Source organism: Lissotriton helveticus, chromosome 8, assembly GCF_964261635.1.
Source record: "Lissotriton helveticus chromosome 8, aLisHel1.1, whole genome shotgun sequence".
Taxonomy (NCBI): Eukaryota; Metazoa; Chordata; class Amphibia; order Caudata; family Salamandridae; genus Lissotriton; species Lissotriton helveticus.
The window spans coordinates 1318239476-1318383654 of NC_136069.1; positions in this window are offsets into that span (position 1 = coordinate 1318239476).

A 144179-nucleotide genomic window follows, 5' to 3' on the forward strand; every position below is an offset into this window, starting at 1 on the left:
GCTTCAAGTCATCATTGTTTTGAGGGACAGAAAAATGGGAAAATTGTCCATTTTTATTTTATTTAAGAACGCTTTTATTCTATTTTCAGTCTACTGTTATAGGCAATGAAACAGCGTGCAGCGTTACAAGAGATCTAAATTTCCTACACAGTTTTAGCACGAATTTGCACTATTGTTTGTCACTGAACATAAAAGGTGGAGTGTACAGCATAATCACAACATAGTTTGTTCCTGCTGGCAATTCAACAAATCTGGTAATTCACCGACGGACCCCATTGAACAAGGTTCCAAACTTATTTGGCAACCGTGATTTAATCCACATGCCAACATGTTTCAGGCTACATAATGCAGGGTAAATGAGAAGTTTCTCTAGCTGCCAGCCTAGTACATCTCCCAAAGTCTACAGCACACATTTACAAAATGGTTGAATGCTGTTGCATTTCCCCTAACTAAGGGCCTGATTCACAAAGCTAAACGTACACTCTTGTACAAGTTTGCATTTATTTGGAATTCACCAACCTGCATTTTAATCATACGTTTACGCGTGCAAAGACACTGCAGTCATATCAGATAATGCTGTACATAAAAAGATACGACATGACTATCTTTTTATAATTGGAGATCTCTTCCCCAACTTCGGAGTCTCCGTACTTGTAAAGCTACGATTATATTGCAGTTTTTTGAATTCCAAACAAATGTAAACTTGCACAAAAGTGTAAGTTTACCTTTGTGAATTAGGCCCCATGTTTATAAAACCTCCTAGGTGGCTATGGCATCTTAAGCTAATCAGGCGCTCTGCCCTGCCACTTTACACAGGCTTAGGTGCATCATATATTTACACAGGCTTAGGCTTATATATATATATATATATATATATATATATATATATATATATATATATATATATATATATATATATATATATATATATATATATATATATATATATATGTATATATTTGATATAGATATTTAGGTTGGGTAAGCCTGAAGTGCACAATCTCTCATAGTAACTCAGATGTATCTAGGGAGTTAATGACCAGAGATTGGTGAATATTTACCAAATAGTTGAAGCACACTTGGACCAGATTCCCTTGAATCCTGAAGATATATCAGAAGATCATTGGCATACAGGGTCACTCTGTTGGCCACACCTGGTGGCCATTCAGATCCATCCCTTCACCATAGTGTCTAATATAAGCCTTGCTGAAAATGGCTCGAGTGCTACAGTAAAGATAAAAGGTGAAAGTTAACACCCCTATCTAGTGCCCCTCTTCATTTGGAAAGTGTCGGACATTGGCCCACCTCTCTCCATCAGATTGGTTTATAGGAGACTGGTGGATCTAATGAAATTGTGTCCCAAGTTTACCCTCTCTAGAAGTATAAACAAATAGTCCCATCCAACCGAGTCCAATACCTTCTCAAAGTTCACCATCAGTAATGCTAATAGACCCTGAAGATGTTTGGCCAGGGCCAGCAGATTGTGTAGATGCCTAATATTGTGTTTAGTGGACTCGAGCATCATAAATCTGTATTGGTCCAGGTGAATTAAAGTACCAATCACTCATGTCAGTCATGTCGCAAGCTCCTTGGCTATGATGTTGTTTTATGAAGTACAATAATGTCAGCTTGTCACAAATTTTGGTGTAGCACAGCCTTCTCTAGTACCACTTCTAGCACCTCTCCCAGGGCTTCCATAGAAAATGGTTACTTCCCAATCCTATTCTGTTACTCCCCCTCCTATTCTGTAACAGATTCACAATGTCAACTCTCTTCACTAAATTTTTCATCTAATGCGTCCCTATTGCCATTAGTGAGTGCCCTCACTTTAATGATTTCTGCTAGGGCAATTGAGTCTCTAGATTCCATATTAGCATATACACTTTGATAGGATTCAGCAGATTCTTATGTAAGGGAACTGACCACTAACTTGCGGGCCATCCGGATACTGGATATAGTTTATAAGACCTGTTGGTTCTTTTTGGTGGCATAACCAATGTATTTTTTATTTTATTTATTTTGAAGGTTTTATATAGCGCTAGATCCACCAAGGGGTATCAGAGCGCTTTACATAAGCAATGGGAGTACACAATAAAAAACAATCATGGCAGTTGAACGAAACGGGTTATTCAGGTGCTCAAACCTACAAAAAATACAGGGAGTAATAGGGAACATAGTGACTTAGAGGAACATATAGATAGAGCTAGAGAAGCAGGTTGCCGGAACTAGAATGTTATTGTAAAAAGTAAATTTAACAGAGTGTCAAGGAATATTCAAAGGACATAGTAGGTAGTGGGTGGTAAAGAGATGGGGAGGGGGGAGAAAGGGGGGGAGAGAGTGGGGAGGGGGAGAAGTCTGAGGAGGGAGAAGGAGAGGTAGTCAGAAAGGGTATCTGGGATTTAGTTTTTAGCTTCCCCAAAATTTAGTGAGCAGATGAGTTTTTAGGTCTTTGAATCTGGAGTAGGAGGGATTGCAATGAAGGTCTTTGGGTAGGGCATTCCAAATGGTTGGGGCCTTACCGGAGAAGGAGAGGGATTTCGAAGCAACTTTCTTGTGTAGGGGGTATGAGAAGAAGAGTGTTTGTGCTTCCCAGGGTTTGGACACAGCCAGCTTTTTTAAGTCTAGTTGATAGGTAGGATGGGGTATTCTGGTAAAGGGCTTTGTGAGTAATACAGGCAATTTTAAAGGAGGATCTGCCTTCGATGGGGAGCCATTTGAGGGACTTGAGGGCAGGGGAGATGTGGTCAAAGCGACTACAGTTAGTAGTTAGCCTGGCGGTGAGGTTGAGAATGAATTTGATGGGGGCAAGGTGAAATTTGGGGGTGCCAGAGAGAAGGGCATTACCATAGTCTATTTTTGACAGAGCAAGAGACTGGAAAATTAGTTTAAAGTCTTCGGCTGGGATAAAAGGTTTGATTTTTTTTAGATGCTGAAGAGTGAAGAGTGCACTTTTTACTGAGTTCTTGACATGGAAATTAAGTGTGAGTTTATTGTTGATGGTGATGCCGGGTGATTTAACCAAATCGGCGAGAGAGAGAGCAGTTTAACGCATTAAGGTTGGCGATCCATGATTGGATGGGGAGTGGGTTATTTTTGGGAGAGAAGAGGATGATCTCAGTTTTGTTCGGGTTGCGTTTCAGATGATTGTTTTGGAACCAGGTTTGGACCTTGGTTAAGGCCATGTTTAGGTGGAGGATATCAGCATGGGATTTTATTTTATAGTACAATTGGGTGTCGTCAGCATATAGGTGGTAGTTGATTTTTTCTTGTTTGAGCATCAGGGAAAGATGTTGCATAAAGAGATTAAAGAGAGCGGGAGAGAGGATGGACCCTTGCGGAACACGAAGGGAGACAGAGGTTGGGCTATAGAGGCAGTTTTGAATTTTAATTTGTTGGGTTCTGTGTTGAAAGTCGGAAGTGAACCAATTAAGGACAGTGCCACTGAGGCTGAAGCGATTTTTGAGTAAGTTGAGTAGGGTTGGGTGGTAAACTGTATCGAATGCCCTGGAAAGGTCAAGAAGGATGAGTAGGTAGGTCTCGCCCTTGTCCAGGGCTAGGTGAATGTCATCGACTATATTGAGAAGCGCTGTTTCCGTGCTGCACCCTGTGCGAAAGCCAGATTGGAGGGGGTCCAGCAGGTTGAAAGTTTTGATATGTTTGTCCAGTTGGAGAAGGGCGCATTTTTCCAGGGCTTTGGAGAGGAGGGGGAGGTTGGAGATGGGACGGAGGTTATTAGGGTCTTTGGGGTCAGATTTGGGATTTTTGGGGATGGGAGTAATTTTCCTGAGTTGAAGGGAGATGGGCACACTCTCTGTAGAGAGGGAGGCATTGATGATGTTGGTCCAGTAGGGGACGATGACATGCTTGAGATCTTGGATCTTGGACTGGACGACCTCCTTCCTCTCCGGCAGAACTCAGAGAGTCCGCCTACCCCTGTTCCGGTCTGAGGCCTCCGAGATCATCTGCGGCATCCCACAAGGATCTTCCCTCAGCCCGACGCTGTTCAACGTCTACATGGCACCACTAGCATGCATCGCCCGACAGCACGACCTCAACATAATCTCCTACGCCGACGACACGCAGTTGATCCTCTCCCTCACCAAGGACCCTCTCACCGCCAAATCCAACCTCCACCAGGGAATGAAGGCAGTCATCGACAGGATGAAGTAAAGCCGACTTAAGCTGAACTCAGACAAGACGGGGATACTCATCCTCGGGTCCAACCCCTCAGCATGGAACGACTCATGGAGCCCCGCATCACTGGGGACCCCCCCGGCCCCCACTGACCACGCACACAACCTGGGAGTCATCCTTGACTCAAAACTCACCATGACCAAACAAGTCAACACAGTCTCCTCCACCTGCTTCAACACCCTCCGCATGCTCTGCAAGATCTACTGATGGATCCCGACAAACACGAGGAAAACAGTCCCCCAGGCCCTAGTAAGCAGCAAACTCGACACGGTAACACCCTCTACGCTGGAGCCTCGTCCAAGCTCATCAACAGACTGCAGAGAATCCGGAACGCCTCTGCACGCCTGATCCTCGACGTCCAGCGCCGCGACCACATCACCCCCCACCTGAGGAACCTGCACTGGCTCCCCGTCGTCAGCAGAATCTCCTTCAAACTCCTGATCCACGCACACAAGGCACTCCACAAGACCGGACCAGCCTATCTCAACAGTCGACTCTCCTTCTACGTACCCAACAGGAAACTCCGCTCTGCTGACCATGCCCTGGCCACGGTCCCGCGCATCCGCAGAAACACTTCCGGAGGCAGGTCCTTCTCCCACGCGCCACCAAGACCTGGAACACCCTACCCCTCTACCTACGACAAATCGAATACCTGCTGACTTTCAGGAGACAGCTCAAGACCTGGCTCTTCGACCAGTAGCAGCAGCACCCCCCCCTCAGCGCCTTGAAACCCCTACGGGTAAGTAGTGCGCTTTAGAAAATTGATTGATTGATTGATTGATTGATTGGATGAGCGCGGAAGGGAGTGGGTCGCTGGTGTGGGAGGAAGGTTTGGCTAAAATGTTGAAGACCTCCTGTTCAGATACAGGGTGGAAATTAAGCCATGAGGCGTTATTTTTAGGCGGAAGGGGACTGGGTCCTGGAGGGTGTAACACTAGCTTTGTTGCCCCATTGATATACCCAACTCTGCATTGCCGCCACGCCATTCTAGCTTCCCCATAAGGATTTGCATGCGTTTAGTATGATAATGCTCTATGTTCATTAGGGGGTCTAGCATCTGTGACATCATTTATTGAGACTTTAGTTGGAAGAGGATACTTTCTAGCTGGGTTATCTCTTCTTTCTGTCATCTATGTTGTCCAGTTATGTAGCTTATGATCCTACCTCTCATGTGTACCTTAAATGCTTCCAACAGGATCCCCAGGAATTCAACGGAATCTTGTTGTGCTCAAAATATCTGTCTGCTTCTCCTGTAATATATGATTTAAATTCTGCTTCAGTCAACCACTATGGACTCATGTGTCAACTACCTCTATTCACCCCATTCATTCATCCAAGCGTAAGATTATCAGGTGAGCGATCAGGGATCAGTATCAGGAAATTACTAGTCCTGAAGGAGGACTTAGGAGCCACAGAGTAGAAGGTATATCCCCTCTGGGTTGGGTAGAAGTAACGCCACTTGTGTTTTAGGGGGAATTCAGTTAGGCATTTCATGAGATGGGTGGTTCACCTGTTCAAAGAAGGTGAGTTTCAGTGGGGGAGGAGCATATACACTTGTGGAGGAAATGAATCTACCATGTAGGGTTTATTGCAACATTTCTATCATTTCCCAACAGTTCTGATAAGGTGTAAAGCGTATTCTACTTTTCCATAGTATTGGGATTCCTCATGATCCACTAGTGAACCCAGCGTGTAGTACCATACGGATCCCCTGCCTAGTGAGGAACTGTGAGAAATTGGGATGTTGGGTGAAGAGGAAATGAGCCCTTCTCAAGCAACAGCCACAATCCCCATAAGGCTGAATCAATAAAGTCACTAAATTAACCAGTCCTTCACCCTCTGGTAGCTTGGCACAAAACCAATCAGGTATAAATTAGAGGCAAAGTGTAAATATTTAATTAGCACATAAACAGTATTTAAAGTGAAAACACAGCAAAAGAAAAATCACACACCAATTTAGAAATGTAGAGTAAACTGCAATAAATTATATGATACCAAGACAACAAAAATCCAATCATTAGAACTGGAATTATGCAATTTTAAAGAGTTGGGTACAAAATGGTCCTTTAAACCACAAGGCGCCAACTATGGTTATCTGGTCACTCCAGACTGGGACAAAGTCACAAGTTCAGGCCAACCATGACCCAGCGTGAGCCAGATACTAGGATCAGGTTAGGCTCACTGTGAACTGTACCTTGTGTCATTGATGCGAGGTTTTACGTCGCACAGCGGCAGCTCTGAGGATCAATGCAGAGTTTTGCGTTGAATTGTGTCGCGCTGCGTTGACTCCGATAAGGAGTTGCACACATGGTGATGTGAGGTCTGCATTGAGGTGCATCGTGTTGCGACGGTTCCGATGAGCTGCAAGGGCTGCGATGTGAGTTGTGTTGTGCTGTGTTGGTTCTCATGAGGAACTGCGAGAGCTGTGTCAGATTGCATCGTACTGCATAAGTTCTGATGGGGACCACAGCTCGGCTGGTAGAGCGCAATTATCCCGACTTGCAAAGGTCCAGGACTGGAGAGGCACCACTTGAGGGATTAGGACAGTAGGCAGAGTACAGGTGCAGGGTTCAAGATTGTTGGAACCATTTCTACCCCTATGCCTCTGGTCAGGAGGCCAGTCAACTAGCCCCTGGTCCTGGGATCAAGGTGCAGGTCCAGTACTCAGCAAGTAGGGCAACAGAGCAGTTCTTCTTGCAGCAGAGTCGCAGTGTAGTCCTTCTTCGGAATCTTCCTCAGGTCCAGAAGTGATCAAAAGAGTGGGTCTGATGGTGCAATAGTCATGCCTGGTGCCCACTCTGAAGTGGGAAAAGCTTCTGCAGTTTCCCTTACAGAGGTGTATGGAATTTCCTGCCTCCCTGCCCTGGTCGTCTGTCTAGGGGCACAATAGGCTAGTGGGAGGTCATTTGTGTGTGAGCTGAGTCAGTGCCTTTGAAGTGCAAGGGTGGTAAGTGATAGCTGTGCCCCCTTTCAAATCAGGGATGACCCATCCTATGAACACCCAGACCCTCTATTGTGATGCCGTCCAGGAGAAATATGCAAAGGTCAACTGCTAATTATACCTAGTTGTGTGACCCAGGAACAGGCTGCAGGCACCAAATGGTTAAGACAAGAAGAAACCAACTTTAAAAAAAAAGTGGCATTCTCAGGAATTTTGACTTAATATCCGACTTTACCATTAAAGAGGATTTTAAATTGAAATTCCTTAGACACCAAACTTGACTTTCCTACCTGCTCCCAATCTAAAGTTAGTATTTATTAAATGTAATAAGGTAACCCAATGTAATCCTATGGGAAAGGTAGGCCTCACAGTAGTGAAAAAATTATTTGTGAGTTTTTCACTACTAAGACATTTAAAACTTAAAAGTACAATGCCAACGTTTTAATTATATTGCACCCTGTCCTTTCAGCTGTTTGCGGCCTTCCTTAGGGATGATGTATATATAATAAAAAGGCAGTTTCAGTCTTTCCAAAGGGGTTATTTTGCCAGTTTGAATTGACAGTGTAAAACTGCAATTAGGCTGCAATGGCAGACCTTTGACAGGTCTTAGAGGCTATGTAAGTGGGTGGCACAATACGTGCTTCAGGCCCACTAATAGCCTTTAAATTAGAAGCTGTGAGCATAGGGTATGCAACTTTACTAGGGATTTATAAGTAAATTAAATATGACAATCAGGTGCAAGCCAATTTTACCAAGTTTCAGGACATGAGGACAAGCACTTTATCACATATTAGCAGTGAGTTAGTGCACAGAGTCCTAAAGCCAACAAAAACAAATTCAGAAAAATAGGATGGTGAAAAAGTTTGGGGTTGACCCTGTAGAGAGGGCTAAGTTAAATAGGAACAGACATTTGTCTCCCGTCAATTGTGTTTCATGTATGAGAAGTACCTCTCCACCATAGCTCTTTTGTTTAATTTGATAATCCATTTACAATCCAAATGACAATTCATATGCTGTTATGTATGTCTTCTGTCATGTTTTAATTCATGTCTGCCAAGTGCACTGTTGTCTAGCTTATATTGGTGTTAAATCTGTGGCTAGAATTGGAATCTAAGCTGATAGTCCCACGCCTCTCTGAAGTCAATCCGCCTGATTCATGAAGCTAAATTGCACTCGCAAAGGGCAAGATTCTCAGAATCTTGCCTTTTGCGAGTGCAATTTTGGCATTTGGGATTCACAATCCCAAATGCAAAAATCGCTAATGAAGAATTAGCTAATATGCGAGGATTAGCATTTAAGGAATCTCTATTAGAGATTCCTTAAATGCTATTCATGACACTTTCAAAAATTGCGATTTTGCAAATTTGGGCCGCTATTTACCGAGAGGTCAGACCTCTCGGTAAATAGCAAAAACTTAGAAAAATGCTTTTAAAAGCATTTTTCTAAGTTGCATGTTGCACACACACATGTCCTTTGGACATGTGTGTGCGCAACACCTGTTCAAATGTGCATTTTAGGGGTGCTACAGGGTGTCCTTTGGACACCCCTGGCACCCTTAAAATCGCTATCTTATTTGCGAGTAGTAAATTGCTACTCGCAAATAAGGGATACTCCCCATTCATTCCCATGGGCCTTTTGGCCCATAGGAATGCATGGGGAGTTATTCCTTTTTTTGCGAGTAGCAATTTTCTACTCGCAAATAGAGAACATGTAGGAATCACTATTTATTTAGCAATTCCTACATGAATACCGTTTTGCGTGTCCTCAATAGCGAGTCGCTATGATTCGCTATTAGGGCCACGCAAAACGGCCCGTACATGAATCAGGCTGTAAGTTCCTTTGTTCTTATCATATAACCAAAAGCACTTCAAATCAGTCCCTGTCGAAATAGGTGAGAGGGGAATGGAAAGGGAGAATCACTGGAGTGCTAACTGCATCGAGACCCTTTCACCCCCCACCACCTGGAGACTATGGGAGAGCTGTAGCAACAGGCTGAATCCAGGGACTCCAGGTAGAAAAGAGCTGAATGAGGAAGAGTGAGAGGTAAGCAGGTATAGCACAATGATTTCTGTCTACCAAAGCTACCCATTGAAAGACAAGAAAATATTAAAGTGCAAGCATAGAGGAGACATTTGTGAACTGGAACGAGGAGCGATAAAGCCCCTTAACATGCGCATTTGCCAAACAAAGACTGATTGAGATTGCAGCTCTAAAATTCTGCTCTGCCTATTCTGAAGGGAATGCAGACATCAAGAATGTCGCTGGCGTTTAAAGTACGACCCCACCCAAAAATCTCTCTATAAACAATCCCTAGGTAATTACAAACGCCTCCTGATCACAGCTAAAAGCTATTTTTACTGTAATCATATTGAATCTGCACAAGATTCTGTTAAGCAACTGTTCCAAGTCGTCTCTAAGCTATCAGGACAAGGGTCGACCTTTCCCATTCCCGCTTCCCAGACACTCTGCAACTCGCTAGCCACACACTTCCAGGAGAAAGTCAGCACCATCTACAACAACTTCACACTAAATAACTCTTCCAACATAACCACAATTGATACCAGCGAATCCAGCGAACCTATAGGCCTCCCCGCTCCCCTAGAATCCACTCCCACTAGCACACATCACCCCCTCCTTTGAGGAATTTAATCTAATCTCCCCTGATCTCATCACTCATCTCCTCTCCTCAATGAAATCAGGATCTCCAGACGGTCCATGCACTCCGGCCACCCTTAATCTCAAACCTCATAGGATCCAATTTAGCTAACATACTTAACTCTATGTTCAAAACTGGTATATACCCAACCATCTGGAAAAAGACGGGCATTAAGCCCCTTATCAAAAAGATCAACCTTGACCCAGCTGACACAACCAGTTACGCGCCTTCTCAGGGAATTCCTTGCCCATCATTTTAGCTGCCTCCTTCACTTCTTTTGCCTGAAGCCGGCGAGTTCTAGCTTTAATTCGGGCATTCAACAATTTGCCCATTTTTCTCCCATGCCCCTGTACTCTCCTCAAGTTATTTCCTGCTTTAATAGGCCAGGTATCCTGACTTCGCTGTACAGGTGCCACCACAAGGGAACTTCCTTATAAACCTCAGCAGGGGGTGCCGTTGCAGTTTGGATAGACTGTAAGTTTTTTCCAGAGCCACCCCAGCTCAACCTCAGAATCCAGCTGAAGGCCAAACCATTCAGAAATGAAAAACACTGTCCAGTCCAGAGAGGCTCCACGACTTCTAGAAACTGCCTCAAAGATTATGGCCAATTCACTAGCCACCGGGACACATGAGCAGTCCACAGCCTGCAGTCCAAAAAACAGCACGCTGTACACAAGATCACGTTTAACTAACAGGTCTCCTCATTTTCCTTGAAGCAACATACTGTACAGTACATTATATGCAGGAATACATCGCCTCCTTTAATCCTTAAACTCGCCAATTTATGGCTAAAAACTGGCTATAAACTGCACAATCTGCAGCCTTCGAACCACCTCTCCCTCCGTTCCTCCCTTCTCACCTACCGCGGGCTCCCACCCCACCGGGAGAGCTCAGACGGGCACAAGCGTTGAAATCTAAAAACGTTCGCATCTCGGAACGTAAGAAGAACCGCTGCTGCGATCGCGTAGGAGTGCCTCAGAAAAACATCGGGGAGTTTCAAAATCACCGATAGCCCAGCAGATACGCAAGGTCACTGCATTGCTTCAAGGCAGGTACGCGAGCATACCTGCATGCCAACAACAATCCGCCATCAGGGGGGGCGGGGGCTGGGGATCACAGGTGACTACGCGGAGGCGTGGTACTCCGCCCGCATCACCACCATAACAGATCACCGAACACATTTGTGAGCAAATTCTGAGTGTCACAGATCTTTATGTGTGGAATTAATCAAAATAAACCAATATTAACTAAAAACAAATTTGTAAAAGCAATTTTTGCACAGCCAGTATTTGTGTACACAACGGCGGTTCAGCCGAACCGAGTTGTATTAGACCAGCATTATTTTGACACACAATATTATGAGTGTCTTTCAGGATACTCAGGAAAGAAAATAGAATACGAAGACCCCTGGTGGGTAATCAAACCAAAACCAAAGTCAAATAGGAAAGGTGTGGTTTAACATCATCATTGAAGGTATATTGGCTGATACATAGAAGGGGCAGCAATTTCTATCGAAAACAGTCTTGGATACAAATAATAAATCATTGTATCACAAATTTGGAAACGTCTGTCTGTAAGTGTTTCGACGGCATTTCGACCCTGAAATGATAAGAGGGTCCCATCAGGACTGAGATTGCCTGGGGTTGGCTGGGATTGTAAAGGTGCTGCAAATATTCATCAATAGAAACATCAGAGGGTTAAGGAATCAATCCTGCCGGGTGGACCAGCATCTCATACACATACACTTCAAGGCGGTTATACCTTGGGGCCAGTGGTAGAAGTGGGCGGGGACGGAAGAGCACGGCGTGCCCCTACTTCTAAAAATGATTTCAGTCCGTTCCCCTACTTCTTACTTTCAGAAAAGCATCCCGGGACGGCAAGAATAGTTCTACTTAAAAAACGCTAACTTTTTTCATTCAGCTTCCAGGGGCTGCTCGCACTTCTCTGTTTAACTCCAGAGGCTGCAGCAGCCCCTCCCTGAGCTCGCACAGGCTGAGGGCAGGCCCATTGTCATTCCGATTGAGGCAGATTATCCCCTTTCGAATGACAATGCGCCCGCCCTCTGCCTTTAGCATATCAAGAGCCAGTGAGATTGGAGTCAGTGACATCACTAGGGGGGTGCGGACCACACCGGGTGACACTGGGGGAGGTGGGGGGGTCAGGAGGGCAGGGGCTGGTTAGGCAACAGACGAGCGAGAATACTTTTTTTTAAAGGTACCTTGGGCAAGTTGCACTTTTGGACGCCCCCACAGCTACGCCACTAGTTCCTCTGGCTTTCAATGAAACCGAACAGGACTCTTCTCACACTATTGAAGTACTGAGCCCCCCCCACTCCAGAGAGCATTCTCATCCTCATCCATCATATCTACTGTCATCACCCCTTAAACAATCCTGATAGTTTACAGGAAATCCTATCCCAACAGCACCCACCTTGCACTTCAGCACACTGATACGCATTTATCAGAGAGGGGTGGCATGGTGGGTGTGCCATTCACAAAACGTTTTCAGATGAAAAAACAACATGTCAAAGTGACTGACTTGCAGAGCACACTTTGCGACCCACATAACATATCAAAGGAAACGGAACATGTAATGGACGTCTCCCTTTATTTCACTAGCATATATACAATTTATCAATGCTTTGCGACAGAATGTGTCACCTGCTATACAAATGTAAAAATAAAGACTATCCCGAGCTCCATGCCTTATTTTGTGCAACAGTAGATTTTGCATTTGTCGATTGTGCAGTAGTAAGTGGATTTTTTTAAAACAAATGCATTCATACTGATAATCTGGCAGCATTTATTGATTGGCATATAATTACCAGAAGTTTGCACAAGACAAACCCACATTTGTACACCTCATGTTTTTTAGTGTAGTAAAGAGCAGGGTGTGACACCATGAGTTACCGCACTGGGTGACACCAACCCTAGTGGCGCCACTGATCAGAGTTGGTGATTACAGATGAGCTTTCCCCAGACTGGGTTCTGAGGGGAACTGGACACCTTGTGTAATTTGTCAATGTTGTACACAGAGTGAACTGGACAAGAGCAGTGACTAGACAGAAGAGGCGACAATGCAGGAGAAGTGACGGGGCAGGAGAAGTGACGGGGCAGGAGAAGTGACAGGGCAGGAGAAGTGACGCGGCAGGAGGAGTGACGGGGCAGGAGGAGTGACGGGGCAGGAGAAGTGACGGGGCATGAGCAGGAGTGGTAACCGGACAAGAGCAGTGAATGGGCCAGATGAAGTGACGGGGCATGAGCAGGTGTGGTAACGGGACTGGAGCGGTGAACGGGGCAGGAGCGGTGAATGGGGCAGGAGCGGTGAACGGGGCAGGAGCGGCGGGGCAGGAGCAGTGAACATGGCAGAAGTGACGGGGCAGGAGCAGTGAACGTGGCAGAAGTGACGGGGCAGGAGCAGTGAACGTGGCAGAAGTGACGGGGCAGGAGCAGTGACAGGACAGGAAAAGGGACAGGGCAGGAGAGGCGACGGGGCAGGAGAGGCGACAGGGCAGGAGAGGCGACGGGGCAGGACAGGCGACGGGGCAGGAGAGGCACCGGGGCAGGAGAGGCGCCGGGGCAGGATAGGCGCCGGGGCAGGAGAGGCGATGGGGCAGGAGTGGTGATGGGGCAGGAGAGGCGATGGGGCAGAAGCAGGAGCAGTGACCGGGCAGGAGCGGTGAACAAGGGCAGGAGCGGTGAACAAGGGCAGGAGCGGTGAACAAGGGCATGAGCAGGCGAACAAGGGAAGGAGCAGGCATTTCCCAGGGCGTCTGGAAGGGTAGGGGGCCAGTTTAGTTTAGTTTGGGGGGACAGGTTTTGTACAAGTGCAGGAGTTTTAAAAACGCTGGAAAGTTATTTGTATATTCAGCAGGTTTCGGTCAACAAGTGCCAAGATAACTTTGGTGATCAATGTACCTGCTGGAGAGAGATGGGAGCTTGTTTTGTCTAGTGGCTGTTTTACTCATCTAAGGTAGCGCAGAGGGGTAATATGCCTGCTGCAAAGAACATGTACCATGCATATCAAAGAGCAATATGTTATGTGCATTGTTCAGTGGGTACTGCTTTGTGTTCACTTCCCGAATGAAAGAACACTTGAATACATATGTCCTGGCAGTTCGGACTGGACTGTTCACATTGGGCGCAGGATGAAGACTGATTTGCATATGGCTGGGTCCAAACTGGAATCGCAAGGTGAGCAAAAAACGACGGATTTAAGCCCAGATCACTGACATTGTTCTGCATTCTGTCCATCAACTTTTTGCATTTGTCACCCCGAGTGGGACAGGAATGCTCAGACATGAGTCCTGTGCTCTCCATGCCACTGGAATCAAGCTACCCGGGCTGATGAAGGCTGATAGCCCGAAACCGGTCTTGGGATGCTTGTTTTCAGTCCAGGGAGGACCTGGCCTGGCAGTTCGGGCTGGACTGTTCCCATTGGGTGCAGGATCAAGACTGATGTGCATATGGCTGGGTCCAAACTGGAATGGCATGGTGAGCAAAGAAACAATGGATTTAAGCCCAGATCTCTGTACTGGGGTGAATGTATGATATTGTTCTGCATTCTGTCCACCAGTTGTTCTTTTTGCTATATTATGAGTGAGCAGCTAGCTGGCTGACATGAATATGAAGGAGCCTTTGTGGGTTTCAGTGAGTCTAGATTCTCCTGAAGAGTCCCTTTCCCTTCTGAGCCCTGCTTAACACGTGTGCAGGAGGAGCCCTGTATTCATGACCTCAATGTTTGAGACATAAAATAATCATGGATTTCTGAACAATGAGAGTAAAAGCATTAAGGTAACATGTTGTTCCTGCTTATATTTCACACATTTTACATAAACCTGTATTCCCTATGAGTGTTTGCTTTTTCCTGAATTAAACCTCAAATAAACATGTTTATCCATTGTTTTAATTAAATAACGTTATAAGCTGTAACTGGTCAGTGAAATGCTTAACGTACTAAAAATTGGTATGTTTTGCTATTCCTAGCCACACCCCTGACTCCGCCCACTGATTCAATCTTCGGTTATTCCCGCCCCCTGATTCTCTACCCACAGTTCCCCTACTTTTTTTTCCCACTTCGACCACTGCTTGGGGTCTTGGGAGCCCCTAAGTCAAGCTCTCTAGAGAACACATCGAGTTTAGTGAGAGGAAGGCATATCCTCTAAACTGGGCTATCTTCAATACGATAGTCCCTCAAGGGGCATAGATTGCGCCTAGATGCAAGACAGCTCCTGTAAGGGTTGGGATGCTAATCTCCCCTCTCACCCTTAAGCTAGCCATGCAAGTTGACGATATGTTTTATAATATTAGTGCAGCCCCCTAAAACATATGAATGGTATCTTGTTTTTTTATATTGTCACTATTGTTAGAAACGTTGTGTGGACACCTTTCAGCGCATAAAGCGCCTCAGACTTTAAATCCTCGCATCAAAAGACAACAAAGAGATACGCTCTAATCAAAAGCACCAGGAGTAATCAAAGTATGGCGCAGCAAAAATCTTCAAAGCACAAACAATGATGGCAGGCGTCGCTCACGCGCACCAAATTCACATGCACAAATGCGCCCTCATACATTCTCATTTTCTGAAACGGGTTAGAAGCGCACGAGTCACTTACAACATGGCAGCAAACCTTTCAATACGACTGTTATGAGTATTCCTTTCCGCTGCTTTTGCCAGAAACATTTCACAATACCAAGAAATTCCGAGTGGTTTCATTCATGCGAGATACATTGTCAGATGCATTCAGACACAGCCAGGAGTGATTTAATCTTGGGCGAATTAGGCTGATGACGCACTACGTTGGACCGCCACGTTATAAAAGTAAACAGATTTCCAAGCTGCTGAGTGTGCCAAGTTTGACTGAGAAGAGAAGAAATACAATTTCACTGCAATTGTTCGGAAACTGAGCATACCGTTCAGTTCTATCAAACGAAACATAAATGAATGTGTCTTGCAAGCTCGGAAAGACTGTTAATTATTTTGATAAATGATGCTATCAGAGCTTGGGCGTCATAGTCAGTTATGTTTCATTACGTGTACTTGCAAAAGGCGCATACAACTCGGGAGGGTATCCGGGCACTTAAAGAAAGGGGTGCTACCCTGGCTGGGGTCTATTGAAAGAGCCAGGTGTATTTTTGGAATTATAGGACTGAGCTGGCAGCTCTAATGTGCAGGCGGAGTTTATTCCAGGCTTTAGCAGCTAGATACGAGAATGCACAGCTGCAGGCTCTGACTCTTTGTATGCAGGTGACATGGGCATGCAGAAGGGTGCCTGGCAAGGGTGTGGCAGCTGATGCAGCTGCTCAGATATGCAGGTCCTTGGTTGTGCAGTGCTTTGTAATTATGTGTGAGTAATTTGAAAACGGTCCATTTGTGAATGGGGATCGGAGGACTCTGAGGTGTGCAGATATTGGGTGAGGGGCGGGAATATGAATGTGAAAATGGGTGTTGCGTTTCCTTAGGACGGCTTGCTGGTAATTAGGGCTTGGATGATGGTTCAACTGGTATTGAGGGGAAACCATCTTAACATTTTCCTGAGGAGGATGAGTGTGTGGAAACAAGAGGATGCAATCGAGTTAACCTGGTTGTTTATCAAGATTTTCTTGTCAGTCACAATCTCTAGATCCTTAGCTTGGAGGAGTTTGTGGGTCCAAATTCTGCCGGCCTTCAGACTGATGAACAGAGTGAAGTGTCTTTCTCGAAGAGTACCACTTCCGTTTTTTTTGAGCTGGGCTTCAAGCAATTGGTTTTCATCCAGTAAACAACTCCTGACATGCAGTCATTGAATTATGTTTAGGTGCCCAAGATATTTTTGGAGAGGGAGCAGATGAGCTGGGTTTTGCTGGTGTACAAGATGATGTTGAGTTCACAGGCTCGAACAATACTGGTGAGAGTGGCCATTTAGACATTAACCCCTTCGCTGCTAGGCCTTTTCCCCTCCTGTGCTAAGCTTTTTTTTGGCGATTTGGGGTAGTGTGCGCTTAGGCCCCTGTAACTTTTTGACCACATAAGGTATCCACGCCAAATTTGCGTCCTTTTCTTCCAGCATCATGTGGAGTCTAAAGGTGCCCAGGGTTTGTGAATTCCCTTGGAGGGGTCCCAGAAATTAAGCAAAATACAGTGAAATTTTAGTTTTTTTCAGAAAAATGGGAAAAACGGGCTGCAAATGAAATCCTCTGGGTTTTTCCCTGCAAATGTTATCAAAAAAGGGTTTGTGGGGCTGAAATTTCAATTTTCTCAGCTTTTAGGGAATGACAGTCTTTTGTCAGAGAACCAACATTTTTCACACAGTTTTGGCATTTTTCTGGGACATAGCCTATTTTTGCTATTTTTAGAGCTTTCAACCTCCTTCCAGTTAATGGTAGAAATGAGTTTGAAAGCAATAATGGATCCTGGAAAGCTATACATTTTAGAAAAGTAGACACAATTCTGAATTCATAAAGAGGTCATTTGTCTAAATCCATGAAGGTTTCTTTATAGGAACTAACAGGTAAATATTGGAATAATTGAAAATTTGTTGAAAAAAACAGCCTTTTGTCTCAACGTTTTCACCTATAACTTCTTGTAATTTTGACAGCTCTTGGAAAACAATATACCGTTACATCCGGTAGACCTTCCTGATTGTGGGGATATATAGGACTTGTATTTTCACCAAGAACCTGACGAACCCAGATCCAAAAACTGAGCAGCAACTTGCAATGGTATTTTATTATAAACAGGGTATAGAGCACTTATTCTTGGAAAATGTATACATGGAAAAATCTGTATGAAAGACACCTATGTATTTCTGAATTGGGTACAAATTATAGAGTTTAGAAACAGTATATATTTGCACATTTTCAAAATTGGGAATACTCATACTAGCATGAGAATTATTGGTAATTTTTCAAAAAGATTTTTTTTTACACAATGTCTTTCATGTGGAAGGGAGAAATGCATGAAAACTCAGTAGGTAACGACAGTTGATTTACAAATCTGAATTACCCTAAGTCTCCCGATAAAAACGGTACCTCACTTGTGTGGGTCGGCCTTGTGCCTGCGACAGGAAACGGCGCAAAATGCAACGTGGTCACACCTCAATTTGGCAGTTAAAAATTGACCCTTTTATGGCAAAGGGCCTAGCTGTAGTTTTTGCACCCTAGCTCTGCCGGCACCTAGAGAAACCTAGCAAACCTATACATTTTTGAAAAGTAGACACCCTGGGGAATTCAGGATGGGGTGACTCGACTGCCTACCACCAGGTTCTGTTACCCAGAATCCCTTGCAAAGCTAAGAAATTGACAAAAAACCGCATTGTCCTCACATTTCTGTGGTGGAAAGTTCAGGAATCTGCGTGGATCAACAAATTTCCACCCACCCAGCGTTCCCCCGGGTTTCCCGAAAAAAATGATACCTCACTTGCCTGGGTCTGCCTAGTGCCTGCGACAGGAAACAGCGCAAAACGCAACGTGGTCGCACCGCAATTTTGCATTGAAAATGTGCTCTTTTTTGGCAAAGAGCCTACCTTTTGTTTTTGAACCCTAGCTCTGCCGGCACCTAAGGAAACCTAGCAAACCTATACATTTTTTAAAACTAGACACCCAGGGGAATTCAGGATGGGGTGACTCGACTGCCTCCCACCAGGTTCTGTTACCCAGAATTCCTTGCAAAGTTAAAAAATTGACAAAAAAATGCGTTTTCCTGATATTTCTGTGGTGGAAAGTTCTGGAATCTGAGTGGATCAACAAATTTCCACGCACCCAGCGTTCCCCCAGGTCTCCCGAAAAAAATGGTACCTCACTTGCCTGGGTCTGCCTAGTGCCTGCGACAGGAAACAGCGCAAAACACAACATGGTCGCACCGCAATTTTGCTGCGAAAATGTGCCCTTTTTTGGCAAAGAGCCTACCTTTTGTTTTTAAACCCTAGCTCTGCCGGGACCTAGGGAAACCTAGCAAACCTACACATTTTTGAAAACTAGACACCAAGGGGAATTCAGGATGGGGTGACTCGACTGCCTCCCTCCAGGTTCTGTTACCCAGAATCCCTTGCAAAGCTAAGAAATTGACAAAAAAAACGCACTTTCCTCACATTTCTGTGGTGGAAAGTTCTGGAATCTGGGTGGATCAACAAATTTCCACCCAACCAGCGTTCCCCCGGGTCTCCCAAAAAAAATGGTACCTCACTTGCCTGGGTCTGCCTAGTGCCTGCGACAGAAAACAGCGCAAAACGCAACGTGGTTGCACCTCAATTTCGCAGTGAAATCGTGCCCTTTTTTGGCAAAGAGCCTACCTTTTGTTTTTGAACCCGAGCTCTGCCGGCACCTAGGGAAACCTAGCAAACCTATACATTTTTGAAAACTAGACACCCAGGGGTGTTCAGGATGGGGTGACTCGACTGCCTACCACCAGGTTCTGTTACCCAGAATCCCTTGCAAAGCTTAGAAATTGACAAAAAAATGCTTTTTCCTGACATTTCTGTGGTGGAAAGTTCTGGAATCTGCGTGGATCAAAAATTTCCACCCACCCAGCGTTCCCCCAGGTCTCCCAAAAAAATGGTACCTCACTTGCCTGGGTCTGCCTAGTGCCTGCGACAGGAAACAGCGCAAAACGTAACATGTTTGCACCTCAATTTCGCAGTGAAATCGTGCCCTTTTTTGGCAAAGAGCCTACCTTTTGTTTTTGAACCCTAGCTCTGCCGCCACCTAGGAAAACCTAGCAAAACTATACATTTTTGAAAACTAGACACCCAGGGGAATTCAGGATGGGGTGAGTCGACTGCCTACCACCAGGTTCTGTTACCCAGAATCCCTTGCAAAGCTAAGAAATTGACAAAAAAATGCATTTTCCTCACATTTCTGTGGTGGAAAGTTCTGGAATCTGCGTGGATCAACATATTTCCACCCACCCAGCATTCCCCCGGGTCTCCTGAAAAAAATAGTACCTCACTTGCCTGGGTCTGCCTAGTGCCTGCGACAGGAAACAGCGCAAAACGCAACGTGGTTGCAACTCAATTTCGCAGTGAAATCGTGCCCTTTTTTGGCAAAGAGCCTACCTTTTGTTTTTGAACCCTAGCTCTGCCGCCACCTAGGGAAACCTAGCAAACCTATATATTTTTGAAAACTAGACACCCAGGGGAATTCAGGATGGGGTGACTCGACTGCCTCCCACCTGGTTCTGTTACCCAGAATCCCTTGCAAAGCTAAAATATTGTGAAAAAATGCATTTTCCTCAAGTTTCTGTGGTGGAAAGTTCCGGAATCTGCGTTGATCAACAAATTTCCACCAACCCAGCGTTCCCCCGGGTCTCCTGAAAAAAATGGTACCTCAGGTGCCTGGGTCTGCCGAGTGCCTGTGACAGGAAATAGCGCAAAACGCAACGTGGTCGCAACTCAATTTCGCAGTGAAATCGTACCCTTTTTTGGCAAAGAGCCTACCTTTTGTTTTTGAACCCTAGCTCGGCCGGCATCTAGGGAAAGCTAGCAAACCTATACATTTTTTAAAACTAGACACCCGGGGGAATTCAGTAGGGGGTGACTCGACTGCCTCCCACCAGGTTCTGTTACCCAGAATCCCTTGCAAATCTAAAAAATTGTGAAAAAAGCATTTTCCTCAAGTTTCTGTGGTGGAAAGTTCCGGAATCTGTGTGGATCAACAAATTTCCACGCACCCAGCGTTCCCCCAGGTCTCCTGAAAAAAATGGTACCTCACTTACGTGGGTGGATCAAGGACCCCCGACAGGCAAGAGCCCCAAACCTAAGGAGGCGACATCAAAATAACCTATCACTGAACAACCGGGTTTTGCAAGGGGGTTCCCATGAGTTTTTGGCCCGGGGCTCGGCGGCCATCTAGGGAAACCTGCCTAACCTACATATTTCTGGAAACTAGACACCTGGGGAAGTCCAGCGAGGTATGGCATGCGTGGGTCCCCCGAGGTTTACCTACCCAGAATTCCCTGCAAACCTTAAAATTAGGTTAAAAAAACACTTTTTCATACATTTTTGCATGGGATCTCCGTGCCGGCACAAATGTCCTACAGCCCAGTGTTCCCCTTGTTCTCCTGAGTAAAATGATACCTCACTTGTGTGGGTGCCCCAAAGCAGAACAGGCTAAAAATGAATTAAAAAAAATTGTAGTGTTTGGGATTGACTAATTAAGCACCTCACCTTAGTCACAGGCCTTTGGCCCACCCACACAAGTGAGGTATCATTTTACTCGGGAGATCAAGGGGAACGGTGGGTGGTAGGACATTTGTGCCGGCACGGAGATCTCAAGTAAAAATGTATGGACAAGTGTTTTTTTAACCTAAATTTAAGGTTTGCAGGGATTTCTGGGTAGGAAAACATTGGGGGACCCACGCATGCCATACCTCCCTGGACTCCCCCGGGTGTCTAGTTTTCCGAACTGTTTGAGTTTGGTAGTTTCCAAAGATGCTTGCCGAGCCCCGGGCCAAAAACTCATGGGAACCCCCTTGCAAAACCAAATTGTTTTGAATGAATGAAGTTTTCAATTTGAGAGCATGCGATTCTTGGGACAATATTGCATGGAAATTGTGACAGACATTTTCAAGTTTGCAGGAGATTGTGGATAAAAAAAAACTATAGAATTCACCAGAAAGACATGACCATATACTCCCATGGTTTAACAATAATATCTAAATTTAGTAAGTTATTTATAGCAATAATGTACACCTTAACAGAGTTACTCAAAAGTCAAACATTCAAGCACGGCTATCTATTACTCAAAGACACACACATACAGGTTGGATTTGGCACGAGGGCGAGTGATGGTTCAGTACATAAAATTTTATTAACAAGATATTTCAACAAAATGAAATGCTCTGTCAATAAATAAATGCATAAAAACCGAACAAGTGACTCGCAACTCGTGAGCTGTAAAGCCACGACAAGGCACCAACCGTTTTACAGGCCATTCACGCACCTTTCATACCTGATACACACCAGACCATTGACACCACCCGGAAGGAAAAGCAACACATTACAACATTCACAAAAAGGGACAAGGTACACCCTACTTCAGAAAGAGAAAAAAGACAAACATTACTGCACAGCCATCTAATCCGCAAGCACACACACATACTGGTTGGATTTGACACGAGGGTGAGTGATGATTCAGTACATACAATTGTATTTGCAAGTAATTTCACAAAAATGAAATACACTGCGTATAATTGAAAGTATGATAAACTGCACCACTGACTCACAACTCGTGAGCTGTAAAGCCATGTCAAGGCACCAACCTCTTTACAGGCCATTCATACACCTTTCGTACGTGTGACACATACAAAACATTCACACCCAGCCGCGGACCCATCACATTACGACACTCACACCAGCAGACAGCGCCATTCAAGGGCCCATCACTTTCACACGCCCACATTTCTGACACTGCAACCCAAAATGATGGACTGTGTGGAGTGTCACTCAACTAGCAGTGTGTGTAGTGACCAACAGAAAGCAACTTCTCACACACCGCCAGCCGAGCGCCAGTCCACCCACGCCACCATCCAAGCACCAGACCATGCACACCATCCAGCCAAGCGCCACTCCACACACACCGACTGCCAAGCACCACTCCACGCACACCATCCAGCCAAGCGCCACTCCACACACACCGCCAGCCAAGCACCACTCCGTGCACAGACTCCACGCACACCATCCAGCAAAGTGCCACTCCACACACACCGCCAGCCAAGCACCACTCCGTCCACAGACAGCCAAATATCCCTCCATGCACACCACCAACCAAGCACCACTCCACACACACCACCAGCCAAGCGCCACTCCACGCACACCACCAGCCAAGCACCACTCCACGCACACCACCAGCCAAAAGTCACTCCACGCACATGACAGCCAAGCACCACTCCACACACACCGCCAGCCAAGCACCACTCCACGCACACCATCCAGCCAAGCGCCACTCCACACACACCGCCAGCCAAGCACCACTCTGTGCACAAACAGCCAAGTACCACTCCACGCACACCGACAGCCAAGCGCCACTCCACACACACCGCAAGCCAAGCACCACTCCGTGCACAGACAGTCAAGTATCACTCCACGCACACCACCAGCCAAGCGCCACTCTACACACACCACCAGCAAAGCGCCACTCCACACACAACACCAGCCAAGCACCACTCCACGCACACCACCAGCCAAAAGCCACTCCACGCACACCGACAGCCAAGCGCCACTCCACTCACACCGCCAGCCAAGCACCACTCCGTGCACAGACAGTCAAGTATCACTCCACGCACACCACCAGCAAAGCGCCACTCCACACACTCCAGCCAAGCGCCACTCCACGCACACCACCAGCCAAAAGCCACTCCACGCACACCGACAGCCAAGCGCCACACCACGCACACCGCCAGCCAAGCACTACTCCGCCCACACCGCCAGCCTACACACACCTTCACATTTTGAACTTTAAAAATAATTGCAAATAGTTAAAAATCTAGTAAGACACATTCTGTGACTAAAAACATAGCACAAATGCCAACCTTAAAAAAGAATACACATTATTTAAAAAACACAGACCAGGCAGTACATTTTACCACTCATGGATACTCCCAAAAATTATTTTGTGTGTGGTAAGCTCTATAACAAGCAGGCACACACAGCCCAGGGTTAGAAGGACACCCAGGGCAGTAAAGACGAGTCTCCTTCCACAAACCTCTTCGCCAACAGACTCTACATCTCCTAGTGGGAAAGTCTTTTGTAGATGTGGGAGGAATGTAATCAGGAAAGTGGCGATCTTTCAATCGAGCCACATCCTCCACCATTCCAAATCTAGGAACACTTACTTGCTCCACAACAACAAGGCTAGATATCACAGAGTGCTGAAACTGAAGAAAGGACAACTTTGACCCAGGAGAACACGCCTTGAACACAATAAAACCATTGAAAGTTGCTAAGTTGAAAAAATGAATGGCCAAATACTTATACCAAACATAAGCCTTCCGAATAGCAGTGTAGGGATCCAACCTCTGATCTACTCTGTCAACACCACCCATGTACTTATTGTACTTCTGAATGCACACAGGTTTGTGCACTTCAGCAACCTGACCCCAAACTGGCAGAGGTGAAGTACTCTCATCATGGATGGTACTCAGCATGTACACATCCCTCCTGTCCACAAATTTCATAGCTAGTAGTTCGCCACAACGTAAGGAACTGCACTGACCCCTCTGAAGTTTCTTGCAAACAAGCTCCTTTGGAGAACCTTTGCGGTTAGAGCGGATTGTGCCACATGCAAAAGTGTCCACTTTAAACAATTCTTTAAACAATTGCACAGCAGTGTAGAAGTTATCAAGGTACAAATGGTGGCCTCGGAAGAACAGTCTTCTAGCAAGATCCCACACAATTTTCTCTGACACTCCAAAAGTGGACAGACAACCAGGGGGGTCAATAGTGGAATCTCTACCAGTGTACACACGAAAATTAAAAACATACCCTGTCTTACTCTCAGACAAAATATACAGTTTAATTCCATAGCGTGCCCTCTTGCTAGGGATGTACTGCCTAAAAACCAAACGACTCTTGAACAAAACCATAGACTCATCAATAGAAATTTCTTTCCCAGGAATGTAATTCTCTGAAAAACGATCAACAAAGTGATCAAGAACAGGCCGAATCTTAAAAAGACGGTCACAGTCAGGGTGACTACGTGGCAACGCCTCAGAATTATCCACAAAATGCAACATGCGTAGCAAAAGTAAATACCGATCACGATTCATAACAGCTGGAAATATGGCTGTTGCCATCAAAGGACTGGTAGACCAATATGAAGCCACGTTCGGCTTCTTTAACAAACCCATCAATATAGTCAATCCCAAAAACCTCTTCAGCTCCTCCAGATTTGTGGGAGTCCACCGGGTAGCTCTAGAGTGAGGCCTAAGTTTGTCACTGTTGACCCTCAAAAACTGTTCCGCATACAAATTAGTCTGCTCAACAATCTCACCCAAAAACACATCATCCATAAATAACTGAAAATACTGTATAGGCAAAAAGTTTTCACAATCCACTCTACCCCCTGCATCACCGCTAAAGGCAGACAACACTGGCTGCACCATGTTCGGATCAACCCAGAGCCCAACACTTCCAGTAGGAAGACTAGAAGCATCAGGCTGAAATCCAGCTGCCTCTTGCACCATTGGCACAGCAGTGTCCTCCTCTAACACAGGCCCTTCATCTGCACTGAGAGTACCTTCATCATCCGATGATTCCATGTGGAGAGAAAACTCACTGCCTGAATCTTCCCCTCCCTCCTCTCCCTTAGACGCACTGTCAGTGTCATAATCCGGCTCAGAGGAAGATTCAAGAAGCATACCTACCACCTGCTGAGCAGTCATTCTACGGCTAGCAATAATGATTCCTAACAAAGGTAACTTGACACACAAGTCAACAACTATAATCACTATGTGAAAAAAGCAATGAACAAAATTCACCTTTATCAAAAATAACTACACAGTGCAAAACAATACCACTCACTTGCCAGAAGCAACTAAACTCACCACCACGTAGTCTGCACTGACACAGTATGGATCAACAATATCCCACTAAAAAAGAAAGAAATACAAATAGACATAAGACAATGCAAAACACATCACAAAAATGTTCATGCACAAAACACTAACTAAATGCCACTAAGACACCACTTACAAAAAATAATCCAAACATTACAATATTACTCATTTGGAGTACATACAACAAAAAAAAGTCTTACCTACAAAAATGCAAATTCACAAAACGGCAGAACAACCACTGTCGAAAGCGCAAACAGGAATCAAAAGCTTGAGACTAGATTTAAATAGAAGAAAAAAAAACATTAGATTCACATACACAAAAAGTACACTAGTCCAACATACCAAGTTAAGGGGTAGGTGGGTCTAACAGTATAACATCAATAGGGGAGCAACCCTTGACCTTGAGGCCACCCCTAAAAAGAGAATTTTTTTAAAAATTCTGGTGTCTACTGCCTTCTGCCCCCCTTGGGAACAGATGGGAATGCTACTCTGCCACTCAAAGAGGGCAGAAAAGGCCACAATCATCCTCCCATAAAGGAAGGGAACAATAAACCCTGGTGCCCTAGTGGCCCAAAAAAAAAAAAAGCAGAACTGCCCTTCCAGGTGATACCAAAGGGGATGACGGACGGAGCGCATATCTAACACTCACCCCCAGGCAACTGATCTTGAATTAATCCATCATCATTGTTCAGACATGGCCATATGCAAATCAGACTGACCATTATGGTTATTTTTCTAAAAGTTTGCTCTCCCCCCCCACCGGGTGCAGCCATAAGCTTACAACATGCCCCTGAGGCTACTCAAAATGGCCCCCAAAATGAAAGTGACCCTTGCCCAAGGGGCCAGTTTGCCCCAATGCATGGATTCTATGAAAAATAAAATTAAAATAATGCCCCCCCCGGGGTGCAGATAAAGCAAAAGTAATTGCCCCCTAAAGGGATCGCTCCCAAAAACTAAAAAAACAATAGGGCCACACAAGATAGCCCCCAAAAAAAGAGTGGCCCTCTATGCCCCAGGGAACAAAAACATTTGTAAATTTATATTGCCCCTCAAATACAGAAGCGTCCCTTGTCCAAGGGGACGCTCCCCAAAACAAAAATAAACTAAAGGGCTGCACAAAACGGCCCCCATAATGAGAGTGACCCTTGCCCAAGGGGCCACTCCCCGAACGCACAGACAATGCCCCAAAATGCCGTTTTTAAAAAAAAAGGCAACTTCTGCCCCTCCCTGGGGGCCAGAGAAAGCGAAAATATGGGCCCCCAAATAAGGGAGCGACCCTTGCCCAAGGGGCCTCTCCCCAAGCCAACAAACTTTGCCAATGTAAAAAAAAAAAGAAAATCCCTGGTGTCTCGTGGGCATTCCTGCTGCACGATCGCATGATCGTGCAGCAGGAATGCAGAAAGAGACATCGAGGGAAAGGAAAACCCTTTCCTTTCCCCCGATGCCTCTTTCGTTTCAATCCCCCCCTCCCCAACCCCAAAACTCACCTCTTTCTCCAACGACGCGCAGGAAGCAAATGGCTTCCCTGCGCGTCGGTGGAGAAAGGGAACCTCCAATAACGTCAGCACGCCTCGCACGCTGACGTCATTGATGACGCAGGCGGGGGAGGTGGGGGGAGGCAGGGGAAGGTCTTCCCCGTCTTCCCCTTCCTCCCCGTGAAAACGAAATAGATCGGGCACCCGCGGGGGGAGCGCTGGCGCTCCCCCCACGGGTGGGGCTCAGGACGAGCTGAGCTCGTCATGAGCACCCGAGCGCTGTATGCCATGACGAGCTCAGCTCGTCATGAGCATACAAGGGGTTAAAGAGCATGGGGCTGATGAATCTTGGGAGACACCACAGATCAAGTTGAAGGCATACAAGGTGTAAGGGGACAACCTGGGAACGTGCATGCAGCCTGTGAGGAAGGAGGAGATGCAGGACTTAGTATGCCAGTTTTACAGGGGTGTTGCATGAGGATTGGGTGAGAGACAGTGTCGAAGATGGTAGACAGGTTGAAAAGGATGAGGGCCATGTGTTGCCCGTGTCCATGATGAGACATCAGTGGCAGCGCTGATGGCAGTCTTGTAATCCTGTGTGAATTTGAAATTTGTAAATATAGTTATCTCAAACCCCTAGTATATGTAGTAGACCTTTGTACTTACTACCATTCCTATGTGATTTTAGAGTTTATCTGTTTGTATCTCTTCCTTGAGTGACTTTACAACTTGCACATTTGCAATGTTCCCTCCTTTCGCTCCACTTGCACATTTGCAATTTTTTTCCTGTTTATATCTCTTTAGTAACTCATGTATTCCAAAGTCCTTATGTAACGCAACTGGTTCTTTTGTAAAGTGCTCTGATACCTTTGGGTAATGTTTGTGCTATATAAAATCACATTAAATAAAATAAACAAATACAAATATTGAATCTGTATGCGGCAAAGCGGATTATGAGACTCTGAAATGTGACTGTCCACTAGAGTGGACAGACATCTGAGACATCTGCTGAGATTATCCCGACATTCCTATCATTGAGGATGCTGGCAAAATCAAGGCCCTCATTTATGGGATTTTGGCATAGGGCAGCACAACAAGGCACCATGCTCCTCTGCCCTATGCCAAAGTCTATAGATAGGAATGCACCCTATTTATGCAATACAGTGCATTCCTGTCCTTTCTCCTAGTGCTGGCTTCGTTTCGGCAGCCTAGCGCCAACGTAGTGCACCATGGTGCAAAGGTGCCTCCATTGCATGCAGGATTGTATTTGTGTAGGAAAGAACGCCTTTTTGCACTAAAACGATCCTAAGAGGGGTTTTCCTCTTTCAATGTGAGCTGCAGTATGAAGCACACATAGAAACAGGAAACATGGAGGAGAAATAAACATATTTCTCCTCATTATACCTCACCTCAGGAGGCATATGGATTTGGAGTTTCCCCAGGCTTACCTGATTTTGTAAATCTTGGGCAGCAGCAAAATCCATGAATGTTGCGTTGGAACACCCACCACAATGCCTGTGGAATGACTATTGGACAAAAAGTAAGGCGACACATCGATTTGCGCTGGGTTGCCTTACCCGAGCCATATGAGGCCACTCTGAGCCAATCAGGGTGGCTTTGGGTGACTTCATGAATTGGATGAAGAGCCTGGAATTCATAGTATAGACTCGTCACGGGTCGTAGTCAGCCCATATTATGTTGAGGTTCATAATCAAACTGGTATTACTGATTAGCCTTCAGTTTGTTTCTCCATGGAAGAATGGAGAGAGAGAGAGGTGTGGTACAGTGGCCAGAGCACTTCACTCCGGAGCACAGGGCTCACAGTTCGATTGCCGGCGGCAGTTTATCTCAGCTTAGCATCACGTGACTCTGGGCAATAGCTCACCTAATCTCCCTGATGACCCCCAGAACATTGAAACCGTAAGGGGTGATATGTTTGTGCTTTACAAATAGGATGTATTATTATTATTATTATTATTATTATTATTATTATAGTGCCTGTGTACTCAGCACCATCTGCAGGTTTTCATGCATATTGAGTGCAAGTTTCTGTCCCACAGTGCAGGGTTTTTAAGACATGAACGTTTAAACTTATTATTGAACGTTTCTATTAAGTGCCTGCACAGACATACCACATTCATTTTGTTTTGAAGCACTGGCAGAAACACAGTTGGATGATAAGAATTGGATTTTTGGTACACTACAGAAAGGTTGACTTAGGTCTATACAGAACAACCCGTTGAGAATGGATTGTACTTCCTTAAGCGTATTCATCTAAAGGCCCGCTCAATGTTTTGCTACTTGCTTGATGAGCTCCTCCTTGATTCTTCACACAAAACTGCATGTAAGGCAGCCTTGAGAGTGAGTAGAACATATGTTATGGGTAAGATTAGCCCTCACTTCTCTAACACTAGTGTGTACATTCGTGGTGGTTACCAGATTTACTCCTCTCACCCAGGTGTATACTCTGTATTATGATAGCAGACTCTCACTCTGTTGTCATATCTTTGAATGCTTTGAATTTATAACCTTGTGTTGTGTTTTTTTTAATTTAGTACGAACTTGGACCCCATGATTAAGACACTGTGGGCCATTTTCTGTATAATCTGGTTTACGTCTGTGAGGCTGGTACGAAAGTTTTTATAACTGGTATTGCAGAGTGACAGTGGTATTTTGGTCCTGATGAATGCCCCTAAACCCCTTTTGTGGTTCGCATAGGGCAGAAACATTTTGACCGCATAGAGAGTATTCATTCCAAACTCCCTGTCATTTTTATCTTTTTAATCCTGTCCACTGGAGGCACCACAATCAAATAGATTTTTAGCCCACCAGGAGACAGTTTAACTTACCCATCTTCTTTGCTGAAACAAGATAGCACTCTGCACCTCACTCAAACATTTTTTGCTCATTTGTTGCTAATCTAATCCAAAACACCTCAGCTCCGCTCCATTGGAGAGTTATAGTCCACACCAGGCATATTGTGGTTCAGTTGTGAGGAGGAAACCCTATGATGAAGCGTGTCACCTTATGGTGAGTGAGGGTTGTCATCCTAAGAAAAGCATTCTCCAATGGACAGTGATCCCTAGAGTTTTTCTTTCCCTGGTATGTACCAGACGTACTTCTGCGTGTATTCTACTTAGTCAAGGAGCAGTGCATTTGTGGTTGGGTTTCTTTCTCCCATTAGACACCCTGTATGAATTGAGCAGAAGATAACCCACACTACTCCATACACAAGAACGCACAGTACACTGCCTTGTGTAGTGAAAAGGCAATATAACTAGAGGCCTATGAAGAGTTTCATCCATAGGATGATCCTTTGGCCCATGTGTTGTCCTCTTTGGTGTTGCCAGATGTTGGACCACCAAACTAACTCCTATTGTTTCCTTAAGACTGATACCTCATGCCACATAGTAGCAATAAGTAATCTAGATCAGAGTGTCATTTCCAATTCCAGTTGTGTGCTGCATATATCCTGCTCAAATACCGTGATACGCAAGTCATCCTAATGGTACCTGCAACCTAAAATAAATAAATAAATAATTATCCCAAATCTACGTCTGCTGCGGAAGGACCTGTGAAGATGGAGAAAGATGGAGAAAGTCAGGTAGAGGGTGAAGATTCCACACAAAACACTGATACGGAGACCATACTACAGAAAGCTTAACACAGGTTGTGGAAACCGGAAAGATGGGGGTCCCATACTGCTGAAATAAATAAATAAATAATATGCCAAATCTACGTCTGCTGAGGAAGGACCTGTCATAATAAATAAATGAATATGATTAGAAGATCTTGTTCTTTCGCCTCGGGATCTTGAGCCAGTTGGAGTCCTGGCGATAACCTCTGTTGTAGTCAGCGGGTCCTTTCCGATCATGTTGATAGAAGTTGGGCCTAAATGCTCCGTGGCTGACAGCCTGTCCCTCCCTGTCAGCTCATCCAAAAAGAGAGTTTAAGCTGAAGACTCTACGCAAATTGGTTTGAGCTTTGCTAAAAGCTGTGAAGGTGGAGACATACTTTCCAGCGACTTAACAAAGTCATCTTCAATAAGACTGCTTTACATCTTTCTGTGATCAGGTTAGCGTTAGCATTCCCTAATAAGCATATAGCACGCTGGGACCAGCCTCTCAGAAGGTCGATATTCACTAGTGTATTATTCCCTCTGGCTTCCTCAGCCATATCTAATATGCAGCTAAGCAGGCCAAGTATGTCAAGGGGTTTGTCCTGGCACTGTTTTAGACACTCTTCAATGCCTGAGGTCTATCCTAAACTGAAATAAGAATGTAATTAATTCTGGGTCTAGGTTGGGTGTATTACAATCTTTGTCCCCAGTCGAGGGTCTGGGGCATTAATTTCTCATCAGATTACGAGTTTATTTGTCCAGGCCTTTTCTTACCCATTGTCTCAAATACATTGTTACATGATCCACAGGCCGCCATTCTGCACTATGTTGGTGTCTAATGGTGGTGGGGTCGAACATTTCTCCCACAAAGCGGTCTTTAATCGCTGTTGAAGTTAAAGGTTGCTTCAGATCTTGGTCTAGCATTTCAATGGTATCAAAAGTGCCTTCTGGATCAAATATACATTTGTCCATTTGCATCTCATCATAATCAATGTTTTCTCTGAAGAGGAGTTAAGAACATCTTTTCTTTTTCTTGTGCTAAAAGGGGTTACTTCTTTCTATCATGCCGCTACGGGCAACCTTTCTATTTGCCCAGGAAGGGTGGTCTTTCTCTCCTGCACTGCTAAGAGCACCATTTCCTGTTGCAGAGTGAGGGCTACCAGGGCCATAGTCATGGTTAGAAGTCTCCTCTAAGTGTTTCCGTCTTTTGGAAAACATTCCCTAATTTTTGAGGTTCTGTGGTAGAAGGGAAGTCCCCTTCTGAGAGGAAAAAAAAATTCACCTCCATAGGGCTTTCCCTCTTCCTCTTGGCTGGAGAGGGGCCCACCACCTCTTTAACCGAGGACCTAAGTTCCTCCTCAAGAAGCCTGTAATGTTTTAACCCATAAGGTGGAAGGGGATGTTGGTTTCTATATTCATCGAAAGGATTTCTCTAATGAATATGCAGTTTAAATTCAGAGCAATCTACTCAAAGTTTTTGAGAATTCTTAGGGTTTGTTTGTCTCCTTAGATTTGTTTAATAATAATTACTAAGGAATAATTCTGAGTTAGTATGGGCTCTAAAAGGAGCTAAAGTACTTCATAAATTAGAAAAAGGAGTGATGCAACCGTTTCAGCTCAAGAGAGGAGCTGTCATCCAGGCAACACACTCGTGAGTCGCAGGGTGGTGTCAACACAAAGGAAGGATGTTTGCCTACTTTGCTGATTACTTTTTCCTGTGATACAGTAGCTGTACCTCACGAAGTAGACATTTAGAAAGGATGTACTCTGGTTGCTATGCACGGGTGAAAAAAACGTCTGTAACATGATTTTCTCGTTGTGGTCAGCGCTGTTAAGGGCTATCGATAACATACCTTTAATACTAATATTCCTTGCCTGTAAGCACTCCAGGGGACGCAATACTGATTTTAGATGGTGATAGCGTCCTCATCATTGTAACCAAAGAGAAGTGTAGGAGTCTTCACCCGTGATACTTCCAACAGTTCTAAAAAGGCGCATTTTACTTGGGAAGGAAGGCTACCACTTACCTGGCCTTACCAATAATTGTAAGGGCATACGAATTACTGCTTTGACAAAACACTAAGGGAAAACATTTTCACCAATTGTCAAACTGAACTTAAAATGCATAAAAAACCTCAAGTACTATCACACTCTATAACAAGTAAAATAGAGACACTTATAAGTTATCTAAAAGGAAAAATGTAGTAGTGATGCTCGTATACTTATCTTGGTGGTGGGAAGCTAATAAAAGAGGAGAATGAGATGGTGCACATGGTATTTATAGTGTCTACATAAACATTCTATTGTTTGTGATGTATTAACTATTCTTTAAAGGGCTGCATGTTTGGGCAGCAAATAAAAGCCATTGCATAATGGTAGCCTCTGGTCTTGGAATGTAATCAGATTTTCGCCAGTAATAATTTTTTACTACAAATAGCTGGAAATATTTAATGTCATGTGACCCAAACATTTCAAACGTATCCTATACACATTAAATACTTTTGCGGATTTCTGATGAATAAGCGGTTGAGTAAAACATACTGAGATCCCATTTAATATAGACATACGGAGAAACTGCAATATTAAACCAGTTTTACTCATGATCTTAGGCCAAATAAGATATTTTGCAATATTCTGTAATAAAAGTGAAAAACTTTTTTTTCGATTGGGAAAGCTAAAAATAAATTGTGTGGTGTGTAATAATGTTAACTGTGTCTATTGGGCTCACTGACATAGGTGTGTTTTTTCCATGCTACTCTGTGAATCTTTACCTTATTAAGGAGTGATATATCATTAAACTAAACTACTTATTTTAAATTCTGTGGTGCATTATTTTTAACTAACAATAAAAAAATGTATATATAAATATGAATACTCTACATGACTTCACCTTGCTTAATTTCCTGTCAGCCATGATAATGCTTGCATTGGTTCAGTAAATAATGAGATTTAAACAGGAAAGGGAGTGCTCAGATGTCTAGCTTTTTCAACTATCCTTAATGTCGCATTGACAACCTTGCAATAACAAAGGTGGCATTTCTGGTGTTCCGCTCTAACCAGGAAACTGGTAACTGCAATATGAAGGAAGATTTGTGCCTAGTAGGCCCGCAGCGTGTGCTGAAGCCGCAGCCCCCATGACTAAGGTGGAAATCAACTGTTTGGGGTTTCTGCTCAAGAGATGAAACAACTAGAAGCATGGGGCAATAAAGAATCCTGAGTGCATTTGGAGAGCTCTACTGATCAACCAGAGAACTGGAAGAGGTGCTGTGCCAAGGAGGAGGACATCCCTCCTTGCCGAATGGGACCTTGATCAACACTTCATACTCACCACTGCAAACCAGGGTGAGCTCCTAGGTTGTTTTATTGGTGGGCTTGTGTCTGGGTCAGAGAAAGATCATAAAAAGCACTATCCACCCTTTCATGGGTAGTGTGATCCATGGAAGGCCTTCCTCTATCTAGAATTGGTGCTGCCTGCTTTTACCTGAAGAAATGTGGACACAAAGGTACTAGTCATGAACTACAATCTCATCAGCTGGGTCACAGTCACAGTGATCCCCCTTTAGTTGGCAGACCTCAGACACACCTCACTGGGTCCAGTTGCTGAGCACCTGCAGCCTTAGCCTACTCTTTGAATGATAGCACAGACAGAAAGGTACTGTGCAAGAGGAGCAACATCACACAGAGAGCAATTCACTCACTGAAGGGCTAAGCACTCAGGTCTACCTGGTACTTAATTTTGAGCTCAGAAGTAAGGTAAAGCTCCAGAACACCAGTAGTAAAAAGACCTTATTGTTACAATCGAGGACCTGTAAGTTGTAACCCCTTCCTGTTTTTCTACTCCTGAAAAAGGCCCCACAGATGGTAAATTTTGAGATGGTTATTGTGAATTGCACCTTGGGACATCTGATCGATAATTGTATGTCCTGTGTCTCACAGATTGAGGTAAAAAAGTCTAGTGATGACCACAATGTTAGGGTTGATAAGGTTTAATCACAGATATTGGTGCTTATTGTGATAATTCCTCAAATAGTGTATGTGTACCCATATAATGGCCTTAAAGATCTTAAACGTCACTTAGTGGTCCTCAAAGGTAGCATCAGCTACCCCAGACTTATTGTTTGCGACCACTGACTTCAGCAGCACAATCAACATTAGAAAAACAGCAAGTTCAACTTCAGAGAAAATGCACATAGTTGTACAGAGGTGGATTTATCATTCTAATTACTAATTAATCTAATTACTCATTTAGCCATTGGAAGGCCTGCAAGGGACTCACCAGAAAGCTCAGCTGCGCATTAATCAACTGCAGGTCCCTCAGGAAGCACAGATTGGAAGTGCGGGATCTACTAGAGGATAGTAAATTAGATATTTTGTTCACCACCGAAACTTGGCTGGACGAGGAGTCGTCCCCTGAGGTGCTGGAAGCACTCCCCCCAGGTTATGGCATTTGTAGGTTAGACAGACCATGCGGGAGGGGAGAAGGGATCATGGTTATTTACAAGCACGGTATTGAATGCACTTTGGAGACCATTTCGATATCTGATAGTGAGGCGGGGACCTTTTCTATATCTGTCTCTAAAAACTATATAATTAAAGGCCTCCTAGTATACAGACCCCCTGGAAGTAATAGTCAGTTTGCTGCCAGTTTGATACAGAACATTCTATCCCCAGCTTTGCGCTACGAGAAATTTCTGTTATTGGGTGATTTTAACCTTCATTTTAACGATGCATTGAACATCTCGGCCCAAGAGGTCCGTAATGATTTATTAACTCTGCAACTAGTTCTTTAATCGGAACTGCCCACACACCGACTTGGACATACACTAGTCCCTATTTTCTGTAACTGGGACTCTCTCACAGTTGATCCCCCAGAACCTATGGTCTGGACGGATCACTTCTTGGTGTCATTTCAGATCAACCACTCCCCAGGAATTATCCAAGGGAAAGGGGATGGTACTCTTAAAATACAGAGACGATGGGCTAGGTTCTCCCCCGCAGATTTTAAGGTTCGTTTGGAGCAGGGGGGACCACCGGAAGCTCTGGGCTCAACGATTGATGGGGCGTCTGAAACACTTGATCGATGCATTCATGCTGCTTTGGATGCAACAGCCCCATGGTCTAATAGGGGACCCATGCGGCGAACCAAATCCGCGGCGTGGTTTAATGAGGATCTAAAAAGGACTAAGACTGCCTGTAAACGGTATGAAAGAACTTGGAGACAGGAATATTCACCAGATCATGAGAGGGAATATAAGCTGAATCTCAGAAAGTATCATGCTCTGATAAGGAAAACTCGGGCAGATTACTACACTGAAAGGATTACTAAGGCTGATTGTTCCGCCAAAGAACTCTTCACAGTGTACAAGGAACTATCCTCTTTGGCTTGTCTGGAAGAAAGAGCATCGACTTCTGTGCAATCTTGCAATCAGATAGCTAACTACTTTCATAATAAGGTACAGGATATCTATGCTGCCTTTCCAAACACGGCCAGAGTCTGTTCCAGTGATCAAATTCTGCTGGATGAGGAACTTTCAGCCACAGATAAACTGCGCACTTTTCTAACCCCTGACATTGATGAGCTAAAAAAGGTGGCAGGAAGTGTAAAAACAGGCTCTCCCAGGTATCCGGCTCCAGTTAAAATTTTGGGAGGCAATATGGAGACTTTAGCACCGTATGTCAGGCATCTCCTGACACTGTCGTTTGACTCTGGTAGGGTTCCAACGGCGTGGAAACAGGCAGTGGTACTTCCACTTAAAAAGAAACCACAGGTTAGCATTGCTCAAATGAGCAACTTATGGCCCATTTCACTTCTTCCCTATATCGCCAAAATAGCGGAAAAATTGTCTAACCTTCAACTCTCGGCTCACATTGAAACCCAACGACTTTATTATCCTACTCAGGCTGGCTTCCGAGCTCTCCATTTCACAGAGTCTGCTCTACTCTACTCCACGGAGGTGCTACGGAAGCATGTGGATGAAGGTCAAACTGCGGCACTGATTCTTTTAGATCTCAGTGCCGCGTTTGACACTGTGGCTCATCACACTCTGCTTCAGCGCCTGAGAGAGGGGGGAGTCGTTGGTAAAGCAGGGCAATGGCTGAAGTCCTTTCTCCTTGGTCGCAGTTTCTGCGTGGAGCAGGGACCCCACAGGTCCAGAGCTATCACCCTGAACCAGGGAGTCCCCCAAGGCTCTAGCCTCAGCCCCACTTTATTCAACCTCTATGTTGCCCCAGTGGCATCAATTGCGGAGAAACATGAGGATGCTGTAGTGACCTACGCGGACGATACTCAGCTGGTTGTAGCTCTATCACAGCCAGCTGAGCAGGCAGCTAGTCAGTTTACATCTTGCCTCCAGGACCTGGCCAATTGGATGTCGAACAACTGTCTCAGATTGAACGGAGACAAGACGGAGGTGCTTGTTGTAGGCAAGTCTCCGTCTGTTTGGACATCCGCATGGTGGCCCCAGACTCTGGGCCCTTTACCCCAACCTAAAGAACAGGTTAAGAACTTGGGTATCCGGATGGACTCGAAACTTTCTTTCGAGTATCACACTAGACGTGTAGCTGGCACCTGCTTTGGCATTCTCCGTTGTCTGAGAAAGACGCTCGATCTGCTCCCTGTGTCAGCAAGAAGGGCCCTGGTCCAGGCCCTGGTTACTTCCAGGCTGGACTACGGGAATGCCTTATATTTGGGAGCTAACATGAGATGCCTCCAACGATTGCAATATATCCAAAATGCTGCTGCACGCCTAGTACTGACTCTGCCTAAAAGATCTTCCTCCAAAAAGGCCTTGGGGACGCTTCATTGGTTACCAATTAAAGAGCATGTCCAGTTTAAAATTCTGTGTATAAGCCATCGGATCGCTCACCGTAAGAGCCCCAGCTTCCTGTGGAATCTGCTCACACTGTATAAACCCACTAGGTCCCTCCGGTCGGAGGGCACTGGGTTAATGTGTATCCCGAAGATCAGCAGGGCCAGGATGGCGGCAGATCCTTCCGCCTCCTGGCGGCCCGGAGTTGGAACACTCTCCCTCTCAGACTTCGAATGGAGCCGTCCGAAAAAGTTTTCCGCAAGGAACTCAAAACACACCTGTTCCCTAAATATTAAATTGTATTTTGTTTGTGAACTGTATTAGAGATCATTTAGGCCATGGAATAGCGTGGGGACACACTGGCTAGTGTAACCAGGCGCTCTATAAACTCAGTATATATAAATAAATAAATAAAAATTGCAATCCAAGTAACATTCAGGGTAACTTCATATAGTTGTAGTGAGGGCCAGATTTACTATTCTAATTCTAATCTGACTAATATTGGAGAAAGTGCATATATTTAGAGAGCTCAGATTTAATATTATCACTGCAGTCCAATAAACATTGAAAAAATGCATGTAGTGGGAAGAGATAAGTCAGCTTTACTATTTTAGCTCCAATTCTTTAACATTGCAGAACATGTCTATATTTGGGGGATGGGGATTTCTCCAGTTCAACTAACACTGAAGAAAGTGCATATAGGTGGGGGTCTGATTTACTATTCTAACTCCAATCCAACCAACATTTGAGAAAGTGAATTGTCGTGTAGTTCCAGTAAATCTCTATAGGATCTGCACATTGAGCAGTATCTCTTTCTCCTTTCCAATCAGCCTTCTCCACGGTAACGCACGGAGTCCCACAGGGCTCTGCCATCAGCCCAATACTTTTTAATGTTTACCTCAGGCCGCTGATTCTTCTTATCAAAAGTTTCGGCATTAAAACCATTAATTACGCTGACGACACGCAGATGATCCTCTCTTTGGAAGGAGATGACTCTATCTCTGAAGAGGTCCTACATAACTGCCTGCGGGAAACATCAAGGTGGCTAAAGAATAATTCACTCCAGTTCAATGCAGGGAAAACTGAGGTGTTGTTCAACAGTGGCTCAAGGATCCCCCGTCCGTTCCCTAGTAACTTCTGGCCCCCGGAAACAGATTCCATGGTACAGCCTGCAGGCTCTGTCCTCAACCTAGGGGTGATGCTTGACCACAGGTTTAACAAGAGAAAATAATACCTCAAGGCGCAATTTTTCTATTAATGACCACAGGCTCAGCATGGAGACCCATGTTCAGAAAACCTCGGCCTGCTGTTACGCCATCCTACGCTCTTTAAGGAAAGTCTTGCCCCTCCTATCCACCCAGGCCCGCGCCCAGGTGGTTAGATGTACCATCTTGAGCAGGTTGGACTACTGCAATGCCCTCCTGCTCGGGTCCCCTGAGTTTCTACTGGACAGGCTCCAAAGGGTCCAATCTGCGGCTGCAAAAGTGGCCTTGGGGCTGCCGAGAAGATCCCACGGACCATCTGCCTCGGCACAATTGCATTGGCTTCCTCTTAGACAGAGAATTCAGTTTAAGGCTCTCTGTATTGTTTTCAGGTCCCTCCACGGTTCCGGCCCAGCCCCATTACAATCTAAGTTTGTGTGGTATCGGCCTACCAGACAATTTCGCTCCTCGGATGCCAAACTGGTAGTCATCCCCAAATTTAGGAAGGTCAGAGCTGGAGGTAGATCCTTCGAGGTGGCCGCCGCCAGACTTTGGAACACTCTCCCCACTGAGATTAGACACATCAATGAACTCCTACCATTCAGAAAGAAGGTTAAAACTTGGCTCTTCCCGGGCTAGCCTAGCCCCCTCTGGTCCATCTCCCGTTCCTCCTCAGACTTCTGTCAGCGCCAGGATGCCTGCAATGGTGACAGCTTGCGCTTTACAAGTTCTTAAAATAAATAAATAAATACATTTAGATAATGTAAGCTATGGGATTGGTATCCAGACTGATTCCAGATACCCCCGCAGGATAGGTGAGTCTGTAATCCTGCTAGCTCACAGTGCCCCAATGCAACCCTCTTACCGTGGAGTTAATAGTTTCTGGCAAGTATCAAACATGACAACCCTGATCCCTCAGAATTGTGGAAACAGTACAGTACTCTTCGCTCAGTCTCTCATGCTCACTTCGTCTCAGAGGAATACACAGAATAAACGGTTGGGACGTTTTTCAATAAGCATTTATTGAACCTGCGTCATTCCAATGTAAAATAGGTGTGCTGAAACAACCATAGGACAGAAAAAGTGGTACCTCAGGGGATCTACCTTGCTGTGTCATGTCAGACTAGGATGACAGAAGGGATGACCCTTATACATATTTATTATGCTGGCGATGGTAGTCCTCCTGAGATTCCAAGAATCCTCATGCGTAATGAATTAGGCTAGGTTTCGTAGAAAACCCCATGTCATTTAAGCTGTCCCATTACTAGATAAAAGATCAGTACCAACAACTGTTATGTAATGTAATGGCAGGGGAAATATAGGTGAAAGGTTTAGTTACTTCCTGAGACTATATCGGGGTTCCTGTATGAAACATAAGAGAATATGTTTGGCCAACATTGTGATAAGAGTATATATTGGGAGGGAGACTTTTTCAATATTATAACTGCATTTCTGAAAAATATTAAGCTAAAACATTTGAGTCTAACGATATTGAAAATAAAAATCAAAAGAGTACAGACACACCATAATGAAATATTTTTCTTACCTTTAATTTAAAATTCTAAACTTCAATCCAACACATGTGTTTAAAAAAACTGAAAATATAACTGTCTCAATTAAAAATAGATTACAAATTACCAATAATATTAAAATTTATATATTAAAAAGTAGTGTTTAATTTTCAATTATTATTATATTTCTTTTATTAGAAGAATACTATGCATGTGAAATTATGCTAAATAAAAATATTACTCTATTCATTATACCTATACATATTTAAAAAAAATAAAACATGCTTATAAAAAATAATAAACCCCTCAAAAGCTGCCAAACAGCACCCATCGCCCAACAAGGGTATCATGTTACTGCTAAGAAAGTCAACCAGCATGTAGATCAACAACCAAAGAGAAGTTACACATGCTCCCACTTTACTAATACATGGTGGAGCATGGTCATTGGTGTGATTTAATGAAAGTCTAAAGAGTTGGTTTTGTGCACACAGATCAAACTTGAATGGATTCACTCAGTGGCATCATAACTGAGTAAACCTTAGAGAAGTTCCTGGACTGGGATTTGCTTGGCAATTTCAAGGTCAATATATTTAAAAAAACATTTCTCCTCTTATGTGCAAGGGTGAGCATGTGTGTTTGTCAAAGTCAGTATGCACAGCTTTAAACGTTTCCTTGCACCCACCCTATCAACATAGAACGAGTGCTCTTCCCTAGGTAGATATAGTGACATTGAGTGGGGAGGGGCACAGGTACACATGGTACACTTTCCTGGGCCTGACCCTATTCTTTTATTTGAGGTAGAATATACTCCAAAACCTCGAGGATCTCCTTTCCTGGGCCACAACCAGTGGCCTTGTTTTCGGTAACACACATATAAAGGTAGTAGGAGAAGGACGGTGGAGTTAGTTCATATCGTCTCTGCAGGATCACTTTGTGGGCTGGAAGGTGGGCTGGAAGGTAAGGCTTGTGGAGATTTGACATGGAATCTGCAAGACCTCATTTCCCAGGGACATCAGAGACTATTCTAAATGTTCCTCTTCTCTGTTCAATCCCTGCAGTCTTTTTGTTTCCTGGTCTATAATTTATCTGGATTCACAACTTTTGATTCTATTGCCTCCTCTCCCTTATTTAGGAACTAGTACTAGAAGCAAGAAAGAATGTCTCTAGTACTGAAATGTTCCTCATGAAACTGACACATCCACTTACCCGCCCATACAGCCACTCTCACAGCCGCTCACTCACCCACCCATACAACCACTTACACACCCACTCACTCACCAATACAGCCACTCACACAGCCACTAAGTCACCCACACAGCTACACAGACACCCACTTATACACCCTTACAGCCAATCACGCACCCACTCAAACACCTGTACAGTCACTCAGACATCCACTCACACATAGATACACACAATCACAAAATGATTTTTACTCTGCAACCTACTGTAACAGAATACAAACTTTGAGAGCTTGAATTACTTACCTTCTCATTTCATGATGGACAATTTTGGACAAGGGATATGTATAGTTTTGATCATAGGACATGGTGGACTGTGATCATTTTTTTGACTATGATTGCCCCTTGCCTAGCACTGTATGACATTAGACAATCTTTCTGTTTAGTATTCTAGTTGTTAAATGCTCACCAAACTCATGCAATGCCTGTTCTCAATGATAAGGAAACATGTTTTAATGATTATTTTTAAATGCAGCTTTTATCCCTATTTGGCTAAAATAATGTTTATTGCCATCCCGCAGGATTAAATCAGGATGAGGAGATGCATTTGCAGGATCTTTGTTGTTTATTATTATGTATCATTATTAACTCAGCTAGTGCTTTGCTTATACATTGACTTATGATTGCCCTGTACACGCTTTATTTATTTATTTGTTGAGAATGCCAGCCTTTTCTTCCTGTTTCTGCCTGCCCTACAAAATTAATATGGCTTGGCCTTTTGGAACCCTTACGGGACAATTTTATTAACGGACTTTCCCGGAGTAAACGCCGACTTGGGCTTGTGACTTTTGGACGACCTGCTGCCTTGCTACGGGAGCGGGACTGCGAGGACCAGGTGTCTGTGCCGCCGGACATCGCCCGCACCTGGGTCCTCTTCCCGCCCCCTCCTTAGCAGTACTAAACGCCTCGCGCCCCCGCTTCACGGGAGCCGCTCGGAGCTGCAGAACAGTTATTCCTGTTGACCCTGTGCCTTTTGGAACCCTTACGGGACAATTTTATTAACGGACTTTCCCGGAGTAAACGCCGACTTGGGCTTGTGACTTTTTGAGGACCTGCTGCCTTGCTACGGGAGCGGGACTGCGAGGACCAGGTGTCTGTGCGGCCGGACATCCCCCGCACCTGGGTCCTCTTCCCGCCCCCTCCTTCAATCAAACTCCCTATATGACCACGCCCTAATATGCGGTATGCGGGACGCGCGTGGGACGAAGACCTGGGCGAAGCCCGGGCAAAGGGCGGGCCGTCTAAGGCCGTCAGAGGCAAGAGGGGGCTGGGCTGGGCCCTCCCTCTAACATTTCGTTTCAGACCCCATTACGCGTCCAGGACTTTGTGACAGTAAGCTTATTAGGACTGACCCTTATTTTCTCCTACTTGCTAGTTACCGTTTTGGGGCTGTTTTGCAATTTTGTGATTGATTGTCCATATTTGAATATTCCGAATTCTTTACCCTCTACCGTTGGGGTTTCTATACTTGGGCCTTTAGATAAGTATTTCGCATGGGCCACTAGAGAAGTAGATAGAGAGATTGCGCTGGCTGAGAAACGTGCTGAGCGCCGTTTTTCTATCGAACTACTTAAAAATAAGCCCCCAATTCTGGTTCAGAAGGATGTACAAACTCCACAAATATTTAACAACACGTCAGCAGATGCAGACGCAGAGCTTTTTAGTACCGAAAGTATCCCACTAATCTTTCAAGATAGGTCACCACTAACATCTGTCACCAATACTAATCTTGAAGTTTCTATCAATGGGCTGCCTACCACATCGAACCTTTTAATAGATTTAAACTCCCCAATAGTCTTAGATGTAATCTCCCAGTCTCAGTCCAACATTGATGCCTCGTTCCATTTACCCAACTTACTAGAGGAGGCTGTAGTAGATACGGGGCTACAATCACCGACAGTAGTTAATGTACCCAAAGAAAAGTCACAAATTAAGAGGAATCAGGGTGTACACCGTTCTCCACCAAAAAAAAGGAGAAGGAAGGGAGGGGCTAGAAAAGGCGGAAAATTTTCAAATATATCTTTACCACCTGTGGACCTAACGAAAAAGCTAGGGAAGGAAGCACTAACGGGCCCTATAACAAAAACAAGTATGTTTCCAGAACCCTTGTCGGGTAAAGGGATAATGGAGGCCATTGAAAACCTTCTAAAATCTTTACTGCTGCCACTTAGTGAGAGAGTTAAGAGGCTGGGGGAAAAATGGATTGTATTTTGGCTGCTTCCAATCTTAAGGAGGCCCAAAAACAACTCAATCCAGGGGAAATTTGTCCAGCAACTAAACATCCAATACATATAACACCGAAGCCCCAAGTGGATAACCCCATACCTAAAAAAACGACCCAAGTGGATAACCTTATACCCAAAAAAACGACTCCTTACACTAACTCTCCTAGACCGGTGGCCTTGCAAGATTCACATAATGAGAGGGCTAAATTAGGTCCCCCAAAAGTTCCTGTTACCAGAAATCTTCCTTTAACGCAGCCATCTAAAATGAACATAGCAAAATCAAATTCCAGCAATAACGTAGATTTACCACCTGAATCATCTAACTACGTTATTATCCTAACTGGAGTTCCGGTCTTGTCAGCAGGAATTTCAGAATCCTATATTAGCCTTAAAAATAAATTTATTGGCTGCGAAATAATAGACCCCTCCCATCACATTTAGATGGAGATATAATATCTGTAAGGCGGTGCAACTGGGTGGGTCTTCGACCTAAAGATATAGAGGGGGACGTGGTGATAGTAAATTTCAGGGATCACAGAGTAGTCACGTTTATCAGTGACTGGTTTCCAGGGAGAGGTGAGGGTAGCGTATCATCTCGTAACCTCAGATATTTGTATCCTGAGGCTCTGATGACGCCTCCTAATCATCTACCAATACCGGGCCACTATTATTCTCTGCAAAATCGTAATCCGCACCACACTGTTCCAAGACAGCATGTAAACAGGTTTCCCCCTTTTCTCCCACCTCAGTGCTCAAATAGGTTCTTCCTTCCTCCTGGCAATAGATATCATCCCATTAATCGAAACGAGTACTGGAATATTCCACTACAAAATTTATTTGAACCCCTCTCTGGCTTAGATACAAACGAATGACTCATTACTTCTGCTTCTGAAGTAGGAAGTGTGGTCGGATAACTGTTAATCAGCTAATGAACTATTTAGTGTTAGTTCTATTCCTACAAATAGTTTACCTAGGCCTTCACAAGAAACGAGGGGGATCATAGTGCATTAAAAATAGACCTGAATGAGAGTCTAGGGACTGGTATCGAGCCCTCGTATCCCACAATATTGCGAGATACTGCGCTGTACCCATCCCATCATGAGGAAAATAATGTTTGCTTCGAGGGGTGCAACTCCTTACACAATAGTGCTGGTATTTCGACTAGTTCTGGTAAGCTTAGCCCTGGAAACTCCCCATATGTCCTGTCAGGGGTACAAACTAAGAAAGGTTTGAGTGTTACATTCTGGAACATTGCGGGGCTTCGCTCCAAGATAAATAATCCAATCTGGGCAGATTTTATTAAAGATGTAGACATATTATGCCTGCAAGAGACTTGGACTCTTGGGGAAATTTTCATAGATGGTTTTAAAACATATCATGTACCAGCAGGTTCATCCAGTCATGGGAGAAGCAAAGGGGGGCTTAGTGTGTATGTAACAAACCTATTGGGGGTAGTATCGCTGAAAATGGTGAGGTCATGTAGCAATTATCAAATTATTGTAATACAGGTGTCCCCTAAGGTTGAGATAATCATTATTAATATGTACAATAACTTAGAAAAGGGCTTAGTAAGTGATATGGTAAACACCCTTAATAAGGAGGTAAGGATCTTGATGGATAAATTGGGGAGGGATTCCATCCTTATTTGGGGAGGCGACTTTAACCACAATCTTTGCAAAAAGATTCAAAGTGGATGTGGAGATCAAGAGGCAGACAATTTCGAGTACCAACCCCATTTTTCTCATAATAATGGTCGATTCCTTTAATGAGATGATGGCCTCATATAATCTGGGATTTGCTAATATGCTATGCACACCTATCGTGGAGTTTAGCCCAACATATATGGGGAGAGGGTATAGTACGCTGATCGATTTTATTACCATCTCAAATACCCACGCAACGTGGCTAACTGACTTTGTAACCCATATGATAGGAATAAGTGATCACTTCCCACTTAGCTTTTGTATTCAACTTCCTAAAGCTAAAGAATGTACACTGGTAGAAAGGTTGGCATGTTCCACTAAATGCACAGTGAATAGATTAATTGGTTACGCTGTTAGATGGTCAAATAGTAATCCGGAGGCGACTAGCATAAAAATTATAAAGCAAGCCCTAGCATCTATTACCAAATGTCTCCAGGACGAGGCTACACACCCAGAAGTATTAGATTCTTTTGATGATATCACAAGGATTATTCAAGCGAATTTAGAGCGCCCTAATAGAGGCAAGAAACCTTGTAAAAATGGGTTTGATTCAATCTGCACGAAGACTCATGCACAATTAATGGGGGCATTGCATAAAAATCTGAGAAACCAGGACAAAATAAAAAAATGTAGGCATGAGTATAATTTAGCAAGAAAGTCCTGTAAGAGTAAAATCAAAAATGCCGCATGGGGGAACCTTTACGAGGCCTCGCTGAAAAGGGATAGTTCCTCTTTTTGGGAAGCAGTCAAGGCACCGTTCTTTACCACAGGGGACATGGCGAGAATGGTAGTGGCAATAACTGAAGATTCCTGGATAGACTTCTTTGCGGAAGTCTATAATCCAGGTGGGGCAAACAAAATTGCAGTCATGGGGACAAAAACTTATGGGTATCGGGAAAAATTTGTCCCAATTGATTTAGAGATCACAGTAAAGGAAATTTCAGAGGCCATTATACAGAGTAAGGGAAATAAAGCCCCAGGAGCGGATGGCGTTCCCATAGATTTATTTAAATGTTCGAGCGGGCTATGGTCCCCGTTACTTACACGCGTCCTTAAGGCAAGTTGTGAATTGGGCTTTATTAATACTTGGTCTGATTCAATAATCATCCCGATATTTAAAAAAGGGGACCGGGAAATCCTTCTTGTTATCGTCCTATATCCCTCCTGGATTCTTTTATGAAAGTTACAGGGAGGGTAATCTTGAACCGCCTGCAACAATGGGCAGAAGATGCTAATATCTTATCCCCCGTACAATACGGATTCAGGGAGGGACGGGGTACTATTGAACAGGTATTAAATTTCACGATACTTTTAGGGAAATATACACAGGCCAAGGATGGCATTCTATATGCAGTGTAATCCACAGTCGTCTATGGCAGATTTTAAAGGACCTGAAGGTGGATGAGGTGCTAATCTCCTTCCTAAGGCAACTTTATGCAGGAGCTAGGGCGAAAGTGAGATACGGCAACAATGGGGAATGCACTAAATCGTTTAATGTAATGCGGGGAGTAAGGCAAGGATGTATACTCGCCCCTTTTCTTTTTAATTTATATACTAATGATTTGGAAAAGGAACTGGTGGCTGAAGTTCATGATTCCCCGCAGGTTAATCATAAACAAATTGTGTCTCTCTTGTATGCGGATGATGCCGTGATCATGGCTAGTACACAAAGAGGCTTACAAACGGCATTAGACACTTACTTAAATTTTATGGATAACAGGGGTCTGAAACTTAATGTAACTAAAACTTTTGTTATGACCTGTGGTAGACATAAGAAGAGAGAGTGCCGTTTATCTGCTGGGAAGGAAAAAATTGCCTCAACAAAAACTTTTTCCTATTTGGGCATTGTTTTAGAAGAAACTGGGTCCTGGGGGCCTGCCATTAGAAACAGGACAATGATGTTTAAAAGAGCTACGGCAGCACTGATGTGTTTCTCTAATAAAATGGGAAAAAGACCTCCCGAACTTCTGATAAAAATTTACCAGGCTAAATGCATTAGTACAGCCATTTACGGGGCAGGTGTGTGGGGAATATCTGATTCTACCCCTATTCAGAAGGTAGAGAATGCTTTTTTAAGATTTATCTTGGCAACCCCCTAAAGTTCATCAGTGTTTAACTGTCACTCAGAGTTGGGCATTCGATTTGTGAGTGATCTTATTAGTATGCAACCTCTATTGTTATGGCATAGAGTTTGGACATCACCGGATCTTATGCTCAACAGAGACATTATTACTGACTGCCTGGGTTTGGACAAGGCTATCAGGATACTCTGGCTGTCCTATATTTGCAAATTTACCATGGACCTAGGAAGACCGGAGTTTTTTAATCACCCTAATTCTATGTGTACTATATCAAGGAAGGATTTGAAGCTGCTGTGTTGGCATCACCTAGAAGCACTCAGACTAGGAGTAGAATTATGCAAAAAAACTGTAATGCAACATCAACTTACCCTAGTCTCTTATTCAATTCAGCCTTATTTAATCTGGTGTCTGGAGGGCTTTGATCGTTATTTATTGACAAGATTTAGGTTTGATGTCTTTTTTCGTTTAATTACATTTTCAAATCCGAATGACTGGAGCAGAATCCTTTGTAAGTGCCCGTGCGATAATTTGTCCAAGCAATCCACACTGCATGTGATTTGTTTTTGTAAATTTTATTATGCAGAAAGGTCTAGGTGGATCAAACCACTTTTAAAAAAACAAGGCATATGGCGCCAATGCCGTCCGGCACTATTGTTTTTATTATCTTTAAATGATGTACACTGTGTGGTCGTAATAACAGGGTTTTAAAAAAGCATTTTTAAAAAAAGGAAAAGCTTAATCAACTTTTAAAAATCATGTTTTTATTCTCTGACTGTATATGTGTGTGGGATATATGTTGTGTACATGAAATGAACTTGTTGCTTTTATGATTTTATGCATCGTGAAATCGAATAAAGCTTTTTCATTCATTCATTCATTCATTCATTCATTCAATATGGCTTGTGAACACAACCCATTCTGGATTTGATATGGTTATGAGATATCCTGAATGGAATTTGAATGTTATTGGATTTTTGTTTGCATTTTGTGGTGGCTTTTTTATTTTGTTTTTTTCCAAAACGTTTTCCTGCTCATAGGTGTTCTCTTGTCTCCTTTGTGATCATTATCAAGCCCTACTGCAACCAATGTTGGACTGCAGTAATTTACAAAAAAAAATTATTAATTATTTTTGGTGGGTGACTACCATGATTTAATATTTTGATCTTAGTTTGAGGGATCATTGACTGTTAAATATCCCCAGAATGGATTTCTATGTACATCATTTTTCTTTATGCATTTTTCTCAGATTTGTTTTCTTTCTTTTTATCGAATATTCTTATGTGCAATTACATTGATTGTATTCAAAGAAGTTTTCTGCCACTTGGTGGGAAATTCATTTTAGTTATGACTATATAACATTAATTATCTCATTTATGCTTTCTTATTGTTAATAGTTACATGGAGATATCTTTAGAAATGAATGCACTTTATAGATATGATTTTGGAGACAATGACAACATTGGATACTTTTCCCTATATTTTTTTACACACTTAATGCAGTGATTTGTTCATGTCTATGAACTGGAAGTGGATTGCACTGTCTTTTGAAGGAATTTGACACATGTGTTATTGTTACTTGGCTTTGACAAAGACCTTTTGGTTGAAACGCGTCAGACGTTGGAATACATTTGTGGTGGTATATCCCTAGAGCAGTAGCGGCTCCTGGAGAGAGTGCTGCGGGGCGGTGGGGCTGGGCCGGGTGAGGGGTAATAAAATCCGTCACAAGACCAATCTGAGGTAGGTAAAGAAATAAAGAAATAAAACAAATTAAATTGCGCACGCTGGAACGCCAAATGCATTGCAACGCGCACAATTGAATTCATTTTATTTATTTATTTATTTACCTACCTCCGATTGGCCATATGCCAGAGTTTATTAACCCACATCTTGCCCCTCCCCTGCCCCACCCCACCGTCCCGCAGCACTCCCTTCAGGAGCCTCTACAGCCTTGGAGTGCAGGTGTCTTCCTTTGCGAAGTGAGGAGGTTGCTTTCGCATATATATGACATACTTATCATCGATATTCACATCCTCAGTATTGTAGTAATCATGTTGCTATGACATTCATATTAAGCAACATCAATTTAATTCGATATTTAGAATGTGCACCTCTTCAAGATACGTAGAGTTTAGAATAGTACATGCGCACTCTTACCCATATGTAGTCACCATCACAATATTATGTCAGTCGATATTCTGACCTTTAATATGTTTAAAAGGCATTATGTTTGCACTATATGAACTGATAAAATACCAAGATGTAGTATTATCATATCGATTTTCATGGTGAACTCGAATTTAGAACCAAAATATTGCTTCTGGTGCTTGTAATTACTGTTTGATTCCTGAGACTGCTAATGGCATATAGATGCCCTCAATGTAAAAAACTGTGATTTTTTTAACATTATCTCATTTGATAGCTAGATCTGATACAATGGTATTATGCCTTTCCCAAAATGTTCCAGACAGGTTCCTGTGGTTTATGGAGACAATGAAAATATGAGACACTCATTATGATGGTCCAGCTCCTTATTATTTATGTCATTATAATGTGCTCCTACTGCATTCCGCATTCACATTTTCAGAATTACCATTTTTATTTCAACAATTATCTATGTAATAAACTGTATCTTAATTGTGTGGGGAACAACGTTAAACAAAAAAAACAAAAATACAATACGAAAGGAACATGTAGTGCTTAACCTGCACACCACTGCAGCTAATGTATGTGCCACTGTTCATTTTCCTAATTCATTTGCAAGAATTAGCAACTAAATGAATCGGTGCACAAGTTATAGTCAGCACAAGAAAAGCCTAAATAAGACACTTTTAAGGAATTCCAAACAAAATTCTAATTGCACTTTCTTGCTTTTTACGTTAATCTTCTGCAATTCTCTAATATTAATTCTGATGATTTTTATATTTTCAACCTCTCTTTCATATAATAGGTTTTGTCAACTCACAGACAAGAGGAATTAATAGTCTGAAGAACAATTAAAGCGCTGACAATTCTCCCAAAAATAATATTAATTAGAGTCAGATCTTTTAACTTGTGGTTTATGCTTGCAATGTCTAGGCGCTGCATAAAAGTGCTAAAATTGGCTATACGGATGTCGTAGAGATGAAAATCTAAGATGCACATAGCACATGCACAAAATACAATGCTTAGGATCTCACAATTTTTATGCAACTAAATCACAACACCTGAAAGCAAAACATAAATAAATAATAAGACATACAAAATAATAAATCATGATTCATAGCTGTCTCTTTCATATCATTAGGGACAATATATATAATCCCATCTGTAAAAGTATTTAAAACATATGTCATTGCATCAGTAACATTAAAGTCATGGGTGTTGCATTTGGTGTGTGAGGTTTGTGAATAATGGATGTTTTGTGAGTTCTGGATTGTGAAGCTAACCACAATGTGTCAATTTATGTGGTTCTTAAATTTGCTTTTGTAATCAGGCCCTGGACCCATCCCCCCCACAGCCAGTCAATCCCACCAACAGGTACCAATCCCATTATTTTTTTTAAATGAATTTTCCTGGTCCCTCAAGAGTTCTGCAGGATTGTGGCAACCCCCACATTCTTTTTAAAAAAAGAATTTGGGATCCCATACAACAACTAAGGGTCAGGATTCTGCTACCCTGCTTCATTATAAATGGCATTAAAAAAAAACGTTTTCAGGTGAAGCGATCAAGTACCAGAGTAGGGCAGCAACATTTCTGTTCATGTTGCAGATAGCCAATTAGAGTACTTGCTCCCAAAAAGACTCCTCAGCCAATCAGGAGGCTTGATTTTTTTAATTTCAGCTTAACTGTGAATAGCTCTATAAATATTGTACCTTAATGTTTCCAAAACAACTGAAGAGATTCACACCATATCACAAAGAGCATGCTTTCTTTGTATAGATCTAGCTTTCTACCAAATTTGATGTAATTCTGTTCAGCCATTTTGGCTATAGTGCTATGTATAATTCCCCATGGAAACTGCATGGGGAAATTGCGTGTTGGGACACCCCTTTTTCTTGGACCCCATTTGACGGATCAACCTGAAACTTTCCAAGATGGATTTTTCTTTGACGTCGTTTGACAGATCGACCTGAAACATTCCAAGATGGAGCTGGTGTGAAGATTCATCAAGCAGAACTGGAGTTATTAGCAAAGCAAAAAATATTCTTCCTATGAAAAGTCTAACCTAACTATAACAACACAGTGGCAGCCCTCACTGTGTAATCTATCTATCTATCTACAGGGCTTTATTTGTCCCGGAGCTTTCCGGTGCTAAGCACCGGCACTTAATTTTCAGGGCCGGGTCTTCCCTTTGATCTCGGATATTCTCTAAATTCACAGTACAGTTACACACTCTGATTGAAACTGCCAGGGCCCCTGCCTCCTCGTAAGATTACAGGTCACTCGGTGTGTTGGATTGCGGTCTTCAGGGGGGGCTCCTTGGTCTAAGGAAGCAGCGGCAGGCTCTGCGCTCTCATTCATGCCGTACCGTCCAGTGGTGCACAGAGGCAGGCGAGCGCGAGCGGCTCCCCCACCCACTAGGCTGAATGAACTCTCTAAGCCTCCCAGTCACAGCGGAGCACGTGCTGGGGTGTGTGTGGGGGTTGCGGGGGACAGGGTGAGGGAGGAGAAGGGAGATGGAGGGAGAGGGGCTGTGAGGGAATAAACACGGACAGGGAGACAGACGGTGGGTGAAAGAGCGAGGTAGAGATGGAGAGACTACAGAGAGGTAGCATGGATGGATGAGAGGAGGGAATGCGAGGGGGAGAGATGGGTACACGTGGGATAAGAGAGAGAAGGGAGAAGCTACAGGGAGCAGCAGGTGAGAGGAGTGAGGATGGAGGCAGGAGGGGGAGTCCGGGGGTTTGAGGGGAGAGAGGAGAGCGAATGAACCCCAGCGATGGAGATGGCAAGGAGGGTAAAGGCAGCGGGTAGAAGGGAAAGATGGGCAGGTATGGGGGAGCAAGTGAAGGTGGTGGTGGTAGACGAGGTAAAAGAGACATAGCGGTAGCTACAATCAAGGCTGTGGCCTGCACACACTGCTTCTGCAGGCTTGTGGTGATTGCTGCTGGCTTCTATCAGGCTGACTGTGCCTGCACTGCTGCTACAATGTATTCTGATGCCCACCCTGCGGCGCCGCTGAGGCAGGATGTAATTCAAAGTCTGCCCGCGGTGCCGTGGGGGGGGAGGGGGGAGTTCACCTCCGGTCCTGTTGCCAGAGGGGGAAGCTTGCAAAGAAGGCAGCTAGCAGGCACTGGACTAGATGTGTTTGGGGACGGGGAGAAAAGGAGCCAGAGGAAATATATGAAGAAATGGGGGCATATTCACGAGGCACACAGCAAAAAAAAATCACCTAATGTCTGGGCTGGTGGCGGCAACTGGCAGAGCAGAGGAACACATGCTGATGCCATAAATCTGGCCTGGGACAGGAGGCCTGAAGGCGCACCCCTCCATGAGTCTTGCGGTAGGGCAATTAACTTAACTCTGGGTACTGGTTAGAGGGACTTAGCGCGTCTGCTGATCCCACTGGTCTGTCCGCGCTGTGTCTGTAACTATGGCCTAGGCAAAATGAAATATGGCTGTGCCGAGCCGGTCAGGCTCCTCTTAGTGAGAGAACTGTCAACCATTTGCCTCAGAAATAGGGGATTGTACAGAATAAAAAAGCAGCAAAAAGGAAGTAACGCCAGAATTAAATGACTACAGGTTGCTGGTTCATCGTCAATTTCTACAGGGTGAAAACGGAAAGCTGGTGTAGGCGAGGGTGCTTGTGAATGGCAATCTGTCATGGGGAAGGGTGGAATGGGTGACCCCTTGAATGAATGAAAACTCCACCGCAACGATTCCCTACACTGAGTGGTAAATAAACCTAAAACAACCCCCCAGGCTGCTTATTGTGGGGGCATCTACCACCGCCGTGTGCTCAGAGTCATGAGACAAAAGGACGGGTAGAAAATGGGGGGAACCCCGTGCCCCCGCCCTCTATTCCACGGGGATTGTCCCAAAATGCGCTCATCCTGCACTACTACAGCAATTCCCCGGGCGCCGTGCTAAGCATAGCGCTGTCATTTTTACCCAATCCGCAGCGAGTGTCTTGCGCATCTTTGCAGAGTCCCTACACTGTCTGTATAGACTCAGATGTGCTATGGCCAGAGTGACGGGAAACATGGGAGGAGGGTAGCGGCTGGAATTAAATAAAGACTACTGCATATGAAATGAAATGAAATGAAAATGAAATGAAATGAAATGAAAACAGATTTATATAGCGCTACTAAGCCCAATGGGCGTCAAGGCGCCTAACCAAAAAGAAGCTAGCTGGAGCAAATGTGCTCTCTTTACTGGTAGGCCTTGATAAAGCACCAAGTTTTGAGCGCTTTTTTAAAAATGGACAGGGACGGTTGGGCTTTATGAATCATTTGGCCTTACAGCGAAAGCCTCTAAAAATGAATGGGATGCAAGTTTGATGGGGTAGAATGATATTGAAACGTAGATAGTAGATATAGATAGAGCTATTGCAATAGATACCAACATTATAGATCGAAAGGCTGACATCTAAGATTACAGTTGCGAGCCTGGAAAGTGGTAATCACGGGTGACTACTGTAATGCTAATAACGGATTCCTAGAGTTTTTTGTTGCGCAAATGGCTGCAATTTCTGATGTTTATATGTTTCCCTCGCCGTCATTGCTTTATTTTGCTAACGAGAAACTGTCACTCATAGTCTTTGAAATGTCACTCAGAATTGCTTTGAGTCTGAAATGATAGAAAAGTCACACATAGCAATCTAAAACCTTGGCAGCAATACACTGTGGTGCTCTGGCAGGCGGTGTGGAGGCAGAAGGTAAAGCAGCCCAGTTCTAGCCATAGTCGACCGAAACTACAGGCTTCAGCCAAACTTTGATCAATTCCAGAAACACACTGAAGCGTTGCCCACTAGGAATGCTTTCAGCCAGGGGCCCTCTTTGCCCGATTGACCTGCGAGGCCCAGATTTTTTTCCCACTTCAGAAGAACTGTAAATATTGTTTATATGTCAGGAGAAGTGTCTCATTAGTGACCTTAAAAATTGAGCACGATGCCCCTGACCTATTGAATCATCTTGTATTCTGGTCCCACGCTTGGCTGGTGATGGGAACCTGAAAGTGTGAGGATGAGATTTTGTTGCCAGTTAGGGCTTAATGTGTGAAAAAACAAAAATACAGGGGCACTAAGTTTGTCTTTCGAGCCATTGGGAGAACTTCTGAAGGCCAGTGTTGCAAACTACAGAGGCTGTCTGGTCTTGATTCCACCTCATTATGGCTCTTCACTCTGCACCATTTTACTCTCTTGTGTGTTCTTTTTAAAGCCGGCTTTCTCCGTGTGTCTCTGTTTCCCTACCCTTCTCTTCCGCCATTCAATCTTTTTCACCTTTCTCTCTCCTGCTCTGACTCAGTTAGTCTGATGTTGAACAATAAGTCCAGGTCTTCAAAGACGAGGGCGTGTTAACACCACCTGCAACAACTAGCACAAATTAAGCAGTGCAGTAAGGGCAGCACCCAGCGCTTAATTTCAGCTGGTGTGTTCCGGTGCTCGGTACCGGTACTTAATTCTCAACACCTCTATTCCGGTACCTATTAAAGTCTGGCACCTGGCGGCGCTGTCTCTCTAATTGTGAGTTAAGCACAGCAACAGATGTTTAATAATTTAATATACATTATATATGAATAATATCTACTGCTCACACCATTTTTATAGCTTTAAGTGACTTGAAATAGTCTGAATTGTCACACTTCTAGGTGAGTGATGATACTAGTTGTGTTGGTACTGCTATTAGCAGTACTGCCAGGGAGGGAAAATGCGTGGTGCAAGCTACAATGGCATCCTGAAAAGGGTCCTGGCACTTATGTTTTTACAAATTAAGCACTGGTTTACTGTGGCTGGAAGTTAACAACACACCCCAGCTGGATGCCTATATGTGACATTTCAATGGTTTATTGCATGGATCATGGATGTTTATGTGAGACATTTCCACGGTTTTTGGCTTAGCCCTGTCCTGGATGCTTATGTGTGACGGATTATGGCATGCTTTCTGGTCTGGGTGCTTATGTGTGACATTTCCATGCTTTCTGGCCTGAGGGCTTAAGTGTGACATTTCCACAGTTTATTGCTTGGGTGCTTGCTTATGTGTGACATTTTCATGGTTTATGGCATGGGTGCTTATGTGTAACATTTCCATGCGTTCTAGCCTGAGGACATGTGTGACATTTTCACGGTTTATGGCTTGCGTGCCAGTTGAGGGTGTGGGTGGTGCCCATAGAGGAAGTGGGTGGAACTAGTGAAGGAAGTGGGTGGATCTGGGCAAAAGGGGTGTGGCCTCCGACAAACATTTGAGCACCTGGACTTCATATTTTACAAATTAAGCACTGTCTATCTATCTATCTATCTATCTATCTATCTATCTATCTATCTATCTATCTATCTATCTATCTATCTATCTATCTGTCGATCTATTATTTATATTAAAAAGTACTTTAAAAAAAAGTTTTTGTTGCACTGCCAAACAGTGCAAAAGGTTTTAGCAACGCAAAAAATGTATTTCCTATTATAGTTAGGTCAGCGTTTTCATAGGAAATTCATTTTTTACCTTCCTAATAACTCTGGCAAATTAATTAAAAGACAAACTCACTTGATGATTAAAAATATGAAAAAAATGTGTAAGCACAACCACCAGAACATAGAGTAATGTACTCACAACATGTGTAACTATTGTAATTAAATATGAGGAATATAAAAATTATTGTGACAACAAGCACTACATCACCCACAATGCCACATTGGAGGCTGATGTGATATGTAGAAATTGTGTGAGAAGAAAGACTCACTTACCGTGATTAAGACCTATGAGGGCTGAACCGCGTTGGTGTGAATCGACTCAGTGAATAAAACTTGAGAAAAATCTGAAAAAATAGAGTGCAGCTTATTCTTGCATTAAAAAAACATATATATATACATATATATATATATATATATATATATATATATATATATATATATATATATATATATATAATTTACTTTTAACTTACCTGTGAAGTTTTAACTATTTCTAAGTAATCATACTCTCACTGTAATGACTCCCAAAATTGTGGCTGTATGGTATTGACTCCCAACTTCCTATGTGACTCACAATTCATAAACATATGTAAATATGCCACTAAAGACATGAAGTGCCTTAGTCCGAAATTGCAAAACAATTTTGATCATATAATTTGACAATATGAAAGTTAAAAGTTACTGTTGGACTTGGGAAATATGTATTGCGGGCTAATGCATGTTTTGCATTGTACTCTGATACTTCTAGGAAGAAATAGGCTAATGAAACCTAGTCTTGAACTTTAATTAGCAACAGCACAACATGAGAGAGGGAGCATGCTGTTTGCATAAGTGCATAATGTAGCCCACTTAAGGTGCCATTAATAGAACCCTCATTCCAGCACAAGCTGGAAATATGCCATCTAATTTGCTCTTCCCATGAACTGTGTGCATATTCGCTAGTGCATTTTGAATATTATGGTGGAAAAACTGCTCCTAGCCAGGACATTATTTGTTCATGAGAGAACAACTGCTTTGTGCAGTATGCACTGTTGACGTGAATACATTTGACAATCATTAATTGCATGCAAACATCTTTATGGACAATATAGACATGCTTTAGGTAGGAAGGTTTCTGCTTTAGCTAGAATTATTTAATTTTACATAGGCAGATGTTCCTGGAAGGAAGACATTTGTGTCATGTTTGTTGCCCTTTTCTGGAAACGATGAAAAATAAGCAGACTAGATCACAGACACTGCCAAATTGATCAGAAAATGAGCATCAGCAATGTTGCGTCCTCTCCAGCCTGGGAGCATGCAAATGAAACACGCCACATGCGGAGCTCTGTAGAAGATGTCTTTATTCTTCAGCATACGAGCACACACACTGGACACATTGCATCATGACTTTAATAACCGCACTTCAAGACCTCCAAGTAGCTTACGGAACTCCTGTTAAAGTCCTCCCAGAACCGTGAGGGTCCTAGCACTCATAATATTGAAGACTCTACAAGCGTGAAGGATGAACATGTTCATCACGTTTAAAAGAGGCAACTAGAAGTCACTTTATTTCATAACAGAAGAAACCGTATGCTGCAGACTGCACAGGGAACAATCTAACGATGTTGGGATGGCAACGACAGCTGAAGGTGACAAATCTAGAGCCAAGGGAGCGGGCCACATATTACATATTTGATTGTTGCAATTACATGTTGTTGATGCTAAGTAGAGCTGTGGTTGGTGTGATCACCTTTTGCCACCATATTATGAAAGCAGATATGTGTAGTGCCTTTTAGTGATTTTGTTATATTGTTATGTGTTACATTATTGTGTGATGTTTTGTGTTTTGTTTTCTACTTTAAAGGAAAGGTCTGCTTTTGGCTGGAATGTAGCAACATTTTTGGACATCTCTAAAATAATTATAATGCACAATAGAATAAAACAACAACATAAAAGCAGAAAAAGAAAACACAAAACCTTCCAGGGACCCAGATAACAGATAACAAAATAGTCAAAACAGAGTGCAATATAAGAATCACAGTACAATGCAACAATGCAGCACAAAAACACAAGAGCACAAAAATCTATAATCAACATAATAAAATTGAACACACCGAAAATATGCATATACATCTATGACACACATTACTTCCACAAGTCTACTTTTGTAAGATGGTGGTAAAAGTTACCTTATGCACCACCAAGGATGTGTATTAGCACCAGTCAAAGCATGTTTTGAGTTCTGGCCCTACTTGCTAACTTTATGTGATTCTGCCCCTATGGAAGATGAAGTCCTTTGGTGCTGTAAAGCACACATACCTTTGTGAGTAAAGGAGAAATATGTTCCTGACTATCAATGAAAATCTATAATTCTTGTTCATTGCATAGAGATCATTATTGAGCATGTTGACCACTTATTTGGACTTAGGTATTGGAGCCAGGCTTCAATATTAAGCACATTAATAGCAATAAACAAGTGTTATGATCAACTGTCATTTCAAAAATTAAATGCTGGTATAATTAGCAAAACAATCTTAGCAAATATGTGTTGAGAGCAGATTAAAACAGAACTCATTTTAAGAGGGTGTATTCAGTACATCATATAAGCATCCAATGATAAGAACAACAAAACAAGACATAAGGAATCATGTATATTTACAATTATGCTACTTCTTGGCCAAGTAACTTTACTATATCCACAATAACAATGTTGCCAAGTGAAATAATGAAAAAGGTATGCAAGTGTTCACTGCAATAGTTGGAGATGTGGTGCAAGTGATGTAAACATGGTTCCCTAAAAGTGTTCAGAACATATAGATATTTGTATAGCTTGGGGAAGGCAATGTCCAATTAAATATGTGCTCTACAAGGTACGTTCTGAGTCACAAAAGCAAGGGCATTGAGAAGCTTTCCACCCGTTCCTTAATTCCCACAAAACACCTCTACTTTTTTCTTAATCCATAAATAGCTAACTAGTGTTACTTCATATTTAATAGAACTCAAATACGCTTAAAAATTCCCAGTCCTGATTGTGACCTTACCATTCATAAATAGGCCAAAAGATGATTGTGCAATTCACAAAGGAACCTCACGAGTAGTAACTTTATCCCTGTGGAGGGTCCACACTCATGGCAGAGACTCCACACATAAAAAGAAAGGCAATCGTAATGATACTATTTGTAAAAATGCTTGATGAATTGTAAAAAAAAAACGTAAACTTACACAAAAGTGTAACTTTACCTTTGTGAATCAGGCTCACACACAAAAACTGCACACTGGCACAGACAAGCACAGGGAAATGCATCTGAGACTCAGAAAGGGCCTGAATGAGGGTGTGGAAAAGCAGTGATCAAGAGAAATAGCATGCCGGGACGGACAGCGTGGTGGGGTAGGAAGGTCTCAACAGTGGATGTGCCACAGACATTTCTGCATTCACTAGACAAGTGAATCACATATCACACTTGTCAGTGAAGGTATGCCTGTCTTGGACCTTCTGCCTGTAGTGCTGGAACACCTTTTAGGCTAGGGTTGGGAGACAGGGCTCTGAGCTAAGCCCAGCTTTTTTTTTTTATCAAAAAGAACTTGATAAGCTTTGATTTTCACAAAGCTAAAAGAGTTTAAAAAATACACAAGGTTGCTAGTCAGCCTACTTTACACCCCTCTAATTTGAATCCCCTTTAACTGAGAGGATTTAAATTTGGATAGTGGAAAGTTGATTGAGTGAACCTAAATATATATCTTCAAAAAATCCATGTATTTCTTCACATAGACTCACACATTGTATACATTGAAACCAGAATGTCAATGACACAGAATATCGAGGACAGAATATTAAATCCAGTTCAAACCAAATAGTTCTCAGGTGAGTAACAGTCAGTTCTGTGCATTATGGGGCTGATGGTTCCTGTATTGCCCATGTGGGTTTGTCATAATCCCACGTGACCAAAAACACCTGAGAACTATTTTATTTGAACTGGGGATACATTGGAAGGCAACTGACCCTATTTGTAATGCATGCTGCCTTTGAAAAAGGAAAAAAGAAATCCGAAACACGTCTGGATTCAAGGCATCACTGCTCTGTATATGCAACTTACCAAGGGTACCCCTTATGAATAACTTTGCCTGTTTGAAGAGTGCACTCCGTTTTGGGGCAACTTCTTTGGATTTCATATATATATATATATATATATATATATATATATATATATATATATATATATATTACCTACTGGCGGTCGCCAGTAGGTATATATAGTTAGGATTTTTTCCCTATGGGATTTTTGAAAATTCTATGTCTAATAACTTTGGCGTTTGTGGACGGAATTGGCTGAAATTTTCTGGAAAATGGAACATTTTGTTTCTGAGCAGCCCCTGGAAATTTGGGGGGGGTTCGTCAAGGGGGGGCCGAGAAAAAAGGGGGGTCCCAAAACGTGTTTTTAACATTGAGTTTTCCATAGGGCGGTTGGCCTCACTTTTAGCCCGAACGGCTGAATGGATTTGCATGAAACTTGGCAAAATTGTAGGGACTGGTAGCCCGATGTGTCTTTTCTAGGTCTCAATATATGTGCTCCAGTGGATTTTGAGAAATTAACGTTTAAAAAAAGATATATATCTGTAAGCGCGCTCTGGGCAGCGCTCCGGTCCGCGGACCTTAAGCGTACCGGAACTTCGCGTAGCTAAGCTGATTGGCTCTCCGGTGTCTGTCAACATTCTAAACAGTCCGGAGCGGCCGCCATCTTGTCTCTCGGTAGGATTGAGAGACAAGAGGAGGCCAAAACAAAGGGGGAAATGACCATAAGGGGGCATACTAGATCCTCCCTGACCCCCTAGGTTTAATGTGGAGGTTTTAAAAGGGCCCCGCGGGGCAAAAAAAACAAACATTTTTTTTATTTTTTTTTGCGTGGGGAGCGCCCGGTCCGCGAACCGGGAAGCGTTCTGGGCAGCGTACTGCAATGAAAAATGAATGATAGACTTTTCAAATGCTGTATGTTAATTGATTGTTGGTTTTGTTGATTATTTTTTATTTTCTTTATTTTTTAAGCATTTTTTTTATTGTGATTGTGTTTCATAATTTATTAAACTTTCTAACATTTCATTGTCAGAAATTTCATAATTATCATTGAATATACATTGTAGTCTCTGAGGGTGTAAAATGTCCTCATTTTCAAGGAGGTTATCTACTGCTTGTACACATTGAAGTAGTTCTTTGTCTAAAGTTTCATCGAAAAATTCAATATCATTTTCATCATTGATTTCTTGGCTGCTCTCTTGCAGGACAATTTGAAATTCAACTTTCTGTTCGCCTTCCATTTTGCCTGAAATTTAGATTAAAAAAATATATATTAGTAGAGATAGGGCACTGTTGGGATTAATTTTGGGCAGTGTATAGTATCAGAGTGGAAGTAGGAATATAAAAAAGTGTATGTGATTTAACGTAAGTAAATTCATAATTATACAAGAGAAGCCTAACTCCATCCATAACTATAACAGAGAAGTCTATCTAAATCTATAGCTACTACAGAGGGATAGTATATAACTATCAGAAAAAGTTTACCATATTAATTTATAGTGCACAATATACTTCAGTTTTAAAAATAAAAACTTACCTATAGATAGAAGTTGAAGGAATTAGTGAAAATCCTATTGAAATGTACAGCAAGAAGTAGTAGTCAAAATGGCTGTGTTTTCTTCTCTTCCTTTATATATATTCAGGTATATAACCAATCAAATGTCAGGTAAAAAAAGTAGAAAATGAAAGTAACATTTTAATTGGTTGTCAATTCCAACACTTCAGATGTGTTTTGTGAAGTAATTTACCTCACGGTATTTAGAGAGGTCTACAGGCTAAATGGCTAAATGGAATTCCAATCAAATTTGTGAAAATGGTAGGGATTGGTATGTAGTATGAGCTAGTCTATATTTGGTGAAATTGTCTCCAGTGGCTTTTCTGTGAACTACTTTCCCACCTTTTTTGATGGTGCGCTTCCCAGGGAGCGACCCGGTACGCGAACCATTGAGCGCCCCGGTTCGCGAACCTTAAGCGTAACGGGAGTCCACCATTTTGTGTTTCGGTCGAATTAAGATACAAGATGGAGGGCAAATAATGTTCAGAATGGGTAGAAGGGGGCACGGTAGACTTATCTTGACCCCCTAGGTTTTGTGAGGGTGGCTGAGGAGGCCCATATGTGCGAAAAAAAAACATTTTTTAAAAAAATTTCGCGAGGTTAGCTCCCGGTTCGCGTACCGGGTAGCGCCCCAGGGAGCGTACTTTGTTGAAAATTAGTGAAAAATGTTAGAGTAAAATAATAATTGTGAGTGATCAGATGTAGGGTAGCTCTGAGAAGAGCTTTTGGGTTTATGGTACATTTAGGTACTTATAAGTAGGTACCAATGCACATTCTTAAATTCAGAGTGAAAATTCTGTTGCCCTCATCTGAGAAGTGAACTCCATCTCCTCTGTAGATATCTTGCATGTAGTAACGCAAGTTATTGTTGTACAGGGAGCCCATTCCATGGTCTCTCATGTAAGCTGAAACAGATTTGTTTACATGCTTCCTCGACTTCTCAATTTGTGGACAAAATTGGTTTGACCACCTCCATTTCTGTCTTTGGCATATATTTGAATATACCAAGGCAGTCGGAGGAAAAAGTGCCATCAATTGCTCAAAGGTGTCCTTTAAAAGCATTTCCAGACCTACACCAGTCAAAGTGCCCAAGTCATTACCTCCACAGTGCACAATTAACAGGTCAGGTTTGGGCAAATGCATAAAGGTTTTCACCAATGGTATCAATTGGTGACATTTTAATCCTCTGTGGCCAAACCACTTAATTTCCACATCTTGTAAATTGAGGTTAGGTAAATTCCTGTTCTCAGTGTACCTTTGAGCCCAGTGAATATAACTATGTCCAACAATCCAGACAGAAAACATGGTGAGAGAAGGTTCTCCTGCAGTCAGATGAAGTGTGGCAATGAAATGGCAGTTGAAAAAATGAGAGTTTAAAATGAAAAAAACTGTGGAGTTTCTGTGTTCATGAAGCAGTAACAGTGATTGGTGGATTTTGGTTGCTGAAAACAGAAAGTTAGGGTGCACGGATGAGTTATTTGAAAGATGTATTTTGAATGGTCAATAAAAAATCATTAAATGAAAGAATGCACTGGATATGCAGGTGCACTGAGAGTTCAGAGTTCAATTGCAACATTGTTGTGTGAACTTGCAAACACCAGAAGTCTTCCAAGAGGTGGTTGCCATGCAGAAAAGGCAGAAAGGGCAGAGGGGGGAAGGGTTTTCATTTGAAAAAAAGTGAGGGAAGTGTTTTGATTGGGTGACATGAGAGATATGTGTGAAGAATTACAGCATTTCTGTGCTTTTGATAGCTGCAGACTCTGGAGTGCATACCTTTTGCTCTGCTGAAGACAAATTGGTGTGTTTCTGAGACTGTTTTCAAACTCAAAGTATTTGCTAAGGTGAGAAAATATTTCTTTAATTTAGATAGAGAATAGTGTGCTTTAAGGAGAAAATTATGAATTATGTGGCGCAAATTGCTTGTAAATATGCTCCCACCTGTGCAAGGAAAATTTAGATTTTTAATGTTTGTGTTACATAGCCATGTTAAAAGTGATACAAACATGCTGCAAAGGCAATTAAAAAACGCTTTTATGTGTCTTAAGGACATTTTAAGTAATTTTCCCATGTGCAGTGTTTTGAAATTATGATTTGAAAATCGTTTTTGGGGAAAAGGAATTGTTTATAAATTTATGACAAGGACATAATGGTGTATGCTTCTTTATAAGGCAATTGACTGTCCCTGATGTTATTTTTCCCATTTTAATGTAAGACCTTTCTCTGTGGCGCAAATTGCTTGTAAATATGCTCCCACCTGTGCATGGCAAATTTAGATTTTAAATGTTTGTGTTACATAGCCATGTTAAAAGTGACCCAACCATGCTGGAAAGGCAATAAAAAAAACACTTTCATGTGTCTTAAGGACATTTTAAGTAATTTCCCTGTGGGCAGTGTTTTCAAATTATGAATTGAAAATCGTTTTTGAGGTAAAGGAATGTTGTTAAAATTTATGTGCGCCATATGCCCCCAAATTTCTTTTTCAGGGGTGCAGCAGGGTGTTATTGAGACACCCCTACACCTTTGGAAAAATTCCTAATTTGCGATGAGCTAATTGCTAATTGCAAATTGCACCTTCTTTCATATGGGCATCCTGGCGCATGGAAATGAATGGGTAATTTGCAATTAGCAATTTCCTCATTGCAAATTTGGAATGGTAAAGAATCGCTATTTATTCCTTAAAATTCGCTATTTTGGAAATGCAAAATAGTTATATGATACATATGGCGGTTGATGTCTAACAAGATAAGAAGCTTAGGGATAGATTTATGATGACTGGCGCAATGAAGTGGACATCACTTACTTCATTGGTAGAGCTTTACATGTATTATGTCCTCTGTATTCTTCATCAAGCGTAACTTTAATCTGCAATCCTGAGTAGGCCTCACCTTAAACAAACCTCTGGATAGGCCACATCTTATCGTCATCCTGAATTAATCATTTAAAATGCTAGAGACAGATTTATGATAGGTGTATGCCTCTTTTGCGACACTTACAAAACACTGTCCATGGGGAAATGACTTAAAATGTCCTTAAGACACATGAATGTGTTTTTTTAAAGCGTTTGCAATTTTTTTGGGTCACTTTTAACATGGCTATGTGACTCAAACAGTCAAAATCTAAATTCACCATGCACAGGTGGGAGCATATTTACAAGGAATGTGCTCCATGGGGAAAGGTCTTATAATGTAATATGGGAAAAATGACATCAGAGACACTGAAATGCCTTATAGAGAAGCATACACCATTATGTCCTTGTCATAAATTTGCAAACCATTATTTTTCCCCAAAAACGATTTTTAAATCATAATTTGAAAACACTGCACATGTGGAAATGACTTAAAATGTCCTTAATTCAAAATTTGCTATTCCTTATTTTGCGATTGCACTGAAGGATTTGCAAATTTTGCGATTCCTTAAATGCAATGTATCAAACAAAAAATATGTAAAAAATGACATTAAGGATTTGGAAACTACCACCAACTTCTAGTTGGTGGTAATTTGCGAATTCTTTTCAAAAAGCATTTTTTTCCAAAAAACAAAAGGTGCCATATGACGCCCATACATGCCATTAGGGCATGTATGTGCGCCATATGCCCCCAAATTTCTTTTTCAGGGGTGCAGCAGGGTGTTCTTGAGATACCCCTGCACCCTTGAAAAAATTCCTATTTTGTGATGAGCTAATTGCTAATCGCAAATTGCACCTTCATTCCTATGAGCCTTCTAGCCCATGGAAATGAATGGGTAATTTGCAATTAGCAAATTGCTCATTGCAAATTAGGAATGGTAAAGAATTGCTATTTATTCCTTAAAATTCGCTATTTAGGAAATGCAAAATAGTTTGATGGTACATATGGTGGTTCATCTGTAACAAGATAAGAAGCTTAGGGATACATTTATGATGACTGGCGAAATAAAGTGCAAATCACTTACTTCATTGGTAGGCCTTTACATGTATTATCTCTTCTGTATTCTTCATCAAGCGTAACTTTAATCTGCAATCCTGAGTAGGCCTCACCTTAAACAAACCTCTGGATAGGCCACACCTTATCGTCATCCTGGATTAATCATTTAAAATGCTAGGGACAGATTTATGATAGGTGTATGCCTCTTTTGCGCCACTGTGCGTCACTTTTATGATGCAGCGGCGGTGCAAAAGATTTGCTATGAGGCGACAAAATTACAAATTGATGCTTTTAGGCAGACATGTCATGGTGTAAAAAAAACGTACCACATGAAACCGACGCAGCAGTGATGCAAAAGATGCACCATGTTGCAAGACAGGCCTCACTTGGGGCCATATGTATCAAGCTAATTAGCATTCGCAAAGATCAAAATTCTGCGAATTTCGGCCTTTGCGAATGCTAATTAGACAAATGGTATGTATCAAACAAGTTTGATGCAAAATAAGGAATAGCACAATTTGCTATTCCTTATTTTGCGATTGCACTGAAGGATTTGCAAATTTTGCGATTACTTAAATGCAATGTATCAAACAAAAAATATGTAAAAAATGACATTAAGGATTTGGAAACTATTGTGGTAAATTGGTGGTAATTTGTGAATTCTTTTCAAAAAGCTTTTTTTCAAAAAAACAAAAGGTCCCATATGACGCCAACACATGCCCTTAGGGCATGTATGTGTGCCATATGCCCCCAAATTTCTTTTTCAGGGGTGCAGCAGGGTGTTCTTGAGACACCCCTGCACCCTTGAAAAAATTCCTAATTTGTGATGAGCAAATTGCTAATCGCAAATTGCACCTTCATTCCTATGAGGCTCCTAGCCCATGGAAATGAATGGGTAACTTGCAATTAGCAAATTGCTCATTGCAAATTAGGAATGGTAAAGAATTGCTATTTATTCCTTAAAATTCGCTATTTAGGAAATGCAAAATAGTTTGATGGTACATATGGTGGTTCATCTGTAACAAGATAAGAAGCTTAGGGATACATTTATGATGACTGGCGAAATAAAGTGCAAATCACTTACTTCATTGGTAGGCCTTTACATGTATTATCTCTTCTGTATTCTTCATCAAGCGTAACTTTAATCTGCAATCCTGAGTAGGCCTCACCTTAAACAAACCTCTGGATAGGCCACACCTTATCGTCATCCTGGATTAATCATTTAAAATGCTAGGGACAGATTTATGATAGGTGTATGCCTCTTTTGCGCCACTGTGCGTCACTTTTATGATGCAGCGGCGGTGCAAAAGATTTGTTATGAGGCGACAAAATTACAAATTGATGCTTTTAGGCAGACATGTCATGGTGTAAAAAAAAGGTACCACATGAAACCGATGCAGCAGTGATGCAAAAGATGCACCATGTTGCAAGACAGGCCTCACTTGGGGCCATATGTATGAAGCTAATTAGCATTCGCAAAGATCAAAATTCTGCGAATTTCGGCCTTTGCGAATGCTAATTAGACAAATGGTATGTATCAAACAAGTTTGATGCAAAATAAGGAATAGCACAATTTGCTATTCCTTATTTTGCGATTGCACTGAAGGATTTGCAAATTTTGCGATTACTTAAATGCAATGTATCAAACAAAAAATATGTAAAAAATGACATTAAGGATTTGGAAACTATTGTGGTAAATTGGTGGTAATTTGTGAATTCTTTTCAAAAAGCTTTTTTTCAAAAAAACAAAAGGTCCCATATGACGCCAACACATGCCCTTAGGGCATGTATGTGTGCCATATGCCCCCAAATTTCTTTTTCAGGGGTGCAGCAGGGTGTTCTTGAGACACCCCTGCACCCTTGGAAAAATTCCTAATTTGTGATGAGCAAATTGCTAATCGCAAATTATACCTTCATTCCTATGAGCCTCCTTGCCCATGGAAATGAATGGGTAACTTGCAATTAGCAATTTGCTCATTGCAAATTAGGAATGGTAAAGAATTGCTATTTATTCCTTAAAATTCGCTATTTAGGAAATGCAAAATAGTTTGATGGTACATATGGCGGTTCATCTGTAACAAGATAAGAAGATTAGGGATAGATTTATGATGACTGGTGCATCACCAGGGATGTGTCAGTCATCCTGTGCCGCTGTTCCGCCACCCATGGTGTGCTGCATTTACAATGCGGGGCATCATGGGGCAAAAATGGCACAGATGCGTGATGTATCTGTGATGTAAAGGTAGTGATTGCTGGAGTTGTATCGCAAGTGCGATGCAGCTCAAGCAAGGCTCAGGGGTGCCCCATCTCCACAATGTTGCGTCAAGACCTATGCCTGCTTAAAGCAGGCGCAGGGTTTTGACGCAGTTTTCTCCTATCTGATTGTAAATACGGCACACCATGGGTGGCAGAGCAGCGGTGCACGTTAACTGGTGCATGCCTGGGGATGTGCCATTTAACATAAATCTGCCCCTTTACATTTAAGTATGTGCAGGACACACAGAGTCGGTGAGGCTTATCCAAGGTTAAGAAGAGATGAGTCCTGTTCACTGAAAAATTAGACATAGTCTTCACCTGATCAGCATTGCTGGACATGGCTAAATAATAGCTGCAAAATATTACTCTTGTTAAACAATTTTACTATTATAATCTCTGAGATTTGTCTCTTACTCTGCAACATCTCATTGTTGTTATCTTTCTTTAAAGATAAAGACAACATCAACATGAGTGACAATCTGCAATCAGTTGATTTTGACCTCATCATTGAACTTGTAATTGAAACATCAGTGGATGTTGATCCATTGGATGATTTAAATCCTGAGGATGAAGAAGAGCGTGATGAGGATGCAGATTTGTCCGAATTATATGACATAGGGTGGGAAACTGACCTGCTTGAGCCTATGGAAATATAAACATTTATTTTTAAAATGTATAATTAATAAAAAGTAAAAATGTAAACCGTTTAATTTAAAAATAAAGACACCTTCAAAAACAGGTTATGTGTAGTGTCTTCAATAAAATATTAAAATATGCTCATAAAACTAGATCAGATTCACATATAAAATAGCACAGGTAACATAAATATAAATTTCATTTCTTTTCTGCTATTTCTGTATTGTAAATTTGCCAAGGACTAAAAAATCTTCTATTTAAAATGTCAAGTAGTGTGTTAAGTTTTTGATCATTGTTATTGATTTACTGTTTGGTAATAATGGTTAATAACATTTTTTATTATATTTTACCACAGATTCAACTGCAGATCATTTCAAGATTTCACCATGCCAACAATAGAAAGACAGAGAAAGGCTGCAAAACGTCAAAGACAGCAGGTGAAACAAAATAAGCAGCAGTCCTCTAACAAAAAGATTTGTCAAGTCACGAAGAAAGCACCGGGTAAGAGCACAAAATATTTCATAAGAAATATGTGTAGTAAAAAAAATATTACTACAGAAAATGTTTCAGTCCATAAAAAGATAAGCAAATCAAATGGAAAGGAAAGGCCAATCAAAAATGTTACTGCTAGAGCAAGAGATAACTCTGTGCATGATAGTAGAAGGAAACAACAGTTTAGGGACATTCGTAAACGAATGTTCCGCAACAGGATAATTGGCAATTTGTTAAAAAATATTAAGAAAGGTCAACAGAAACTGGTTTTTTATAAGAGAAAAAAAAAAGTTGAGAAAGTTATTGATCAGGCATTTGAAATTAAACGTAAGTTATTTATTTTGATAATCAATAGAATTAGGAAGCTAAACAAGGCAATTTATGATTTCAAAAGAAATAGTAGATGGAAGAGAATAGTTAATCGTAGTCATTTTTGGGAAGTTTTTTCTGGAGAATGGATGCATAGTTCAAGCTGTGAGGCATTTTTTAATGAGGAGAGTTATTTCCAGGATAATGATTTGGTGCATGCAGTTGACACCAGTGGTCGTGCTTATGAAGTGAAAGATGGTTGTCCAGTTGAAAAAGAAAAACTTGTGACAACAGAGGCAGAAGAGGTGTTAGGTAATGAGGTTTTAGGAAGATGTGCTAAGGGTCCTGTGTACACCTGGAAGTGTAGTAGTATTTGCAGTGTGCGACAGGATTCCATCAATTTGCTTTGTGATTTTGTACGGTCATTTAATAAGAAAAGTTTGAAGCAGAAAATGAAGTTGTTGCAAGAATTAGATCCTTGCAGAGTGAGAGAAGTGACAGGTTTGCATGGTCATTCACTGGCTTGTCTTTCCAGGAGAGTATGCCAGAGTGTTTTTCATCATTTCAGGATGCTAGCAGTGCATCATAATAAAGTGAGGAAATTAGTTAGAATGTTGTATTATGCTAAGAGTCCAGCAATTATGCTTAAACAATTATGCGCTGCTCTTTTGCATGGTTCTGAAATAGATGTGAAGAACATATGTGAAGAAATTGAGTTTTGTTACTTTGGAAGTAAAGAGGAGAATGTTGAAATTGACCCAGATAAGAGGGTAATGTGGAAGATAGTGTACAGGTTTCCAGTACAGATAATTTCCAGAGGGAAATTGCGACGTTTCAGGTGAAATCAAGTGAGAGGCCTAATTTCACTTGTGTGTGTTGTCGACGCACTTATTATAAGAATCAGACTAAGTTAGTGGATTTATATGCAAAAAGTGAAAGGGAAAATAATAGTGAATGGAAGGATTTTGCAACATACTTGATGGTAGAAAATTGTTTTGATTTGGGATTCGATCAACGTGTGTGTACTTATTGTTGTTGCAAATTAAATCAAAACCAGATGCCTGCTAGAGCAGTTCATAATAATCTGGAATTGGTTGAGATTCCTTCTGAATTGAAGGATTTAAATACTTATGAATCTATTTTGATTCAAAGTATCCATCCCTTTCAGGCTATTGTAAGAATGGAGCCAAAGACAGGGAAATTGCCTCCATCAGATTTACAGAGAGGATTAAAGGGAAGAGTTGTTTATTTGCCTCTAGATTTGAAGAAAAACATTAACACAATCGGAGTAGAAAAAGTGGACGAGGAACCTCTGGTTATCTTAGTTAATGGGGTTCCGACAAAGAATAAGAAAATATGGCAAGATTTAGTAGATGTTAGGAAAGTTAAAAAGGCAACATTGTATTTGAAAAAAAATAATAAATACTATAAGAATGTATATGTTGCAGAAGAGGAAGTAAGTGAGGAAGAGGATAGCGATTTGTGTGCTGGTAGAATTGAGAAAGTATAACCCTCTACTAGTGAAGAAATATATGAACATTATAGTGTTCATCCTTTGCATTCCAAGGAAGTCATGGGGAATGCTATTGAGTTGTTTCAAATGAAACAAGCCAAAGGGAGTCCCATTAGTGTTTGGGAGGAAAGTTTGGAAGCTCGGTGTTTCCCACAGCTTTTTCCAACAGGTCAGGGAGGAAGATATGATGAGCGACCTCATCAAATTCCTGCTTCTGAATACCGGACTTTGCGATTGTATGCAGGAGATGCTAGGTTTCGACAATGCATTCCCTATTTGTTTCATCTCCTGTTTGAAAGCGATCTGTCTGGACTGTCATATGCAGTGAACCACATCTTGAAAAGTGGTATACACATACAAAACATCTCGGCAAGTGACTTTATGGATAAAGTCAATGTCCAAGACAGTATTTTGGATTCTCACCTGATTAATCTCATGGCGTGTCAGCGTGGTACTAATGAGTACTGGTACCGTCGTCATGGTGATTTAAAATGTATGCTGAGGAACTTAGGTACTCCCACATGGTTCCTCACTCTGAGCTGTGCCGAGTATGGCTGGGAAGACTTACTTGAATTTCTACGAGAGGCAAATGCTAACGTAGATAACATCGAATTCAAGACACCCGGAGAACTGTGCTCTTTGGATCCAGTCAATGTATGTAGGTACTTCAATCATAGATTTGAAGCTATGATGTCTTTCATCATGAATAAGAAGAATCCACCTCTTGGAGAGGTGTTGGATTTCTTCTGGAGAAAGGAGTACCAAGCAAGAGGTGCTCCTCATATACATATGTTGCTGTGGATTAAGGATGCACCTAAATTTGGAACGGATCCAGAAGACTCAGTGATGAGTTTCATCCAACAGTATTCTACGTGTGCTGTTCCAAACGCAAAGGAGAAGAAAAGCCTAAGAGAAAAAGTTCTGCGTTTCCAAAGCCATCGATGTGGAAAGTACTGCCGTCGTAAATTCCGAAACAAGGACAAGTTCTACACCAAATGTCGTTTCGGCTTTCCACGACCGGTGATTTCTAAAGGAAGAGTAAACAGTTTGATGTCTTCGCTGCGACACAATGTCATGAAGAAATCACCTAAAAACACATACAATTTGAAGAGGAACGAAGAGTCCAAGTACATCAACGACTACAACCCGGTGATTTTGTCCATGTGGAATGCTAACATGGATATACAGTTTGTGGCTGATAACTGTATGGCTGTGGCTCGGTATGTGACGTCTTACATCACCAAAAAAGAGAAGACAGAATTGAAGGATATGTGGGAGGACATTTCCCATGAAAAGAGCCTCAGCAAGAAGTTGTACAGTTTCAGTCTGAAGATGTTGTCGCATCGAGAAATTGGAGCTTACGAATGCTCTGACCGGTTGTCTTCAGCAAGTCTCTATGCCAAGTCCAGGAGTATCGTTTGGGCGAGTCTTGGTCTTGCTGCAACGCGTAATCGAGTTCTGAAACCTGTGCGGGAAATTGAGTATTTGGCGGAAAAGGAGCCAAATAGTACCGACATTTTGAAGACCAACATGTTGGATACATATTATCCAAATAGAAGCAGTCACCTCGACAATGTTTGTCTGTATGAGGTTCTTCAAAATTACATATTCAAGAGGAACATCAAAGAAGATACTGAGAAAGGAGTGTATGCTGTAATAGGAAGTGAGGGATGTCTGGTCAAGCAAAGAAAATGCCACTTGGTAAACCATCGAAAATTGAGTGGCGAATCTCCTGAAAAAAAGGAGTTTTTCTATTCAGCACTTTTGCAACTTTTCAAGCCTTGGCGTGCAGAAGAGGAACTGCTTGGAGATTTCCTCTGTTACGAAGACTCTTTCAATGCCGCCAAGGAGACCATAGAATGTCCTGCTTTTCCCAAATATGTAGAAATGTTGAATGCGGAAATTGAGCAGGAAGCAACGATTGCAGCCGAGATTGCCAGAGACAGTTCTCAGGACAGTCAGAGTTCTGCTTCATTGAGTCAGGATCCACTAGGAGGACCTGTTATCGAAAATGAAGCTGCCACTGCCATGAATGAAGTGGAAAGAGCCATGGCACATGCTCAGGAGGATGCGGTTAACTTAGAAGAGTTGGAAAGACAACTCAACGTTGAGCAGAGGAAAATATATGACGAAGTTACCATGCAAATTGATCATGGATTAAGTCATGACAAGAAAGAGTGCTCATGTACGTCGTTGAAGCCTGTCCGACTGTACGTGAGTGGAGAAGCGGGAACTGGAAAAAGTTTCCTCATTAAAGCAATTTCATGCTATTTGCAGGAAAGGACAGAGTCATCGCTGTCTTGTGTTGTCACCGCTCCAACTGGACTGGCAGCACATAACATTAAAGGGATTACTTTACATCGTTTACTGATGCTGCCAGTGGAGCATGACAACAAATTACAATATCACAAGCTATCTGGAGATGCTTGTTTTGAAGTTTCAAGAATCTTGAGGAAAATGAAACTTCTTATCATTGACGAAGTAAGCATGGTTTCCAATGTCATGCTTGCCTTTGTGCATTTGAGAATGCAAGAAGTTCTCAAAACAGAGTATGATGTGTTATTTGGTGGCAAACACATCATTGTTTTCGGAGATCTTCTGCAGCTGACACCAGTGAAAGGACAACCTGTGTTCAAAATGCTCACGCATGAACATACCAGGAAGTGCCTAGGCAGCATTGGCAACGTCAATATATGGTTAAACTTCAATTATGCTGAACTGCATGAAAATATGCGTCAGGCGAAGGATGAAGTTTACAAGACTATTCTACAAGATGTTAGAATTGGAAAAGTGACCGAGCATGGGAAAGAAGCTTTAAATGCACGATTACTGTCAAATTTATATCCAGAACAAGATGTTGTGCCTGAGAATATTTTTCAGAAAATTACTGAGAAGAAATCTGGAATATGTTTGATGCCAACTCTTGCAGAATGTGCCAAATTCAACAACAAAATGTTGCATTTAGAAAAGCAAGAGATTGTGAAACTGGAAGCTATTGACAGAGTAGAGCATATGGGATCAACAATTATTTTGTCTGAGAATCTGAAAACAAAATTGGATTCATTAGAGAAGAGTATATCTAAAACTGCAGGTTTTGAAAAGACTCTGAATGTGTGCTTGAACTGCCGTATAATTTTAAGAAGGAATTTACATGTTGAAAGAGGTCTGGTAAATGGATCAATGGGTAATGTTGTTGATTTTGTAAAATACAGAAATAGAGATGGAATTGAATTTTTAAAAATTAAATTTGATGGCATTGAGGAAGTACAGCTAATTGGTCGTTGCTCTGCTAGATTTTTGCTTGTAAAAGACTTATATGTTCGCCGTAAGCAGTTTCCTGTTTGCTTGGCATATGCGGTGACAATCCATAAATCGCAAGGTTTAAGTGTAGACAGTGCATTGGTGAATATTGGCAGTTCTGTGTTCAAGGAGGGTATGGCATATGTGGCATTGTCACGAGTTAGAACTTTATCGGGATTGTACTTGATTGAGTGTGATGTCACAAACATTTGTGCGGATCTAGATTGTGTTAAGGAATACAATAGGTTAAGAAGAGAGTATGCGCCACATTTGCCTCAGTATCCTTTGTTTGAGAAACGTGTGGTAGGCCGGAAACGAAGAAATGTGACCAATACTGGGGAGGTTGTAGCAAAAAGACAAAAAGTAGATGAACCTAAAATTACAAGCAGAAACAAAAAGGATTCTGTTGAAGATGTTGTTGGTTTTCAGTTTGAAAACAGTTCTGGTGTCAACTGCTATGCTAATGTAGTGGTTAATGTTTTGTTTTCTCTAGAAAATGTAAAAGAAGAGATTGTGGTCAATTCTGATCAAACATTTTGCAGTTTGTTAAATTCTGTGTTAGAGAAATGTAGCACTGATAGAACAAACATAGAAAGTGTGTCTGAAATTCGAAATCTGTTAGACAGATGTTCAGGCCAAACACAATTCTCTCAAAATATTCAGCAAGATTGTCAGGAGTTTTTAATGTATATGCTTGATGTATTGCATGCTGAAGGTGTAGATGTAGATCAGCTGTTTGGCCTTTCTTATCAATGGCAGCATGACTGCGAGAACTGTATGGTATCAAGTACTACTAGTGTAGACTCAGAAAGATTTATATATTTAACTTTGCCAGACAGTAAATCAGTCTCCTTTAATAAGCTAGTAAAAGCAGCTGATCACAACATGGAGTGTAGCCAATGTAAATCTGAAATGATGTCCACATTATTTATACGAACATATGGCCAGTATGTCATTTTAATGTTCCAACGATGTAGGCCTGATGGAACAAAATTGACAACTTTAATTAAAAATTTTGTAGCTTCGCAGTTGTCAATATCAGGAAGGACTTTTGTAACTGCAGCAATTATATATCATGACGGTCCTTCAATAACATCAGGACATTACACAGCTTATTTAAAGTCTAGAAATGGCTGGTCATTCTGCAACGATTCTGTTTTAATTTTCAAAAAAAAATTGCCGTATGACCTTAAAAACTCTTACCTGGTGTTTTTAAAACCAAAATTTTAGGGAAATAATCTCGCGATGTGCTCTGTGGAATTTCAAGAAGTTCTAATGGCTCCTACACAATTTGGCCTTGAGGATAAGTGTAGTTCAGAGACATAACTTCTAACCATAAGACTGGACATGATGGAGAAATAAGTGCAATTTGAATGAGTTCAGAAAAACTATTTCTTTTTATAAGCTAATTGAAGCAGCCAATCATAACATAAAGTAGAGGGAATGTAAGTCTGCAACGCTGTCTACTGTTTTACATTGCTTTGTGATTGAAAGTGATGTAGAGAATTAAATAATTGTAGTAGTCATAGAGTTAGTGTAAGTCTGCTTCATAGTAAGCAGTATCAGTGTCATAGGAAATGTAGAACATGACTGAGCAAGAAGGGGAAGATATTACTATTCCAGGATTGTGAAAATGATCTTCAACATTTTAATTCTGAAAGTTGCGGAAATGCCAAATGACGGGATTGGCTTACAAGAAATCCAAGAGTTATAAATGGGTCTGACAAGATTTGGCCTTGTGGAAACTTGTGGTAGAGAGCAAGAAGTCATTTATTGCATGTAACATGTTTTTAAAAACGATGGAGATTTTCTTTCAGAAAGTGGCGGGCTGAAAGTAATAACAGCACAAAAGAGTGTAAGCTGTTCATAGGACATCCTTTGACGTCATGGAAAGTAAGTTAACTTTAAGGAGTTCTGAATTCTGATTTCTTATGTTGTATGGGTTTTTTAAACACAATCATTTTGATTATGGTTTTTTTTCCCCGCTGTTATATGATGAATACCTTCAAGTCACTGTTTTTAGTGAATTTTGATACATTCTGAGAACAGCAAAAATAAACCATTTAACATGTATAATTAATTCTGTACTGTTTGCATTTATGATGTATATGTAGAACTGTGTAGGAGGCATGGAGAAGGTGAGGCTTCTGTAAGTGTCAAAGTTGTTGCATGCAGTGCTGCACTTCTGCGTATTCTTTCATATGCTAGACTACATCTGCACAATGAGATACCTAAGCAAAGGAAACACAAGTGATGTGATTGTGAAATGAGCAAAATAAATTGCACGTATTTCAATTACATCACCTGTGTTTCCTATCATTACGAATCACATTGTGCAGATCAAGTTTAGGTCTGTCCAGGGAAACATAGGAGGTTTGGACTTTGTTCAAGAGTTCAGTGGACATGACTCACTTCATTGGTAGACCTTCACATGTATTATGTCCTCTATTCTCTTCAACAACTCGAAATTTCATCTGCAACCCTGAGTAGGCCTCACCTGAAACAAACCTCTGGATAGGACACATCTTATTGGCATCCTGAAGCAATTATTTAAAATTTTAGTGTCTTGCGACACTTTTCTGAGACAACAGCAATGCAAAAGATGCACCATGTTTTAAGATAGGCCTCACTTCATCTGCATCAAGATACTGTTAGTTTAAAATGTATATCTTTAGGACTGTGTAGGGGGCCTGGAGAAGCAGAAGCTTCTGTAAGTGTCAAAGTTGTTGAAAAACTGTTTGTCCTTCAATCTTTTCCCTTGTCTTTTGTAATTTTTAAATACATGTTTTAATATTTTTGAAATGTTTGTTCTCTCTTTCACAGATTGAAAGTATAAAAACAAAAAGTGAGTAATTTAACGACAATTATAAGGTAAATGCTTTGTACTCTTTTCGTTACATTTCTATCACATTCACCTACTATTAGTTCCACTGCTTCATTTCTTTAACCCTCAGTTTCCTGCCTTTGCTACTTCCCTCATTCCTTTCTCTATTACCTACTTACTCAACTCCTTCCACTCTTTTTCTCAGTCCCTCTCTTCTCATAGTTCCTCACTCTTGTTCACTCACTCCGTCTCTATTACTCTTAGTGTCTTTGACTGATCACTCTATCACTACTTGTTCATAATGCTTTCTCTGTGTAGTTGAAGCACACTAAGGGGCATATTATGAATGCAGCCAATAAAATTATTGCTCTTTTTATTGGCAGAAAACTGGTGCAAAAGTGGTTTTAGCGGCAGTTTTCTGCCGCTAAAAGCAGCTTTAGCGACACATTTCTGCCAATAAAAGCTGCAAAACTTTTATTGCCTATGTTGATGATATGGCTCTATGTTACTTACATTTCTTTGCTGTTTCAATTAATCTTTTTCTGTTATTTTTTGTTTTCTGTTTTCTATTTTTTCTCTCTGTTATTCCTCATGTTTTAATCTTATTTTGAACATTCACTCACATTCTCCAAGAAACTCTTCTTTGTTAATGTTATACTCTCTTTTTTTTTCTTTCACTTCGTTATCTATTTTGTTTTTCACAATTATACCCTCTTCCGTCTTTTCTTCGTTAAATAGATCTATTAAACAGTATCTCTTCTTTACTCCCTATAGCTGTCTTTCTTTTAACATCACTCTCTGTTTACTTTCCTTATACTTACTCTTTTTTTTTTTTTTTAATTTTTTGGGGTTAGCTCCCGGTCCGCGTACCGGGAAGCTAACCCGGGAGCGAACCAAAAGAAATAGAGCTTGCCAGAGTGCTAAACATTCTAGCAATTTTTTTTGAAAGGGAAGGTAGTTCTGAAAAGAACTTTTTTTTTAATATTTTTGTTGTTTTATATTTATTTTTTATTTTTTTAACATTTTTTGTTTTTTTTGTATTTTTTGAACGATTTTATATTTTTTTTGGTTTTTTTGGGGGGGGGAAACAACAAAAAACAGGCGTTGAAAAGGGCTCAACAGGAGCAAAAAAAAAATTACTGGGGGCGGTTAGGGCAATCATGGTGTTCATACGCCAGGTTTATAGCATTGATGCTCATGTTGCCACAAGCTAACAATGCACGACAGTGCATACAAGAGTGAATCATGTGCCCAAAATTTTCTTGAATATTTGGCACAGTTTCCCGTGCCTCTTCTGATGTTAATGCAATTGGTAATCTTGGTCTGGCCACAGGAGTTGGTCTTGGATTGTCCTGCATATCCCTTATTTCCGCCCGGCTGTAATTGAGCGGATGCTTCCTTGTCATGTGCCTGTGCATTGTGTGATTTCCGTAGCTATATTTCTTGTCCGTCCCTCTGGACAATTGTTCTTTGCATATGCGGCAGGTGACATACCTCGCATTGACTTTTTTTTGGCCACGAGGGATCGAATAAAACTGCCAGATGAAACTGGCTTTCTTTCTGGAAACACGGGGCACCTCTTCTAAGAACTGTGGTTCTTCTCCCTCCTCATCCATTTCTTCCTCTTCCTCCTCAGTGTTGGTCAGGACCTGGGGAGGTGGTCCTCTCTTCCCATGAGGAGGTGGTGGTGGTGGTGGGGGTCCACCAGCTGAAGCTACCAATGAAGCCATTTTCCAACAAGCAAAATAGGTCTTCCTCTCACAATGATGAAAGTCAGAGTGAGGAAAGAAGGAGGGGTTTTCATCATTTGGGAAAAACAATAATTCTCAACCAATGAAAAGTGTTATTTTTAGGTCACCTGACCTAGCCTTACATCATTATGAAACCAAAAGTGAAATGAACCAATGAAAAGTTTTATTAACAAGTCACATGACCTCTCACGCTCATGTTACGCGCTGCGGAACGCGCCCCGGTTAGCTTCCGGGTCGCTGAGCTTCGCGCCTCGGTCCGCGCCCCGGGACACTTCCGGGTGCGCTAACGCGGTACGTCACAAGATGCATTACGCGGCAACGCGATACGTCGCGCTTTCGCGACGCGCCCCGGTTAGCTTCCGGGTCGCTGAGCTTCGCGCCTCGGTCCGCGCCCCGGGGCACTTCCGGGTGCGCTAACGCAGTACGTCATAAGACGCATTACGCGGCAACGCGATACCGTCACTAAGTTGATTTTTTACCGGTTCGCGGACCGGGTCGCGGCATCAAATTGAGCTAACGGGAAGCTTCCCGGTTCGCGGACCGGGAGCGAAACAAAAAAAATATTTTAAAAAAATTATTAATAAACATATAAAATATATTTTTGGATTTAAATAAGAATACATTTTACAGCTATAGATATTTGCTATTAAAAAACCATTGAAATTCACTGAAAAAACCATAGGTTATAAACCATATATAGTTAGGAATTAGCATTTACAAAACCTTGAAAATTCACTGAAAAAACCATAGGTTATAGACCATATATAGTTAGGAATTAGCATTTAAAAAACCTTATTTTACTCACACAAAACCAATGAAATTCCATATATAGTTAGTTGTACTAACTATATATCACGCACCCGCAATCCACTGCTGATGATGTCACATATTACATCATTCATGACATGGTCAGTGACATCACTGATGACATCACTGATGACATCTCAAATGACATCACTGATGACATCACTGATGACATCTCAAATGACATCACTGATGACATCACTGATGACATCTCATTTGACATCACTGATGACATCACTGATGACATCTCAAATGACATCACTGATGACATCACTGATGACATCTCATTTGACATTACTGATCACATCACTGATGACATCATTCATGTGATAATACGATGAACCTCTTCAGACTCTAATATAACCTTAGATACACTCAGTGTAAACAGACACTCACAGACTGTCACTCATCCATGGAGTTACTTACACACCTAGTCAGTCATGCAAAGAATCAATCACACCTCCATTTTCACAACTATACAGTTATACACACCTTACTTATTCAAACATATACTAAAACATATTTACTCACTTATACAATCCTGGATACAAGAGCACAATGATCCATACAGCCACTCACACATTCACTGGCTCTTATGCACAGTTATTTATATATATCAACTCTCACATGTACTGTATTTTACATATGTACTTACTTTGACATGTAGCACTGAGATATCCATTCACTCACCAATACAGTCATGCACACAGTCAACCGCCCATACAGCTGTTTCCACATGCACTTTTGAACCCATACATCTATGCACAGAGTCATACACCTCCCAGCCACCCACACACACACTCAGTCTCCCATACAAATGCTTGGGCAACCAATCAATAACCCATATAGTTACTCATATAGCTACTGATCAACACATGCAGCAGTTTACAGAACAACAGACATAATGATGCACAAATTAAGACAGTTTAGTCACTAACCCATGCACTCAGTGAGACACATTTAACCACTCACTCATACAGTCAGTCATGCACCTACTAAATCCTTCATCCAGACACTTATACATCCACTCATTCTTAAATATGTAAGACATATTTTAACTTTACAGAAAAATACAGTCACTGTATGATGTCATCAATGATGTCATCAGTGATGTCATTTGAGATGTCATCAGTGATGTCATCAGTGATGTCATTTGAGATGTCATCAGTGATGTCATCAGTGATGTCACTGACCATGTCATGAATGATGTAATATGTGACATCATCAGCAGTGGATTGCGGGTGCGTGATATATAGTTAGTACAACTAACTATATATGGAATTTCATTGGTTTTGTGTGAGTAAAATAAGGTTTTTTAAATGCTAATTCCTAACTATATATGGTCTATAACCTATGGTTTTTTCAGTGAATATATATATATATATATATATATATATATATATATATATATATATATATATATTTGTAGTCCAAAAGTGCCCTGAAGCTTTAGAAGGTCACGCAATAGAGCCTAGCCATTCGGCTCCTTGATGCAGTCTGCTTCCCTGCTCATTCAATCATTAAAATGCCAACGCGTTTCGGGGAACAACCCCTTCTTCTCGGGCTGCCAGAATGAAAGCAAATTGAGCCTCGCACTCCTTTCACTGTGCAACTTTATTCAGCTGGGAAACTGCCCTCAATGGGCGTGTGCTCAATACAAGAGTCTTTGGTGTGTGCTGGGACATTGAGTCCTGAGTGCGAACGTTAGTGTTCTATTGCTGTCAATTCAATTGTTTTCAAACATCATCCAGGCATATTTAAGTCCTATAGTAGGTTACGAGCGTTTTGGCAGACAATTGCGCATGTAGACTCTATACTGATACTGTCTTGATTAGTGCAAAACACAGCCTCACCCTGCCGGTATTCGAAAATATTCCTCCAGCTTTCCCGGTGATGGTGCTCCTCCTCACGGCCAGGCTGCCGTTTTAATGTTTGTAGTCCAAAAGTGCCCTGAAGCTTTAGAAGGTCACGCAATAGAGCCTAGCCATTCGGCTCCTTGATGCAGTCTGCTTCCCTGCTCATTCAATCATTAAAATGCCAACGCGTTTCGGGGAACAACCCCTTCTTCTCGGGCTGCCAGAATGAAAGCAAATTGAGCCTCGCACTCCTTTCACTGTGCAACTTTATTCAGCTGGGAAACTGCCCTCAATGGGCGTGTGCTCAATACAAGAGTCTTTGGTGTGTGCTGGGACATTGAGTCCTGAGTGCGAACGTTAGTGTTCTATTGCTGTCAATTCAATTGTTTTCAAACATCATCCAGGCATATTTAAGTCCTATAGTAGGTTACGAGCGTTTTGGCAGACAATTGCGCATGTAGACTCTATACTGATACTGTCTTGATTAGTGCAAAACACAGCCTCACCCTGCCGGTATTCGAAAATATTCCTCCAGCTTTCCCGGTGATGGTGCTCCTCCTCACGGCCAGGCTGCCGTTTTAATGTTTGTAGTCCAAAAGTGCCCTGAAGCTTTAGAAGGTCACGCAATAGAGCCTAGCCATTCGGCTCCTTGATGCAGTATGCTTATATATATATATATACTGAAAAAACCATAGGTTTCACACCAGTTATAGTTAGCTGAACATTTTACTATTACAAAACCATTGAAATTCCCACGTTATAGTTAGTTGGACTCACTATAACTCGCGCGCCCGCAATCCACTGCTGATGATGTCACATATTACATCATTCATGACATGGTCAAGTGACATCACTGATGACATCACTGATGACATCTCAAATGACATCACTGATGGTATCTCAAATGACATCACTGATGACATCTCAAATGACATCACTGATGACATCACTGATGACATTATCCAGTGACTGTGTGTTTCTGTAAAGTTTAAATATGATTTACATATTCAAGAATGAGTGGGTGTATAAGTGTCTGGATGAAGGATTTAGTTGGTGCGTGACTGACTGTATGAGTGAGTGATTAAATGTGTCTTACTGAATGCATGGGTTAGTGACTAAACTGTCTGAATGTGTGCATCAGTATGTCTGTTGTTGTGTAAGCTGCTGCATGTGTTGATCAGTAGCTATATGAGTGGCTATATGGGTTATTGATTGGTTGCCCAAGTATTTTTGTGGGAGACTGAGTGTGTGTGTGTGTGTGGGTGGCTGGGAGGTGTGTGACTCTGTGCATAGATGTGTGAGCAGTTGATTCACTAGGTGTATGGGTTCAAGAGTGCATGTGGAAACAGCTGTATGGGTGGTTGACTGTGAGCATGGCTGTGTTGGTGAGTGAATGGATATCTCAGTACTACATGTCCAAGTAAGTACATATGTAAAACAAAGTGCATGTGAGAGTTGGCATATATAAATGACTATACATGAGAGCGAGTGGCTGTATGGATCAATGTGTACTTGTATCAATGATTGTATAAGAGAGTAAGTATGTGTTAGTATATGTTTGTATAATTAAGGTGTTGTCTGTATAACTGTATAGATGTGGAAATGGGAGTGTGATTGATTCTTTGCATAACTGACTAGGTGTGTGAGTAACTCCATGGATGAGTGGCAGTGTGTGAGAGTCTGTATAGGTGTATGAATGCATATGATACTGTTGTATTGATGAGTGACTGTATGTATGAGTGATTGTATGGGTAAATGAGTGGATGTGTGTGTAGACCTAGGAATCAGTGAGTGTGTATGTGGTAAGTGGTATTGGTGTGTCAATGGTTTCAAGAATGGTAGTTTGTATTTAACACTGGGTGTATCAAAGGTTATATTAGAGTTTGAGGAGATGCATCGTATTATCACATGAATGATGTCATCAGTGTTGTGATCAGTGATGTCATTGGAGATGTGATCAGTGTTGTCATCAGTGATGTCATTTGAGATGTCATCAGTGATGTCATCAGTGATGTCACTGACCATTTCATGAATGATGTAATATGTGACATCATCAGCAGTGGATTGCGCGCGCGCGAGTTATAGTGACTCCAACTAACTTTAACATGGGAATTTCAATGGTTTTGTATGAGTAAATTGTTCAGCTAACTATAACTGGTGTGAAACCCATGGTTTTTTCAGTGAATTACAAAGGTTTTTTTAAATGCTAATTCCTAACTATAACGAGTGTTAAACCTATGGTTTTTTCAGTGAATTTCAAAGGTTTTTTGAAAGCTAATTCGGAACTATAACGAGTTTGAAACCTACGTTTTTTAAAGTGAATTATTACGTTTTTTTTAATAGCTATTTTTTATAGCTATTAATTATTATATATTTTTTTAATTATTCAAATATTCTATATTTTTGTAATATTAAGTTTATTTTTTAACTCCGGAGCGCTCAGGGTGCGCGTACCCGTAAACGCACCCGTACACGTAGCGTAAGCGCTATTCCGGCATGCGAAAAAATATATAATTATGTCATTAAAGTAAATAATAATGCAAGACATTCAGTGGCATACTCATAAAAGTAGTATTTTTGATTTTAAATAACCGTATTTTAACTTTAAACACATTTCCGAAAATCAAGTAAAATGTCATTCACACGCGCCGCGTAAGCGCCCCCGGAAGCGCCTCCGTAAGCGCCTACGTACGTGCCGCGTTAGCGCACCCGGAAGTGCTCCGGAGCGCGTAGCGTAAGCGCGTCAAGCCATGTGACCTTAAAACAACACTTTTCATTGGTTCATAACAGTTTGTTTTCCAAATATTGAAAGCCCCCACCCATTTCCCTCACTACCACTCTGAACTTGGAGAGAGCAAGAGCTGTTCCCTGGTTCTTCCGCAGCATCTTGTCTTTTTCTGAAGAATGGCTGGAAGACAGACAACCTCCAGTGACTCTGATGAAGAGTTTGTGCCAGAGGACCCTCCTCGGCACAAAGTCAAAGAACATTTCATTTGGAAATGTTTTACCTTCCCCGAAGGTGAAAAGAAGGTGAATGCGGCGAAGGTGTGCTGCAAAATATGTGGCACCACCTTGTCATGTGGTGACCCAACCAAAAAATACAGCTTTGGTAATGCCTCTTTAATCAGGCATGTGGAGAGGAGACACCCCAACAACTATTCGAGGGAGAGTGTCAGGGACCTGGCACGCAATCCCCCAACAGATGGCGGCAGCACCTCGACTGGTGGAGCAACACCTTCTGGTAGACAAGGTGCAAGATTAATTCCCAGAGTGCAGCCGGTCTTTGCAGGTCTGAAATTTCTGTGCAAGGACTGCGATGAATTGATTTGCTATGGGGAACAGAGCGTCAAACTTATTGTTCGCAGAAAACAAGAACACCGCTGCTCCACCCACCACTAATTTTTCCCCTTTTCTTGCTCCTGTTGAGCAGGTTTGGATATTCTGGTTTTGTTTTTCTCCCCAAAAACCCCCCAAAAAATTATAAAATCGTTCTGAAAAAGTATAAAATAAAAGTTCTTTTTAGAACTACCTCCAATTCTCCAAAAAGAGCTATATTCCTTATATATTCTCTCATTCTTTTTTCAATGAATGTGCACTGCATAAATGAATGGATAAAATGACTGAATGAAGGGTAGAAAGTGACTGAGGGAACAAATGACAGAAGGGGAGTGAGTGAGGGTGAGTTGATGACAGTGAGGGATGGAAAGTGAGTGAGGGTGAGTGAGGGGGGAGTCACAGAGTGAGGGGATGGAGGGAGGGAGGGTAATATAGAGGGAGTGAGGGAAGAGGAGTGAGGAAGTGAGAGGACAGAGGGACTGAGAGAAGGAGTGAGTGAAGTGGAGTACGGTGAGAGAGGAAAGGAAAATCAGTGAGGGAGCGAAGGAAGGGACGAGAGGGGAAGGGAAGTGAAGCAGGGGGACTGAAAGAAGGTGAGTGTGGGAGGGGAGTGAGGAGAAGGGGAGTGAACATGGGGAATGAGGATAAGAGAGGGAAGCGGAGTTAGGGAACGGGGGTGAGGGAGGGTGAGAGAAGAGCAGTGAGGTTGAGGAAAGAGTGGTGATAGAGGGTGGATAAAGGCAAGTGAGCGTGAGACAAGGGGAGTGAGGGAGTGAGGAGACAGAGGGAGTGAAGGAAAGAGTGAGAGAAGGGGACTGAGTGAGGGAGCATAGAAAGGTAAGTGAGGGAGTGTAGGGGAGTTAAAGAGAGTGAGCATGATGGAAGGGGACTGAGAGAGTGAGGGGACGGAGGTAGTGCGGCTAAGAGAGAGGGAGTGAGGGAAGGCGAGTGAGGATGTGAGAGGACAGAGGGAGTGAGAGAAGGAGTGAGTGAAGTGGAGTAAGGTGAGTGAGGGAAGGGGAATGAGTGAGGGAGCGAAGGAAGGGAATAGAGGAGAAGGGGAGTGAAGCAGAGGGACTGTGAAAAGGTGACTGCGGGAGGAGAGTGAGGGGAAGGGGAGTTAAGGATGGGGAATGAGGATAAGTGAGGGAACCGGAGTAAGGGAACGGGGGTGAGGGAGGGTGAGAGAAGGGCAGTGAGGTTGAGGAAAGAGGAGTGATAGAGGGTGGATAAAGGCGAGTGAGTGTAAGAAAAGGGGACTGAGGGAGTGAGGACATAGAGGTAGTGAAGGGAAGAGTGAGAGAAAAGGACTGAGTAAGGGAGCAAAGAAAGGTAAGTGAGGGAGTGTGGGTGAGTTATAAGGAGTGAGCGTGACGGAAGAGGAGTGAGAAAGTGAAGGGACGGAGAGAGTAAGGCTAAGAGAGAGGGAGTGAGGGAAGGGGAGTGAGGAAGTGAGATGACAGGGAGTGAGAGAAGGAGTGAGTGAAGTGGAGTAAGGTGAGTAAGGGAAGGGGAATGAGTGAAGGAGCGAAGGATGGGAAGAGAGGGGAAGGGAAGTAAAGCAGGGGGTCTGAAAGAAGGTGAGTGTGGGAGGGGAGTGAGGGAAAGGGGAGTAAACATGGGGAATGAGAATAAGTGAGGGACGCGGAGTAAGGGGACGGGGGTGAGGGTGGGTGAGAGAAGAGTAGTGAGATTTAGGAAAAGAGTGATGAGAAAGTAAATTTTGTTTGTCAAACTTACCTTATAAGTAATGTAAACTTAATGACATATTTTTAATACATTTAATATCTGTGGAAGAGGAAAAAAAATTACTTATAATTTTTATAATATATATTTCAAAATACAAGAGACAAGGCAGGAGATTAAAAATCATAAAAGGGTACTAAGAGATAAAGTAGGAGTGAAGGACACAGAAAGGGAAACAAAGGAATGGTGAAGGACAGAGAGAGGGAAAAAGAAATAGAGGGAGAGCAAATTACTAAGAGGATAATGAGGCAGATAGATTCAGTGACAGAGAGGAAGAAAGGGAGGGTGAAATGAACTGAAGGTGAGTAAGATACTAAAGGAATGTGAGTTATCAAAACTAAAGGAGAAAAGGGGAGTAAGGAAAGGGGAGTGAGTGACAAGGAAGGGGGAGTGAGTGAGGGTGCATTCACGACAATGCGGGATGGAAGGTGAGTGAGGGTGAGTGAAGGGGCGTGAGAGAGTGTGGGGACAGAGGGAGTGAGGGTAACAGAGAGGGAGGGAGTTGTCAATTTAGATCCATCAGGTCTACATCGTTGGAACATTAAAATTACATACTGTCCATATCTTTGTATAAATAATGTTGATAGCATTGCAGATTTACATTGAGTACAGACCATGTTTTGATTTGCTTCTCTAACTAGATTATTAAAAGACACTGATTTGCAGTCTGGTAAAGTCAAATATATCAATCTTTCAGTGTCTATTGTAGTAGTAGTTGAAAAGGAACAATTGTCGCAGTTATGCTGCCATTTATAAGAAAGGCCAAAAATATTTTCTACATCTATACCTTCATCTTGCAATACAACAAGCATATACATTAGAAATTCCTGACAATCTTGCTGAATATTCTGTGAAAATTGATTTAGACCAGAACATATGTCTAAAACATTTCGAATTTCAGAAACACTTTCTATTTTTGTACTATCACTGCTACATTTCTCAAACACAGAATTCAACAAACAACAAAATCTTTGATCCTGATTTTCAACAATCTGTTCTTGTAAAGTTTGGAGAAAAAACAACATTAACCACTACATTAGCATAGCAGTTGACACCAGAACTGTTTTCAAACTGAAATCCAACAACATCTTTAACTGAATCCTTTTCCTTTCTGCATACAATTACCGGTTCATCTACTTTTTTTCTTTTTACTACAACTTCACTACAATTTTTCTCATTTCTTCTTTTTCGGCCTACCACACACTTTTCAAATAGAGGATATTGAGGTAAATTTGGAGCATACTCTCTTCCTAACCTATTATATTCTTTTATACAATTTAGATCTGCATTAATCTTTGTCTCATCAAAATCAATCAAGTACAATCCAGATAAAGTTCTGATTCGAGATAAAGCAACATATGCCATACCCTCCTTCAACACAGAACTTCCAATATTCACCAAAGCACTATCTACACTTAAACCTTGAGATTATGAATAGTCACCGCATATGCCAAAAAAACAGGAAACTGTTTTCGGCGGACATATAAATCTTTCACAAGCAAAAATCGAGCAGAACAACGACTGATTTGTTGTACTTCTTCAATTCCATCAAATTTAATTTTTAAAAATTCAATTCCATCTCGATTTCGGTAATTCACAAAATCAACAACATGACCCATTGCTCCATTTATTAAACCTCTTTCCACATGTTATAATTAAACGACAGTTTAAACATGCATACAGAGTCTTTTCTAAACTAGCAGTTTTAGATATTGTCTTCTCTAAAGAATCCAATTTTGATTTCAACTTTTCTGTTCCTTCATGCTCTATTTTATCAATAGCTTCCAGTTTCACAATCTCTTGATTTTCTAACTTTAACATTTTGTTGTTGAAGATTGAACATTCTTGCAGAGTTGGCATCAAGCATATCACAGATTTGTTTTCAGGAATTTTCTTAAAAATATTCTCTGGAGAATATTTTCGTTTGGAAACAAATTTGAAATTAATCGTGCATGTAAAGCTTCTTTGCCATGCTCACTTACTTGTAGAATATTTTTATAATCTTCATCCTTTGCCTGTTGCATATTTTGAAGTAGTTCTGCATATTTGAAATTTAACCATATGTTAACATTTCCAATGCTTCCTAGGCACTTCCTGGTATCTTCATGCGTAAGCATTTTAAACACTGGTTGTCCTTTCACTGGAGTTAGCTGCAGTAGATCTCCAAAAACAATGATGTGTTTGCCTCCAAATAACACATCATACTCTGTTTTAAGAATTTCTTGCATTCTTAAATGCACAAAAGCAAGCATTACATTTGACACCATGCTTACCTCATCAATGATAAGAAGTTTCATTTTCTTCAGGATTCTGGAAACTTCACAACAAGCTTATCCAGATAGCTTGTGGTATTGTAATTTATTATCATGCTCTACTGGCAGCATCAATAAACGATGTAAAGTAATCCCTTTAATGTTATGTGCTGCCAACTCAGTTGGAGCGGTAACAACACAAGACAGCGATGACTTTTCTGCAGATAAGTTGCAATTGCTTTAATCAGAAAACTTTTTCCAGTTCCTGCTTCTCCACTCACGTACAGTCGGTCAGGCATAAATGACGTACATGAGCACTCTTTTTTCTCATGACATAAACCATGCTCATTCTGTTCTGTGACTTCGTCATATATTTGTTTCTGCTCAATGTTTAGTTCTTTTTCCAAATCTTCTAAGTTAACTACATCCTACTGAGCTATTTCCATGGCTTTTCCCACTTCATCCATGGCAGTGGCAGCTTCATTTTGGATAATTGGTCCTCCTAGTGGATCCTGACTCAATGAAGCAGAACTCTGACTGTCTTGAGAACTGTCTCTAGCAATCTCTGCTGCAATTGTAGCTTCTTGCTGTATTTCCTTGTTCAACATTTGCAGATAATTTTAAAAAACAGGACATTCTATGGTATCCTTGGAAATCTCCAAGTAGTTGCTCTTCTGTACGCCATGGCTTAAAGAATGCAAAAGAGCTAAATAGTAAAATTCCCTTTTGTCAGGAGATTCGCAACTCAATTTTCAATGATTAATCAAATGGCCTTTTCTTTGTTTCACCAGACATCCTTCACATCCAATTACAGCATATACTCCTTTATTGATATCTTCTGTGATGTTCCTCCTAAAAGTATAGGTTTGCAGAACTTCATAGAGACAAACGGTCTCAAGATGACTACTTCTATTTGGATAGTATGTATCCAACATGTTTGTCTTCAAAATATCTGCACTGTTTGGTTCTTTCTCCGCCAAATATTCAATTTCTTGTACAGATTTCAAAACTCGGTTTCGTGTTGCAGCAAGACCTAGACTCACCCAAATGATTGTTCTAGATTTTGCATATAGACTTGCTGATGATAACCGATCAGAACATTCATATGCTCCAATTTCTCGATGCGACAACATCTTCAGACTGTAACTATACAATTTCTTACTTAGACTCTTTTCATGTGAAATTTCCTCCCACATTTCCTTCAGTTCCGTCTTTTCTGATTTTGTGATGTAAGACTTCACATATCGAGCCACAGCAATAGAGTTGTTAGCAACATATTGAATAACCATGTTAGCATTCCACATGGACAAAATGACAGGGTTGTAGTCATTTATGTATTTGGATTCTTCATTTCTTTTTAAGTTGTATGTATTTTTTGGTGATTTTCTTGTCACAGTATGTTGTAAAGATGACATAAAATTGTTTACTCTTCCTTTCGATGTTACTGGACGTGGAAATGCAAAACGACATTTTGTGTAGAACTTGTCCTTGGATTTGAATTTCGATGACAGTATTTTCCACAACGATGGGTTTGAAAGCGTAAAACTTGATGTCTTAAATTGTTTTCTTCTATACGTTTCGGAACAGCACATGTAGAATACTGTTCAATTAAACTCATCACTGTGTCATCCGAATCTGTTCCAAATTTGGGTGCATCTTTGATCCATAGCAGCATATGTATGTGAGGAGCACCTCTTGCTTGATACTCCTTTCTCCAGAAGAAATCCAAAACCTCTCCAAGCGGAGGATTTTTTTTGTGATAAAAGACATCATAGCTTCAAACCTATGATTGAAATACCTGCATACATTAACTGGATCCAAAGAGCACAGTTCTCCAGGTGTCTTGTATTCAATATTTTCAATGTTTGCATTTGCCTCTCGTAGAAATTGAAGTAAGTCTTACCAAGCATACTCAGCACAGCTAAGAGTGAGGAACCATGTAGAAGTTCCTAAGTTTCTTAGCATACATTTCAATTCCCCATGACGATGGTCCCAATACTCGTTAGTACCACGCTGACATGCCATGAGATTAATTCTGTGAGATTCCAAAATACTATCTTACAGTTTGACTTTATCCATAAAGTCCCTTGCCGAAACATTTTGCAGATGTATTCCACTTTTCAGTATATGGTTCACTGCATAAGAAAGTCCAGACAAGTCACTCTCAAACAGTAGATGAAACAAATATGGAATGCATTGATGAAACCTTGGATCTTCTGCATATAATCTTAAAGTCCGGTATTCAGATGCAGGAATTTGAACAGGTCGGTCGTCATATCGTCCACCTTGACCTGTTGGAAATAACTGAGGAAAACAACGAGCTTCCAAACTTTCTTCCCATACACTAATGGGACTTCCTTTTGCTTCTTTCATTTGAAACAAGTCAATAGCATTCCCCATTTCTTCTTTGGAATGCAAAGGATGAACACTATAATGTTCATAAATTTCTTCATTTCTAGAGACATCAACTTTTTCAATTTGCCCTGCTGAGAAATCACTGTCCTCTTCTACAGTTGTTTTCTCTTCTCCAACATATACCTTTTTGTAGTAGTGATTGTTTTTTACCAAATACAACGTTGCCTTTTTGACTTTCCTAACATCCACTAATTCTTGCCAGATTTTCTTACTCTTTGTCGGAACACCATTAACTAGAATAACCAGAGGTTCCTCTTCTACTTTTTCTATACCAATTGTATCAATATTTTTCTTAAAATCTAGAGGCAAATAAACAACTCTTCCCTTTAATCCTCTCTGTAAATCTGAAGGATGTAATTTCCCTGTCGTAGGCTCCATGCGAACAATAGCCTGAAAAGGATGTACGCATTGAATCAGAATAGACTCATAGGTATTTAAATCCATCAATTCAGAAGGAATGTCTACCAACTCCAGATTATTATGAACAGCTCTAGCAGGCATTCTGTTTTCATTTAATTTATTATAACAATATTTACAAATACGTTGATCAGAACCCAAATCAAAACAATTTTCTACCAACAAATAAGTTGCAAAATCCTTCCACTCATCATTATTTTCCATTTCACTTTTTACATATAAATCAACTACCCTAGTCTGATTCTAATAATGAGTTCTTCGACAACACACACAAGAAAAATTAGGCCTTTCACTTGAATTGACCTTAAACTTTGTAATTTCATGGTCAAATTTTTCAGTACATGAAATCTGTACATTCTCTTCCACATTACCTTCTATTACTGTATCAGTTTCTGCACTGTCCTCTTTTTCACCAAAATAACAAAACTCAATTTATTCATAAATGTTCTTCACATCTAATTCAGATCCATGCAAAAGAGCACTGTTTTACTGTTTTAGCTTAAGTGCTGGACTTTTTGCATAATACAACCTTCTCACTAATTTCCTCACTTTATTATGATGCACTTCTAACATCCTAAAATGGCGAAAAACACTCTGACATATTTTCTTGAAAGACAAGCCAGTGAATGCCCATGCAAACCTGTTTTTCTCTCACTCCGCAAGGATCTAACTCTTTCAACATTTTCATCTTTTGTTTTAGACTTTTATTAGTATATGTCCGTAAGAAATTGTGAAACAAATCAATTGAATCCTGTCGCACACTACAAATACTACTACAATTCCAAGTATACACTGGAGCCTTAGGACATCTCCCTAAAATTTCATCAGCTAACACCTCTTCTGCATTTCTAGGCAAATTTTTTCTTTTTCAACCGGACAACAGTCCTTCACCTCATATGCTCGACCATTGGTGTCAACTGCATGCACCAAATCATTATCCTGAAAGTAACTCTCTTCATTAAAAAATGGCTCACAACTTGAACTATGCTTCCATTCTCCAGAAAAAACATCACAAAAATCAGTCTGATTAATTACTCTTTTCCACTTACATTTTGATTTCAAAACATTGATTACCTTATCTGGTGTACGAATTCTATTGATAACTTAACTGAATGATTTTTTTTCACTTCAAAAGCCTGATCCACAATCTTCACTATACTTTTCTTTTTCTTGTAAAAAGAAGTCTTCTTTTTATAAATCTTAACCTTTTTTAATAAATGTAAAACAATTCTGTTATAAAACATTTGTCTATGAATGTCAATAAATTGATTTCTCCTTCTATTACTATAGACAATATCATCTCCTTCTACAGGTCTAACATTTTTTGGGGTGCTCTGCTTTTTCTTTGTATTTACAGATGATTTTTTTTCTTTGAAACAATATGCAGATGTTTTTTACATTGCGTTAATTTCCTAAAAAACTCCTTTGTTTGCTTACCAGGAGCATTCTTTTTTTTCACTGAAGATTGTGTTTTGGATGAATCTTCTAATTGTGTTTTCTTGGCCATTAAAGCATGTTTGTAACTTTTTCTTCTTCTTTCCTTCGTCGGCATATTCTTTTCTCTTTCTATAGATGATTATAATCTGTGGTAAAGAAAAAATAACATATTATAGACCAGTACTAACATACTACATAGCAATTACAATAAGTGAACCATATAAACACTAGTTTACAACATAAGTAAGTTTATAGCACAGCAACTGTGTCACAGCAACAGTGCAGTACAGTTTCATTATTAATCTCACTCTCTGCCTGCACCATCTCACTCTTTGTGTGTCTCATCTCACTCTGTGCCTGTGTCTCATCTCACTCTGTGCCTGTGTCTCATCTCACTCTGTGCCTGCCCCATCTCTCTCTTTGTGTATGTCATTTCTCTCTTTGCATGTCTCATCTCACTCTGTGCCTGTGTCTCATCTCACTCTGTGCCTGTGTCTCATCTCACTCTGTGCCTGTGTCTCATCTAACTCTGTGCCTGTGTCTCATCTCACTCTGTGCCTGTCTCATCTCACTCTCTGCCTGATCTGTGCCTGTGTCTCATCTCACTATGTGCCTGTTTCTCATCTCACTCTGTGCCTGCCCCATCTCTCTCTTTGTGTGTGTCATTTCTCTCTATGCGTGTCTCATCTCACTCTGTGCCTGTGTCTCATCTCACTCTGTGCCTGTGTCTCATCTAACTCAGTGCCTGTGTCTCATCTCACTCTGTTCCTGTGTCTCATCTCACTCTGTTCCCGTGTCTCATCTCACTCTGTGCCTGTGTCTCATCTCACTGTGGTGCCTGTATCTCATCTCACTCTGCGCCTGTGTCTCATCTCACTCTGTGCTTGCCCCATCTCTCTCTTTGTGTATGTCATTTCTCTCTTTGCATGTCTCATCTCACTCTGTGCCTGTGTCTCATCTCACTCTGTGCCTGTGTCTCATCTCACTCTGTGCCTCTGTCTCATCTAACTCTGTGCCTGTGTCTCATCTCACTTTGTGCCTGTGTCTCATCTCACTCTGTGCATGTGTCTCATCTCACTCTGTGCCTGTGTCTCATCTCACTCTGTGCCTGTGTCTCATCTCACTCGGTGCCTGCCCCATCTCTCTCTTTGTGTGTGTCATTTCTCTCTTTTTTGCGTGTCTCATCTCACTCTGTGCCTGTGTCTCACTCTGTGCCTGCCCCATCTCTCTCTTTGTGTGTGTCATTTCTCTCTTTGCGTGTCTCATCTCACTCTGTGTCTCATCTCACTCATTTTTGACAAGGATCACACTGAGTGTCTGTGTGAAATAGGGAATTATATTTTCACATTTTTCAATAATGTCACCTGTGTGCTCACAGTTTGCATCTCTTAGCTTAAAGGGTACTCTGTGCCTGTGTTTCATCTCACTCTGTGCCTGTGCCTCATCTTACTCTGTGCCTGTGTCTCATCTCACTCTGTGCCTGTGTCTCATCTCACTCTGTGCCTGCCCCATCTCTCTCTTTGTGTGTGTAATTTCTCTCTTTGCGTGTCACATCTCACTCTGTGCCTGTGTCTCATCTCACTCTGGGCCTGTGTCTCATCTCACTCTGTACCTGCCCCATCTCTCTCTTTGTGTGTGCCATTTCTCTCTTTGCGTGTGTCTCATCTCACTCTGGTAAATGTTTTATGGTAAAATGTATGGCTTTAACATTTGTGACAAGGATCACACTGAGTGTATGTGTGAAATAAGGAATTATATTTTCACATTTTTCAATAATGTCACCTGTGTCTGCTCACAGTTTGCATCTCTTAGCTTAAAGGGTACTGTTTCTTTTGGCATTGTGTCTCCTGTTTCTATGTAATGCTGGCAAAAAAATGAATGGTGCATATTGGAAATGTATTTTGGAAATGAGTCAGGTTGTGATCCTTGTCAAAAATGAGTGAGATGAGACACAGGCACAGAGTGAGATGAGACACAGGCCCAGAGTGAGATGAGACACAGGCACAGAGTGAGATGAGACACAGGCACAGTGTGTCTAATATTTAACACATGGGCTGAGTTCTCTGTCTTAAAGAAATGACTGTGATGAATGGTTTTAGTAAAATGAGCACTTTTAAAGTTTTTCACCAGGATTGTACATTTAATCTACCATGTCTGTCCCTGCCTCCACTATGTGTGTCTGTGCTCATACTATCTCACTGTCTTTACTAGCAAAAAACAGACCATATATATATAAGCAAGACATAACATTCCTTTTCCATTTCACCAGCACACCCAGGATCTTTATTGCACAGCTTAGAGCCTATTTGGGAACTAAGAGGCCTGACAGACATGCTGCCTAAGATTATTTACTAGTACATATCCTAAAGCCTAACTGACTTCAAGAAAACATGTATTCCCATATTTTTATACACATCAACTGAGCAAATTATTCACCCAGATTCATTTAAAATCAAGCTTGACTCACAGTGTGATCTTAGACACATGACCAGGATGTTATATGTAATCTACCATGTCTTTCTCTGCCTCCACTATGTGTGTCTGTGCTCATACTATCTCACCATCTCTACTGGCAAAAAACAGACCATATATATATAAGCAAGACATAACATTCCCTTTTCATCTCAACAGCACACCCTGGATCGTTATTACACAGCTTAGAGCCTATTTGTGAACTAAGAGACCTGACAGACATGCTGCCTAAGATTCTCTACTAGTACATATCCTAAAGCCTAACTGACTTCAAGAATACATGTATTCCCATATTTTTATACACATCAACTAAGCAAATTATTCACCCAGATTCATTTAAAATCAAGCTTGGCTCACAGTGTGATCTTAGACACATGACCAGGATGTGTCATGTAATCTACCATGTATGTCTCTGCCTCCACTATGTGTGTCTGTGCTCATACTATCTCACTGTCTCTACTGGCAAAAAACAGACCAAATATATATAAGCAAGACATAACATTCCTTTTTCTTTTCAACAGCACACCCTGGATCTTTATTACACAGCTTAGAGCCTATTTGTGAACTAAGAGGCCTGACAGACATGCTGCCTAAGATTCTCTACTAGTACATATCCTCAAGCCTAACTGACTTCAAGAATACATGCATTCCCATATTTTTATACACATCAACTAAGCAAATTATTCACCCAGATTCATTTAAAATCAAGCTTGACTCACAGTGTGATCTTAGACACATGACCAGGATGTTACATGTAATCTACCATGTCTGTCTCGACCTCCACTATTTATTTATTTATTTAAACATTTGTAAAGCGCGAAACGAAGGCCCGTGGGCATCTCGGCGCTAAATAACTGCAATGTTTTGACCAACAAGAGGACTGGGAGATCATTGATTAAAAAGCCAAGTTTTGAGGTTTTTTCGGAAAGACCAGAGGGACGTGCTGGTCTTAATCGAGTGAGGCAGTGTGTTCCATAGTTTTGGGGCAGCCACAAGGAATCTTCTGTCACCCCAGTTGACGGATTTAGTTCGGGGGAACACCAGGTCCAGAGAGCTGTCGGAGCGCAGTGCTCTAGATGGACGGTAAAGAGTAAGGTTCTGGGTGAAGAATGCTGGGGCGATGTTATGTAAAGCCTTATATACCAGGCACAAGGTTTTAAACTTATGTATGTCTGTGCTCATACCATCTCACCATCTCTCTGCACCATCTTTACAGATTAAAGAAAAATGTGCAAATATAATTCTTTCTTTCACCCAGACACTCTCTGTGATCCTGGTCAAAATAGTCTGACACTTATACTAGATAAGTAGGTGCATTTTGTTAGTTAGGCCCTTCTGGGCATGTGAGAAGTGGAGTATGTTATCCATAGTTTGTCTCTAGACAGGCTACAAAGACAGTTAACAGAAAGGTAGGAGAGAGCCCATGGGAAAGAAAATGGCTGCCAGAAATACAAAATGGCTTCCAGCTCATGCCAACAAATCTGTCTAATATTGAACACATGGGCTGAGTTATCTGTCTTAAAGAAATGACTGTGATAAATGGTTTTAGTAAAATGAGCACTTTTAAAGTTTTTCACCGGGATGTTACATGTTATCTACCATGTCTGTCTCTGCATCCACTATGTGTGTCTGTGCTCATACTATCTCCCTGTCTCTACTGGCAAACAGCAGACCATATATATATATATATATATATAAGCAAGACATAACATTCCTTTTTCCTTTCAACAGCACACCCTGCATATTTATTGCACAGCTTAGAGCCTATTTGTGAACTAAGAGGCCTAACAGACATGCTGCCTAAGATTCTCTGCTAGTACATATCTTAAAGCCTAACTGACTTCAAGAATACATGTTTTCCCATATTTTTATACACATCAACTAAGCAAATTATTCACACAGATTCATTTAAAATCAAGCTTGACTCACAGTGTGATCTTAGACACAAGACCAGGATGTTACATGTAATCTACCATGTTTGTCTCTGCCTCCACTATGTGTGTCTGTGCTCATACTATCTCACTGTCTCTACTGGCAAACAGCAGACCATATATATATATATATATATAAGCAAGACAAAACATTCCTTTTTCATTTCATCAGCACACCCTGGATCTTTTTTACACAGCTTAGAGCCTATTTGCGAACTAAGAGGACTGACAGACATGCTGCCTAAGATTCTCTACTAGTACATATCCTAAAGTCTAACTGACTTCAAGAATACATATATTCCCGTATTTTTAAACACATCAACTAAGCAAATTATTCACCCAGATTCATTTAAAATCAAGCTTGACTTTAAATTCTGGGCATGTGAGAAACATGAGACACAATGCAAAAAGAAACAGTACCTTATAAGCTAAGAGATGCAAACTGTGAGGAGACACAGGTGACATTACAAAAAAAGGTGAACATATAATTCCTTAATTGACACAGACACCCAGTGTGATCCTTGTCAAAAATGTAAAAGCCATACATTTTTCCCAAAAACATGTAGCATAGTAAATCGTTTTAGACACAGAGCACAGCCCATTTAAATGACCACTACATTACAAGGCAGAAACCTGACTCATTTCCAAAATACATTTCCAATAGGCACCATTCGTTTTTTGGCAGCATTACATAGAAACATGAGGCACATTGCAAGAATAAACAAGCCCAATATGCTTCTTAATCTTCCCCATAGTGCATACAGCACTCTATATATATTAAATGAATCATTACTCACCTTTAAAAATGCTTTTGAAGATTTAGAACAGTGTCAGTCACACACACCAGATTTTCTTAAGCAGAATCTCTGAAATGCACCTCAAACACTGCAACCACAAATGGCCCTGATTCCCTATAATTCTTCAAACATATCCCTGGACTTAACCAATCAAAATTCTTCCCACACTATTTCAAAACCAAACTGACATTTTAATTGGTTCTACATTTCAACACTTTCAAACTCACATAATATTCACCCATCCCCCCCAGTGCTCATCCAGCCTGTCACCATGGTAACTCCCACCTAACTCAGCACACAGGTGAAAAGTTCATGATACTATGTTCCAAATGAACCCAGCAAACATGTTTGACTTCTCAATATAGCAGCTTATCCTGTGCAATGTTTCTTTCAATGACTTTTTCTCAACCATTAGAATTACTTCTTTCAAAAAACAGAAGCATACACCCTAATTTTCACTGGAGAATTTTAAGAAATCACCAATCATTTCTTGTTTTTCAAGTGCACTGAATCTCAACCACTTTTTTTTCATAACCCCTACTTTCAAACTGCCATTTCATTTCCACAACTCATCTGAATACAACCACATCTACCTTCAAGATGCCTAAAGTCTGGATTGTGGGTCATAGCTTCGTTTACTGGAGTGAAAAATATGCAGCAAACAGAGGTATTCACAACCTTGATTTACCAAATGTGGATATAATGTGGATTGGCCAGAGAGGATTGAGATGTCACCAATTGATACAATTGATAACATCCTTTATGCATCTACCACACCCTGACCTCATAATTGTGCACTGTAGTGGAAATGACCTGGGCACTTTGACTGGGGTAGGTCTGGAAATGCTTTTAAAGGACACCTTTGGGCAATTGATGTCACTTTTTCCAAAAACTGCCTTGGTACATTCTAATATATGCCAAAGGCAAAAATGGAACTGGTCCAACCAGTTTTGTCCACAGATTGAGAAAGCAAGGAAACATGTGAATAAATCTGTTTCTGCTTTCCTCAGAGACTATGGTATGGGTTCCATATACCACAACAACTTGCGTTACAACATGCAAGGCATCTATGGGAGAGATGGTGTACATTTTACAGATGAGGGGAAAAGAGCCTTCCTCTTGAATTTTAGACTTTGCATCGGTACTTACTTGTAGGTACAAAAAACACCCACATAACACAACAGCTCCTTTCAGAGCTACCCTACCTCTAAGCACTCTAACTTATTTTTTTACTCAAATTTTTTTCAATGTTTTTCCCCGTGGTGCGCTCAGGGTACGCCTACCTGGAAGCGTACATGGGAACGCACCCAGCGCTTACCCCGCGAACATTTAAAAAATTGTTGTTGTTTTTTTGCCCTTCAGGGTCCTTCTAGGCCCCCCTCAGAAAACCTAGGGGGTCAGGGGGTGTCTACCCTGCCCCCTTTTAATCATTTCCCCCTTTTTTTTTCACCTCTTGTGTCTCGATTCTACCGAGACACAAGATGGAGGACTCTCCGGACTGTTTGGAATGTTGACAGACACCCGAGAGCCAATCAGCCTTCCGCTCGCGGACTTCCGTGGCGCGCCGCGTGCGCTTACCGGTACGCATACCGGTAAGCTCTCGAAGCGCGCATATAGATATATATGTGTTTTTGAAGTTAATTTTCTTAAAAACCACTGGAGCAATTTTCACCAAATATAGAAAAGGCACTTCTGTGTACCAGTCCCTACAATTTTGCAAAGTTTGGTGTAATTCCATTCAGCGGTTCGGGCTGTAGCCGTGTCTGAACGTCCTATGGAAATTAACATGGGGAAAAAAGGATTGGGACCCCCCTTTTTTCTCGACCCCCGCTTGACGAATACCCCAGAAACTTCCAGGGAAGGAGCGGAGCGGAGCTGGCCTAAATTTTGGAAAATTACACACAAATTCCTCAACCAGCACAAAAGTTACTCCCAATAGAATGTTACGGATTTCCTATGGAAAGTAGGTCCTAACTATAACTACCTACTGCCGACCGCCAGTAGGTAATATATATATATATATATATATATATTCACTGAAAAAATCATAGGTTATAGACCATATATAGTTAGGAATTAGCATTTACAAAACCTTGAAAATTCACTGAAAAAACCATAGGTTATACACCATATATAGTTAGGAATTAGCATTTAAAAAACCTTATTTTACTCACACAAAACCATTGAAATTCCATATATAGTTAGTTGTACTAACTATATATCGCGCACCCGCAATCCACTGCTGATCATGTCACATATTACATCATTCATGACATGGTCAGTGACATCACTGATGACATCACTGATGACATCTCAAATGACATCACTGATGACATCACTGATGACATCTCAAATGACATCACTGATGACATCACTGATGACATCTCAAATGACATCACTGATGACATCACTGATGACATCTCAAATGACATCACTGATGACATCACTGATGACATCTCATTTGACATTACTGATCACATCACTGATGACATCTCAAATGACATCACTGATGACATCACTGATGACATCTCAAATGACATCACTGATGACATCACTGATGACATCTCAAATGACATCACTGATGACATCTCATTTGACATTACTGATCACATCACTGATGACATCATTCATGTGATAATACGATGAACCTCTTCAGACTCTAATATAACCTTAGATACACTCAGTGTAAACACAGACTCGCAGATTGTCACTCATCCATGAAGTTACACACAACCTAGTCAGTCATGCAAACAATCAATCACACCTCCATTTCCTTAACTATACAGTTAAACACACCTTACTTATTCAAACATATACTAAAACATATTTACTCACTTATACAATCATGGATACAAGTTCACAATGATCCATACAGCCACTCACACATTCACTGGCTCTTATGCACAGTTATTTATATATGTCAACTCTCACATGTACTGTATTTTACATATGTACTTACTTTGACATGTAGCACTGAGATATCTATTCACTCACCAATACAGTCATGCACACAGTCAACCGCCCATACAGCTGTTTCCACATGCACTTTTGAACCCATACATCTATGCAGAGAGTCATACACCTCCCAGCCACCCATACACACTCTCAGTCTCCCATACAAATACTTGGGCAACCAATCAATAACCCATATAGTTAATCATATAGCTACTGATCAACACATGCAGCAGTTTACAGAACAACAGACATAATGATGCGCAAATTAAGACAGTTTAGTCACTAACCCATGCACTCAGTGAGACACATTTAATCACTCACTCATACAGTCAGTCATGCACCTACTAAATCCTTTGTTCAGACACTTCTACATCCACTCATTCTTCAATATGTAAGACATATTTTAACTTTACAGAAACATACAGTCACTGGATGTTGTCATCAGTGATGTCATCAGTGATGTCATTTGAGATGTCATCAGTGATGTCATCAGTGATGTCATTTGAGATGTCATCAGTGATGTCATCAGTGATGTCATTTGAGATGTCATCAGTGATGTCATCAGTGATGTCACTGACCATGTCATGAATGATGTAATATGTGACATGATCAGCAGTGGATTGCGGGTGCGCGATATATAGTTAGTACAACTAACTATATATGGAATTTCAATGGTTTTGTGTGAGTAAAATAAGGTTTTTTAAATGCTAATTCCTAACTATATATGGTGTATAACCTATGGTTTTTTCAGTGAATTTTCAAGGTTTTGTAAATGCTAATTCCTAACTATATATGGTCTATAACCTATGTTTTTTTCAGTGAATTTCATTGGTTTTTTAAAAGCTAATATCTATAGCTGTAAAATGTATTCTTCTTTAAATCCAAAAATATATTTTATATGTTTATTAATAATTTTTTTTAAATATTTTTTTTGTTTCGCTCCCGGTCCGCGAACCGGGAAGCTTCCCGTTAGCTCAATTTGATGCCGCGACCCGGTCCGCGAACCGGTAAGAAATCAACATAGTGACGGTATCGCGTTGCCGCGTAATGCGTCTTATGACGTACTGCGTTAGCGCACCCGGAAGTGCCCCGGGGCGCGGACCGAGGCGCGAAACGCAGCTCCCCGGAAGCGATCCGCGGCGCGTCGCGAAAGCGCGACGTATCGCGTTGCCGCGTAATGCGTCTTGTGACGTACCGCGTTAGCGCACCCGGAAGTGTCCCTGGGCGCGGACCGAGGCGCGAAGCTCAGCGACCCGGAAGCTAACCGGGGCGCGTTCCGCAGCGCGTAACATGAGCGTGAGAGGTCATGTGACTTGTTAATAAAACTTTTCATTGGTTCATTTCACTTTTGGTTTCATAATGATGTAAGGCTAGGTCAGGTGACCTAAAAATAACACTTTTCATTGGTTGAGAAGTATTGTTTTTCCCAAATGATGAAAACCCCTCCTTCTTTCCTCACTCTGACTTTCATCATTGTGAGAGGAAGACCTTTACTACTATATGAGAAATGGCTTCATTGGTAGCTTCAGCTGGTGCACCCCCACCACCACCTCCACCTCCTCATGGGAAGAGAGGACCACCTCCCCAGGTCATGACCAACACTGAGGAGGAAGAGGAAGAAATGGATGAAGAGGAGGGAGAAGAACCACAGTTCTTAGAAGAGGTGCCCCGGGTTTCCAGAAAGAAAGCCAGTTTCATCTGGCAGTTTTATTCGATCCCTCCTGGCCAAAAAAAAGTCAATGCGAGGTATGTCACCTGACTCATATGCAAAGAACAATTATCCAGAGGGACGGACAAGAAGTATAGTTACGGAAATCATACAATGCACAGGCACATGACAAGGAAGCATCCACTCAATTACAGCCGGGCGGAAATAAGGGATTTGCAGGACAATCCAAGATCAACTCCTGTGGCCAGACCAAGAATACCAATTTCATTAACACCAGAAGAGGCACGGGAAACTGTGCCAAATATACAAGAAAATTTTGGCCACATGATACACTCTTGTGTGCACTGTCGTGCGTTGTTAGCATGTGGCAATATGAGCATAAATGCAATCAACCTGGCGTATGAACACCATAATTGCCCTAACCGCCCCCAGTAATTTTTTTTTGCTCCTGTTGAGCCCTTTTCAACGCCTGTTTTTTGTTGTTTCTCCCCCCCCAAAAAACCCCCCAAAAAATATAAAATCGTTCAAAAAATACAAAAAAAACAAAAAATGTTCAAAAAATAAAAAAAAAATATAAAACAACAAAAATATAAAAAAAAAAGTTCTTTTCAGAACAACTTTCACTTTCAAAAAAAATTGCTAGAATGTTTAGCACTCTGGCAAGCTCTATTTCTTTTGGTTCGCTCCCCGGTTAGCTTCCCGGTACGCGGACCGGGAGCTAACCCAAAAAATTTTTTTACAAAAAAAAAGAGTAAGTATAAGGAAAGTAAACAGAGAGTGATGTTAAAAGAAAGACAGCTATAGGGAGTAAAGAAGAGATACTGTTTAATAGATCTATTTACCGAAGAAAAGACGGAAGAGGGTATAATTGTGAAAAACAAAATAGATAACGAAGTGAAAGAAAAAAAAAGAGAGTATAACATTAACAAAGAAGAGTTTCTTGGAGAATGTGAGTGAATGTTCAAAATAAGATTAAAACATGAGGAATAACAGAGAGAAAAAATAGAAAACAGAAAACAAAAAATAACAGAAAAAGATTAATTGAAACAGCAAAGAAATGTAAGTAACATAGAGCCATATCATCAACATAGGCAATACAAGTTTTGCAGCTTTTATTGGCAGAAATGTGTCGCTAAAGCTGCTTTTGCGGCAGAAAACTGCCGCTAAAACCACTTTTGCACCAGTTTTCTGCCAATAAAAAGAGCAATAATTTTATTGGCTGTGTTCATAATATGCCCCTTAGTGTGCTTCAACTACACAGAGAAAGCATTATGAACAAGTAGTGATAGAGTGATCAGTCAAAGACACTAAGAGTAATAGAGACGGAGTGAGTGAACAAGAGTGAGGAACTATGAGAAGAGAGGGACTGAGAAAAAGAGTGGAAGGAGTTGAGTAAGTAGGTAATAGAGAAAGGAATGAGGGAAGTAGCAAAGGCAGGAAACTGAGGGTTAAAGAAATGAAGCAGTGGAACTAATAGTAGGTGAATGTGATAGAAATGTAACGAAAAGAGTACAAAGCATTTACCTTATAATTGTCGTTAAATTACTCACTTTTTGTTTTTATACTTTCAATCTGTGAAAGAGAGAACAAACATTTCAAAAATATTAAAACATGTATTTAAAAATTACAAAAGACAAGGGAAAAGATTGAAGGACAAACAGTTTTTCAACAACTTTGACACTTACAGAAGCTTCTGCTTCTCCAGGCCCCCTACACAGTCCTAAAGATATACATTTTAAACTAACAGTATCTTGATGCAGATGAAGTGAGGCCTATCTTAAAACATGGTGCATCTTTTGCATTGCTGTTGTCTCAGAAAAGTGTCGCAAGACACTAAAATTTTAAATAATTGCTTCAGGATGCCAATAAGATGTGTCCTATCCAGAGGTTTGTTTCAGGTGAGGCCTACTCAGGGTTGCAGATGAAATTTCGAGTTGTTGAAGAGAATAGAGGACATAATACATGTGAAGGTCTACCAATGAAGTGAGTCATGTCCACTGCACTCTTGAACAAAGTCCAAACCTCCTATGTTTCCCTGGACAGACCTAAACTTGATCTGCACAATGTGATTCGTAATGATAGGAAACACAGGTGATGTAATTGAAATACGTGCAATTTATTTTGCTCATTTCACAATCACATCACTTGTGTTTCCTTTGCTTAGGTATCTCATTGTGCAGATGTAGTCTAGCATATGAAAGAATACGCAGAAGTGCAGCACTGCATGCAACAACTTTGACACTTACAGAAGCCTCACCTTCTCCATGCCTCCTACACAGTTCTACATATACATCATAAATGCAAACAGTACAGAATTAATTATACATGTTAAATGGTTTATTTTTGCTGTTCTCAGAATGTATCAAAATTCACTAAAAACAGTGACTTGAAGGTATTCATCATATAACAGCGGGGGAAAAAAAACACAATCAAAATGATTGTGTTTAAAAAACCCATACAACATAAGAAATCAGAATTCAGAACTCCTTAAAGTTAACTTACTTTCCATGACGTCAAAGGATGTCCTATGAACAGCTTACACTCTTTTGTGCTGTTATTACTTTCAGCCCGCCACTTTCTGAAAGAAAATCTCCATCGTTTTTAAAAACATGTTACATGCAATAAATGACTTCTTGCTCTCTACCACAAGTTTCCACAAGGCCAAATCTTGTCAGACCCATTTATAACTCTTGGATTTCTTGTAAGCCAATCCCGTCATTTGGCATTTCCGCAACTTTCAGAATTAAAATGTTGAAGATCATTTTCACAATCCTGGAATAGTAATATCTTCCCCTTCTTGCTCAGTCATGTTCTACATTTCCTATGACACTGATACTGCTTACTATGAAGCAGACTTACACTAACTCTATGACTACTACAATTATTTAATTCTCTACATCACTTTCAATCACAAAGCAATGTAAAACAGTAGACAGCGTTGCAGACTTACATTCCCTCTACTTTATGTTTTGATTGGCTGCTTCAATTAGCTTATAAAAAGAAATAGTTTTTCTGAACTCATTCAAAGTGCACTTATTTCTCCATCACGTCCAGTCTTATGGTTAGAAGTTATGTCTCTGAACTACACTTATCCTCAAGGCCAAATTGTGTAGGAGCCATTAGAACTTCTTGAAATTCCACAGAGCACATCCCGAGATTATTTCCCTAAAATTTTGGTTTTAAAAACACCAGGTAAGAGTTTTTAAGGTCATACGGCAATTTTTTTTTGAAAATTAAAACAGAATCGTTGCAGAATGACCAGCCATTTCTAGACTTTAAATAAGCTGTGTAATGTCCTGATGGTATTGAAGGACCGTCATGATATATAATTGCTGCAGTTACAAAAGTCCTTCCTGATATTGACAACTGCGAAGCTACAACATTTTTAATTAAAGTTGTCAATTTTGTTCCATCAGGCCTACATGGTTGGAACATTAAAATGACATACTGGCCATATGTTCGTATAAATAATGTGGACATCATTTCAGATTTACATTGGCTACACTCCATGTTGTGATCAGCTGCTTTTACTAGCTTATTAAAGGAGACTGATTTACTGTCTGGCAAAGTTAAATATATAAATCTTTCTGAGTCTACACTAGTAGTACTTGATACCATACAGTTCTCGCAGTCATGCTGCCATTGATAAGAAAGCCCAAACAGCTGATCTACATCTACACCTTCAGCATGTAATACATCAAGCATATACATTAAAAACTCCTGACAATCTTGCTGAATATTTTGAGAGAATTGTGTTTGGCCTGAACATCTGTCTAACAGATTTCGAATTTCAGACACACTTTCTATGTTTGTTCTATCAGTGCTACATTTCTCTAACACAGAATTTAACAAACTGCAAAATGTTTGATCAGAATTGACCACAATCTCTTCTTTTACATTTTCTAGAGAAAACAAAACATTAACCACTACATTAGCATAGCAGTTGACACCAGAACTGTTTTCAAACTGAAAACCAACAACATCTTCAACAGAATCCTTTTTGTTTCTGCTTGTAATTTTAGGTTCATTGACTTTTTGTCTTTTTGCTACAACCTCCCCAGTATTGGTCACATTTCTTCGTTTCCGGCCTACCACACGTTTCTCAAACAAAGGATACTGAGGCAAATGTGGCGCATACTCTCTTCTTAACCTATTGTATTCCTTAACACAATCTAGATCCGCACAAATGTTTGTGACATCACACTCAATCAAGTACAATCCCGATAAAGTTCTAACTGTTGACAATGCCACATATGCCATACCCTCCTTGAACACAGAACTGCCAATATTCACCAATGCACTGTCTACACTTAAACCTTGCGATTTATGGATTGTCACCGCATATGCCAAGCAAACAGGAAACTGCTTACGGCGAACATATAAGTCTTTTACAAGCAAAAATCTAGCAGAGCAACGACCAATTAGCTGTACTTCCTCAATGCCATCAAATTTAATTTTTAAAAATTCAATTCCATCTCTATTTCTGTATTTTACAAAATCAACAACATTACCCATTGATCCATTTACCAGACCTCTTTCAACATGTAAATTCCTTCTTAAAATTATACGGTAGTTCAAGCACACATTCAGAGTCTTTTCAAAACCTGCAGTTTTAGATATACTCTTCTCTAATGAATCCAATTTTGTTTTCAGATTCTCAGACAAAATAATTGTTGATCCCATATGCTCTACTCTGTCAATAGCTTCCAGTTTCACAATCTCTTGCTTTTCTAAATGCAACATTTTGTTGTTAAATTTGGCACATTCTGCAAGAGTTGGCATCAAACATAATCCAGATTTCTTCTCAGTAATTTTCTGAAAAATATTCTCAGGCACAACATCTTGTTCTGGATATAAATTTGACAGTAATCGTGCATGTAAAGCTTCTTTCCCATGCTCGGTCACTTTTCCAATTCTAACATCTTGTAGAATAGTCTTGTAAACTTCATCCTTCGCCTGACGCATATTTTCATGCAGTTCAGCATAATTGAAGTTTAACCATATATTGACGTTGCCAATGCTGCCTAGGCACTTCCTGGTATCTTCATGCGTGAGCATTTTGAACACAGGTTGCCCTTTCACTGGTGTCAGCTGCAGAAGATCTCCGAAAACAATGATGTGTTTGCCACCAAATAACACATCATACTCTGTTTTGAGAACTTCTTGCATTCTCAAATGCACAAAGGCAAGCATGACATTGGAAACCATGCTTACTTCGTCAATGATAAGAAGTTTCATTTTCCTCAAGATTCTTGAAACTTCAAAACAAGCATCTCCAGATAGCTTGTGATATTGTAATTTGTTGTCATGCTCCACTGGCAGCATCAGTAAACGATGTAAAGTAATCCCTTTAATATTATGTGCTGCCAGTCCAGTTGGAGCAGTGACAACACAAGACAGCGATGACTCTGTCCTTTCCTGCAAATAGCATGAAATTGCTTTAATGAGGAAACTTTTTCCAGTTCCCGCTTCTCCACTCACGTACAGTCGGACAGGCTTCAACGACGTACATGAGCACTCTTTCTTATCATGACTTAATCCATGATCAATTTGCATGGTAACTTCGTCATATATTTTCCTCTGCTCAACGTTGAGTTGTCTTTCCAACTCTTCTAAGTTAACCGCATCCTCTTGAGCATGTGCCATGGCTCTTTCCACTTCATTCATAGCAGTGGCAGCTTCATTTTCAATAACAGGTCCTCCTAGTGGATCCTGACTCAATGAAGCAGAACTCTGACTGTCCTGAGAACTGTCTCTGGCAATCTCGGCTGCAATCGTTGCTTCCTGCTCAATTTCCGCATTCAACATTTCTACATATTTGGGAAAAGCAGGACATTCTATGGTCTCCTTGGCGGCATTGAAAGAGTCTTCGTAACAGAGAAAATCTCCAAGCAGTTCCTCTTCTGCACGCCAAGGCTTGAAAAGTTGCAAAAGTGCTAAATAGAAAAACTCCTTTTTTTCGGGAGATTCGCCACTCAATTTTCGATGGTTTACCAAGTGGCATTTTCTTTGCTTGACCAGACATCCCTCACTTCCTATTACAGCATACACTCCTTTCTCAGTATCTTCTTTGATGTTCCTCTTGAATATGTAATTTTGAAGAACCTCATACAGACAAACATTCTCGAGGTGAATGCTTCGATTTGGATAATATGTATCCAACATGTTGGTCTTCAAAATGTCGGTACTGTTTGGCTCCTTTTCCGCCAAATACTCAATTTCCCGGACAGGTTTGAGAACTCGATTACGCGTTGCAGCAAGACCAAGACTCGCCCAAACGATACTCCTCGACTTGGCATAGAGACTTGCTGAAGACAACCGGTCAGAACATTCGTACGCTCCGATTTCTCGATGCGACAACATCTTCAGACTGAAACTGTACAACTTCTTGCTGAGGCTCTTTTCATGGGAAATGTCCTCCCACATATCCTTCAATTCTGTCTTCTCTTTTTTGGTGATGTAAGACGTCACATTCCGAGCCACAGCCATACAGTTATCAGCCACAAACTGTATATCCATGTTAGCATTCCACATGGACAAAATCACCGGGTTGTAGTCATTGATGTACTTGGACTCTTCGTTCCTCTTCAAATTGTATGTGTTTTTAGGTGATTTCTTCATGACATTGTGTCGCAGCGAAGACATCAAACTGTTTACTCTTCCTTTAGAAATCACCGGTCGTGGAAAGCCGAAACGACATTTGGTGTAGAACTTGTCCTTGTTTCGGAATTTACGACGGCAGTACTTTCCACATCGATGGCTTTGGAAACGCAGAACTTTTTCTCTTAGGCTTTTCTTCTCCTTTGCGTTTGGAACAGCACACGTAGAATACTGTTGGATGAAACTCATCACTGAGTCTTCTGGATCCGTTCCAAATTTAGGTGCATCCTTGATCCACAGCAACATATGTATATGAGGAGCACCTCTTGCTTGGTACTCCTTTCTCCAGAAGAAATCCAACACCTCTCCAAGAGGTGGATTCTTCTTATTCATGATGAAAGACATCATAGCTTCAAATCTATGATTGAAGTACCTACATACATTGACTGGATCCAAAGAGCACAGTTCTCCGGGTGTCTTGAATTCGAAGTTATCTACGTTAGCATTTGCCTCTCGTAGAAATTCAAGTAAGTCTTCCCAGCCATACTCGGCACAGCTCAGAGTGAGGAACCATGTGGGAGTACCTAAGTTCCTCAGCATACATTTTAAATCACCATGACGACGGTACCAGTACTCATTAGTACCACGCTGACACGCCATGAGATTAATCAGGTGAGAATCCAAAATACTGTCTTGGACATTGACTTTATCCATAAAGTCACTTGCCGAGATGTTTTGCATGTGTATACCACTTTTCAAGATGTGGGTCACTGCATATGACAGTCCAGACAGATCGCTTTCAAACAGGAGATGAAACAAATAAGGAATGCATTGTCGAAACCTAGCATCTCCTGCATACAATCGCAAAGTCCGGTATTCAGAAGCAGGAATTTGATGAGGTCGCTCATCATATCTTCCTCCCTGACCTGTTGGAAAAAGCTCTGGGAAACACCGAGCTTCCAAACTTTCCTCCCAAACACTAATGGGACTCCCTTTGGCTTGTTTCATTTGAAACAACTCAATAGCATTCCCCATGACTTCCTTGGAATGCAAAGGATGAACACTATAATGTTCATATATTTCTTCACTAGTAGAGGGTTCTACTTTCTCAATTTGACCAGCACACAAATCGCTATCCTCTTCCTCACTTACTTCCTCTTCTGCAACATATACATTCTTATAGTATTTATTATTTTGTTTCAAATACAATGTTGCCTTTTTAACTTTCCTAACATCTACTAAATCTTTCCATATTTTCTTATTCTTTGTCGGAACCCCATTAACTAAGATAACCAGAGGTTCCTCGTCCACTTTTTCTACTCCGATTGTGTTAATGTTTTTCTTCAAATCTAGAGGCAAATAAACAACTCTTCCCTTTAATCCTCTCTGTAAATCTGATGGAGGCAATTTCCCTGTCTTTGGCTCCATTCTTACAATAGCCTGAAAGGGATGGATACTTTGAATCAAAATAGATTCATAAGTATTTAAATCCTTCAATTCAGAAGGAATCTCAGCCAATTCCAGATTATTATGAACTGCTCTAGCAGGCATCTGGTTTTGATTTAATTTGCAACAACAATAAGTACACACACGTTGATCGAATCCCAAATCAAAACAATTTTCTACCATCAAGTATGTTGCAAAATCCTTCCATTCACTATTATTTTCCCTTTCACTTTTTGCATATAAATCCACTAACTTAGTCTGATTCTTATAATAAGTGCGTCGACAACACACACAAGTGAAATTAGGCCTCTCACTTGATTTCACCTGAAACGTCGCAATTTCCTTCAGAAAATTATCTGTACTGGAAACCTGTACACTATCTTCCACATTACCCTCTTCTTCTTGGTCAATTTCAACATTCTCCTCTTTACTTCCAAAGTAACAAAACTCAATTTCTTCACATATATTCTTCACATCTATTTCAGAACCATGCAAAAGAGCAGCGCATAATTGTTTAAGCATAATTGCTGGACTCTTAGCATAATACAACATTCTAACTAATTTCCTCACTTTATTATGATGCACTGCTAGCATCCTGAAATGATGAAAAACACTCTGGCATACTCTCCTGGAAAGACAAGCCAGTGAATGACCATGCAAACCTGTCACTTCTCTCACTCTGCAAGGATCTAATTCTTGCAACAACCTTATTTTCTGCTTCAAACTTTTCTTATTAAATGACAGTATAAAATCACAAAGCAAATTGATGGAATCCTGTCGCACACTACAAATACTACTACACTTCCAGGTGTACACAGGACCCTTAGCACGTCTTCCTAAAACCTCATTACCTAACACCTCTTCTGTCTCTGTTGTCACAAGTTTATCTTTTTCAACTGGACAACCATCTTTCACTTCATAAGCACGACCACTGGTGTCAACTGCATGCACCAAATCATTATCCTGGAAATAACTCTCCTCATTAAAAAATGCCTCACAGCTTGAACTATGCATCCATTCTCCAGAAAAAACTTCACAAAAATTACTACGATTAACTATTCTCTTCCATCTACTATTTCTTTTGAAATCATAAATTGTCTTGTTTAGCTTCCTAATTCTATTGATTATCAAAATAAATAACTTACGTTTAATTTCAAATGCCTGATCAATAACTTTCTCAACTTTTTTTTTCTCTTATAAAAAACAACTTTCTGTTGACCTTTCTTAATATTTTTTAACAAATTGCCAATTATCCTGTTGCGGAACATTCGTTTACGAATGTCCCTAAACTGTTGTTTCCTTCTACTATCATGCACAGAGTTATCTCTTGCTCTAGCAGTAACATTTTTGATTGGCCTTTCCTTTCCCTTTGAATGACTTCTATTTTTCTGGACTGAAACATTTTCTGTAGTAATATTTTTTTTACTACACATATTTCTTATGAAATATTTTGTGCTCTTACCCGGTGCTTTCTTCGTGACTTGACAAATCTTTTTGTTAGAGGACTGCTGCTTATTTTGATTGGCCTGCTGTCTTTGACGTTTTGCAGCCTTTCTCTCTCTTTCTTTCGTTGGCATGGTGAAATGTTGAAATGATCTGCAGTTGAATCTGTGGTAAAATATATTAAAAAATGTTATTAACCACTATTACCAAACAGTAAATCAATAACAGTGATCAAAAACTTAACACACTACTTGACATTTTAAATATAAGATTTTTTAGTCCTTGCAAATTTACAATACAGAAATAGCAGAAAAGAAATGGAATTTATAATCATGTTACCTGTGCTATCTTATATGTGAATCTGATCTAATTTTATGAGCATATTTTAATATTTTATTGAAGACACTACACATAACCTGTTTTTGAAGGTGTCTTTATTTTTAAATTAAACGGTTTACACTTTTACTTTTTATTTATTATAAATTTTAAAAATAAATGTTTATAGTTCCATAGGCTCAAGCAGGTCAGCTTCCCACCCTATGTCATATAATTCGGACAAATCTGCATCCTCATCACGCTCTTCTTCATCCTCAGGATTTAAATCATCCAAGGGATCAACATCCACTGATGTTTCAATTACGAGTTCAATGATGAGGTCAAAATCAACTGATTGCAGATTGTCGCTCATGTTGATGTTGTCTTTATCTTTAAAGAAAGATAACAACAATGAGATGTTGCAGAGTAAGAGACAAATCTCAGAGATTATAATAGTAAAATTGTTTAACAAGAGTAATATTTTGCAGCTATTATTTAGCCATGCCCAGCAATGCTGAGCAGGTGAAGACTATGTCTAATTTTTCAGTGAACAGGACTCATCTCTTCTTAACCTTGGATAAGCCTCACCGACTCTGTGTCCCCTGCACATACTTAAATGTAAAGGGGCAGATTTATGTTAAATGGCACATCCCCAGGCATGCACCAGTTAACGTGCACCGCTGCTCTGCCACCCATGGTGTGCCGTATTTACAATCAGATAGGAGAAAGCTGCGTCAAAACCCTGCGCCTGCTTTAAGCAGGCATAGGTCTTGACGCAACATTGTGGAGATGGGGCACCCCTGAGCCTTGCTTGAGCTGCATCGCACTTGCGATACAACTCCAGCAATCACTACCTTTACAGCACAGATACGTCACGCATCTGTGCCATTTTTGCCCCATGATGCCCCGCATTGTAAATGCAGCACACCATGGGTGGCGGAACAGCGGCGCAGGATGACTGACACATCCCTGGTGATGCACCAGTCATCATAAATCTATCCCTAAGCTTCTTATCTTGTTACAGATGAACAGCCATATTTACCATCAAACTATTTTGCATTTCCTAAATAGCGAATTTTAAGGGATAAATAGCAATTCTTTACCATTCCTAATTTGCAATGAGCAAATTGCTAATTGCAAGTTACCCATTCATTTCCATGGGCTAGGAGGCTCATAGGAATGAAGGTTTAATTTGCGATTAGCAATTTGCTCATCACAAATTAGGAATTTTTCCAAGGGTGCAGGGGTGTCTCAAAAACACCCTGCTGCACCCCTGAAAAAGAAATTTGGGGGCATATGGCGCACATACATGCCCTAAGGGCATGTGTGGGCGTCATATGGGACCTTTTGTTTTTGGGAAAAAAAGCTTTTTGAAAAGAATTCACATATTACCACCAACTAGAAGTTGGTGGTAGTTTCCAAATCCTTAATGTCATTTTTTACATATTTTTTGTTTGATACATTGCATTTAAGTAATCGCAAAATTTGCAAATCCTTCAGTGCAATCGCAAAATAAGGAATAGCAAATTTTGCTACTCCTTATTTTGCATCAAACTTGTTTGATACATACCATTTGTCTAATTAACATTCGCAAAGGCCGAAATTCGCAGAATTTTGATCTTTGCGAATGCTAATTAGCTTGATACATATGGCCCCAAGTGAGGCCTGTCTTGCAACATGGTGCATCTTTTGCATCACTGCTGCATCGGTTTCATGTGGTACGTTTTTTTTACACCATGACATATCTGCCTAAATGCATCAATTTGTAATTTTGTCGCCTCATAGCAAATCTTTTGCACCGCCGCTGCATGAGAAAAGTGACGCACAGTGGCGCAAAAGAGGCATACACCTATCATAAATCTGTCCCTAGCATTTTAAATTATTAATCCAGGATGACGATAAGGTGTGGACTATCCAGAGGTTTGTTTAAGGTGAGGCCTACTCAGGATTGCAGATTAAAGTTACGCTTGATGAAGAATACAGAGGAGATAATACATGTAAAGGCCTACCAATGAAGTAAGTGATGTCCACTTCATTGCGTCAGTCATCATAAATGTATCCCTAAGCTTCTTATCTTGTTACAGATGAACCGCCATATGTACCATCAAACTATTTTACATTTCCTAAATAGCGAATTTTAAGGAATAAATAGCAATTCTTTACCATTCCTAATTTGCAATGAGCAAATTGCTAATTGCAAATTACCCATTCATTTCCATGGGCTAGGAGGCTCATAGGAATGAAGGTACAATTTGCGATTAGCAATTAGCTCATCACAAATTAGGAATTTTTCCAAGGGTGCAGGGGTGTCTCAAGAACACCCTGCTGCACCCCTGAAAAAGAAATTTGGGGGCATATTGCGCACATACATGCCCTAAGGACATGTATTGGCGTCATATGGCACCTTTTGTTTTTTGGACAAAAATGCTTTTTGAAAAGAATTTGCAAATTACCACAAACTAGAAGTTGGTGGTAGTGTCCAAATCCTTAATGTTATTTTTTACATATTTTTTGTTCGATACATTGCATTTAAGTAATCGCAAAATTTGCAAATCCTTCAGTGCAATCACAAAATGAAGAATAGCAAATTTTGAATTAAGGACATTTTAAGTAATTTCCACATGTGCAGTGTTTTCAAATTATGATTTGAAAATCGTTTTTGGGGAAAAGGAATGGTTTGCAAATTTATGACAAGGACATAATGGTGTATGCTTCTCTATAAGGCATTTCAGTGTCTCTGATGTCATTTTTCCCATATTACATTATAACACCTTTCCCCATGGAGCACATTCCTTGTAAATATGCTCCCACCTGTGCATGGTGAATTTAGATTTTGACTGTTTGAGTCACATAGCCATGTTAATAGTGACCCAAAAAAATTGGAAACGCTTTAAAAAAACACATTCATGTGTCTTAAGGACATTTTAAGTCATTTCCCCGTGGACAGTGTTTTGTAAGTGGCGCAAAAGAGTCATACACCTATCATAAATCTGTCCCTAGCATTTTAAATGATTAATTCATGATGACGATAAGGTGTGGCCTATCCAGAGGTTTGTTTAAGGTGAGGCCTACTCAGGATTGCAGATTAAAGTTACGCTTGATGAAGAATACAGAAGAGATAATACATGTAAAGGCCTACCAATGAAGTAAGTGATTTGCACTTTATTTCGCCAGTCATCATAAATGTATCCCTAAGCTTCTTATCTTGTTACAGATGAACCACCATATGTACCATCAAACTATTTTGCATTTCCTAAATAGCGAATTTTAAGGAATAAATAGCAATTCTTTACCATTCCTAATTTGCAATGAGCAAATTGCTAATTGCAAATTACCCATTCATTTCCATGGGCTAGGAGGCTCATAGGAATGAAGGTGCAATTTGCGATTAGCAATTAGCTCATCACAAAATAGGAATTTTTTCAAGGGTGCAGGGGTATCTCAAGAACACCCTGCTGCACCCCTGAAAAAGAAATTTGGGGGCATATGGCGCACATACATGCCCTAAGGACATGTATTGGCGTCATATGGCACCTTTTGTTTTTTGGAAAAAAATGCTTTTTGAAAAGAATTCGCAAATTACCACAAACTAGAAGTTGGTGGTAGTTTCCAAATCCTTAATGTCATTTTTTACATATTTTTTGTTTGATACATTACATTTAAGGAATCGCAAAATTTGCAAATCCTTCAGTGCAATCGCAAAATAAGGAATAGCAAATTTTGAATTAAGGACATTTTAAGTCATTTCCACATGTGCAGTGTTTTCAAATTATGATTTGAAAATCGTTTTTGGGGAAAAGTAATGGTTTGCAAATTTATGACAAGGACATAATGGTGTATGCTTCTCTATAAGGCATTTCAGTGTCTCTGATGTCATTTTTCCCATATTACATTATAAGACCTTTCCCCATGGAGCACATTCCTTGTAAATATGCTCCCACCTGTGCATGGTGAATTTAGATTTTGACTGTTTGAGTCACATAGCCATGTTAAAAGTGACCCAAAAAAATTGCAAACGCTTTAAAAAAACACATTCATGTGTCTTAAGGACATTTTAAGTCATTTCCCCGTGGACAGTGTTTTGTAAGTGGCGCAAAAGAGGCATACACCTATCATAAATCTGTCCCTAGCATTTTAAATGATTAATTCATGATGACGATAAGGTGTGGCCTATCCAGAGGTTTGTTTAAGGTGAGGCCTACTCAGGATTGCAGATTAAAGTTACGCTTGATGAAGAATACAGAGGACATAATACATGTAAAGCTCTACCAATGAAGTAAGTGATGTCCACTTCATTGCGCCAGTCATCATAAATGTATCCCTAAGCTTCTTATCTTGTTAGACATCAACCGCCATATGTATCATATAACTATTTTGCATTTCCAAAATAGCGAATTTTAAGGAATAAATAGCGATTCTTTACCATTCCAAATTTGCGATGAGCAAATTGCTAATTGCAAATTACCCATTCATTTCCATGGGCCAGGATGCCCATATGAATGAAGGTGCAATTTGCGATTAGCAATTAGCTCATCGCAAATTAGGAATTTTTCCAAAGGTGCAGGGGTGTCTCAAGAACACCCTGCTGCACCCCTGAAAAATAAATTTGGGGGCATATGGCGCACATAAATTTTAACAACATTCCATTACCTCAAAAACGATTTTCAATTCATAATTTGAAAACACTGCCCACAGGGAAATTACTTAAAATGTCCTTAAGACACATGAAAGTTTTTTTAAAAGCCTTTGCAAGTTTTTGGGTCACTTTTAACATGGCTATGTAACTCAAACAGTCAAAATCTAAATTTACCATGCACAGGTGGGAGCATATTTACAAGGAATGTGCTCCACAGGGAAAGGTCTTTTAATGTAATATGTGAAAAATGACATCAGAGACACTGAAATGCCTTATAAAGAATCATACACCATTATGTCCTTGTCATAAATTTACAAACCATTCCTTTTCCCCAAAAACGATTTTCAAATCATAATTTGAAAACACTGCACATGAGGAAATGACTTAAAATGTCCTTAAGACACATGAAAGTGTTTTTTGATTGCCTTTCCAGCATGGTTGGGTCACTTTTAACATGGCTATGTAACACAAACATTTAAAATCTAAATTTGCCATGCACAGGTGGGACCATATTTACAAGCAATTTGCGCCACAGAGAAAGGTCTTACATTAAAATGGGAAAAATAACATCAGGGACAGTCAATTGCCGTATAAAGAAGCATACACCATTATGTCCTTGTCATAAATTTAAAAACAATTCCTTTTCCCCAAAAACGATTTTCAAATCATAATTTCAAAACACTGCACATGGGAAAATTACTTAAAATGTCCTTAAGACACATAAAAGCGTTTTTTAATTGCCTTTGCAGCATGTTTGTATCACTTTTAACATGGCTATGTAACACAAACATTCAAAATCTAAATTTTCCATGCACAGGTGGGAGCATATTTACAAGCAATTTGCGCCACATAATTCATAATTTTTTCCTTAAAGCACACTATTCTCTATCTAAATTAAAGAAATATTTTCTCACCTTAGCAAATACTTTGAGTTTGAAAACAGTCTCAGAAGCACACCAATTTGTCTTCAGCAGAGCAAAAGGTATGCACTCCAGAGTCTGCAGCTATCAAAAGCACAGAAATGCTGTAATTCTTCACACATATCTCTCATGTCACCCAATCAAAACTCTTCCCTCACTTTTTTTCAAATGAAAACCCTTCCCCCCTCTGCCATTTCATGCCTTTTCTGCATAGCAACCACCTCTTGGAAGACTTCTGGTGTTTGCAAGTTCACACAACAATGTTGCAATTGAACTCTGAACTCTCAGTGCACCTGCGTATCCACTGCAATCTTTCATTTAATGATTTTTTATTGACCACTCAAAATACATCTTTCAAAGAACACATCCATGCACCCTAACTTTCTGTTTTCAGCAATCAAAATCCACCAATCACTGTTACTGCTTCATGAACACAGAAACTCCACAGTTTTTTTCATTTTAAACTCTCATTTTTTCAACTGCCATTTCATTGCCACACTTCATCTGACTGCAGGAGAACCTCCTCTCACCATGTTTTCTGTCTGGATTGTTGGACATAGTTATATTCACTGGGCTCACAGGTACTCTGAGAACAGAAAATTACCTAACCTCAATTTACAAGATGTGGAAATTAAGTGGTTTGGCCACAGAGGATTAAAATGTCACCAATTGATACCATTGGTGAAAACCTTTATGCATTTGCCCAAACCTGACCTGTTAATTGTGCACTGTGGAGGTAATGATTTGGGCACTTTGACTGGGGTAGGTCTGGAAATGCTTTTAAAGGACACCTTTGAGCAATTGATGGCACTTTTTCCTCAGACTGCCTTGGTATATTCAAATATATGCCAAAGACAGAAATGGAGGTGGTCAAACCAATTTTGTCCACAAATTGAGAAGTCGAGGAAGCATGTAAACAAATCTGTTTCAGCTTACATGAGAGACCATGGAATGGGCTCCCTGTACAACAATAACTTGCGTTACTACATGCAAGATATCTACAGAGGAGATGGAGTTCACTTCTCAGATGAGGGCAACAGAATTTTCACTCTGAATTTAAGACTGTGCATTGGTACCTACTTATAAGTACCTAAATGTACCATAAACCCAAAAGCTCTTCTCAGAGCTACCCTACATCTGATCACTCACAATTATTATTTTACTCTAACATTTTTCACTAATTTTCAACAAAGTACGCTCCCTGGGGCGCTACCCGGTACGCGAACCGGGAGCTAACCTCGCGAATTTTTTAAAAAAAATGTTTTTTTTTCGCACATATAAGCCTCCTCAGCCACCCTCACAAAACCTAGGGGGTCAAGATAAGTCTACCGTGCCCCCTTCTACCCATTCTGAACATTATTTGCCCTCCATTTTGTATCTTAATTCGACCGAAACACAAAATGGTGGACTCCCGTAACGCTTAAGGTACGCGAACCGGGGCGCTCAACGGTTCGCGTACCGGGTCGCTCCCTGGGAAGCGCACCATCAAAAAAGGTGGGAAAGTAGTTTACAGAAAAGTTACTGGAGACAATTTCACCAAATATAGATTAGCTCATACTACATACCAATCCCTACCATTTTCACAAATTTGATTGGAATTCCATTTAGCCATTTAGCCTGTAGACCTCTCTAAATACCCTGAGGTAAATTACTTCACAAAACACATCTGAAGTGTTGGAATTGACAACCAATTAATATGTTACTTTCATTTTCTACTTTTTTTACCTGACATTTCATTGGTTATATACCTGAATATATATAAAGGAAGAGAAGAAAACACAGCCATTTTGACTACTACTTCTTGGTGTACATTTCAATAGTATTTTCACTAATTCCTTCAACTTCTTTCTAAAGGTAAGTTTTTATTTTTAAAACTGAAGTATATTGTGCACTATAAGTTAATATGGTAAACTTTTTCTGATAGTTATATACTATCCCTCTGTAGTAGTTATAGATTTAGATAGACTTCTCTGTTATAGTTATGGATGGAGTTAGGCTTCTCTTGTATAATTATTAATTTACTTACATTAAATCACATACACTTTTTTATATTCCTACTTCCACTCTGATACTATACACTGCCCAAAGATAAATTCACTGATACAAACTGCCTATCTAAAATTAATCCCAACAGTGCCCTATCTCTACTAATATATATTTTTTTAATCTAAATTTCAGGCAAAATGGAAGGCGAACAGAAAGTTGAATTTCAAATTGTCCTGCAAGAGAGCAGCCAAGAAATCATTGATGAAAATGATATTGAATTTTTCGATGAAACTTGGGACAAAGAACTACTGCAATGTGTACAAGCAGTAGATAACCTCCTTGAAAATGAGGACATTTTACACCCTCAGAGACTACAATGTATATTCAATGATAATTATGAAATTTCTGACAATGAAATGTTAGAAAGTTTAATAAATTATGAAACACAATCACAATAAAAAAAAATGCTTAAAAAATAAAGAAAATAAAAAATAATCAGCAAAACCAACAATCAATTAACATTCAGCATTTGAAAAGTCTATCATTCATTTTTCATTGCAGTACGCTGCCCAGAACGCTTCCCGGTTCGCGGACCGGGCGCTACCCACGCAAAAAAACAAAAAATAATTTTTTTTTTTTTGCCCCGCGGGGCCCTTTTAAAGCCTCCACATTAAACCTAGGGGGTCAGGGAGGATCTACTATGCCCCCTTATGGTTATTTCCCCCTTTGTTTTGGCCTCCTCTTGTCTCTCAATCCTACCGAGAGACAAGATGGCGGCCGCTCCGGACTGTTTAGAATGTTGACAGACACCGGAGAGCCAATCAGCTTCGCTATGCGAAGTTCCGGTACGCGCCCCGGTCCGCGAACCGGGGCGCTGCCCGGTCCGCTGTTACAGATATATATCTTTTTTTAAACGTTAATTTCTCAAAATCCACTGTAGCACATATATTGAGACCTACAAAAGGCACATCGGGCTACCAGTCCCTACAATTTTGCCAAGTTTCGTGCAAATCCATTCAGCCGTTCGGGCTAAAAGTGAGGCCAACCGCCCTATGGAAAACTCAATGTTAAAAACACGTTTTGGGACCCCCCTTTTTTCTCGGCCCCCCCTTGACGAACCCCCCCCAAATTTCCAGGGGCTGCTCAGAAACAAAATGTTCCATTTTCCAGAAAATTTCAGCCAATTCCGTCCACAAACGCCAAAGTTATTAGACATAGAATTTTCAAAAATCCCATAGAGAAAAAATCCTAACTATATATACCTACTGGCGACCGCCAGTAGGTAATATATATATATATATATATATATATATATATATATATATATATATATATATATATATATATATATATATATATAAATATATATATATATATATATATATAAATTCACTGGAAAAAAACAGGTTTTATGGGTGTTATAGTTAGCTGGACATTTCACTCGTACAAAACCATTGAAATTCCTCCGTTATAATTGTAAATGTGTATAGGCATTTATATAGCGCACTACTTACCCGTAGGGTCCCAAGGCGCTTCGACCGCTGCGAAACCCTTCCTGGCTTCCCTGAGAGATGGTCCCTTAATGGGTATCTCCAGGGTGAGACCAGGCATCCCCGGCGGTCTGGTGGGGCCGTTAGTGAAGATGAGGCAAGCTAATGCCCAGAGTTGCCGAGTGTGAACGCTGATCAGAGTGGGCACCGAGGCGAGAGAATTATCGAGTCCGCTGACCCTGGTCCAGAAACCTGCCGCGCCGGGAATCGAACCCTGGTCCCGGGCCGTCCTCTGCTCTCGGGTCTGCCGCCTCTAACCAGTGAGCCACACTACTTCACTATAATTAGTACTGCTAACTATAAATCCACTGCTGATGATGTCACATATTACATCATTCATGACATGGTCAGTGACATCACTGATGACATCACTGATGACATCTGCTGATGATGTCACATATTACATCATTCATGACATGGTCAGTGACATCACTGATGACATCACTGATGACATCTCAAATACCCCCCATGTACACCCCCCACCCGCTTACACCCTGGGGGCCCGCAACGGGCCCCCAAAATCAAAAGTACACATGCTTTTCCACGGCGGAAAAACCGCCGCGGAAAAGCATGTTTACTAATGCATCCTAATTTGGCTGGCGGTGTCTGATAGACACTGCCAGCCAAATGGGAGCTTTTCCGCCGCGGTTGTAATCCGACCACGGCGGAAAAGCAGCGGACAGAAACCAAGACCCACCAGCCATCGTAATGCGGCGGTGGGTCTTTGGTGACTCCGCAGAGGATTTTCTGCCTCCTCCGGGCCGGCGGTGGCTTCCGCCGGCCCGGAGGAGGAGAAAATCCTCCATCCTAATCGGCCCCAAAGTATGAGTTACTATCTATATGAATACATGAAGTGGTGTTTGTATAAGTGTGTAGCTAAGTAAATGTAAGTATGATCTATTGTTTGCATAAGTGAGTAGGTTGACTACATAAGTTATTGGATGTGTGCTGGTGCGTAATCTTGATGTAGGTGTATAAGTATATTTGATAGTGTTCTCTTGATCATTGACAGCATGTATGAGTGAATCTATAGGTAATTGATTAGATGTGTGTGTAGATCTAGGAATCACTGAGTGGGTATTTAGAAACTAGTATTAGTGTGTCAATATGGGACTCTGTATTTTACAGTGAGTGATGAAAGGTTATACTAGTGTATGATCAGGTGTATCTGATTGTCATGTGGATGATGTCATCAGTGATGTCATGAGTGATGTCATTTGAGATGTCATCAGTGATGTCATCAGTGATGTCACTGACACTGTCATGAATGATGTAATAGGTGACATCATCAGCAGTGGATTGCGGATGCGCGAGTTATAGTTAGCAGAACTAACTATAGCAGAGGAATTTCAATGGTTTTGTATGAGTGAAATGTCCAGCTAACTATAACACCCTTAAAACCTATGTGATTTTCAGTGACATTCTAAGGTTTTTCAAATGCTAATTCGTAACTATAACATGTCTGAAACCTATGTTTTTTTCAGCGAATTTCGAAGGTTTTTTAAAATGCTAATTCCTAACTATAACATGTCTGAAACCTATGGTTTTTTCAGTGAATTTCAAAGGTTTTTGTAAATGACAATTTTTAAATGTATTAATTGTTATATGTATTTTTTTTATACTGATTTACTACATTTTTTTAAACTATTTATTTTTAGATATTTTATTTTTTAAATAACATTATAATTACATTATACATTACATTACAAAATATAGTTTCTCAAAATGAATTACTTTAGTTTAAATACTTTGCAAATAGGCAATAGACTTTCAAGTACAGTAGTTACAGTTCTTGCAATGGGCAACACAATTTCAAACACAATGTGAAATCGATCTCAATGTGAATTTCTAGTTAAATACAATTAGTTACTTTCTGGATTACTTTTCTAACCACAGGACTGGAACCTAGATTCAGTCCTGGGACATCTCCAGTAAACAGTTGAGTAAAAGCGTTTTGGTTATAGTAGTAATTTATAAGTAATATTATTGTATTTTAAAAGTTGGCACTTAGAAACTTTTTCACATAGAATCACCAATGTTATCCTAGAGGAGGAAATTCACTTAGCAGGTAAGTAGTGTTATCGTTATTTTTTCTTACTCAGTGATGGATCCTGGATCCAGCACTGGTGCGTCTCCTGTAAACAGTTGAAAGAATGTGTTTAAGTCATACATGCGATTTTTAAGGAATATTTGTAGTTTGTGAAAATAGACACTGGATTCCTATGGAAGGAAATGCAAGTTACTGGTAAGTACGGTTAGAACTACTTTTCAGGTTCGGTACTGGGCTCTAAGCATGGGCGGATCTAGCGGATCTCGCGTATGCGAATTTGCGGATTTACGGATTCGCAATCCGCAAAATCCGCGAACTCTCGCTGATTAGCGGATCTTTCCGTTTTTTTTGTTGGCGAGCGTTCGCGAGGATTTGTGGACCATTTCGCAATTGCGAACTTACTTTTCGGCTCGCAACGGCCGCGACTATGTTGTTTCTACGTCTGGTTTATCATCACAGGTTCACAGTACCCTCTGTTTCACCACTGCCACCCTCTGGTACACCCATGCCACCCTCTGGTACATCCTGACTGCCACCCATTAGGTTTGTTTATCACTGTAGATTATGGGGGTGAAAAAAAGCAAGCACACCGCCCTGCTTCAACTGCCATGAATTAATTTGGGGTTGATTAATGTGTCACTTATTTTTAAACTTCCAGTCTGGCTGGCACCTGCTTCCTTCCTTATCTGTAATTTGCTTTCTGTTGCAGTGAAAGCAAGCACACCTGCCCTACTTCAACTGCCATGAATTAATTATGGGGGGATTAATGTGTCAGTAATTTTGAAACTTCCAGTCTGGCTGGCACCTGCTTCCTTCCTTATCTGTAATTTGCTTTCTGTTGCAGTGCAATTTTTTTTTCACAGGACCTTTATGGTCTACTTGTAGCTATTCTATGAGCCTGCTGTTTGGGTCATAGCAGGGTCATGGAATAGTTGCAAATAGGCAACTGAACTCTGGAGGGGCCCCTCAGGAAGCACTAGAGTGAATGGTTACTAATGTTAAGTTTGAACTTTTGCACCTGCTGATTGCTTTCAGTTTAGCAAAAATCATTTTTCTGTAATTTCGCGTCATTTGCCGGGCGCGAATCCAAGCGAGATCGATTTCGGAAGCCGCGAATGCGAGCAAATACACTTTTTTTTTTGCGGCGTGTATGTTCGCGTGATTTTTTTCGTGTTCGCAAGGCGCTTGTAGCTATACGTTTGCGAAGTTACCCTAGCGGTCGTACACGGGCGCAGCCATCTTGTTTGCGTGACGTCATTCCGTTTCCGGCCGCTATGTGTAATCTCGCAAAGTGTGCTGCTCGCTAGTACAATTTCGCACGTGCTCGCGAGGAAAATCTCGCGCGAACTTACCCACGCGGTCGTGAATGGACGCGGCCATCTTGTTTCTCATTCATTGCTATGGTTCTGGGCATGCTTTCTGTATCCTCTCTGAATCTCTGCCATCCTTTGCTTTTTTTGAAGTTTAGTTGATCTATTTTACTTATTATCTATCCCTCTATTTTTCTAGCTCTATATTTTTGTGTTTTCTGCTACTTTTTGTTAATTTTAAACTACTTTTTTAAACTCTTTTATTTTCTTCTTCCCTATTCTATTTCGTCTTTATTATTTAACTCATTTCTGCCTAGACCATGGTAAAGGGAGCCGGGAAGCACCCTGAGAAGGGGAAGGGTCCCGCACCCCGTGCCCGGCTCCCGTGCGGGCGTTTGAGGGGGGAGCAAGTGATGCCACGGGAGATCTTTAGCGCGGAGGAGGTGGCCGCACTCATCTTCCACGTCCAGCGCCGCCTCCCCAAGACGATCCTGGGAGGCGGCAAGATCGCAACCGGCTATGGCATCCGGGAGCGCCGGAAGCGGTGGGAGAAGGTGTGCCGGGCCATGTTTAAGCTCTCTGGGGTCCGGCGCACCTATAACCAGGCCACCCACCGCTGGACGGATGTCATGGACCGGGAACGGGACTTGCTGGACGTGCTCGGCGTAGAGGTCCCCGGGCTTGGTGAGTAGTAGTAGCCATTTCTAGCTATTTCATCACTAATCTGTTTTATCCGGCTCTGTTATTTGCAAATGTTTGTTCTTTACCAAGAGCAATAATGCTGCCGATTACATTAGGTAAATTATATTTCAAAATCTTCTATGCATTTCAGGTGCACTGCTCTCCTTCTCAGTAGCCTTGCTTGCTACTATGCCTATTTGTTTTGTATTTTGTGTTCATTTCATTGGCCTGAGAAATTATGTATGAGTGTAGTGTAAAGAACTGCGTAATGCTAGACACTAAGGGTCATATTTTCAATTACCGGCGCATCCCTGCAAAGTAGCAGGGATGCGGCAGTAATTGTGCGCCATGCCACCACCACCCATTGGCCCAAAACGTCACAGAAGCCTTACGCATCTGTGGCGTAAAGGCGGCGCATTGCTGGAGTTGCGTGCCAACGATGGCGCAGCTCCAGCAATGCTCTGGGGTGCCCTATCTCCCCAATGCTGCATCAAGCCGTACGTCGGCTTCAAGCAGGCGCAGGGTTTGAGTCACGCATCATTGTCCTAAAAGTGACTGATTGACATCTTGTACATTTCCCTCACCCACTTCTAGGATTCGTTCCTGCGCAGGAACGCCCTCCCTTGCGCCGGAACGCCCCCTGATGGTGCAGGGCTTTACAACGTGATGCATCTCCCATATGCGTTTTTTTTTAATATATACGTCGCACCATGGCGACTCTTTTGTTCTGCCGCTGCGTCACAAAAGTCACGCAACAATGGAGGAAAATGAGCCGCAAGGGACTTCTAAATCAGCCCCAACAGACTGAAGTCCAGTCCTTCCTTTAGACACATGGCTATAAGAAGAAATAGTGGTGGTGGTCGGTGGATTGATAGTTTGAGTATTCACTGATCTGCAAGCAGGATGGACTTTGTCTGTCACTTTGCGTGCTGCGGACTGCTGCCTGCCAGGCCTAGGCAAACCTTTTTAGTAGTCTGTTTATTGAGTTACATAGGAACTTTGAAAGTCAACGGTCCGCAAATCAGGCAATACGAATAACGTAGTATACCACATGAGATAGGTCAATATATCCCGTGGAATAGTTGTCTATCTATTTGCTATTTCTCAAAAATATTTTGTTATAGTTCTTTTGAAATGTTTGATTTGGTTGACAAATCTCATCCATGTTTTCTGGTCTTTCTTTCTTTCATGTTGTACATCAGCTCCCCCCAAGGGCAAGAGGACACAGGAGGAGGGTGCTGTTCAGGAGGATGCAGGCCAGGATCGGGCAGGCGAGGGCTCCTTTGCTGGCCCCAGTAAGTTTTAATTTTAATAAAGAGTACCTATTTTTTCCTAGTGTTCCTCATTCGATTTTTTCTAAATCGTCTTTGATCTTCTTGTAGACTGGATCTAAATTCTTATCCTGCCTCGACTATGACTCCCTGTGGTATTACTAGATTATTCTTATTAGTCTGTGTGTGTAGCTAACTAAGATTGCACATTTGGCAATTCCATTGGACTCCCATTCTAGTCAGCAATAGCTCTATGCACTGAGTGCAGTCCTCTGGGATTGTCCATAATGTCTTTTCAAGTCTTCTAAATGTTTATGCTTTGACAATTGCCAACAATAAAAAGGTGAATGACCACCAAGAAAGAATAAGATACTACTTTACTTTTGTTTTGGATAGGAGGACAATCCATTCTACTACTGTTGCAGGGACAAATTTGCACAAACCGAACTATGAACACTAAATAGTGCATTGTTTATCAATTATAATAGGCGCAGGTAGACTTTCTTTCCACATACCTCAGTGATATCAGACTTTGAAGAACCCCCAATCTCCTTACTGACTAGATAGTGTGGCAGAGTCATTTAGCTCCCTAAGTCACCGAAGATTGATCCCCAATGATCATTAGATTATCCTACGCAGGGCAAGAGTACGGAGTCACAGTCAAGAAGTGTCAGAGGCACTCATGCTTGCAAAAATTCCAAAACCTTTAGCTCATCCACTCTAGTCTGGAGGACCAAAAACCACAGAGTCTATTTAAGTTTAAAAGCTTTATTAAAACTAAACACATTTATTAAAATCAACTTTGTCATAAAAGTAACCGTTTAACTGAAAATGGAAAAGTGCTTAGTGCTAACGATTAATTGGACACATTTCTTGTGGTCGAGCTGAGCTCTCACCTGGTTTGAACTTGAGCTTGACCCTGATCGTGTTCTTAGAAGTCAAGCTTCTGTTAGGAGAAAAAGTGTTGTGTGTTAAAAATAAGGTAGGTGTACTGTAAACTGTGTTTTAGAACAAAATTTGACCTTCCCAGCAATGCTCCCACCAAGACCCTTACTAAAGCCAGTCGCAAATGTAGAAGACCCCCAATCAGATCTCAAAAAACGAGGCCTAGCAGAAAAATGGTGACAAAACGTACTTTAAAAGTAAAAGTAGGCCCAAATACACCCTTACCCACCGTGGATTGTATTCAAACCACTTGCAAGCAAGCAAAAGTATCCATAGCCAGCATCGCTCCAAGAGTGCTCTAAAACCCCAGAACTGAGTTGCAATAGAACACCCCGAAACACATGCAATCCTGCTGCTAGGGCTAACCCTAACGAACCCTAAGTTACAAAAAGTGCCAAAAGGTTTTGCCTTATGGATTTTGTCCAAAACACTTCTATCCGGTATTAGACCTTCCCAGGAATGCCCCAAGACCCGCCAACCCACCTGCAAAAAAGCACGCGACAACACCCCCAAACAGCCAAAAAGCAAAATCTCATACTTACAATATCTCTCGGCCTTCGGTCCAAACGCACTGTGCAGCTAGGTCATCATCATCATAACTCCTGTTTTCCACCACGGATTTCCTGAAAAGCAAATGCAATCAAGATTAGACTGTCGCAGCAGTGCTTCGACAGAGACCCCGCAAACCACCCACAAACACCAGGAAGCCCCCCCAAAACGCTACATTGAGCAAGATGTCAGAAGAAATAGCAAAAAAAAGGCTTTTCCTTATGGATTTTATCCAAAACACTTCTATCCGGTATTAGGCCTTCCCAGGAATGCCCCAAGACCCGCCAACCCACCCGCAAAAAAGCACGCGACAACACCCCCAAACAGCCAAAAAGCAAAATCTCATACTTACAATATCTCTCGGCCTTCGGTCCAAACGCGCTGTGCAGCTAGGTCATCATCATCATAACTCCTGTTTTCCACCACGGATTTCCTGAAAAGGAAATGCAATCAAGATTAGACTGTCGCAGCAGTGCTCTCAGACCCCAAAACTCACCCACAAACACCGGAACCCCGCCAAAGAGCACCTCAAAGGCAAGCAAGTCAGCAAAAACGGCAAGAAATTTCCGCCTCATATTTGGTCCTAAACACTTTTATCCGTTATTAGAGCTTCACAGCAATGGGCCCAGAGCCGTCAACTCACCCGCAAAGAAGTAGAACACCCCCACAAGTGCTGAGTCTTTCTTCATTGGGCGTAATCCAGCCCTCTGCTTTGAGGGAAATAGGAGGAGGAGGATAGAGGAGCATGTTCTTCTGAACTTGTGAACCTGAGGAATGTAGACTGCGGCACCTTCAAATCAATAAGCAAACAAGTGAAGACAGTTCTGCTGATGGGCTTGTTTTTGGGATTAGGTGATTAAAGTTTGAATTAAATTAACTATGCAAAACAAAGAAAGACAGACACACAGGAATAAAAGTGAATAAGGACGAAAAAGAAAGTTATTGATTCATTGTCTCATTTTCAGGGCTCGGTGTCAGGGAATAAGAAGAAGATTTCGTCATCATACTCTGCGAATTGAGGCAGGATGAGGTCAGTGTCACCGAACAGAGAACAAATCCCCTCATCTACGTTGCCGTCCTCCTCGTCTTCATGCAGCGTGCTTTCTCGTACTTTGTAATCTGGTGGTATGAGGTGCTGATTCATCTTGATCATTGTCAGCCGTTCCACATTTTTGGGTGAGAGGCGGCTCCGTTTGGGAGTTACAATGCCACCAGCAGCACTGAAAACACGTTCAGAAGACACACTTGCGAGTGGGCAAGACAAATAGTTTATAGCCAGGTTGCAGAGCTGTGGCCACAATTGTTTTTTCCCATGCCAATACTGCAATGGCTCATCATTAAGAAAGACCTCTGTTGAGTCATTCAGCTAGTCCTGCACCATCGACTCAAGGTCCCCAATGGTTCCTCCACTTTGCTTACTTTTTGCTGTGCCTGTGACATTTTTTCGAGAACCATACCCAAGCAAAGTTAGCCAATCCTCTACATCAGCCACTTTTACTGTTGTGTGTGGTGCAGATGATCCAGTTGCCGGTGTCTTTAACGGCTGAGAGGTCACTTGTGCCACGGCCACAGGTGCAGAAGTGGATTCTTTTGACTGGGGATGGCCTGCTGCTGCTGATGCTGATGTACTGCCTTCTCCTTCAATATCCTGCCGTTCTTTTTCAAACCTCTTGGCTGACCAGGCTAGCCAACGTTTGTACTTTTTAACATCTTCATCAGCAAAAGGAAAGAATGCTTGGCCTGCCAGCGCCTTTTTGTAGCGTGGATCCAGAATAGTAGCACAAATGTAATGCTGTTCTGAGTTGATCTTTTTAAGACGTTCATCACCACGTAGGCGCTCTAATAATTTCTCCGACAAAAAAAAGGGTCTTTGTTTTTTTCATCTTTTTCTAACTCAGAAGACACCGCCTTCAGTTGGTGCTCCAGCATGCACAACAATGGGATAGCTTGTCCCAAATTACAGTCCTCCTGGCTGACTGCACGCGTGAAGAACTCAAAAGGATGAAGCATGTCTGTCAGGCTTTTAACTATGTCCCATTGCGCCGCACCCATCCGCAGGTCCTTCTGAGCTGTACCCTCTGTTAAGAAATAGTGATCGAGTACCGTATACTGCTCATACAGACGCTCAAGCATGTAGAAGGTTGAGTTCCAGCGTGTTGCCACCTCCTGGATGAGTGCTTTCACTGGCATTCGACGTTCAAGTAGCAGCCTCCTCAGATTCTTCCGGGCCTTAAAAGAATGGCTGAAATGGTTGCACATTTTGCGGCAGGTGGCCATTACCTCGAACGCTGCACTGTCTCTATCACTCAAGAATTTTTGAACTACCAGGTTGATACAGTGCGCCAAACACGGCACTCTGAAATATGCACCCATCGCCATGGCCTTAACTACATTGGCGCCATTATCCGTGGAAACATAACCAATCTGGCGTTTTTTTGGGAACAGCCAGTGAAAGACCTTTTTGTTAAACTCGTCCAAAATGTTTTCTGCTGTGTGACTTTTCTCCAAGCCAAACATGGCTAGTGTTGCATGTTTCCGAGCAGCTTTAAAAACTTGGTCCGGGTCAACACCTGCGTTTAGCTTTGCTTTAACACCTGAAAAAGAGACCCAGTGTGCAGTGATGCACATGTAATCAGCGCCTGCGCCACTGGTCCACATGTCTGTTGTCAGATGTATAGTGTGAACAGCACTCTTCTGCAAAGCTGCCCCAATCGCCACCAGCACATCTTCATGTAGTGCTGGAACCGCAACTCTGGCAAAATAGAACCGGCTAGGAACCTTCCATTTAGGGCAGAGCGTTGCCACTAATTCTAGAAAACCTACCGTTTCTACAAAAGAAAAAGGGAGAAGGTCCACAGCTAGCATTTTAGCCAGCTTAGTGTTATACAGACGCGTCAGTGGGTGGTTGCGTTCATATGGCGCGTCTGAAGAAAACATGGTTCTAATGTTGCCCTGGACCAAGCATTTACGGGATGATAATGACTTCGTTGACCCAATTATGCTCGCTGGTGAACTTTTGCGCGTTGGTGTCTCACTCGCTCCAACACTCTTAGTGTGCCTCACACGGGGTGTGCTGCTGACAGGGGTACTGGGTGTAAGTGAAGTGTTTGACACGTCTTCTTCCTCCTCGTCATCATCAGATGCAACATCAACGTTTTCTTGACTTCCAATTCGGGCTTCCTTGATCGCATCTAGGTGCGCAAACCATTGGACAGTGTGCTGTCTCTCAAGATGACCTCTCTGGCCTCCGGTACCATAGTTGGTACCTGATTTACCACAACTAACTGCAAGCTTACAAAGGGTACAAATGGCGAACTTTTCCCTTTTTGGGCAAACAGTAAAGAAGTCCCAAACTGGGGACTTGAAGTGTCTGTGGGGCCTGGAGGAGGCGGCGATACTGGTGGTGGTGGTCATGCTGCTAATGCCAGATGAAGTGGAGGATCTGGATTGCCCAACTTTTGTACGTTGTGCACTTTCACCGCCACTAATTAAGGTCGAGGTGGATGGAGGTCCCTTCTTGTGAGAAAGAAATATGGAAGCGGTACGAGTTGGTGTACTTAACTCCAATGATTGTGGTGTTTCCACTGCCTCCTCGTCGACAACATCATCATCATCACGCTCAGCAGCTTTTCGGGCTAGGGTCAAAATGTCTGTTTGCTGCATGCCCGCTGGGGCTGCAGTGACCTTTATGATGACTGGGTCGTCGTTGTCAGAGTCTTCATCAGCAGCAGTATCCGCCACTTCTTGTTGAGCCTCATCATCACACTCCATAACTCTGAGACTTTGGACGAGCTTCCTTTTACGCTTAACTACCTTTGTCAGATCATGTGCCTCACTCTCAGACGGCAGTGGTGCTGGTTCCCAATTTTGATCCGTATCATCAGAAGGAGGTGTGCTCGAAGAAGATGTAGACACCACCCTTGATCTCTTCTTTGCTAGGGGTGTGGAAGACAATGAATGATCATCAGGGGGAGTGTCTTCCTCAAATGATACCTCGCCTTGATTGTCGATTTCCTGATGTGCCCCTACTTCGGGAGGAACAACTATTGTGGGCACTTGTGACCCTCCATGCACCTCTGCTTGCGCATCTCCTTGCGCTGCCTCTCCTTCCACATGTACTTGGGCTTGTACTTGCACATGTGGTTTTTGTTGCGGCTGTGGTTGTTCAACACTCGTCAGATGAGTTACAACAACCTGTGTTGATTGAGGGACATTGCTGCTACTTTCTTGCGATGAGCCAACATCACTGGTCGATGGTGATTGAACAACTAGACTAAGTGCCTCTGCAGCACTGAAGGGCTTGGACTTAAGTTGGCGTGGTGGTGGCACTGAGCCCAATGGAGCGGGGGTGCTGCTCCCAGCTTGGTCCCCAGCAGATCCCGCTGCTGCTGCAGGCATACTTTACTTTTACTTGCTTCTTCTGCTCCTTACTGGCAACTTTCTTGCTAGAGGAGCTACGGGTAACTTTGTTTGGGGCCATCTTCTTCAGAACAGCAGGCAGCAGTTGCACGAGTTGCAGAGTTGTCTGTGTCCAGACGTGACGTCGCATGACGTTATGCTGCACACACACACCGCTGCAGGATTTCTTCCTGGCACTGGTGGTTCTCTAGAGTCTTGTGCACCTAAAAGCAATGGAAGACAGAGGAACATCAGTTCAGTTATACACCCCAAAAAATGGAAAAACACAGAAAAATAAGCACAATCCCATGCCATCCATGATGTTTACATTCAAGACACCACACAGAAAGACTAGGCCCATGCAACACTGAGTCACTACCCCTGGGGATAATGGATGAAAAGTAGGCTAAATAAGTGCAGGCCTCAGACACTGCCTCTCTTCAAAATGGCCCCTTGCACCCCAAGCACATGTTGCCTGTACCAGCCAGCACTCAAGATGGCCACCACCACCACCCACATGGCCAGTCCACATCAACAGTACACCCCAAAAAAACAGAAAAACACCCAAAAATCACCACAATCCAATGCCATCCAGGATGTTTACATTAAAGAGAGTGAGACCCCACAGGCACACTCAGTCCATGCACCACTACCCCTGGGCAAAAGGCCTCACTAGCAGACCCCAAAAAATGACAAAAAACAGCACAATCCCAGCCCATCCATGGCCTCAATGGTGTTTAAATTCAAGAAGACACCCCACAGAAAGACTAGGCCCATGCAACACTCACTACCCCTGGGCATAATGGATGAAAAGTAGGCAAAATAAGTGCAGGCCTCAGACACTGCCTCTCTTCAAAATGGCCACCCCTTACACCCCAAGCCAGTCCACATCAACAGTACACCCCAAAAAAACTGAAAAACACCCACAAATCACCACAATTCAATGCCATCCAGGATGTTTACATTAAAGAGAGTGAGACCACACTACAGGCACACTCAGTCCATGCACCACTACCCCTGGGCAAAAGGCCACACCAGCAGCCCCCAAAAAAAGACAAAACCCACAAAAAACAGCACAATCCCAGCCCATCCATAGCCTCAATGGTGTTTAAATTCAAGAGGACACCCCACAGAAAGACTAGGCCCATGCAACACTCACCACCCCTGGGCAAAGGGCCCCACCAGCAGCCCCCAAAAAACGACAAAAAACAATAAAATCAGCACAATCCCAGCCCATCCATGGCCTCAATGGTGTTTAAATTCAAGAAGACACCCCACAGAAAGACTAGGCCCATGCAACACTCACTACCCCTGGGCATAATGGATAAAAAGTAGGCAAAATAAGTGCAGGCCTCAGACACTGCCTCTCTTCAAAATGGCCCCCCCTTACACCCCAAGCCAGTCCACATCAACAGTACACCCCAAAAAACCAGAAAAACACCCACAAATCACCACAATCCAATGCCATCCAGGATGTTTACATTATACAGAGTGAGACCACACTACAGGCACACTCAGTCCATGCACCACTACCCCTGGGCAAAAGGCCACACCAGCAGCCCCAAAAAAACGACAAAAACCACAAAGAACAGCACAATCCCAGCCCATCCATGGCCTCAATGGTGTTTAAATTCAAGAGGACACCCCACAGAAAGACTAGGCCCATGCAACACTCACCACCCCTGGGCAAAGGACCCCACCAGCAGCCCCAAAAAAACGACAAAAAACAATAAAATCAGCACAATCCCAGCCCATCCATGGCCTCAATGGTGTTTAAATTCAAGAAGACACCCCTCAGAAAGACTAGGCCCATGCAACACTCACTCCCCTCAGAAAGACTAGGCCCATGCAACACTCACTACCCCTGGGCATAATGGATGAAAAGTAGGCAAATTAAGTGCAGGCCTCAGACACTGCCTCTCTTCAAAATGGCCCCTTGCACCCCAAGCACATGTTGCCTGTACCAGCCAGCACTCAAGATGGCCACCACCACCACCCACATGGCCAGTCCACATCAACAGTACACCCCCAAAAAACAGAAAAACAGCCAAAAATCACCACAATCCAATGCCATCCATGATGTTTACATTAAAGAGAGTGAGACCACACCACAGGCACACTCAGTCCATGCACCACCACCCCTGGGCAAAAGGCCCCACCAGCAGCCCCAAAAAAAACGACAAAAACAACAAAAATAAGCACAATCCCAGCCCATCCATGGCCTCAATGGTGTTTAAATTCAACAAAACAGTTGTATCATGCACCCATAACCAACCCTGGTCCTACTGGATACTGTGGCTACCCACAATATAATTTATTTAATGTTCTGAAAAAGTTCCAAAATTGTAGTTGCAGCAACTGTAATGCCCCTAACAAACTTACTTGTGAAAGTTGATTTCTAATCCAAAAGTGATCCAAAGAAAGTCAAAAAGGCCTCAAATCCAAATATCCAGCAGCACCCACAAAAAGTAATCCTTCCAGCTCCAGATCCAAATGAAAGTGACCAGGAGATGGACAAAGCACTGGGAGGAGCCTGCTGGACAGGAACAGGAAGTTGGAGACTGTGGGGCACTTCCTTCCCTCCCCCCCCAAAAAAAATGGACTCCTTGCAAAAAAAAAGGCCATGCAAATGTCAACCTGAGGAGTGATTCTGATAAAAATCATCATTTTCTGAAGGTTTATCCTGTTTGCTGGTGGATTTCTTGTGCAGAATTGCAAAATCTCTATTTCGCGAGTGCGAGATTGTTCCTTTCCGCCGCAACTACGTGTTCGCAATTGCGAACTCTCGCGAGGTGTGCTGTGCAAGGTGGCAAGCCGCGATTACGTATTTGCGGGCGCCAAACTCCCGCGGGATCACGCAGCAAGATCCAAAATGGCGCAGCACTCGCAAAATATGATCGAGAAAAACAACTCGGCAAACGCTTAATGACGGAAAGTGAACGCTTTGCACCGCGCCGCAACCAAGCAAAAAATCCGCCGCGAGCGGATTCACGGATTTTCGACAAATTCGCGAGAGTTCGCGGATTGCGAATTTGCCGAAAATCCGAAAAATCAGCGAGCGGAGCGGATTTTACGCCCATGCTTACTGGGCTCAAATATGCAGCACTGAGGTGTCTCCTGATAACAGGTGAGTAAATCGTAATTCGTAGTTAAGCTGATTTTACTTTGGTCCACTATATATAGAGCCACTTTCCTACACCATCACCTCCCTTCAACACTGTGTAAAAGCGCCCTGTGTCTGTTTTAATTTGGGAGATTAAGTCCCTTTGAATCCTGAGGGTCCCTGGGCTCCAAGTAGCCCACTAGGTACCTCCAGTAAGCGCCACAGAGCTGCGTTGCAGAGAGGTGTAAAAAGGGGCACGGCCTAGGCCACCTCTGCAACGCAGCGCAGTGGCGTTTACTGGAAGCACCGGGTGAGCTAGTTAGCCCCCAGGGGCCCTCAGGATTGAAGGGGAATTATTTCCCCAACTTAAAACACGCCACAGAGCGTGTTAGCACACGTCACCTCAGGCTCCATCCCCTCCCTTCCCCCCTGTGTAAACGCGCCCTGTGTCCGTTTTAAGTTGGGAGATTAAGTCCTCTTGAATCCTGAGGGTCCCAGGGGTCCAACTAGCCCACTAGGTATCTCCAGAAACTGCCACAGAGCTGCATTGCAGAGAGGTGTAAAAAGGGGCATGGCCTCTGAACACCTCTCTGCAACGCAGCTCCCTGGCACATACTAGAGATACCTGGTGGGCTAGTTGGCCCCAAGGACCCTCAAGATTGAAGAGGAATTAATTCCTCAACTTGAAACGCACCACAAGGCGCGTTTGCACAATAGTGAAGGAAGGGGGTGGGGCCTGAGGTGACATTTCTGCAAACACGCCCTGTAGCACGTTTTAAGTTGGGGAATTAATTCCTCTTCAATCTTGAGGTCCCCTGGGGGCCAACTAGCCCACCAGGTACCTCCAGGATGCGGCAGGGAGCTGTGTTGCAGAGAGGTGTTCAGAGGCCACTCCCCTTTTTACAACACTCTGCAACGCAGCTCCGTGGCACTTACTGGAGGTACCTGGTGGGCTACTTGGCCCCCAGGAGGCCTCAGGAAGGTAGAGGAATTAATTCCCCAACTTAAAACGTGCCACAGGACATGTTTGCACACATATCAACTCAGGCCCCACCCCCTACCTTCACCACTGTGCAAAGCACCCTGAGGCACGTTTTAAGTTGGGAGATTAAGTCCCCTTGAAACCTGAGGTCCCCTGGGGGCCAATTAACCCACCAGGTACCTCCAGTAAGCGCCACGGAGCTGCGTTGCAGAGAGATGTAAAAAGGGGCGTGGTCTCAGAACACCTCTCAGCAACGCAGCCCCCTGGCTCATACTGGAGGTTCCTGGTGGGCTAGTTGGCCCCCAGGGACCCTCAGTATTCAAGGGGACTTTGTTCCCATCTGCAAACGCACCAGGGAGCGCGTTTGCAGAGTGGTGCAAGGAGGGGGCGTGGCCTCCGGAGCGATCCCTTTTTTTTTAACTTATTTTTTTTAAGAAGGAGGGCTGTGTGGCCCCCTTTCTTTTTCTAATTAATTCGCCCGGGGACCTCATCCCCTAGGGCCTGCCCCCAATTTTTTATAATAAAAAGTAGAAATCGGGAAAGGGGCCCCGTAGCCTCCCTCCCAAGGCCATAATTTGCCCCGGGGACCCCATCCCCCAGGGCAGGGCCCTTTTTTAAAATTATTATTATGTTGGTGCTCACGCCACTAATAGCCCTGGGGATCCCATCCCCCAGGGCTGGCCCTCTCCGAAGGGGGCCATGGGGGGTCCCCAATCCCCCCACAGTCCCAGCCGGATTCCCGCCTCCTGCGGGAGCCGGCATTGCTTTTCCACATGGGGAGCAACTAATATGCTGCTCCCCATGTGGAAAAGCAATCAGCTTTGCTTCATTGAAGCGAGAGCAGGTTTCCCTACTTTCGCTTCAATGAAGTCATTGCAAAGAGCAGTGTCCTGGGGGTGGGCACCCGAGGACACTGCAGGAGCCAGCCCAGCGGGGTGGCGGCCCCCAGGGCCATCGTGGGCTCCCCTCCCATATTTTAAAATGCCCCTGGGGGTGGTGGTCCCCGGGGCTGGGGGGTCTGTCACAGACCCCCCAATTTGAATATTTAGTACCCCAGGGAGGTGGCAGTCCCCAGGATGTGTGGGGGCTCGAACCCCCACACAGGGTATTTTTTTTAAAGAGCCCCAGGGGTAGCGGTCCCCGGTGGTGCGGGGGGTATGAGCCCCGCGCATTCATTTTTTAAAGCCCCGGGAGGTGGCGGCCCCCGGGGCTGGGGGGGCCTCAGAGCCCACGCAAATAAGTTCAAGAAGCCCTGGGGGTGGCGGCCCCCTACACCTAGTTTTAAGAAGCTCCACAGGGTGGCGGTCCCCGGGGCTGTGGGGGGCCATGAGCCCCACCTGTATTATGATAAAGCCCCGGGGTTGGTGGTTCCTGGGGCAGTGTGGGGGGATTGGCCCTCCCACACTTTTTTTGATCATGCCCCCGGGACTTGGCCCCCCCCCGGCTAATTAACAAGGAAGCGTGGGAGCCCGTGCTTCATTTTTAAAAAAGGTTTCATCCGAAATTCACGCTGGGTGCGCGAATCTCACCAATTTCTTTTTTTTTAAATGCTTGTTTTGGCCGTGGGGGTCCTTGTGGGACCCCCTGAGCAGGCCTAAGGGGTCAGGGTGTTTCTACCCTGCCCCCTTTTTGTGTTCTGTGCATTTGTATTTCTGCGTTCTTGTGCCTCTGTTCTACCGAAGCACAAGCTGGCTGTCAACACTTCCTGGTTTGTTGTGTTGACAGTAAATTAGCATGCAGCTCGTGCTCGGCTGGGTGCGCGGATCCTGCGCGGGCATAGATATATCTATGATTTTACTTTTAATTTTCTCAGGAACTACTGAACGGATTTACACCATTTAACCAAAAGGCATGAGTGTGAACCAAGGGCTACCTCTTTGCCAAATTTGGTGTAATTCCATTCAGCAGTTCGGGCTGTTGCCGTGATTAACGGTTCCTATGGAAAATTGCATGGAGAAAACACGTTTTGAGACCACCCCTTTTTATAGGCCCCACTTGACGAATCACCCCGAAACTTTCAGGATAAGAGCAGACCGGAGCGGGCCACCAGTTTTGAAAATGTGACGAAGATTCGTCAACCGGAGCCAAAGTTATTCCAAATAGTATGTTGCGGATTTCCTATGGATAATAGGTCCTAACTATAACTACCTACCGGTGACCACCAGTAGGTAATATATATATATATATATATATTACCTACTGGCGGTCGCCAGTAGGTAGTTATAGTTAGGACCTAGTTTCCATAGGAAATCCACAACATTCTATTAGGAATAACTTTGGTGCTGGTGGACGAATCTTCTCGTATTTCTCCAAGAAAATGGCCTGCTCAGCTCCGCTCCTTCCGTAAAAGTTTGGGGGTGATTCGTCAAGTGGGGGGCGAGAATAAAGGGGGCCCCAAAACGTGTTTTCCCCATGCAATTTTCCATAGGGACCTTTAGCCATGGCTACAGCCCGAAAGGCTGAGCAGAATTACACCAAATTTGGCAGAGAGGTAGAGTTAGGTTCGCAGATTGTGCTTTTTGTTAAATGGTGTAAATCCGTTCATTAGTTCCTGAGAACAAATACTGGTCTCGTTTGGTATACTCTCTGGGCCAAGCGTTTACCTCTATATGTTTCTTCATAGCTTCCTGGATATCCTCTTCCTATTTATCTCAATTGAGCTCTTCCTTCTGAGTCCTTTCTCGCTTTGGGGGGGGTCAGTTAGTAGCCATATTTTCACCCCCTATTTTCTATCTAGCTCCTCTGTGTACAACTTCTGATAGGACCTCTGAAAAGTATCTCGAGTTCCCTATGTTTATTGCACGCTATTCCTGAGTCTCCATCACATATTTCTTTTATGAAATTCCTGGTTTGGTCAGACTTGGATCTTCCATGCAAAATGTTCTGCACATTTCTCTCTATATTCAAAGTGCGCTAACCTGGTAGCTTTCCATCTCGCACAGACTTTTTCTTCAAGGTCAATCATAAATTCCCTCCTCTTGACTTGTAGGTCTTTGTTATTGTTGTTCTCTACCCTTTCTCCAATAACTGATTTATCTGGGGTCATTACATTGTTTCTATCTCTCAGAAAAGCTTCATATGAATCCCATAGTATACTACATGGGACTGTGCCTATATTGTTTTCAAAGTGATCTTCTCTCTCTTGTCATAGATCTTCCACCACCTCCTAATTTAACAAAAACTTTCTATCCATTATCCATTTGTGCATTCCTACAATGGGCCTGATTACGAGTTTGGCAGTGTGGGAGCGGACCGCCATGCCAGCGGCCCACTACTGCACCGACAAACCTGTGTGTTTACTGCCAGATTATGAGTTTCCTTGTGACTGGGGGGCTTTTTTGGTGGTCCTATGGTGGTGCCTCTGAAAATGGGCACCGCATTTGGAAATGCCCAAAAAAGTTCCTACACGTCATGGACAGTAAAGTCCATACTATGTCTAAACTTAGGTTCATAAACAGAGGGGGGCACATCCCCATGCAAACGGGGCAACAGGGGGCCCTGTAGGGCCTCCTTTGTTTCAGGACGCAAGCCTTTCCCTAGAGTAATTAACTCCATGACACCGCTTGTGGACCTGAAACTCGTAAAATGCATGGTGGTGCCACAGAGGCCCCACCAGCATAACACTGAGGCCCTTACCGCCACACCATCACCAGGGAACAGCAGTTCCCTGAAGGCTGCAGGGGTGCAATGGTGGTCTGACCACCAAAGTTGTGATATGGCGGTCGGACAGCCGCTATGGAAGTGTCTGGACTGCCATCACCACGCCCCCACATGTCTGGCGGTCCTCAAAAATCCCCCACAATTATCATTAGTGATGTATATTCTAAGAAACTGTTCATCAATTTGCTTAAAGCTTCTGGATCCTCAATATTTAGGCCATATTATCCTTCCACAGTGTACATGGTCTGATGTACTTGTAGTTTTGCTAGTTGCTACCCCCCACCTTCCTACTTAACCCAAATAACGAAAATCATCACAATTCTACATCCGTTAAAATAAATTAACCTTAAAAGTTGCATAAAATTGAAAATACATAAGCTGTACAACAGCACAAAATATATACAAGTCCAATTAATTCATACTACAACATCATAAAATACATCAGATATTAAAATAAAACAATAGTTCCAAGATCACAACCAGTTCATTCATCACTAAGGATGAAATTCTCAAAACTAACTAACTGCTGCAGATACAAAATGGGCCACTAAATAAAATGGATGTTCATCCAAAATAATTGTAAAATGAAAGGGTGGGGGCACTTGTCTAAAGTTGCAACCCCTCAAGAGAGTCATGATAAAATCTTTCTGTTAAAATCTTTCTGAGGCTTGTCGTAGTATCCGCAGAGGATTTTGCCAACAGCATGGTCCATACATGACCTAGAACTTTTTGCACTTGAGTATGTGATGTAATAATTTGTGATGTTAAGTTTCGTGGAGGTGTAATCAGATATGAGTGATTCTATACTGGTTTTAGTAGTGTTCACACACTGCTTACTGCGCATGCACTGCTGTCAGTGGATGTTGCATTGTCCTTGCCAGGTATGAGTCACCCTGATGTCCAACTGAGATTGCTTTGTGATGTGTTTGGATGTGCATATGTTATGAATTTGTTTTTGAGGGATTCAGTCTTTGTCCTGTGTTGGCTCTTCCTACTGACAGGTCCATGTGTGTGTAATTTCTTTTTTAGCATGGCATTGTGTATGAGGAGTTTGTGCATTTGAATGCATTCTGATGTGTGTTGAATTTGTATTGTGCATCAATGGTGTGCATGTCACATGCGGGCAATGTGGAGTCGTGTTTATTTGCTTTATTTGTGTAGACTATTGTGCTATGGCCTCCTATATTTGAACAGTCACATGTCAGGATTGCGCAGGAGAATGCTTGTGTTACACATTGACACCATGCTCACTGTGTAACCGGTGGACTGCTGCTGACATATGGTCTGTGTATGGGGCAGAGTTCAAGTGTGTGAGCTGTATCAAGGACTTAACATGCAGACTGAATATTTCCAATGATGTTAATGAGCACAGTGACTCTTCATGTCTTCAATTGCTCACTTTAATTCAGGTAAGTGGAAGGCAGGTGTGAGGAAGAAGATTGTCCTGAATCTCAGGTCAGCGTTTACTGCTGTCAAGATGGACTCTTCCGGACTCTTTAGCATTCATTCAATACTTTATAGCTGGTACTACCTTTGTTGAGGTGGAGTAATGGTGTGTAGGTGCTCTGTGAGTTGGCAGTGGAGTCAGTGCTGTTGATGTACAGTTCATACTCACATGGTGTCATTTAGTGCAGCAGGACACAAGTGTGTCAAATGCAAACTGGTGCTTACTTTGAGTTTGCTGTTTGAGTCAGGAATGTTGTACTGTGTTGCATGGTATGGGCTGTCATTATGTAGTATGGCCATTGTATGTGATGAGCTTACCAATGTCTGCTTGGGGTGTGTGCTGATATGTGATTCAGAAAAGGAGGTGGTGATGAACAGAGTGCCTGAATTAAGCAGACCACTCTTACCCAGTCCAAAGATCAGGGCTTGATCCATCACCGTTTTTTTAGCTCACTGCACCATCCCAGCTCAGAACTTGGCTATATGCAAATTAGTCTGTTCCTGTCCCAGTGCATGATGGGAACAGGGCAAACCAAACTACCAAGCCAATTCTTATACTGGGAAGGAAACAAGCTTCCGGGGACCGGTTTCTGCCATTTCAGGCGTCGTCGGCCCGGCTTGCTTGAATCCTGATGGTGCAATGAGCAAGGTCCCTTGCTCACTGCTCCATCAGGATTCAAGCAAGCCGGGCCGACGAGGCTGAAATGCCAGAAACCGGTCCCCGGTAGCTTGTCTCCTTTCTGGTGAAGAATTGGCTTGGTAGTTTGGTCTGCCCTGTTCCCATGATGCACTGGGCCAGGGACAGACTAATTTGCATATAGCCAGGTTCTGAGCTGGGATGGGGCAGTGAGCTAAATAACGGTGATGGATCAAGCCCTGATCTTTGGACTGGGTAAGAGTGGTCTGCTTAATTCAGACACTCTGTTCATCACCACCCCCTTTTCTGAATCGTTTTTGGCCACTATAGGTGTGGCAGGGTATACTCAGACATGAGTCCCTTGCTCACTGCTCCATCAGGATTCAAGCAAGCCGGGCCGACGAGGCTGAAATGCCAGAAACCGGTCCCCGGTAGCTTGTCTCCTTTCTGGTGAAGAATTGGCTTGGTAGTTTGGTCTGCCCTGTTCCCATGATGCACTGGGCCAGGGACAGACTAATTTGCATATAGCCAGGTTCTGAGCTGGGATGGGGCAGTGAGCTAAATAACGGTGATGGATCAAGCCCTGATCTTTGGACTGGGTAAGAGTGGTCTGCTTAATTCAGACACTCTGTTCATCACCACCCCCTTTTCTGAATCGTTTTTGGCCACTATAGGTGTGGCAGGGTATACTCAGACATGAGTCCCTTGCTCACTGCTCCATCAGGATTCAAGCAAGCCGGGCCGACGAGGCTGAAATGCCAGAAACCGGTCCCCGGTAGCTTGTCTCCTTTCTGGTGAAGAATTGGCTTGGTAGTTTGGTCTGCCCTGTTCCCATGATGCACTGGGCCAGGGACAGACTAATTTGCATATAGCCAGGTTCTGAGCTGGGATGGGGCAGTGAGCTAAATAACGGTGATGGATCAAGCCCTGATCTTTGGACTGGGTAAGAGTGGTCTGCTTCATTCAGACACTCTGTTCATCACCACCCCCTTTTCTGAATCGATATGTGATTATGTGTCAGTGGTGTCTCAAATCATATGTCATCTACCTTGGCTCACTGACTCATCCAACACCTTGTTGGACTTCTGTGAAATACACATGCACACCCTAGTTGCTCTGCCCTCCTCTGTTCCATATTGTATGTGGGCTGACCCTTATTTGGCTGCAATGACTATTGTCATTTTGAAGGGACTCTTGCCTCATCCCTCACACCTGTTGCTATAAAATCCTAATTAGATGTCACCATAGAGAGTGTCCCTACACATGACTTCTTGCTGCAGGCATGTTGTGCAGAGTGGTGCGTCTATTTTGATACATGTGGTGTGGATGTTGTAATGATGATCTTGCTTGCCTGGGACAATGTGCTGGACTCCTACTACATTGTGGACAGGTTTTACCGAAACCTCACTGCTGCGGTGACGTGACCAGCACGACGGGGCTAGTTGCAATGATTTCTATGGAGGTGGGTGCCCCTGATGCTGAAGTGACAATTACTTACGTGCTAGACATGTGTAATTAGACTATTGTATAAGTTCCTGTCTCCACCAGGGTGTATGTTGTAGACAAGACACGTATTTCACTGCAACAGTTATGTGTTGTTGTTGTACAGGGGTTGTATGCGGGGATATATTTTTGACAAGCCTGCGGTGTTGACTGCGACGTCGTCTTATCTGCTGGTAGTGGATCAGGTACTGCAGTGAAAGGGCTTGTAGAGCAGGATCCATAAAAGCCAGGAACGTGTGGAGGGTTGTCGGACTCGAGTTTCTATCCCGCAGTTGTGCTTCTGCC